The sequence below is a fragment of the Macaca thibetana genome, chromosome 11 (genome assembly GCF_024542745.1).
Source record: "Macaca thibetana thibetana isolate TM-01 chromosome 11, ASM2454274v1, whole genome shotgun sequence".
NCBI lineage: Eukaryota > Metazoa > Chordata > Mammalia > Primates > Cercopithecidae > Macaca > Macaca thibetana.
In genome coordinates, this window is record NC_065588.1 from 76,224,116 (window position 1) to 76,361,878 (window position 137,763).

At 37.8% G+C, this 137,763-nt stretch overlaps 1 long non-coding RNA gene across 1 annotated transcript; it reads right to left on the bottom strand.

Annotated features, from left to right (window-relative positions):
* Positions 1–22,453: 22,453 nt before the first annotated feature.
* LOC126931254 (uncharacterized) lies at positions 22,454–98,797 on the bottom strand. The gene is made up of 3 exons (XR_007717807.1): positions 98,764–98,797; positions 41,754–41,809; positions 22,454–22,506 (listed from the first exon to the last, which is right to left on the bottom strand). It is a non-coding gene; the product is annotated as an uncharacterized LOC126931254 (long non-coding RNA).
* Positions 98,798–137,763: the final 38,966 nt, after the last annotated feature.

Sequence of the window (137,763 nt, forward strand, 5' to 3'; positions counted from 1 at the left end):
CTTCAATTTACTCCTGTGATGTCACTTTCTTGGTTCTCATGTTACCTGATTCTTCTTCTCAGTCTTTTTTGTTGGTTTCTTCTTATATTAGTTTTCTCTTGTTGTGTAAGGAATTACTACAAATTTAGTGGGTTTTAAAGAGATACATTATCTCACAGTTTCTGTGAGTCAGGAGTCAGGGCATAGTCTAACTGGGCCTTTCGATCAAGGTCATACAAGACTGTAATCAAGGATGTGGCTGGACTGCATTCTTACCTGAAGGCTCAACTGGAGGAGATTCTGCTTCTGAATTCACTCAGGCCATTGGCAAAATAATTTTCTTGTGGATGAATGACTGAGAGCCTGGCTCTTTGGAGGCTGTTGGCTGAAGACCACTCTTGATCCTAGAGATCACAGATAATTCCTTGCTACATTGGCTTTTCCAGCATGGCAGCATACTTCCAGACCACAAAGAGAGTCTCTTACATTAAAGTTAAGCTAGTCCCCTCCCCATCCCCTCTTTTAAGATCTTTTGCCGATTAAGTCAAACCCACCAGGAAAACCTCCCTTTTGATTAACTCAAAACAATTAATTTGGATCTTGATTTCATCTTGAAATCCCTTCAACATTGCCATACCCTGTTGTCTAGAAGCAAGTCACAGGTCCTGACACACAAGAGGGGCATGCCAGACCATACAAGCCATTAACACCAAGGAGTAGAAACCCTAGGGGCCATCTTACAATGCTTCCTACCACACTCCTCATCTGTTTGACCTTTACAACTGGAATTCCCTTGGGAGGTCAAGGCGGGTGGATCACCCGAGGTCAGGAGTTGAAGACCAGCCTGGCCAACATGGTGAGACCCTGTCTCTACTAAAAATACAAAAATTAGCTGGGTATGGTGGCAGGCACCTGTAATCCCATCTACTCTGGAGGCTGAGGCAAGAGAATCGTTTGAACCCGGGAGGCGGAGGTTGTGGTGAGCCGATATTGCGCCATTGCACTCCATCCTGGGCAACAAGAGCGAAACTCCATCTCAAAACAAAATAAAACTGGAATTCCCTAGGCTCAGTTCTTGGGTCTCTTTTCCTCTTTATCTATTGTGCTTGGATCTCTTTTGTTTGCCTCCCCATATTTTCTTTCTCCCCTTCTCTTCTTTGGTTTGTGCTCTAGGAGGTGATTCGAGCACACCATATCAACAACTTCTTTGCCCTTGACTTTCTGTTGGAGGTTGGGAGGAGAGTGGGGTAGAGCATTGCTTCCATTAGCCTCCTTACTGCTGGGTTGCCTCCTTTGACTAAAGGTTACAGTTCTCGTCAAGGGGAGCATCTTTTATTTAGCTACCTTCTCTAGGTTTCTGGTAATTCCTCCTTCCCCTGGACCCATTAGACTGCCTGGTACTGGGGTAATACACCACCCTTTATTCTTTATCTGAAATTCTGCCACACTATTTAAATAGACCCTTTGTTAAAATCTTCTCAAATTGCATGATTGGAGTGTGCCACTTGGACTTACTCATAAATATACATGCTCTCCCTTTCTAATCTCGTTTAGTCTCATGGATTTAAATTCCATTAATCTACTGATGACCTCTACATTTTTTCCCATAGCCTGGACTTCTCCCTTGGGATTCCTACTTGAAATTTCCACTTGGATATATTCTATATACCACAAACTTCACAAGTCCACATCTTCAACTCTGATTCTTATCCAACTTCCAACCTCAAACCTTACCCTTCTTCATACTTTCCAATCTCAGAAAATGACAATATCAGTCTTCCAGCTACAGAGGCCAAAGAGTCTGGAGTTGTAGCCAGGCATGGTAGCACTTGCCTGTAGTCCCAGCTACTTGGGAGGCTGAGGTGGAGAATTGCTAGAGCCTAGGAGTTTGAAGCTGTACTGTGCAGTGATTCGGCCTCAATAGTCACTTCACTTCAGCATGGGCAACCTATCAAGACCCCATCTCTCTTCTTTAATGATTATTGATAGGCTGGTTTTTAATTGATACACAATATTTGTACATATTTATAGGGTACATGTAACATTTTGTTACATACATAGAATATGTAATGATGAAATCAAAGTATTTAGGATATCCATCACCTCTTGTGTTAATCATTTCTATGTGTTAGGAACATTTTAAGTCCTCTCTTGTAGTTATATTGAAATATATAATACATTGCTTTTAACTATAACTACCCTAACTCTACCATAGAACATTAGATTTTATTGATTCTGTCTAATTGTATGTTTTTACCCATTAATCAACCTCTTATCCTCCCCAAAACTTACAAGCCCTTCCCTACCTCTGGTAACTATCACTGTTCTCTGCCTCCATAAGATCAATTGTTTTAGCTCTCACAGATGAGTGAGAACATGTAATAGTTGTCTTTCTGTGCTTGGCTTATTTCACTCAATATAATGATCTTCAGTTCCATCCATGTTGCAGCAAATGGTAGGATTTCCTTTTTGTTAATGGCTGACTAGTATTTCATTGTGTGTGTGTGTGTGTTTATCACAATTTCTGCATCCATTCTGTTTCTGGATACTTAGGTTGATTACATATTTTGCTATTGTGAATAGTGCTACAATAAACATGAAGGTACAGGTATGCCTTTGAGATACTGATTTCTTTTCCTTTGGATAAATACCCAGTAGAGGGGATTGCTGGATCATATCATGGTTCTGTTTTTAGGTTTTTTGGTTTTTTTAAATATAAATTTCCATATTGTTTTCCATAGAGGCTGTACTATACATTCCCACCAAAAGTGTGTAACAGATCCCTTTTCTCTGCATCCTAATCAGCATTGCTATTTCTTGTTTTTTTTTTTTTTATAATAGCCATTCTAACTGGAGTAAGATAATATCTCATTGTGGCGTTGATTTGCATTTTCCTGATGACTAGCGATATTGAGCATTTTTTCATGTATGTGTTGGCCATTTGTATGTCTTTTAAGAAGTGTCTATTCATGTTCTTTGCTCATTTTTCAAGGGGATTTTTTTTTTGTTCCTAATTTTTGCTTTTGAGTTGAGTTCCTTGTTTACTCTAGATACTAGTATCTCGTGAGATGAGTAGTTTGGGAATATTTTCTGCCATTCAATAGGTGGTCTCTTTACTCTGTCAATTGTTCACTTTTGCTGTGCAGGAGCTTTTTAGTTTAATACAGTCTCATTTGCCTGTTCTTGGTTTCGTTGCCTGTGCTTTTGAGGTTATTACTCACAAAATCTTTTCCTAGATCAAAGTCCTGGAGTGTTTACCCTATATCTTCGTCTAGTAGTTTTATAGCTTTTATAGTTCTCTTTTAAAAAATTTGGGATCACTTCTGACTCCCCTCTTTCTTTCACACTATCCTTCTGATCCAACAACAATCCTCTTGTCTCTCTCTTAAACATATCTTCAGACCATAACAATGTCTCACCACCTCCACTGCTTCCCTCCTGGTCCAAGCCCTCATCATCTCTGGTCTGGATTGCTTAAATAGGCTTTTAATTTGTCTCCTTGCCTCTTTCCATGCTCCTTGCCCTTCACTCCAGTCCTTTCTCACCAAGGCTGTCCTAGTGATCTTTTAAATACGTAAGTTATATTATGTTTCTCTTTGCCTCTAACCCTCACAGCGGTCTCACATCTCACTGGAATAAAAAGTCACAAACATGGAAATGACCTTGAAGATTCTATGTGATCTGGCCTTCTGCTCCAATTCTAACTTTTGCTCCTACCACTTTTCTTGCTCACTCCTCTCGTCACACTCTTCTCCTTGCTATTTCTTGAACCTACCCTGCACATTTCTACCTTAAAGGCTTTGAAATTCCTGTGCCATCTGCCTGGGGCACTTGTCCCCCTGTCATTATAAGTATCTCCCTTAAATATCACATTCTCACCAGATCTTCTCTAGCTCTCTTTATAAAACAGCATCTTTCCTTCCCCATTTGGTGTTTTTCTTCCTCCTTTGGCTTAGTTTATTTTCTCTTCGTAGCAGTTCCACCCTCAGACATTATACATTCACTTATTTATTTGTGATCTGTTTCCCACACTGGCCCCACTCCCTCAACTAAAGTGTAAACTCAATAGCATAGGGACTTTGTTTTGTGCACTCATTTTTCTCCAGCACCCATAACACTGTCCAGCATGGAGTAGCTGCTCAAGAAATAGTTGTTGAATACATGATTGAGTAGATGAATGAAAAGTTATGATTAAGGTATTATCTTACAAGTTTGGTAAGCAATATCTAGAAAATCTGTAGAGTTGTTCTGGGGTTCCTGATCTATATTTGGGAATCGTGGTCCTGATTTTAAGGCAGTGTCTTTTTTTCTCCCACTTTCTCAGGTCCAATGAGTCCCAGCAAGCCACAGTTCCTAACAGCAAGTGAATTGTTTTTTAAACTGCCTACGTGTTTTTGGAAGTCCCAACCCAGCTGCAGCTTCAGGCAGAGTGCCCAGTTCTGGCCAGTCATCTCTCTGAGCCTTGCTCACTGCGTTGGCTTTCTGTTCTGTTTCTGGTCCATGGAGATGTTTATCTTGATTTTGTACCCAGCTAATGTCATAGCGCTTTTATCTTTTTATATATTTCCAATCATGGCTGAATTTTTAGAACAGAGGGGTGTGGTAATTTACGAACTCACTAAACCATCTTGATTAGAAGTCCCCACACATTTCCAAACAATGTTTGAAATGTGGCCAAATTTAACATTCAGGAGACAGTACATAAAAATTCAGATTTACAGTTTATCTTGAAAATTTGTATATCTGGCAACACTAGGCCAGCATTTCTGTATGTGACAACCTACTGGAGGTGAGTACATGCTAAGACGCTTCAATGGGTCATGCACTGTACAAGTTGCCAAGTCCTCCCCACTGAACATTTTGTTAAACTTGACAGAAATGACTTCACTCCTTTGCTTTATCTGCCTAACCCTTGTAGGTATTTTAATTTGCGATCTCTATTTTGAGAATGGTCTGAGCTAAAGTATCAGATAATTTATTAAGAGGTTAGAAAATAAAAACACCAAAACTGAAATCAAAGCCCTTATTTTGAATAATATATGGGGGGGGGTGGAGGAGACAGAGAGAGAGAGAGAGAGAGAGAGAGAGAGAGAGAGAGAGAGAGAGAGAGAAAGAGCATATTTTATACCTTTTCTCTCTTTAGTGCAGGTTTTTTATTCTAGCTTCATAGTCACAAAGTTTCCAAACCTGCCCAACTGCAGCTTTTCCCTTATAGGAGACATACCCTTAAGGATTTTTTTCCCCCCATGAAAATGGCATATAAAACTTTATATCAGGGAATGCCCTGGAATCCAGTGATGCCATTACAAAGCTGAGAATATAATGTGTCTACTGTTCTGTCAAGGTAAGAGCTCTCTAATTTATCAAGACAGAACTAACTCATTTGATACTGACAAACTTTTCTTCTGAAATTGAACTGAGTAGTTAAGAGAATCAGATATTTTACTCATGAAAAAATCTAGGTAATCATTTCCTTTTGCCCGTCTACCACAGATACTCTTCCCAGAAAAACCTGTGGTCAGTTTGAGGAATTCTTAACACTTCTGGAAGTCTAAATGTCTGATTTATACTGAATAGTGACTTCCATTCAAAAATGTACAGGCTTTGCAAGAGTACTCATGGAATGGGCATTTGCCTAGTTTGTGTGACTTGTGGAGCATCAGGAAAACCTATTGCTGTCTATGTTTGCCTTGCTAGTGGGTCATGGTGCCAGAAGCAACCATATTTCCTACTTACTCAGGTTAATGCAATGAAACTATTATTGAATAGCAAGTAAATACTCATATGTTTGTGCCATTTGTCACTTCATTACAGATTTTGGGTTTGAAAGGGCCATTTATACAATGCTGCTTCCTGAATACTTTGCCAGAAAACTTGTTACACTATGACTTACTGCTTATATATACTTATTACTTAACTGTGCCCGGGGCTTATTGGTGGTCCAGAAAGTTTCATTTTTGAAGGTGTGGTTATAGCCTGTTTTTCTATTCAATTGTTATTTCTCTCCCATAAAAAGTTAGGACTATTTCTTCAAAGCAAACATTTACTATTATTTAGTTACTACATTTCCAAGAAAAATTCACTATATGGGACAAGATTGAAAGAATATCAAACATCAGGCATGATTAAAGTTTAACAGTAAAATTATATATTATTATCTTAGTTTATTACAACCTTGCTTTTTCTCCTAAGTTTGAGTTGGATCAATTCACCTTGAGTTACAAATATTGTTTTCATTTATTGTTTTGTTGTTGCTTAAATATTAACACCAATGATTTGTTTCACTGAGAATTTGGTATCTTTTCAACAGAGAAAATCTTTAGCTGCTTACTTAGGAACTCGAAATCAAGTTACGATTTCTTGAGAAGATTTGGTTCATGGTAAGTGACAGAAAAATGGATTTTTGTGGGCCCAGCTATATCACCCAGAGGTGAGATAATTCCTTCTGAGCCATCTAGATTTGAGTTTTTCTTAAGTCAGAGCAGGGTCTTTCTTTCTAGAAGTTCCAACAGTTTTCACTTCTTCTTATTGTTCACATATGTCTAAAACTCAAAATGTTCATTTTGTTTTAACCACCTTACAGATTGGCCTACCCTGCCTGTTGGGCTCCTGAGATGTGTTGGAAGTTCATCTTAAAATTCTAATTTCAGTTGAATTATTCTTAAAAACGAGTCTGCCCTTTTTTGAGTCCCTAGTAACAGGATAAATTATTGCTATCACTATTACTGAACTACAATCTAGATGACCGGGACCAGCAAGGCCTTACCTTTAGTTAGATTTGTTTAGGGAAGCAAGACAGAGCCACTCAGGTAACTCTGTATGTGGATATAGTTCGTAAAGAAGTGAAGGGAGGAGTAGCATCAAAAGGGAGGCTTCCTAGAAGCTGTGGAAAGTGTCCTTCATGGAATCCCATTAATCGTTTGTTCTGAGTTCAGTTGCTACCACTCTAGTGATGTAATAGCAGCTTTGGTTCTCTCTCTCTCTCAAATTAAAAACTACTTTTGATCATATTGAAGTTCTAAAGACTATCAGCATTACCTTGGAAACTGTTAAAAATGCAGAATCTCAGCTCCCACCTGCAGACCTGAATCATATTCTGCATATTGACACGATCCCCAAATCTTGAAAAGTATTGCTCTCATATGCTGGCCTCTTTATTTTTCCCAAGTCCATCAGCTCCCATCTTTTTATCTCTGTTGATCTTTTCGTTATTATTATTTAGTTTAGATCCCATAGTCCATTATTTGCATAACGCTCTCACCAATATTCTCAACTCCCTAGTCCTGTTGCCTCACATTTTTTTTAACTTTGTCTGACAAATGTCCAAACCTGAATGAATGCATCTATATTCCTTCTGTATGCCTGCAGTCAAAAAGCCTGGCACTGCCACAGAAAGTCTCCCAACAGTGGTGCAGATACAGGCAGATTGGTGCCGACTCACGGGGCCTGTTCAGCTTGCCAGTTCTTCCATGTGTCCCTGGTAAATTCTCTTCCTCTGTCTACAACAATTGTTTTAAACATTCTACATTCTATTCAAACCTCAAATATTCTTAACTCCTCCTCATTTTCAGCAGATGACTTCACCTCCTACTTCCCGAAGAAAATAGAAGGCATCAGATGGGAACTCCCTCAGCTTCCTGCTAGCAAATCCATACAGTTCCATCTGGACTCATGTTCTTCTCTTTTCTTCCTATTTTAGTCTAGGGAGTATCCTTCTTATTTAAACCCAATGCCTCCACCTGTGCTTTGGAAACTGTCCGCTCATGCCTTCTCACTTCATTATCAACCTTACACTATCAGTTTCTTCTCCCATCCTCCCCCCATTTCTATTTATTCGACATACCCTTCTCAATTGGATTATTTCCAATTACATTTAAATCTTCTCATGCCTCTTCCATCTTAAAAACAACCTTCCTTGTCTCTCAACTTCTTTCTATGTTTCTATCTTTCAACTCCTTTCTATCTTTCCCGTTTCTTTCAATCTAAATTTTCTAAAGAAGTCTCATTATTTGGTGAGTCCATTTTCTCACCTCAAACTCCCTCTTCAGTCCTCTTTAATTTGGCAGTTGTTCCTGGCACTGCACCAAAACAACTTTGGCTGAGGTCACCAATGACCTCCATGATTTAAGTCCAATGGACACTTTCCAGTATTTTTTTTCCAATCTCCCAGCACTCTTTGTTTTGTTGAGATGTGTTTATTTTGGCTCCAAAACACCATGATATCCAGGTTTCCCTTCTTACTTTCTAGCATTTCCTTCTCTTTTACTTTGCAGATGCCTGGGCTGTAAGCTTCTTCCTCTTTCCATTTTATGCTCTGTTATAGGTTAGCTTCTCTAGGTGAAATGTTGTTGAGATAGAGTTTAGGGTGCAAGATGGTTGTTATGAATCGATACCTGTGGAAGGAAGGCACAGAGGAGTTGAAATTTGATGCAGGCCTAGCAAAATTTCGGCCATTAGTGGGACATTCTGGATCATGGGTTCATCCCACATTTGACTGAAGTGGCCAGGCCTTCATATTCCTGCCATGCTTATTCATGAATTGTGGTGTCCCCAGAAAAGACATGAGGTCCTGTGTGGAGTTTTTCCCAGCTAAGGTATATCCTGAAAGAGCTAAGAGCTGGAGGTGTCAATCTGGGCATCAAATCCTTTGGTGGAGGTAGATCTGAGTAGTGTACCTCTGTATTTATTACATATTCTCTCTTCTAGATAGTATTTTTCATATCCATGGCTCAGTTTTCATCAATTGACTAATGATTCCCAAATTTATACCTTCATACCAGACCTCTGACTTCCTGACCCTTACACTCAACTGCCTATTGAATATTTTCACTTGGGTGTCTCAAAAAGATCTCAAGTTTATCATGTCTAAACCCCATCAATCAACAAACCTTGTCAAATTTATATCCTAAATATCTGTGAATCCATTTACTTCTCTCCTTCTCTACTGCTATGATTCTAGCCCATACTGCCATTTTCTCTCGCTGGACTCCTGCAAAGTCATTCTATTTGATTTTCCCATATCCACTCCTCCTTTCATCCATTTATTATATCGAAGCTAGCAATAGTTTCAAATGCAACTTTGAGTATATTAATTCCTCTCTGTGACCCACTCCCATCACTTCAGGGACTTCCAATTACTGTTTTAGATAGCAGCCAAAATTATGAAGCTAGCCTTCAAGGGCTCCTATGGTCTGGCTTCTACCTATGTCTCCAGCCTACCATTACTCTACTTGACTTTTTTCCTCAATTTCTACATCCAGTGACATTGATTTTTTTTTCCTTAGTTTTCATAATGGACTCACAGAGAGTCTCATAGCACTGTTTTCGCTACTCAAAATATTCTTCTTTCATTCTTCAGCTTATTAGCGATTACTTCTCCAGTTCTCAGCTCAAGCCTCATTTTTTCAGATAAGCTTTCCTTAAGTCTCTCATATTGGGTGAGGCTCTTATAGCATTCTGTTCTATTTCTTCATAGCACATAGGTTAGAATGTAAATGTATTCTCTTTTATGTGATTATTCAACTAACGTTTGACTTCCCTACTAGTAATCTCCAAGAGCATAGGACACCACTGTCGCTTTGCAATGTTTCCAGAACTTGCACATTGCCTTACCCAGAGCAGCTCCTTAATACAGTACATGTTTGTTGAATGAATGAAAATCTCCTAGCCAAAGTAACTGATAAGGTTGTTAGCCACCAGCCAATTGCTTTTCTTGGTGCTAAACTTTTGTTCTAGGCTACTTAAGAGGCTCTTTGTTCAGCCTATTGGTTGCTTCTGGGGAAGAGATTGGTTGAAGTCTGGGTAGTCTGATTCCATGCACTAACCTCAGTCAGTCTTGTTCTAGGAGCTACATCTGGTTGCTCTCTCAGAAGGTGCCTATTGCCATAATAGATCTTGGAGAACAAAAGGCTCTTCTCCACTTCAGCCCTCTTGTTTATTTACATTAGAGATTAAATAACATTCAATTTGAATCTTTGGTAGATCTAAGAAAAATAAAACCTACTCACACCGTGCTTCTCTGATTATTATGTGTAATGTCATTATAAGCACAATCCTTAGTAAGCAAGCCCTATCAAATGTGCTGTTAACTCTAATTGAGTAGAGTTGTAGGAAAGTTACCTTAGGAATGTTCACTGCAGCTAACTGATGTTGCACAAAATCTAAACACTTTGCTCATATAAGCTCATGAATACTAATGGCTTTGCTTTGATTGGAAAATTCTCAAAGTGATTTGCCAACACACAGAAAGTTCACCAATACCAGCCAGGTCTGAGGCTGCAGCTGGGGGCAGCTGTTTAATGCAGCACAATTAAGCCTTTCAACATGCAAATGCAAAGGAACACCTTATTCAACTGGAGCTTCAGGGGAAATTTAGAAAGGCATATGCAATTATGCAAATTGGACAGCTGCCAAAGAAAGAGTTGGCCAACATCTTTAATTTAGCAAAGAGGGTCATTATCAATTTTTATATATAAATCTCCATCTGTCCTTGGAGAAATAATGAGTCCCCTAGGATACAAAGTGAAGAGATGTTTTTCATGGAGAATCAGTAATACATAAACAATAACATTGATGCCAAGATACGTATAGCATCTGCTATAAAATACACAGCTATATCGCATATAATTAAGCAGTGCTAAGCAGTGGCCAAGGTTTAGAATTTTCATTATGCATGAATTTTTACTTTTGTGTTGTGAATAGCTCCCTGGTAAAAGTGGGTAGAAGATAAACATCACTTAGCATGTTGTCTCCCAAAAAATGGCTTGGAAAAAAATCCGATCAAACATCTACAAATAACCAATGTTTGGAAAATAAATATTAATAAGTATATAGTTATAATTTTTCTTATTCTCAAAGTGAAATCCTGCATTCAGCTTTCACTGAAAAAATTCTTGTAGTTTCTCTTATATTTTTGTTTCTTGGGAAGCAAAGGGAGCAACTAAAAAGAGTTTCTTTTTTATGTCAAGAATAAATTGATTTGTTCAATATATAATCATGTTATTGGGCCCCCACAATGTGCAAGGCAATGTATTGGGTGTTAGGGCTACAACAGTGAGCAAAACTTAGACACAGTCCCTGCCTTGGCATTTATAATGCAGTGAGTATGACAGGCTATAATCAAGTAATCACACAAACAACTGTAAAGCCACAGCAGTGGCAAGGCGTATCAAGGAGAAGTACTTAGTACAGTGCTATGAAGATAAAAAATTAATCTAATGGTTAGGTTGATGTGGTCAAACAGGTCAGGCAGAGCTTCTCTGGAAATTGGAACTTTGAGCAGCATGGAAAATAAAAACACTTGCCTGGCAAAAATGAGAGCCTATGTGCTATCTCTGTGGAAGGAGGTTGTCTGGCAGGTAGGGAGAAGAGAAGGAAGGCTAGCAAGGCTGCAGTGGAGAGAGCTCATGGCAGGGTATGACATGAAAGGGGGTACTAGGGACTAAACCAGGCTGGGCTCTGTGTATCATATTAAAGTGTTTGGTCTTTGCCTTCAGAGCAATGGAACATATTAAAGAGTTCTAAGCAGAAGGTTCCGAGGTCCAACGTGTATTAACTCCTGTTTAATGTCAATTCCATTTAGATTGTCAATACATATTTGCTAAAACATGTGTGGAATGATAACCTGTATACAGGATAGCTGCATATTTTACTTTATGTCACATCTTACACTTGAGATATTTTGAAAAGGAAGTTTGATGCCCTCTTCACCACCATTTTGAGAATGATTAATAAATTAATTAAGTTGAATTCATTGAAATCTTAAAACACCTTTGCTTTGTAAGTATTGAAACAATCTTGATCACTAAAAGATTTAAGAAAGGTGAGGACTAATAACTACTTTCAGTTTAGATGAACAGAGAATGTGAAGCCAGAAATAAAATGATGGGAATGTGTAGATAAGAAAGTGAAAAGTACAAGATTAAGTTTGTGTATTAAAAAATATAAAAAGTATACAGTCAGGTCTGAGTATTAAATGACAATGTTTAATCTGAATGAATGCAAAGGAGCTACTTGGAAAGTAAAATGAATGAGGACAAATGATATGTTTCTGAGCTTTTCTTTTTTTTCTGTTTTGCCAGCTTTGCATCTTTTCCTTTTGGACAGCATCCTTTCTGCACTGTTAGTCCTTCCATGTGATTTGAGTGAGACTGACCCTGCCTACCAACTCAGGGGTGGCCAACCAGAGTACTCTATTTCCTGGCCACAGTGATTGACTTAGTGAGGAGTCTGTGATCCCAGAAGGTACCATAGGAGTCATTCTTGTAATCATTTTTGAAGCTAGTGAGAGATGTGTTCTTTTTTTTTGGGGGGGGGTGGAGGGGTGGGGTGAGGAATAGCTATTGTAACAATGGATTAAGATTCAAGTGTTCTCCTTTGCCACTGATAAGGAAGAACTTGCCTGAAAAAGAAACCAATAGAAAGGAAAGCCGAGTCAAGAAATGGAGAAGAAGACATTGCCAATGACAAAAGTTAAACTTCTGGAATCAGCTACATATTGAAATTTCCTATTATATAGCCCAATGAATTTTCTTATGTGTTTAAGCTAGATTGAGTTGGGTTTCCATCATTTGAAGTTATGAATCCTTTCTTTGCACCAAAGGTGCAAAAAACTTACCCCAGATCAGTCTAACCATCTGTCTTCTCTCTACACCTGGGATCTTAAAAATGCTTATAAAAAGTGTTATAAGAATAGCTCAGAGATGCAAAGTTCTGCTGGAGATCACATAGCTTGTGGGTTTGTGCTATGACACAGTCATGGTTCACAGCACAGTTGGGACCTCAACACTACTTGGCAATATTTATTTATTTACATACCTATTTTTAATTGACAGAGAAAATTGTGCATATTTATTGTGTACAAGATGTTGTTTTAAAATATGTACACTAATGCTAATGGTTAATTAAGCTAATTAACATATGCATTACCTCACATAGTTTTTTTGTGGTGGGAACACTTAAAATGTACTCCCGGCAATTTTTAAGAATATAATGCATGTTATTAACTATAGAAACTATGTTGTACAATAGATTTCTTGAATGTATTCCTTCTATCTGAAATTTTATTCTTTGACCAGCGTCTCTCCAGCCACCTCACCTTTCCAAGCCACTGGCAACCACCATTCCACTCTCTACCTCTCTACTTCTGTGAGTTGAACTTTCTTGGATTCCACATATAAGGGAGATTATGTGGCATTTGTCCCTCTTGTGCCTGGCCTATTTCACTTAACATAATGTCCTTCAGGTTCATCCATGCTGTTGCAAATGACAGGATTTGTTTCTTTTTTAAAGCTGAATTGTATTGTGTATACATACCACATTTTCTGTGTCCATTCATCCATTGATGGACACCTAGATTGATTCCATACCCTGGCCATTGTGAACAATCCTGCAATGAACATGGGAGTGCAGACACTGGCAATATTTTTTGTTTTCTAGTTAGGGTGTCTCCCATTCCCTCAGTATTTATCTATTTTGTGAAAATCTCATTATGCCCTCTATCACGCCAATTCTGTCTTCACTCTTAGTAGATGAGGCTGCCTTTTTCTTCACTGAGAAAACTGAAACCATCTGGTAAGAATGCCCTGCAACATCCTTTCTACCTGCCTACTGATGACTCAGCATCTGCACTCATCCTTTCTTCTTTTCCTTTGGGCACACAGGAAGATATGTGCTTCTCACTTCTCAAGATAACCGTATGTTGTGTTTTGGTTTTCTTTGGCGTCACCTCCTTGCGGACCTTGCTTTGTCAATCTGCTTTTCTTCTGCATTATCAGTCTCTTGAAAGATATCTCAATTTCCTCACCTCTCATTCACACCTTAACTTGCTACAACTTGACTTCTGCCCCTAACTCAAATTGATCTGCTCAGCAAAGCTCACCAATGGCTTCTATATTGCCAGATCTTTTTTTCTGATCTTCATTGACCCCTCTTCAGCACTTGACATTGTTAAAGGTTTTTGGTTTGAAATGGTCTTCTTCCTTATATGATTGGCCATGAGTCTTCTCTCTGATGACCTTTCTACTCTAGCTTTCAGGTTGTTTTATTTTACAGCTCACCAATGAAGACTCATTCTGCCTCATGATGTGCACTAACTAATAATCATAACTCACATTTATTGAATGCTGATGTTGTGCCAGGCTCATTGGCTTATGTAATTATAATAACTCTTTGAGGTAGGTGCTAAAATTATCCTTGTTTACAAATTGGAAAGTTGAGGCTAAGAAAGGTTATTTAATTTGCTCAGGGCTATGCAGCTAGTAAGACATGCAGTCAGGCTGGAATCCAGAGTCTGCTTTACATGACTTTAAGTAACGAAAGTATAATATACAACAGAAAAGTGGACAAATGCTAGAAAAGAACCTGATGAACCTTCACAAGACAAACACGCTGTGTAGCCAGTATGCAGAAGGAGGAGCAGAATGTTCTCAGCTCTCCAGAAACTCCCTCATATCATCACGGCACTTCACAAAAGAGCAATCAATATTCAGATTCTAACACTACAGGTTAGTTTTGCCTGTTTTCAACTTTATATTAATAAGATCATAGAATCATACAGCATATATGTAAGATTAATTTATTTAGTGGTGAAAAGAAAAGCTCATTTACTGTTATTATATTTTAGGATATCATTGTGTAGATACACCACTATTTATCTGTTCTGTTCTTTAACTGATGTTTGGGTTGTTTCCTGTATTTTTTCTACTGCAAATAGTGCTATGAATATTCTTGTACACATTTTCTGATGGACATTGTATAAGTGGAGTTGATGGGTCATGGGTCATGCCTATATTGGTTTTAGAAGATGTTGCCAAATGATTTTCATAATTGATTTTGTCCTAAGGATTGAATACTTCAGATACCATATACCCAGAATAAACCCATTATCTCCCCAGTAGAATAAAAAGGTTTCTCTTTTTTATTGATTATATCTCCCACCTGTGCTCTTCATCCAAAATTTATTTTTATATGTATGGAGGGTACTTTTATTCATGCCCTACTCAACATTTATTATTACATTGATCAAAATCTTTACTCCATTCACTCCAGAAATAGAATCTTGACCGGAGTGAAATTCTTTTGAGAGTGTGCTTTATTCTCTTCCTTCTTTATCCAGATGCCACAGGCACATCTGTTAGAAGCTCTTCTATTGTTATGTTGCTCTTCATGTGACTGCCTTTCATTTATCCATGCTGAAACATTATTCATGAACATTGGTATGGTAGTCAAAGATGTCATAGTCAGACCCTTTTGTTAAATTTTTTTTCCTGGGGCGGGAGGGAGACACACGACTTTGCTTCAATATTGCCACAGCAAGCAATTACTGTTGCACAGTGCTCTAATTGTTATTCCTAGTTGGACCAGCTGACTCAAACCCTAGAAAACCATGTGTGATAGAATACATACTGCCAACCCAGTAGTTTTCTGTAAAGGAAGCCCATTGTGAGGACTGATTTTCCACTGTACACTTTTGAATAAAGTCCCTCTTCATTCTTTGAGGGATTCCTCTATCCCACAGATATGCATAAGTTAAAGTCTTGCATTACCCAGCTGAAATGTTATGTGAACATATGCAAGCAAAAAGTCTCCAAATAATGTCCTCATGTGTTTGGCTGACTTGTATTTACTTCTTGATTGCATCACTCATATGCTCTAGCTATCTCTTCTACCATTTTATCAACTGGGGATAACACTTACCCTATCATCCATTCCCACTGTTAATGTTTATCAACGAAGAGAACAAAATAATCTCTATTTTGTTCTTCTTCCATGAAATACCCAGTGTTTTAAATATATGTAATATTAAGCAGTTTATTAGTACATACTATGGAAATACATAGCTCATGATCTTCAAAGCATTAGGGAAAAAAATCTTTTGTTGAGAATGAATGCTTTAATTTAATGTAGGGGCATTGTAGTGTAATACAGTGGTGGCTGACATTCAGAGTTCCAGAAATTATTTTTCTACAGAAGTAATGTGGAAAATATGACTAGAAGTGAAATCATTTTCCACCTTTTAAAACTGAGCACAATTATCCACATTTACTGTGATCCACAAACTTGTAAGAAACAAAAAATCTCATAAATTGATTTTAAATGTGACTGATTAATATTCTTTAAATGTTACAATACTGGACCAAAACAGTCAGAACTGGCAAAAAAACAAGAGTTGTGCTTTAACGATGCTTATTTTACTCTAGTTTGAATTACTTGAGCCTGATCTTCAATCCCAGGAAGTCTGCTCTTTTCCTTTTGCATGTTGTGATAGGTGTCTAATAATACCTATGTTATGAAGGTTGATTAAATAGCAAATAAGAGGAATTTCCTGTACCGTATTGTTCATGTCTGTTATAACTCTAAATGCTCTGCCATTTTTTCCCTCTTTTTCTTTCAATAAGTTATTTGAAAATCTTTAATATTTCCCTTCACTATTATATTCAAGCAAACCTGACTGTTTAGAGAGCTTCTTTAGCTTTGTTCAGAGAGCAATATTTTTTTAAATATATTTTTATTTTCCTGAGAGGGCAAAATCTGTTGTAAATTGGTAGCTGGTACAGTTAACACCTCACTTGGACATTCATGGAGTGAGACCAGGATTTAGAGATCCTAGCCGAATCTCTTGGGTGCTGTGTCATTATGATAAAATTACTAAAATGTATCAGTTCCTTAATTGATAAAACGATACCTATAATAATGGCTCACATTTACCGAGCCAGGAACTATTCTAAGCACTTTGTTTACATCAACTAATTTAGTATTTACGAGAATCACTGTGCTAGGTATGATTCTGCTCCCTGATTTACAGACAAACAGAAGATACTATTATTATCTCAATTTTGTGGATAAAGAATGGAGATCCAGGGAGGTGAGATTACTTGCCCAAGCAATACAGCTAGTAAATGGCATAGCTAGGAGATCAAATGGAGCACCCTAAACTATCTCTTAACCAGGTTAGGTTGTGAGAATTAAATAGATAATTCTGTGAAACACACATCACAACAGTGAATTTACCTAATAAGTGCTCAGTAAATGGTGGTGATTATTATTTTCATTGAGCCAGCAAGGAAGGAATAAGGCATGTTGGTGAGCATAGGAGGTAAGATATCTATCATATTTATTGCAGATATCCCTCCCATACCTAGAGCAGTGCTTTATTTTTTTTATTATTATTATTATTTTTTATTTTTTTTTTGAGACGGAGTCTCACGCTGTTGCCCAGGCTGGAGTGCAGTGGCGCGATCTCTGCTCACTGCAAGCTCCGCCTCCCGGGTTCCCGCCATTCTCCTGCCTCAGCGTCCTGAGTAGCTGGGACTACAGGCGCCCGCCACCGCGCCCGGCTAATTTTTTGTATTTTTAGTAGAGACGGGGTTTCACTGTGGTCTCGATCTCCTGACCTTGTGATCCGCCCGCCTCGGCCTCCCAAAGTGCTGGGATTACAGGCTTGAGCCACCGCGCCCGGCTAGAGCAGTGCTTTAAATGGATGAATGCATGCATGCCTAAAGAGTCATCTTAAGGCAGCATTAAACTGGACAAAATTGATTGATAGAAGCCCTATATAAGGGTACAAAGTGTTTTAAGAGTATCATGAATATCCTGATTCAATTAATGGTCCTTAATGTTTCTAGAGTGACAATAAAGTTGAGAAAGGGTTGTAGGATTAGGAGAAATAAAAATAGGCTATGAGAGAAAGCCCTTAAAAATGTTACTATAATAATAATTTTGTCAGTTTGTTTTATTAATTGTAATTATGTCTACTAGAAAAAAGGGATTAAAAAAGAATGAAAAGAAAGGACAGGAAAAGAAACACACAATAAGATGTTAAGTAGTTGTAGATTTCCCATAGTCAAAAGAATGAACATTGTTTGGGTTCCTGGACTTAAAAAAATGATGATTTTATTCTGTCTTCAGAAATTTTGTAAGTCTGCATTTCAAATTACTTGTTGAATGGATATCAGAAATAATGCTAATGTAAAATTTTTTTGTCAATTCATCTTTCTATGAGAAGATTCATTCCATCGAAGTGTATATATTCACACGAATACTTCTAAGAACAATAGTGCTTTATAAAAGAGTAATTTTAGTTTAATAGCTGTTTTGTTTTCCTTGGTTGATAATAATAATAAAATACCTCATTTAATTAAAGAATGCATTTTATTTTTAATAGTTCAGGATAACAAGTCAGCTTTTATGGGTATATGCAATTCAGCAGAAAAAATTATTGAAAAAGAGACAATTTATTTGTTCTTTTCTTAGCTCATGTGTGTCAGTCATCTGTAAGTTGCTCATACAGAAGAAAAAAATGGTAAGACCTCAGCATTAAAATAAGCACAATCTCAATATTAAATCTTTTAAAAGTCCTGGGGTGGTTAAAACTTTTAATTCTTGAATGTTAGACTGTTTGGCTAATGCTATTTTTTTTTTTTGATGAGAAAATTAGATCATTAATTTCTGTAAAACTATTTTCTGAACTACATCCCAAATTTTATGGCTTTTTTTGGTATAAAGAAAGTTTAATTCTAAACAAAAATAAATTAAGGAAAATATATAACAGTATAATCACTTGCTTTTAAATAGTGGAAGAGAATGTCATCACAAGTCAAATTTGCTCAAACAATTACAATTGTTATAGACTGAGTCTACTTGACAAATTTCTGCTTTCAGTATGCCTGTAAAGAAAAAGACACACATTTTTCCTGTTTGCTTTATTTATTAGTTTCAGCCTTGGCAAAAAAAGTTACACATTTGTATGCACATGGAAAAATGCAGTATAACAATCAAATTAGTTTATGTGCTGTGAATACCTTGTATGTGTATTTTGAAATTAGATACAACTAAACTATCAGGAAGAAAAAGATTAGAAGTGATACAACTTAGGTTTTTATTATTTTCTTTGAGACAAATTAACCACTAGTACTTTATCCTCAAACATAAATAAAAAAATTAGAATTCAAGGGTTTTCAGTGAAACAGTTGCTAACATTCATGTGTTTTTGATTTGCCAGGCACTGGTCTAAGCACTTTCTGTATTTTAACTCATTTAATCCTCATCACAAACCTATGGGGTTGTTATTAATTATTCCTATTTTTAAGAGGAGGAAATTGATGCACAGAGAGGTTAAGTAGCTTTTCCAGGGTGACACAGCTAGTAAGCAATTAATTACTAATTAATTACAATTAATTACTGAAACGTTTGGGGAACCTCTTTGTGCCAGGCCTATCTTAAGCACCAGGGATGCAGAAGTGAATGGAATAGAAGGGAATAAAACATACTGAGGGTTTACGATTTTAGATAGGGTGGCCGGCAAACTTTCACTGGGAGGGTGACTGGGGTAAATAAGGAATTAGTAAAAAAGAATTTTCTCTGCTATGTGAAATGAAGGAATATTTCTAGGTATGGAGACCTTTAGGAAAAAAAAAAAACTATTTGATGATAAAGCATCTTGGGTCGATGATTAAATATAAAATATTAACAGCAACCACAGTGCTGGTCCTAGATATTTTTGGCTTGCTCCTCCGAATCCACCCTCTGCTGTTCTTCATGCTCCCCTGTGCCCCAGGAGCTTGAGAAGTATGTGCTACTTCAATGAGCCATGCTGGCCTTTGGTTGCTGGTTTGGTTTGGCCAATGTGAGTCCCAGCAAGAGCTGAAGGGAAGGAGGAGAGAGAGGGTGGGTGTTCGTCCCCTTGCCACCTCCCTGAGGTGGCTGGCTGCTTCTTTCTACCAAAGGCTGTGACTTCAGTCAGGTGGCTCCCTCCACAGGACTCTATCCTTTTGTTTCTCATGACTGTTCTCTTTCATCCCCTTCGGGCTTAGAATGGTAAAGATGTCCTCTTAGTACTAGGGGTGCAATTTCTCTAGACCCCACCCACTCCTTTGGGGAATCCCTTGATTAAGAGACAAATGCCTAATTCGAGTGTGATCTCCATTTCCTAATGTGATCCTGACTGACACAGTTGACATATTAGCTACATGGCTCTGTGAGTCTTCACTGTAATGATTTTGAATTTGCTTGTCATCATAAAGTCCTTCAAACCAATGAAAATGTATAAGTGTGTATTTATTAGGTATCTTTTTTGGGGGGCAAAAACTGGAAAGCTGGCTAGACAAATTCTAAAAGATCTCTAACATATTAGGTATCTAACACACTCAGTGCTTGCACTTTCCCTCCATTCTATCCCACTTTTAATTAAACTGTTTATATGATTGACTCTGAAATCCCCTTAAAATTAATCTTGTCTTCAGAGTAGTTTGGGTAACATCTGAGGACACTATGGATGGACATTGTTGGAGCAAGGAAGTACTCAAATCAGTGGTCATTTCAAAAAGAAGCAGTACTTTTACTTCCAGGGAACAATTTTAGGAAATGTTAGGAAGCTGGAGACAAATTATTCCTGAAAAGTGAGACTAATGGAATTTTTAAAGGAACAGTCAAAGGTTCTTTTACCTTAAAAACCACGAAGGATAAGATTTTGAGAAAGTCATTTTCAGTATTTGAATAACTTCAGGGGAATTATAGATCATCAATGGCATATAAATGATAGAGGCAGTATACTGTAGAGATTAAGCATATGGGCCCTGGAGACAGAATACCTAGGTTTGAATGCCTACTCTGCCACTTACTTGTTGGATGACCTACCTTGGGCAGGTTTCTTATTCTTACAATAGCTCAGTTTCTTCATCTGCACAATGGGATAACTTCCCTCCAAGGATGGTGTTGTGATAAACAAACAAATTAATACACAAAAAGCAATTAGAACAGTGCTTGACATATAATAAGCAGTAGGAAAAATAGGTTTAAAAAGACATTTTAAATCCAATCCAAGTGAAATAATGAAAAATTGTGCAGCTACAGAAATTAGAATGTTTTATAATAGCATTTCAAAAATGTTCTAAAGATTGCTCAGTGTTGACTATTTTTATTACAGTATTATTAAAATTTGTATAAATATTAAGTTAGGTTTAAACTTCCAATGCTTATGGTTGCTATATGACCATAAATCTAACATAAATGTACAAAACTACAAACCAATAAAATATGAACTTGAGACATTTATTAATGTAATAGATATGTGGCCGAAAGGAAATTGTTGCTTGTTATGAATACTATTACAGCATAGAATCTTTTGGGTTTGATGTACTTATAAAATCTTATAATGGCTCAATTTTACCACCTTTTTAAAAGCTTGCATAATAAGGAAATCTTTGTATAACCTGCCATGATACCATTTTTGTCTTTACTCGGCCCAGATAAATCATTTCGGTATTCAGTATATTTTCATTCCTTTCTCATTAGGCAATGACAAAGCAGTACTTCTTGCTGACAGTGTACCCATAAATATAAGCAGACACCCAGAAAGAAAAACTGAGCGGCGGTATTCAGTTATAAGATCATTCAAATGATCCTCAATCTCTTTTTTAATTATCTTATTTTTATGTAAGTAAACACATGACACTAAAAAAGAATCCACAGAGAACTCTCGACCCCTGAAAAGCTTCCAAGGATCAGTTTCTGAAACCATGATTTACAGTATGGAATTTTCCCCTCCGAGACTGTAGATATTCGTTAAACTAACTTCAGTAAAATTTTAGTGAAAACATATCTGATAGTCATGATATTATGAGGCAGGTAAAGAATGAATCCTTTAAAGAACAAAAAAATGTGTTAAATGGATTTCTGGGAAACAATGCTATATGGAGCATTATTTACACCTTATAAATAATATAATTTTCTAAATCATAATTTTTTTAATTTTTAATTTTTATCTTTATAGGGATGGGTTCTCACTAAGTTGGTCTGACTGGTTTTGAATTCCTGGCTTCAAGCAATCTTCTTGCCTCAGCCTCCCAAAGATCTGGGATTACAGCTGTGAGCCACCACACCTGGCCCACAGGAATTCCTTTTAACCAATGAAATAATACTGTAATAATTTAAAAATGAGATGAGCCTGAGCACAGTGGCTAACACCTGTAATCCCAGCACTTTGGGAGGCCGAGGCGGGCAGATCACTTGACCCCAGGAGTTCGAGGCCAGCCTGGGAAACATGGCAAAACCTTGTCTCTACAAAAAATACAAAAATTAGCCAGGTGTAGTGGAGCATGTCTTAGTCCCAGCTATTTTGGAGGCTGACACAGGAGGATCACCTGAGCCTGGGAAGTGGAGGTCGCAGTGAACTGAGATTGCACCATGGCATTCTAGCCTGGGTGACAAAGGGAGACTGCCTCAAAAACAAAACAAAACAAAAACCACAAAAAACCCAAAAACCAATAAATAACAATAAAAATGAGATGACAGATATATTACAGCAGCACAAACACTATAATGCTTAAGAATTTAAAAACATGTAAAGGTTCTGACTTACCTCGTTCATTTTTGATCTACATTGTTGCATTTCCACAGTAAACCGAGAGTAAACTCAAATTTACACAGTAAAATGAATCTTTAGCACTATCTTTCAAATATTCAGCAAGATATTAATGTCTTGATTTTCCATTAAGATCATTGTAGACGTTATTCACCTAAGTGGGAAAACTGGAAAAATGAAAATTTGATCAGAAAATTAGGCTTTTAATTTTGATTTTAAAAAGTTTATTGCTATATGGACACTACCATTAAGAGAAGTATTACTAACATCTAATAAAAAAGTTCCACATACAGGATGGATGCAGTGGCTCATGCCTGTAATCCCAGCACTTTGGGAGGCTGAGGTGAGAGGATCAGTTGAACCCAGGAGTTCAAGGCTGCAGTGAGCTGTGGTTGAGCCACTGCACTCCAGCCTGGGTGATAGAATGAGACCCTGTCTCAAAAAAAAAAAAAAAATAAAAAATAAAAAGTTCCACATACAACAAAGCAAATGAGTAGTAACTTCAATATCAAGGATCAATGTCACTATCAATAGCATCATGACAGTAGTTAACATTTATTCTAGTTTCTGCCAAATGACAGACACCATGCTAATTGCTCTATCTGGGTTTTCCAATCGAATCCTCACAATAACCTTGTGATTAGGTACTATTACACCCATTTTGCAGTTAAATAAGTAGAGTAGCCTGTCTGAAGTTACATGACCAGTGAATGGCACAGTTGAAATTTGAACCTGGGCAACCTGACTGCTGAGGCTGTTTATGTGACTCTAGAATGAGAAGTTTCCTAAAATAGTTCAGTGGTTGGATCAGTAAGTACAAGTAAAATATTTTTTTCAGTCCCATTAACAACCCCCTTCTCAATATGGACTTCTCACACAGTTACTAGCTTAAACCATAAATAAGGCTTCCATATATTAGTATTTAGATTGAACTATGGAGAACATCATTGCTAATAAAGTATAAAAAAGTCATTAATATCCCCTATTTAATAAATTTACAGTTATTGAGAGTACTAATTTTTTTCTTTTCTCACCATTAAATATAACTTTTATTGGTGTGTCTTACATACTCTTTATCAACTTGAGGAAGTTCCCCCCTATTCCTAGTTTGTTGAGAGTTTTTTTTTTTTTTTTTTTAATCTTTAAGTTCTGGGATACATGTGCAGAACGTGCAGGTTTGCTACACAGGCATACATGTGCCATGGTGGTTTGCTGCACCCATCAACCCATCATCTACATTAGGTATTTCTCCTAATGCTGTCCCTCCCCTAGCTCCTCACCCCCCGATAGGCCCCAATGTGTGATGATCCCCTCCCTGTGTCCATGTGTTCTCATTGTTTGACTCCCACTTATGAATGAGAACATGTGGTGTTTGGTTTTCTGCTCCTGTGTTGGTTTGCTGAGAATAATGGTTTCCCGCTTCATCCATGTCCCCACAAAGGACATGAACTCATCTTTTTTATGGCTGCATAGTATTTCATGGTATATATGTGCCACATTTTGTTTACCCAGTCTATCATTGATGGGCATTTGGGTTGGTTCCAAGTCTTTGCTATTGTGAATAGTGCCACAGTAAACATACGTGTGCATGTGTCTTTATAGTAGAATAATTTATAATCCTTTGGGTATTTAGCCAGTAATGGTATTGCTTGGTCAAATGATATTTCTGATTCTAGATCCTTGAGGGATCGCCACACTGTCTTCCACCATTTACACTCCCACTAACAGTGTAAAAGCATTTCTATTTCTCCACATCCTCTCCAGCATTTGTTGTTTCCTGACTTTTTAATGATCACCATTGTAATTGGTGTGAGATGGTATCTCATTGTAGTTTTAATTTGCATTTCTCTAATGATCAGTGATGATGAGCTTTTTTCCATATGTTTGTTAGCTGCATAAATGTCTTTGAGAAGTATCTGTTCTTATCCTTTGGCCACTTTTTGATGGGGTTTTTTGTTTTTTTCTTGTAAATTTAAGTTCTTGTAGATTCTGGATATTATACTTTTGTCAGACGGATAGATTGGAAAAATTTTCTTCCATTCTGTAGATTGCCTGTTCACTCTGATGATACTTTTTTTCTGTTATGCAGAAGCTCTTTAGTTGAATTAGATCCCATTTGTCTATTTTGGCTTTTGTTGCCATTACTTTTGGTGTTTTAGTCATGAAGTCTTTGCCCATGCCTATGTCCTGAATGATATTGCCTAGGTTTTCTTCTAGGATTTTTTATGGGTTTAGGTTTTATGTTTAAGTCTTTAATCCATTCTGAGTTAATTTTTGTATAAGGTGTAAGGAAGGGATCCAGTTTCAGTTTTCTACATACGGCTAGCCAGTTTTTCCAACACCATTTATTAAATAGAGAGTCCTTTCCCCATTGCTTGTTTTTGTCAGATTTGTCAAAGATCAGATGGTTGTAGATGTGTGGTGTTATTTCTGAGGCCTCTGTTCTGTTCCATTGGTCTGTATATCTGTTTTAGTACCAGTAGTATGCTGTTTTGGTTACTGTAGCCTTGTAGTACAGTTTGAAGTCGGGTAGCGTGATGCCTCCAGCTTTGTTCTTTTTGCTTAGGATTGTCTTGGCTATAGGGGCTCATTTTTGGTTCCACATGAAATTTGAAGTAGTTGTTTCTAATTCTGTGAAGAAAGTCAGCGGTAGCTTGATGGGGATATCATTGAATCTATAAATTACTTTGGGCCATATGGCTATTTTCACGATATTGATTCTTTCTATCCATGAGCATGGAATATTTTTCCATTTGCTTGTGTCCTTTCTTATTTCCTTGAGCAGTGGTTTGTAGTTCTCCTTGAAGAGGTCCTTCACATCCCTTGTAAGTTGTATTCATAGTTATTTTATTCTCTTTGTAGCAATTGTGAATGGGAGTTCACTCATAATTTGGCTCTCTGTTTGTCTGTTATTGGGGTATAGGAAAGCTTGTTTTTGCATATTGATTTTGTATCCTGAGACTTTCCTGAAGTTGCTTATCAGTTTAAGGAGATTTGGGACTGAGGCAATGGGGTTTTCTAAATATACAATCATGACATCTGCAAACAGAGAAAATTTGAATTCCTCTCTTCCTATTTGAATATTCTTTATTTCTTCCTCTTGCCTGATTGCCCTAGCCAGAACTTCCAATACTATTTTGAATAGGAGTGGGGAGAGAGGGCATCCTTGTCTTGTGCCGGTTTTCAAAGGGAATGCTTCTAGCTTTTGCCCTTTCACTATGATTTGGCTGTGGGTTTGTCATAAATAGCTTTTATTATTTTTAGACATGTTCCATCAATACCTAGTTTATTGAGAGTTTTTAGCATGAAGGGGTGTTGAATTTTATTGAAGGCCTTTTCTGCATTTATTGAGATAATCATGTGGTTTTTGTCATTGTTTCTGTTAATGTGATGGATTACTTTATTGATTTGCATATGTTGAACCAACCTTGCATCCCAGGGGTGAAGCCGACTTGATTGTGGTGGATAAGCTTTTTGTTGTGCTGCTGGATTTGGTTTGCCAGTATTTTATTGAGGATTTTTGCAATGTTCATCAGGGATATTGGCCTGAAATTTTCTTTTTATGTTGTGTCTCTGCCAGGCTTTGGTATCAGGATGATGCTGTCCTCATAAAATGAATTAGGGAGGATTCCCTCTTTTTCTATTATTTGGAATATTTCAGAAGGAATGGTACCAGCTCCTGTTTGGACCTTTGGTAGAATTCGGCTGTGAATGTCTCTGGTCCTGGGCTTTTTTTGGTTGGTAGGCTATTAATTACTGCCTCAATTTCAGAACTTGTTATTGTTCTATTCAGGGATTTGACTTCCCTGGTTTAGTCTTGGGAGGGTGTATGTGTCCAAAAACTTATCCATTTCTTCTAGATTTTCTAGTTTATTTATGTAGAGGTGTTTATAGTATTCTCTGATGGTACTTTGTATTTCTGTGGGATCAGTGGTGATATCCCCTTTATCATTTTTTATTGTGTCTATTTGATTTTCTCTCTTTTCTTCTTTATTAGTCTGGCTAGCAGTCTATCTACTTTTTTAATCTTTTCACAAAACTAGCTCCGGGATTCATTGATTTTTTGAAGGGTTTTTTCATGTCTTTATCTCTTTCAGTTCTCTGATCTTAGTTATTTCTCGTCTTCTGCTAGCTTTTGAATTTGTTTGCTTTTGCTTCTTTAGTTCTTTTAATTGTGATGTTAGGGTGTCAATTTTAGATCTTTCCCACTTTATCCTGTGGGCATTTAGTGCTATAAATTTCCCTCTAAACACTGCTTTAGCTGTGTCCCAGAGATTCTGGTACACTGTGTCTTTGCTCACATTGGGTTCAAAGAACTTATTTATTTCTGCCTTAATTTCATTATTTACCCAGCAGTCATTCAGGAGCAGGTTGTTCAGTTTCCATGTGGTTTTGCTGTTTTGATTCAGTTTCTTAATCCTGAGTTCTAATTTGATTGCACTGTGGTCTGAGAGACTGTTTGTTATGATTTCCATTCTTTTGCATTTGCTGAGGAGTGTTTTACTTCCAATTATGTGGTCGATTTTAGAATAAGTGTGATGTGGTGCTGAGAAGAATGTATATTCTGTTGATTTGGGGTTGAGAATTCTGTAGATGTCTATTAGGTCTGCTTTGTTCAGAGCTGAGTTCAAGTCCTGAATATCTTTGTTAATTTTTTGTCTCACTTATCTGTCTAATGTTGAGAGCTGGGTGTTAAAGTCTCCTATTATTATTGTGTGGGAGTCTAAGTCTCTTTGTAGGTCTCTAAGAACTTGCTTTATGAATCTGGATGCTCCTGTATTGTGTGCATATATATTTAGGATAGTTAGCTCTTCTTGTTGCATTGATTCCTTTACCATTATGTACCGTCTTTCTTTGTCTTTTTTGATCTTTGTTGGTTTAAAGTCTGTTTTATCAGAAACTAGAATCTCTGATAGGACTAGCAAGTCCTCCTTTCTTTTGCTTTCCATTTTCTTGGTAAATCTGCCTCTAGCCCTTTGTTTTGAACCTATATGTGTCTTTGCACGTGAGATGGGTCTCCTGAATACAGCTCACCAATGGGTCTTGACTCTTTATCCAATTTGTCAATCTGTGTCTTTTAATTGGGGCATTTAACCCATTTACAATTAAGATTAATATTGTTATATGTGAATTTGGTCTTGTCATTATGATGCTAGTTGGTTATTTTGCCAGTTAGTTGATGCAATTTCTTCATAGAGTTGATGGTCTTTACAATTTGGTATGTTTTTGCAGTGGCTGGTACCAGTTTTTCTTTCCATATTTAGTGCTTCCTTCAGGAGCTTTTGTAAGGCAGGCCTGGTGGTGACAAAATCTCTCAGCATTTGCTTGTCTGTAAAGGATTTTATTTCTCCTTCGTTTATGAAGCTTAGTTTGGCTGGATATGAAATTCTGGGTTGAAAATTCTTTTGTTTAAGAATGTTGAATATTGGCCCCCACTCTCTTCTGGCTTGTAGGGTTTCTGCAGAGAGATCCGCTGTTAGTCTGATGGGCTTCCCTTTGTGGGTAACCCGACCTTTCTCTCTGGCTGCCCTTAACATTTTTTCCTTCATTTCAACCTTGGTGAATCTGACGATTATGTGTCTTGGGGTTGTTCTTCTCAAGGAGTGTCTTTGTGGTGTTCTCTGTATTTCCTGAATTTGAATGTTGGCCTGTTTTGCTAGGTTAGGGAAGCTCTCCTGGATAATATTCTGAAGAATGTTTTCCAACTTGGTTCCATTCTCCCCGTCACTTTGAGGTACACCAATCAAACATAGGTTTGGTCTTTTCACGTAGTCCCATATTTCTTGGAGGCTTTGTTCATTCCTTTTCATTCTTTTTTCTCTAATCTTGTCTTCACACTTTATTTCATTAAGTTGATTTTCAGTCTCTGACATCCTTTCTTCCACTTGATCGATTCAGCTGCTGATACTTGTGTATGCTTCATGAAACTCTTGTGCTGGGCTTTTAGGCTCCGCCAGGTCATTTATGTTCTTCTCTAAACTGGTTATTCTAGTTAGCAATTCCTCTAACCTCTTTCAAGATTCTTAGCTTCCTTGCATTGGGTTAGAACATGCTACTTTAGCTGGGAGGAGTTCATTATTACCTACCTTCTGAAGCCTACTTCTGTCAATTTGTCAAACTCATTCTCTGTCCAGTTGTGTTCCCTTGCTCGTGAGGAGTTGTAATCCTTTGGAGAAGAAGAGCATTCTGGTTTTTGGAATTTTCAGCCTTTTTGTGCTGGTTTTTCCTCATCTTAATTTATCTACCTTTGGTCTTCAACGTTGGTGACATTTGGATAGGGTTTCTGTGTGGATGTCCTTTTTGTTGATGTTGATGCTATTCCTTTCTGTTTGTAATATTTCCTTCTAACGGTCAGGCCCCTCTTCTGCAGGTCTGCTGGAGTTTGCTGGAGGTCCACTCCAGATCCTGTTTGCCTGGATGTCACCAGTGGAGGCTTCAGAACAGCCAAGATTGTTGCCTGTTCTTTCCTCTGGAAGCTTCGTCCCAGAGGCGCACCCGCCAGATGCCAGCCAGAGCTCTCCTGTATGAGGTGTCTATTGACCCCTGCTGGGAGGTGTCTCCCAGTCAGGAGGCACAGGGGTCAGGGACCCACTTGTGGAGGCAGCCTGTCCCATAGCAGAGCTGGAGTGCTGTGCTGGGAGTTTTGCTGCTCTCTTCAGAGCCAGAGGCAGGAATGCTTGAATCTGCTGAAGCTGTGCCCATAGCTGCCTCTTCCTTCAGGTGCTCTGTCCCAGGGAGATGGGAGTTTTATCTATAAGCCCCTGACTGAGGCTGCTGCCTTTCTTTCAGAGATGCCCTGCCCAGAGAGGAGGAATCTAGAGAGGCAGTGTGGCTACAGAGGCTTTGCCCAGCAGGAGTGGGCTCCGCCCAGTTCGAACTTCCTGGTGGCTTTGCTTACATGGTGAGGGGAAAACCCGCCTACACAAGCCTCAGTAACAGCGGACGCCGTCCCTGCACCAAGCTCAAGTGTCTCAGGTTGACTTCAGACTGCTGTGCTGGCAGCAGGAATTTCAAGCCAGTGGATCTTAGCTTGCTGGGGTCCATGGGGGTGGTATCCACTGAGCTAGACTATTTGGCTCCCTGGCTTCATCACCCTTTCCAGGGGAGTGAACGGTTCTGTCCTGCTGGCGGTCCAGGCGCTGCTGGGGTATAAAAAAACCTCCTGCAGCTAGCTTGGTGTCTGCACAAATGGCCACTCAGTTTTGTGCTTGAAACCCGGAGTCCTGGTGGTGTAGGCACCCGAAAGAATCTCCTGGTCTCTGGATTGCGAAGAGCATGGGAAAAGCATAGTATCTGGGCGGGAGTGCCTTGTTCCTCAAGCACAGTCCCTCGTGGCTTCCCTTGGCTAGGGGAGGGAGTTCCCTCACCCTTTGCACTTCCCGGGTGAGGCAATGCCCCACACTGCTTCGGTTCGCCCTCCATGGGCTGCACCCACTGTCTAACCAGTCCCAATGAGATGATCTGGGTACCTCAGTTGGAAATGCAGAAATCACCCGCCTTCTGCATTGATCTCACGGGGAGCTGCAGACTGGAACTGTTCCCATTTGGCCATCTTGCCTAATCTCTAAACTCCAAGAGAACTAATGCTTTTATTTATTTATTTATTTTTTTGAGATGGAGTCTTGCTCTGTCACCAGGCTGGAGTGCTGTGGTGCAACCTCAGCTCACTGCAACCTCCGCCTCCCAGGTTCAAGCAATTCCCCTGCCTCAGCCTCCCAAGTAGCTGGGATTACAGGCACATGCCACCATGCCCAGTTAATTTTTTTTTTTTTTTTTTTGTATTTTAGTAGAGACAGAGTTTCACCATGTTGGCCAGGATGGCCTCGATCTCCTGACCTCGTTATCTGCCCACCTCAGCCTCCCAAAGTGCTGGGAACACAGGCGTGACCCACTGTGCCTGGCTAGTACTAATCTTAATGAAAGGGAAATACTCCATACATTTGGCAAATCAAAGTTACACAGATAATTAAAATGAATCAGTTATTCTTTAATAGATCTACTTTTTGTTAAAATTGTACATAAAAAATTAGCTTTGGACCTCAAACTACCAACTGTGTGATGAATTTGTCCTTTGCCTGAATTTGTTTCCTCTTTAAAACGTTAACCAGAAGCAATGCAGTTTTGGATGCTGAAAGCAAACATGGAATGCATATATTTCATGTAGTCTCACAAAGAAGAATTCTCAACAAGCCCAACCATACAACTAAATAAGGTGGCATTGAAAACATTGAATATAATATATCAACAAAGTAATTTTGAATTGTTTTAAATTCCAGGATGGAAATAAACAAGTGGAACATCATGTCTGTTCTCTCGATGAATATGTATTTTTAAACAAAACAAAAAGAGAAAAATGAACAATAACACTGTATATTATTACTTGGCTTTGTAATTTTTATTTTTTTTAACCTATGGGAGATATGTAAACTCTTAAAGGTCATGAGACAGAAAGGAGGGCAAGACATTAGTGTCATATTAGTAACATTTTTTCTGTTTATAAAAGTAAACTGTGATCCTTGTAAAAAAAATTCAACAATACAAAAACGTATTTAAAGGGAAAAATATCCTGTAATTCTATTTTAGTTTGTAAAATCTTAGATTTTCCCTCCACACATAGTAATATGAAATGTATGTATGCCACATCCACATTTACAGGTAAATATCTTAAGTAAATATACTGTTCTATATATACACATATACATTTTCTAGTAACAAAAATGAGATCATTGTTGCTCTTTGCAACCTTTTTTTCATTGTAACAGTATATCTTGGACATCTTTCAGTGACATTACATGATTTCCCCCAGGCGCAGCACGCTATTCCATTGTACCATAATCTGTGTAACTAATCCTTTACTGGTGATATTGGGGTTGTTTCCAGCTTTCTGCCATCATGACAACTGCAGTAAATATACATGTATATATTAAGTTTGATAGAACTTGGTGACCGTATCAGTCAGGATAGGCTAAGTTATGCTTTATTAGTAAGCAGACCTAAAGTCTCTGGCGCTTGAGACAATGTAAGTGCATTTCTTGTTTATGCAAAGCACTCTGCGGGTTTAGGTGACACTTCAGAGAAGTTGCCCTCCATGTGTTGGCTCAGTATTAGGGGGTGCTCTGATCTTGTGATTCATCCATGTCAACAAGTACTTTTATGATTACTGTGACAGAAGAATGAACTAGAAAGTCAGGCACTGGCAACTGAACCCTTTCTTTTGGAAAATCACTTTTGCAACCATATTATTCATCTAAGGAACTAATATGGTCATGCCTCACTCTCATAGAATTGTGAAATGTGGTTTTTCTATGTGCATGTAGTAGAGGAGATTTGAATGCTAGCAAATAGTCAAAATGACTACCATAGTGATTGATTCACTGATTGTGGACAGTGAGATAGGAGTCCAAGATATCAAAGAGTTTTTGAACTTAAGTAAGTGAGCATAGGAATGCCATTAATTAGATCCCAGGGTTCATCTGGAAATGGTCAGTTAACTAAGATAGAACACAGACCATGGGAAGAGATGGGGATCAGAAAGGATACCGCTCCCGGACTGGAAGAATTGCCTCAGCAACTACCTGCTGTGGTCAAAGATTTTTAGTCTGGAGAACAAAATGTAATTTTGAAGGGGAAGCTGCAATTTCAGTCATAAGGTAGGCAAATAGCTCGCAGCAACGGAAAGGTGAATACGAAGTCCTGTTATCTCAACAGGTAGTTGGACATCAGGACTGGAAATAAAAAGTTGATGACACTTAGAATTTCAGTCTTACAATTGGCCTTGGAGAGTGAAATGGTTCAAGGTGCCAGGATGGGATTCAAGATCAGAAATACAGTATCTCTGGGGGATATAACAAGACTGGCCCATTGGTTCTCAAAATTTATGTGTATCTAGTGCACTTTCTAATACTAGAAAATAATTAAAGATGAACATTAGCTTTAAAAAGGAGGTATCTTTGGAAAATTGAAAACATTATATGATTATTGCTCATATCCATAGGTATACTTTCACACTGAGAATCTGTTTGAATAGACTCATTTACTGTCCTAAATGTCCTCTCCTATATTAAAATGCCATAGAGATCCCCAAACTGTGTACATCTATTATGCATCAAAAAATTATTTAAAAAATAAAATGCTAAAGAGGCACTTGTCTTTTTACTACTCTTCAGCTGTTACCCTGTCTCTCATACTCTTCACAGGCAATGTTACCTCTTGACTCTTTTACAAAGAAGATTTTTGAATCATTTATTGATTTAGAAAGCAGCACTTTTAATTAATTTTAATTAAACATATTTGTTGAGATAATTCACATGACATAAGATTCACATTTTAAGGCATGATATTCCATATTTTTCATATATTTACAGAGCTGTGCAGCCATCACCACAATCTATTTTGGAACATTTTTATCACCCCAGAAAGAAGCCCTGTATCAATTAACTGTCATTCCCCTCACTCACTAGGCCCTGGAAACCACTAATAAACTTTCTGTCTCTATGAATTTGCCTATTATGAACATGTTATGGAAAAGAAATCACATACTATGTAGTCTTTTGTGTCTGATTTATTGGAATAATGTTTTCAAGTTCATTCATATTGTTGTATGAATCAGTACTTCATTTCTTTTTATGACTGAAAAATATTCCATTGTATGGATGTACTACATTTTGTTTACTTATCAGTTGGTGAATATTTGAGTTGTTTTCAGCTATTAATAATACTCTTTCTATGAAAATTCATGTACAAGTTTTTGTGTGGGCATATGTGTTCATTTCTCTTGGGTATATTCCTAGGAGTAGAATCGCTGAGTCATACGACAGCTAAAATTTTGAAGAACTACCAAAGTGCTGAGTCACATGAAAACTAACATTTTGAAGAACTACCAAACTGTTTTTCCAAGTGGTTGCATTGTTTTACAATCTCACTAGCAATGCATAAAATTTCCAATTTCTCTGCATTTTTGTCAACATAAATTATTGTTTCTTTTGATATTAGCCATCCTAGTGGATATGAAGTGGCATTTCTTTGTGACCCATCTACTTCTTAACCTACTTTAATCTGGCTTCCATTCTGTAACTCCACCAAAATCAGCAATCATTATAATCATCATTGTGGTATATATCTCTAATCTAAAGGATATATTCAGTTCTCCCCTTAATTGATCTTTTAGCAAATTTGATACTGTTGAATCTCCTTTCTGGAATATTTTATTTTCATGGTTTCAGGGCCTGAACAAACTCCTGGTTTTCTTATTTTTTTCCTCTGTTTATTTCTCTCTTTGCAGTTTGTTTTGTTCTATAGGTTAACAAGTCATGGAGTTCCTTAAGACTTGCTCCCAGGTCTCTCCTCCTCTCAGTCTACACTTTGTTTTAATGCCTATGTCTTATACTACTATCAGTAAGGAGATGGCACTCAAATTTCCATTTTCAGCTCAGATCAGTCCTCTGTGCTCTAAACATGTTTATCCAATGGACAATTTGTTACTTCTCAAACACAACTTAAAATTAATCTGTCTAAGAGTAAACACATAATCTCTCTCCTTTCTCCTATCAGTCTTTTTCTATTGTTTCATATTTGGAATGACACTCTCCTTCATCAGGTAGGCAAGTCAGAAATCTTGGCATCATTCTTGGCTCACTTCTCTTCCCTTACTTCCTACAAGCAGTCCTCATCAAGTCTTGCAAATATTACCTACTAAATATCTCTTAAAACTGTTTACTTTTTTCTCTATATTAATGTCACTACCCTAGCTTAAGCTGGCATCACCTACATCCTGGATTTATGTTAGGATACCTATTCTTAATTGCTCTATCTTCAGCTACTCTGTCTCTCTCCAATTTATTACTCATACTGTAGCCCTAGTTAGAAGGATCCACTCCTATCCCTTGTTTAAAACTATTCAACAGTTTTCAAAAAGAGAAAATTATAGACTAATGTCCCTGATAAACATAGATGCAAAAATCCTCAACAAAATACTAGCACAGCAAAAAGATAACACACCATAATCAGGTGGAATTTATCCTAGGGATGTAAGAATGGTTCGATATGTGTAAATCAATGAACTTGATATATTACAAACAGAATTAAAAAAAAAAAACCATATGGTCATCTCAATAGATACAAAAAAGGCCCTCAATAAAATTCAGCATTCCTTCATGATAAAAATTCTCAACAAAGTAGGCATATAAAGAACGTATCTCAAAATAATAAAGGCCATATGTGACAAACTCACAGCCAACATCATACTTAATGGGGAAAAGTTGAAAGCATTCCAAGAACTGAAACAAGACAAGAGTGCCTGCACCACTCCTATTCAACATAGTACTAGAATTCTTAGCCAGAGCAATAAGACAAGAGACAGAAATAAAAGTCATCCAAATTGAATAAAAGGATGCCAAATTATCTCTGTTCACTGATATAAACTTATATCTAGAAGACCCGAAAGACTCCACTAAAAAACTTAGATTTGATAAATGAATTCAGTAAAGTTTCAGGATACAAAATTAACATACGGAAATGAGTAGTGCTTCTATGTGTCAATAACAATCTAGCCAAGGACAAATCAAGAAGGAAATCCCATTACAATAGCTACAATAAGTAAATAAGTAAATAAATAAATAAATAAAAATATGTAGGAATATATTTAACCAGGAGGGTAAAAGATCTCTACAAGGGACCCTACAAAACACTGATGAAAGAAATTGTTGATGACACAAACCAGTGGAAAAACATCCCATGCTTATGGATTGGAAGAAATAGTATTGTTAACATGACCATGCTTCCAAAAGCAATCTACAGATTCAATGCAATTTTTATCAAAATACCAATGTCATTTTTCACAGAATTAGAAAAAAACAATTCTAAAATTCATATGGTGTAAAAAAGGAGTCTGAATAGCCTAAGCAATCCTAAGCAAAAAGAACAAAGCTGGAGGCATCACATTTCCTGACTTCAAATTATACTACAAGGCTATAGTAACCAGAACAGCGTGGTACTGGTATAACAATAGAGATATGATCAGTGGAACAGAATAGAGAACCCAGAAATAAAGATACATATCTAGAGCCAATTCATCTTTGCAAAGTCAACAAGAATATACACTGGGGAAAGGACTCCCTTTTCAATAAATGGTGCTAGGAAAATTCAATTGCCATATGAAGGAGAATGAAACTGGTCCTCTGTCTCTCACCATATATAAAAATCAACTCAAGATGTATAAAAGACCTAAACATAAAATCTGAAACTGTAAAAATACTAGAGGAAAACTAAGGAAAAACTCTTCTGGACTTTGGCTTAGGCAAATAATTTATGAACAAGTTCTCTGAAGTAAATATGATAAAAAGAAAAATAGACAAATGGGACTTAAACTGAAAAGCTTCTGCACAGCAAAAGAAATAATTAACAGAGTAAGCAGACAACCTACAGAATGAGAAAAAATATTTGCAAACTATGTATCTGACAAACAGCTAATATGCAGAATCTACAAGTATCAATTCAGCAAGGAAAAAAGTGGGCAAAGGACATTAACAGTTTTCAGCAGGCATACACATAGTCAACAATCATGTGAAAGAATACTCAACATCACTAATCAGAGAAATGGAAATGAAAACCACAATGAGATAATCGTATACTAGTCAGAATTTTATTTTTTATTATTAAAATATCTAAAACCAGCCAGATGATGGAGAAAGGTAATGCTTATATACTGTTGGTGGGGATGTAAATTAGTATAACCTTTATGGAAAACAGTATGGAGATTTCTCAAAGAACTAAAAATAGCAATCTCACTACTGGTTATATACCAAAAGGGAAATAATTCATTATATAAAAAAGATATCTGCACTCATAATGCTTATCACAGCACTATTCACAATAGCAAAGATATGGAATCAACCCAAGTGTCTATCGGTGGATGATTGGATAAAGAAAATGTCGTGTGTGTGTGTGAAATATTACTCAGCCATTTTACAAAAGGAATAAAGTCATATCTTTTGCAACAATATGGATGGAACTGGAGGCTATTTTTTAAGTGAAACAACTCAGAGACAAATACCACATATTCTCACCTATAAGTGCAAGCTAGACAATGGTTCCACATGAACATACAGAATATAATAGGCATTAGAGACTACAAAGGGTAGGAGGGTGCGAAGGGGGTAAGGGTTGAAGGATTACTTATTGGTACAATGTTCACTGTTCAGGTGATAGTTACACTAAAAGCCCAGACTTCTGCTGGGCGCGGTGGCTCATGCCTATAATCCCAGCACTTTGGGAGGCCGAGATGGGTGGATCACGAAGTCAGGAGATTGAGACCATCCTGGCTAACACAGTGAAACTCCGTCTCTACAAAAAAATACAAATAATTAGCCGGGCGTGGTGGCATGTGCCTATAATCCCAGCTACTTGGGAGGCTGAGGCAAGAGAATCGCTTGAACCCGGGAGGCGGAGGTTGCAGTGAGCCGAGATGGCACCATTACACTCCAGTCTGGGCAACAGAGTGAGACTCTGTCTTTAAAAAAAAAAAAAAAAAAAAAAAAGCCCAGACTTCACCATGATGCAATATATGGATGTAAGGCATCTGCACTTGTACTCCCTAAATATGTAAAAATTAAAGAAAAGTGAAAACAGTCTCCCTCCCTCCCCAAATAAAACGATTTGACAGTTTTCTATTGATCTTAGAACAGTCAAAATTTTTGACTGTGATCTACAAGGCCAGTAGTAGTATGGTTACAATCTACATTTCCATCATAAACTTCCTCCAGCAAGTCTATGATGCCAAAGTTAGGGCTCTGGCTGGGAGGGAATGAGACTCTGAGACACACGTTCGGGACATTTGAGTTGATGTACTTGAAATTCTTGAAACCCCAGATCATCTTGAACCCTGTGGTCCTGCAGATCTTGAACCCTGTGGTCCTGCAGATCTTGAACCCTGTGGTCCTGCAGATCTTGAACCCTGTGGTCCTGCAGATCTTGAACCCTGTGGTCCTGCAGAAGTGGCTCACTTTTCCTTGTTAGAAGCTGTTCTCCTCCCCTGCTGACTTTTGTCCCCTGCCTAACTAGAAGATGACGCAGAAGTCTCTGCCCATGTAACATGTTAAGCTCTCCTCCTGTCCCCAGGTCAATCCTCACCTCCCTCCTAACCTCCAAACTGATAACTAGAATCAACTTAAAACATACTGCAGCTGGGAAAGTACTGGGCCTGCTAAGGGAGGAAAAGAGCTATGTACCAAGAGACAAACACTAGTCACATGATCATTAGTAGTGCATAAATGCTAGAAAAGCAGGGAAAGAACGTTTAAGGTTTTATTGTATGGGAGCACCCTCCTGTGATACCAGATTTTATACCTTGGCAAGAACCCAGGGAGATTATGGCAAACACTGTTTTCTTAGAAAAAGCGATGGTCAACTAAATGAAGAAGAAACCTCAGAAGTACCATGGCAGAATGTGAAGTGGATATCAAAAGGCTTAGATAAATAAGCATATCATAGGGAATGACACTAAATAGGGCTGGAAAACACACCAGCTGACATTTTTCTGCAGAGACATCTTTGTGTTTACCAACGGGATGAGGAATGTGCTAGTGAGAGGGGCACCCATGCCATTGAGAAGCTCACCGGTGGTTCTCTTCTTCACTCCAGGAGATGCTGTTCTATCTCACTGACAGCAGTTGTCATGAGAAAATGCCAAACTAGTAGAGGCCAGGTGGTATTACTTAACTGCCAGATGCAAGACAGGATTAATTATCATAATGAGCAACAAGTTTTTGGAATGGCAATCATGGGATCCAGGCTCATGAAGAACTATGGAGATGAATAATAGGATAGGGCATCCTTAGGGGAAAGACAGGTAGACATCCAACAAGGGTAGTTCCTGATCTGTACAATCAAGGATAAGTGGTCTAAGGACAGAGAGCAGCTGCCCCAATAAAAAGTCGATTTCTGAACCTGACCCAATTTGCATATCTGCAACCCCTTGACTGAATGAGAGTCGAGGTCCTTTACAAGAATGGATTCTATACCCTATAGCAAGTGTATTCAGTAAAGTTTCTTCCAGTTTATCCCTGAAAAGACCTATGGCCATGTAGTTGGGTAATAACTCTACACTGGTAAAAGGAGAACACTTAAAACATTTTGAGGGTTACTGAATTATTAAATATGGGTCTGAGTTGACATTGATACTTATGGACCTAAAGAATTATCCTGGGCTCCCTGTTGGAGTGGAGTATATAGGGAGCAGATAATAAAATGCAACTGTGGCTCAGATTCAGCTCACAATGAATCAGCTATATCCATACACCCACTTGTAGTCATTTCCCTGATACTTAAATGTATAACTGGAATGCACATACTTGAAAATTGGCAGAAGGAACACATTGATCCTTGACCTGTGCAGTAAGCTCTATCACCATGAGGAAGGCCACTTGGAAGCCTATCAAATCACACCTCCACCCTAGCCAAATAGTAAATATAAAATAATATTGAAGAATCAAGGGGAGAGAATGGCAGAGATCAAGGCCATCCTTAAAGACCTAAAAGATGCAGAGATCATGGTCTCCATCATATCTTCATTTAAATCATGAGTCTGAGCCCTACAAAAATCTGATGGATCCTGGAAGATGATTCTGAATTCCTGCAAACCCAACCAAGAAGTCGCTCCAGTTGCTGTCACTTTGGTAGAAGTGGTATCTCAATTGGAGCATATTAACACAAATCCAGGTGCAGAGTATCTAGCCATAGATCTAGTGAACACGATCTATTCTGTCCCATGGGCAAATCTTATAAAGTCTCAATACTTCAATTTACTCATCTGTAAGTTGGGGAGAATATCTACTTCAGGGAGTCATTGTGAATACTAAGTTAATTAATGCATATAAAGTACTTAAAACAGTACTGAGCACTGTAGTTAGCACAATGTAAGTATTAGCTATTATTTTTTTGTCAGGGGAAATGGTCATATTATCTCTTTATAAAAGTAACTTGCATATTATGTACAAGTTACATTATTTATTCTTGTAAGGAAGAGAACGAGGAACAACAAACAGGTAAATAAATACATTAAATTGTTTCCTTGCTTACAGTCTATTCTTTGCGGGTTTGGTGACTTTGTGGGTTTGGTAGCTCATGCTTGTAATCCCAACACTTTGGGAGGCTGACATCGCCAGACCATGTCTCTACAATTTTTTTTTTTTAAATCAGCTGGGTATAATGGCACATGCCTGTAGTCCTAGCTACTTGGAAGGCTGAGGCAGGAGGATCGCTTGCACCCAGAAATTTGAGGCTGCAGTGAGCTGTGATTACACCACTGCACTCCAGCCTGAGTGAACAGAGTAAGACCCTGTCTCTTAAAAGAGAAAAAAAGAAGATGAAAGAACATGTAAGCTCTTTGAGGGTGGGGACTATATCCCAGCATTTAGAATTGCAGCCAGCATGTCGCAGGCTTTTATAGAATATATGTGATTAGATATTGTCAAGCCCAAATCCTATTGACCCCTGTGGAAATGGCACCAGGTTCAACAGACAGAAGAAGAGACCCAGAGCCAGCAAATGAGTCATGGGATTTTATTGGAGACTTTCATACAGCGGAGAGAGTCCAGTAGTGGCAGGCTGGGCAGAAGAACTGCAACTGCTTTCAGATCATAAAGCATTTTCACTTAGCACTCTTTCCCTAACAACCTTCACCTGGCAACCTTAATTCAACCCAAAAGTCAGGCCTCGAATTGCTGTGTGGCTGGTGTTTCACAGGATGGGCTGGGGCTCAGATGTTCCTCATAGACAAAGAAGGAATCTCTGGGTTGGCCACTCATGGATCCCTTAGATTAGAACACATTCAGGTACCTCTGCCATACAAGGTCATTCTCAGGGTATGCTTAAGTTATTGCTATTAGATGCGTTTACCCTACAGCTATACATGTATGTGGGAGGCAGGGATGTATCTGTTTGTTTCCTGTTGATTGATCTTTTTTACTCTCTTATTGGTATCCTAGGAATAACCTTAGTCTCCAGTGGAAGCAGAAACAAATGCTCAAAGAAATCTCTAGCCTAAGTGTGAGACAGAAAGATTTTGCTGCCTTTTTAAAGATCATAATTTCATGTCCAAAAATTAGACTCGAGGTTGGGGGAAGGGAGCAGAGGCATGCAGAAGAAGCTGGAGAGAGGGAGGTGTGAAGGGAGTGGAATTATAAAGATAGGAAGGGGAAGAAGGAGTTCTCATGGTACGTGAAGACTGGGAACAGATGGGGAAGGGACATAGAGTGCCGATTTCCTCAATCCTGGATCACCTGTGGACATCCTATCATCCAACAGTCCTGAGAGAGGATGGGGGATTCAGGTGCATGTGGTTGTAGGTGCAAAGGGGGAACCTCGCTCCCTGTTGAAGGTGAAAGTGGACAGAATACAGACAGTGGCAGACACACAGCCCCTGTTACTCAACATGACCACCTCCCATGTCCCAGGATTGTGGAAATATTAGCTTGATAATCATTACAGGAACTCTGTTTTACAAACAAAACACACACACACACACGGATTAGATCAATTATGTAATTTACAAAAGGCCATAAAGCAGCTAGAATCATGGCTTGGATGAAAACTCAGCTGTTTCAATTCCAAAATTAGATGGTTAACCACCACAATATGCTACTTCTTTGGGTTATTTGTCCTGGTTTTCTGGGTAGTGCTTTCTTTCTCTAGTTGGACAGGAGCTGTTTCTGTGGAAATACGTCGGTGGCTAGCAGTTCAAATCTCAGGGTTCAAAGGGTGAGCTTCTCTTTGATTTGAGTTAACCTTGATCTCCAAGTGCCCTAATCTGGTAGAGGAGGAGTAAGTGTCTCTTGGAGTCAGAACCTATGTTTATTGATTGTTTACTATTTGTTGTGCTGGGTTCTTTATATATTTTATATTATTTCTCACAAGTCTATGAGCTGGATAGTATTATATCATTTTGAAGAGAGGTATGGAAAAATGAGACTTCAGAAGGTGAGCTAGTTGCCTAGCATCCCATAGCAGTAAATGATGGAGCTGAGTATAGTTTGGGCCTGTCTAACCTCAAAATTGTGAAAGTGGCAATAACCGTGGCCAGTGGTTCTGATGCTAGGAGGTTAGTTCAGTTGGAAGCACATCTCTGCCAATGGTAGAGGGACCCAAACCGTGTTTCATCACCAACCATAGTCTGTAGAATAAACAACAACTCTCTCACATTCACTTACTCCTATATTTCAAACACATATGGCTGCTTTTATGGTTAATGAGATGTAAATTTACCTAATATATTTAATAAATTTAGAGTTGCTTTTTTGTCATTATATGATAACAGATTCAGAAAGTATATCCATGGGTTGAAAGCAGTGTTGTGAAATGGTTAAGGGCCAGATTCTGGAGACAGAGTATTTTGTGTTTGAATCCTGGCTTTGCTACTTACTGTCTAGCTGTGTGACCTTGAGCAGACTTCAATTTTTCAGGGTTCAGGGTCTTTACCTATAAAAGGAAGATCATAATATCGATTTTATAAGCCGTTGTGAAGGTTAAATAAATTGATCTCTGAAAGTTGCTTAGATAGCACTTGGCCCACAGTAAGCACTTTAAGTTTTAATTATTATTATAACTGGTCTTTTACAGGAAATTTAAGAAACTTATTTTAAGAGGGCCTTTGCCTGAAACAGGTAAGAACCTCTGCATTCAAGTCCAATTTTATCCCTCAGGAGCTATGACTTTAGAAAGCTATTTAAATTTTCTGTGTATCAGTTTAATAGTGTGGTTTTAATGATTAAAATGAGATTCTGTATATAAAGCACTAAACATTGTTTAAAAATCGTAAGTGGTCAATACATAATAGGGATGAAAAATACGATTATCAGTTTAATTATTAACCACGATGGAAAATTTACTTGGACAATGTCACTTTTCAAAAATACCTAATGAAATGTATGACAAGAATGAAAACAACAAAACCACTTTAATTTTTTGACAAGTTTTATGGTCCTGCCTGTGTGCTAAACAATATTACGCGTTAAAAATGATGAGGTCCCTGAAGAAAAGGAGCTTGCCATTTAATTTGGGAAATGAATCACCCACAAACGGCATGTTTTTAAAGCTTTCAGTACCTCGACATAGTGGGAGCTCCATCACTGAGTTGGTATTATTATTATTTTATTATTTATATATATAAAAAAAGCACATAACAGGCTGGGCATGGGGGCTCATGCCTGTCATCCCAGCACGGGAGGCCGAGGCAGGTGGATCACTTGAGGTCAGGAGTTTGAGACAGTCTGGCCAACATGGCAAAACCCTGTCTATACTGAAAATACAAAAATTATCTGGGCATAGTGGTGGGTGCTTGTAATCCCCGCTACTCAGGAGGCTGAGGCAGGAGAATTGCTTCAACTCGGAGGTGGAGGTTGCAGTGAGCCGTGATGGCACCACCACACTCCAGCCTGGGTGACAGAGCGAGACTGTGTTTCACCAAAAAAAAAAAAAAAAAAAGCAAAAATAAAAAAGACCTCGGCGGTATAATACCAACAGTTAGAATATAAAGCTGTGTATAATAAGGGTAGAGACAAGTTTTAAATGAGAGCAATCTGAGTTTAAACCACAGTTGATTATTGTTATTTTCAGTAGTTCTGTTCTACAAAGTTGTCAGAATCAATGAATTAGGGAATACTGAAGCTAATTGCTTCAGCAATTAAGCATTGTTCCTAGGGGAAATGCAGGGTTAGGTTCCTGTGATCCTCTGATTACAACATTTTTTGTCAACTGATCAATTAATAACCTTGTTCTATGTGTGTTTCTGTTTAAAAACACCATATTTGATATACATTGTAGATTCGTTAACATTGCACTCACAAGCCAGCAGCAGCACAACTGATGTCTGGAGTTTATCGAACACATTTTCTCTGTAAGGCACATTATAGCCTCCTTGTGCTCAGGATCATTACATAGCACTTCTGCACTGTGCTCTGGGCTTCCTTTAAACAACAAAATCACCAACAAAAGGACAAACATGCGAAAAACATGCCATTACATAGATCTCAAAAAGGGTACTTGTTTATAATATGAGAGCTAAAACAAGAAGGCAATGTTGCCTTGTTTGACTTCAGCTGGGAATGTGCCATTGTGCACATTTCTGTGAATAACCTCAGAAGCATAGTGAGTATTGATTTTGGGGTTACAAATGAATGTTAGCTGCTAGGTGAATTCGCACATACTGAATCTGTGAATGATAAGGATCAACTGCAAAGTGTAAACCTGGAGGGCTTCATAGAAGACATGTGTTTTGAGTGAGGCCTTGAAGGATGAGTAAATGAAGATGGGAATGATGAATGGGGAGAGATGTCAGCCCCTCGTGGGTTATAGTCTCATCACACTCATACTTTCCTGATCACAGATCCTTTCTCCCTCTAGTATACTATCTTTGAAGCTGAATCCTTGAGCTTTACAATTTACTGCTTATTGAAGAAGGAGCTTAATAAACATAGGGAAACATCTAATTTATAGAATAAATTATCATTAGGCCTCTCTTCATATCTAAGGCAAACCTGTTTTGCCTGTGAATAATAAAAGTCTGAAAATTGTATGTTGGAGAGAGATATCAATTAAAAAATCAGAGTTCGACATGCAACTAAATCTACAAATCAGGACAGATAATTGATAATATTTTGTTGTCAAACACCTACATTAGGGAGTCTAGAGTTAGAAGACTGGAGGACAAGCAAGGAGAGCCTTTTAATGTTCCCTACCTGCAATATCAGCTTATGATGTTTTTGATTATTAAGTGGAAAAAAATGATTTCCCCTTAATCCATAATTTAGACATTACTTCTCAAAAGTGATAAAAATAGTATGTAGGTATTAGTCAAAGATTTGTTTCTTCAAGATTTGGCTGAAAACCAAACTAAAACTTCCATGTGCTCCAATAAACCCAGTGTTTTTCATAGGTTGCTATTTCTAATCCTTGTTGCCATGGTTATGGACTTTACATCAGCAAAAAGGGGATGAGGTACTGAGTGATTTATACCCACTGTTTGATATTTTAAGTGCTTCACCACTGCTCTTTTCCTTTTCTGTAGAAAGTATATTATAAGGATATTTTTCTGGTAGGGCTTTCAGACCTTCAGATAAAGGAGCTCTTGAAACACAACCCACAAGGAATAAAGCCATAGCCAGTTCTTCCCTGATACATTTTAGGGGATGGAAGTGGCAGCAGTCATAAGAAAGCAAATCGAGAAGTAATGGCAGTTGGCTGTTCTACTGAAAATGGTTTAATGGAAATGAGAGGTTGATGAAGCATTTACAGTATAACCTGCAATACAAGGTTGGTGTAGAAAACATTTTAAAATTATAATTAAAATTAAACAGCTCAAGAATGACCTGTATTTTCTCCCTGTAGCATAATCCTTCCTTTGATAAATCTAAGAACCCCTGGATGTTCACTCAGTTGGAAAAATCAATGGTTTAGTTCCAATCACTTTGCAGAGAGGAAACTGGTGATTTGGATGGTTCCACTCCTGGGCCTGTGTTCTGTGGCTATTATTACTGTTGCTTCACATTAATGGGAATAATTCATTAATTGAAAGTCAGCTCTAAAAAGATCAATTACACACATAGCTCCTGCCCATTTTCTGTTACTCTTGGGCTAAGTTCTCCTGCTTCCTCATGGTCCGGAAGGCAGAAATCCCTTCCACCCATAATTGGCAGGTTTTGTAGGTTGAAACCTATGGTTCCAGACAATGGAAATTTGCTCAAGAATTCAGGACTTTTAGTTATCCAACTAGTAGCAAGTATTGTCACTTTAAAGTGTAGTTTATTCCAATTCAACTCTTTCAGTTATTTTAAAATATACAGTAAATTATTGTTAACTATAGTTGCCCTATTAAGCCGCCAAACACTAGACCTTACTTCTCCTAACTAAAAGAAGATAAATGCTTGAAGTAGTGGATACCCCAATTATCATTTGATCATTACACATTATATCTTTTTATCTAAATATCATATGTACCCTATAAATATGTATAACTATTATGTATCCATAATAATAAAAATTAAAAAAATTAAAAAAATGTAGTTTATACAAAGCTTATTAATAGTGGGGGCTCATATAAACCCATATGATTGATTTCAACTTTATAAAACAGATTGTTTTTCAAATCGCTAAAAAGTATTACATGAATTCACTCTGTTAATCTGTGTTTAAGTGTTACGAGAAACTGGCCACAAGGTCAGTACTTAACAGAAGTTAACCTCTTTTCGTTTTCTTTCAAGCTGGTATTGAGGGTGGGAGCCATTATTACAACTCCAGAATGTTTATGCAAAGGAAGAATGATTCAGACTGGCTGTAGTCATTGTGCTAAGATTTATTCATCTTAATGAATAAATCCTTTCCTACTTTTGTTTTTCCAGTTCCTCAACTTTCACTTTTTCCCATGTGTTTCCCATTTCAAATGGAGAAAATGCTAGTACATTTTAACAAAATTCTTTTCAGTTGTCAAAGCTTAGTATATTAAGGAATTTATTCTATTTTTTAAAAGTCTGTATTCTTATAGCACTGGGTTCATAGTACTGATCAAGCATTTAAATAAGAACTTGAAAATTTCGTAATTCCAGCATGCTGGTGAATAAACATGCAATGGAAGGTAAAATGAAAAGCCTCAATTTAAAAAAGTGAGCTTCTGTTGCTGTGATTCAAATGTTTGCTTTAAAAGCACTTAAGTTCCTGCAGAATCTCTTGCTTTTTCTGTTTAACAAATCCTGCTTGCTCCTCCTCCATGAAAGGTTGATGTTACCACAAGAGTTCAGATAAAATGGTGTGGTACAAGTTAGTACAGCCCTCATGGCTCTAAGTTCTTTTTGTGGTGGTAAGTGGGTGGAATATGTATCCAGTTTTTTAGCACAAAGAATTTTAAATGCTCTTAATATTTGAGTGTAAGAATTAAGGTAGTCACACACACTTCCCCATTCTCCTGAACATCCTCCTTTCTGGCTTTAAGGCTCTTGGATAGGTGCCAAAAATGGAAGGCTGAGTGGAGACTATTTTATCTCCTTTATTCAGCTTATGTTCTATTACAACTGCATTATAATTCAATTAATGTAAAATAAGACAAATAATTATAGCCTTGTTATAATATTTTCATCTTGTAGAGTGATAGCATAATAGGGAACACTTTTTAAATATAGTGCCTAGTCTAGTATCTATGTTATATCATATAATCATCATAGTAAGTGTAAAAGCAGTTTTTTAAAAAAATCCTCATTTAATAGATGAAGAAACTGAGTCTCCCACTGCTAAAGCAACTTTTCCAAAGACACAGAACTAATTATAAGGGAAACTTGAGATTGAGATCTGTTTACTTGAACCCACAGCATACCTGTAAACGGGGGAAACTGCTATAGGTGAAGTGTAGAAGTATTGAGGTCCTTATTGTAATGAAACAGAAAATCCTTTGGGAAGAGCTCCAACATTAATCTGCTCCATTTCACATTTTTATTCTGGATAAAGAGTGTTTGGTCTCCAAGGATCAATTGAATCAAGTAATGTTCTTAATTCTGAAATGTAACCTTATGTTCTCTTATGCTACAATTTTTCCAACCCAGGCTTCTATTAATTCCAGACCTATGAATCCACTAGTTGATAAACCCACTAAAACTCAATAGAAGTAGGATGCAGAATACAGTGGTTGAGGGACTGTGCACTTACTAACTGTATGACTGAGCAACTTAACTCCCTGGGACTCTGTTTCCTCATCAGTAAACTGGGGAATGTATAGAATCTATCTCACAGACTTGATATGATCTATCAATCAGCTTATTTATCTATCTATCTTATGTACCATCTATATGTCCACTGCACCTAGAACAGTGCCAGGAACAGAGCCATTGCTGTATATTGTCATCAATTAAATGTCCTTGTGACTTTTTCCTCAATGGTAGACCTTTTCATATGTTCCTTATGCGAACTGCAACAGCATGCAATTTGCCCAGTAGTCCAAGCTAGGGGACTGGGCATCAGCTTTTCTTCCTTTTCCTCCTTCATCCCTATGTCCACTTGATTACCAAGTCCCGTTGATGTTAGTTTTAAGTATTTCTTGAAGCGGCTACTTCTCTACATCTCCACTGTCACCCCACTAGTTGTAGATACAATCTCTTTATCTTGATTACTTAAACAGCCTTCTTGATGGTCTCTTCCCTTCAGTTTTCCCCCACTCCCAGTTGCATCCATCCTCCTCACTGTAGTCAGGGTGATTGAAAAATGTGTCACACTGTGTTCCTCATTAGCTTTTATAGTTTCCTGTTATTAAGGTAAATTCTAAAACTTTAATAAAGTCCTACTGATGGATAGACTAGTTTGCCAGAGTTGTCTCTTATCAACTCTTTACTCTCGGAGCTCTAGTCATAAGGATCTTCTTTTTTTTCTTGCAGGCTTCACACTCCTGTTGACTGTAGCATCTTCTCATTTGCTGTCCCTGTGCCAGAATATTGTCCCTTCTCTTCCCATAGTTAATTCTTATGAATCCTTCAACACTCAGCTCAAATATCACTTTCTTGACCCCATGGCTAAGTCAGATCTGTTATATATTCAAATCACTCTACTTTTCTTTCATAGCACTCATTTAAAATGTAATTGAATAATTAGTTGTGTGTTAAAATGCAGGCTCCATAAAAGCTGTCCTGTCACTACTGTATACGTACCACCTAGCAGAGAGTGCCTTGCACATAGTTGGCATTCAATATTTACTGCATGACTTTCTCCATTTAGGAACATAGTAATAGCTGAATAATTGGAAATACTGCTAGTATTATTCTAAAAATGCCCATACCTTTGCAAACATTCACACAACTATTTGAAAAAGAAAAATGGGCCTGTAATGATGTAACTGTTTTCAAGTAATATTATATTCTAGACACCTGATAACTGAGAACTTTTGCCTTGTTTCTGAAGATTCATCAGTACTATTTAAAATATGATTGATCTTTTGTGGCCAGGGGTTTCAAAATATAATTTATTTCGTACAGCAAATAACTTGGTCTTTTCCCTGTTGACCGAATCCAAACACCTACAGTAGTTGGGCTGCAAATATCAGAATTCCCAATATCCATTTCTATTTTAACCTGAAGATGATTAACGAAGCGTGAAGGTGTTAAGCCATGTGGTAGATGCTGTAGGGGATACAGTGATGTATGAGGCAAGGAACCTACTCTGAAAGCAGCTTACAAGCTAGTATAGGAGATAGAGAACCATTTGAATACCCAAAATGCAGTAGACTTGTGATGGGGCCAGGATCCAGTGAGAAACATCCCAATCTCACACCTCTCCCATATCCAGATTGTTGGGAAGACTGAATGCTTAGAAAAGTCACGAACCTCAAGCTTGTCCATTTCTCAACCATTTCTCAACCCTAATTGCTCATTAGAATCACTGGGGGAGCTTTAAAAAATGGATACTTAGGCCCTGCCTCAGATCAATTAAATTGCCAAGAGAGGTGTATTCTCTCCTGTGTGTGGTAGCAAGCACTTACCTAACTTGGGGAAGGACCCAATTCACTTAGCTAGCTAGTGCCAAGGATACACTTAATAATTGAGTGGATACAGTGCCTTAGTTCTTCACTGTCTTCCTTATTTTCTCAAGAAGGCATGTGTTGGAGGGGTGAGAGCATGTCAGGGGGGTGAGAGCAGTGTTGTAGGGCTGAGAGAGAGCTGCCTGGTTGGGCACATTTTAAGTGCAAGGCATTATTGTAGGTATCTATAGATTGTCACACAAAACATTTAGTAAGGATCATGTACCATCAATCTTTTAAAGAAATCTGGTAAATTCATAATTTTTATTATGAACCAAAACACACTCGAAAATAAAAACTGGCCTGGCACAGTGGCTCATGCCTGTCATCACAGCACTTTGGGAGACTGAGGCTGAGGGATCACCTGAGGTCGGGAGTTTGAGACCAGCCAGACCAACACGAAGAAACCCTGTCTCTACTAAAAATGCAACAGATGAGCCAGGCGTGGTGGTGCATGCTTGTAATTCCAGCTACTTGGGAGGCTGAGGCCGGAGAATCGCTTGAACCTGGGAGGTGTGGTGAGCAGTGAGCCAAGATGGCGCCATTGCACTCCAGCCTGGGTAACAAGAGCGAAACTCCGTCTCAAAAAAAAAAAAAAAAAAAAGAAAAAACTGAAATTAAGAAAGTATGCTGAGAAAAAAAATCATGACTAAATTAGCAATTTCCTATCTTTGGGTAAATTTCATTTAAAACTACTCTAAGAACATAAGCAATAGTGGTTAGTGTGAGTTTAAAACATATGTGGAGAAAAAGTCATATCAAAATAAATTCAATTATCACTCAATTATAAAATGGTACAGGTAGAAGGTAGAAGAGAGCCTATGATTCATTCTTTATTTTAAAATTAACGCTCAGAGAAGTTAGATTGCTTGCCTAATGTCACCCAGCTAGCTATTTTGAGAAAGTTTCTCATATATTAGCTACATTTCTGAAATAAAAGGAAATCGTGATATCAATTTAGAAGATGTTACTTCAGGATAACCCACAGATTTTTATCTTTGCACCACTTATCATTGTTCTTGGGCAGTATCTAAATTGCTCTAATTAAGACCCTTTTCACCTGAAGAGTAAAAATTATTGATGCTTTTAGCCCAGTCTATATAAATGTTTAAATATATATCAAGAATTACAAGTATCATGAACCTTGATGTTAATACAGTAACATTTTTCCTTTCTGCTTCCCAACTCTTGTCTTTCCCCATCATATTCCTCTTTACCCATTCAGACGTTTTGATTTTGGATAAGAAGTGGTAAATTGATATCCCTGGCATGACTACATTTAAATAACTATATCTGAAGAGTGTTTTATGGAAAAGTTTACAAAGCACTGGAACTTTGCTGTCAATACCTGACAGTGTACCCACTGGAAATTGTCAAAGGCTTCATTCCAAAAGATACTGGGAAAAAACATCAACCATTTGCAGATAAAAACATTTCCATAAAAACACGAGCAAACTGTGTTTTGGATCTGTTCAGATTTAATTGTGCGACCAAATGTCATATGACATCACTAAAGACAAAAGGGAATAATTCCCAGATCTACAAGGATGAGTGGGCACAAATCACCACTGCTGCAGTGTATCGACTGAAACATTTGTTGACTCCAAAGCCACTGCGCCCCATTTGGATATTATACTCAGATGTTGCCATTCGGGATTTGTGTGTGGACACATTTATGCATGAAATGATGAAGGAAGATTCTTCAGCTCTTAGCAGATGTATCTTCTCATGAAATCATTTTTTCCTGCCTTCATTTGGGAGAGGGTGGCTTTCACACTACCAGAAACCATCTCATGCTGATGCTGTTATATTTCAGTCTTCACAGACTATATCCAGGGTCCCAAGTCACTAGACTGGTAATCTGTTTTAGGGTTATTTCTTAATGGTTTGACAATCACCTGTGTGTTTGTTTTCTCTCCAGAGATTGAATGTCCACTTTTCTTATTTCCTGTTCCTCTTTTTTTCTTGACATATTTTTTGGTAATTCCTTTTCTGTTCTTCTCCATATGATTCCTAAACTGATTATTAGCTGTTCAGGCAACTGGCGCATATTATAACAGGAGTTGAAGACTTTTGTAGCCATCTTGTGAAACATACACATACACATACACAGGTGTGTGCACATGTACACAATCCTATACCTCATGCCTTACTAGTACTCATAATGTTTGATTCTCTGGATTGCATTATTCCATATTTTATACCTGCTTCAGCTATATTTAATTAATCATACTGTACAGAAACCAACGCAACAGTGGCCATTAAATTCTTGTATTTGTTATGCTTATCTTACTTAGTTTTATCAATTCAGCAGTGAAATGCATGACAATATTTATTAGTACTATGGTTTTTCTTTTTTTAAAAAAAATTAGCACTATGTTTTTGAAGCATTTTTTTTTACTTTGGTTAATTTGCTAAAAATTTTAATGAATTACCAATTTGACAAATTTACAAAGAGTTTACATGTACCAAAATGTGTATCTTCTAACCATTTATAAATTTTATGGTAATTTATATTGACTAGAGTGATTTATCATCTGCCTGATATTGGCTGGGCCTGCTCAGGCATCTGGGATCGGCTGGCAGATTAGTTGTAAACTGGCCTAGAATGGCTATATTAGTTTCCTATTTCTGCTGTAACAAATTATCTCATACTTAATGAAATGTTATTCAAAGAGTTAAAAGCAACAAGCCCTTTGGAACATAAACAAATTTACAAGCAACCTTATTAAAAGGTGGGCAAAGGACGCAACAGACATTTTTCAAAAGAAGGCATATATGTAGCCTACAAGCATATGAAAAAATGCTTAACATGACTAATCACTAGAGAAATGCAAATCAAAACCACAATGGGATACCATCTCACATCAGTCAGAATTTTTGGCTATTATTAAAGTGAAAAAATTAAAGTGAAAAAGTGAAAAAATGGCAGATGCTAGTGAGGGTGCAGAGAAGAGGAAATGCTTATACACTGCTGGTGGGGATGTAAATTAGTTTAGCCATTGTAGAAAGCACTGTGGTGATTTCTCAAAGAATTTAAAACAGAATTACCCTTCGACCCAGCAAGCCCCTTATTGGGTATATACCCAAAAGAATACAAATAATTCTACCGTAAAGACACATGTACACATATGCTCATTGCAGCACTGTTTACAAAAATAAAGACATAGAATCAACCTAAAGGCTCATCAATGGTAGACTGGATAAAGAAAATATGATACATACACACCATGGAATACCACATAGCCATAAAAAAGCAAGATCATGCCCTTTGCAGCAACGTGATGGAGCTGGAAGCCATTATCCTAAGCAAACTAATGCAGGAACAGACAACCAAATACCACAAGTTATTTATAAATGGGAGCTAAGTAACAAGAATACATGGACACGAAGAAGGAAATAACAGACACTGGGGCCTATTTGAGAGTGGAGGGTGGGAGGTGGGAGAGGATCAAAAAGCTATCTCTTGGGTACTATGCTTATACCTGGGTGATGAAGTAATCCGCACACCAAACCCCATGACACGCAGTTTACCTATATAACAAACCTGCACATATACACTAAAACTAAAACAAAAGTTAAAAAGAAACAACCCTTTTGTAAGTTGCTAATATCAGGAAGTTGGTAAATAGATTTATTTTTGCATTTAGTCATTAATCTAATTGACTTTCAGTGAACTGGCTTTAGAACATTGGATTTTTGTCATGTTGACTTGCTTCCTTTTCAAATGGATTATGTCATTTGAATTTTGCAGTAATTCTGATTAATTATTCTGCAATAATTCTGAATAATTGTTCTTTCTGTAGTGGTAAGTGGGTGGAATACATTTCTAGTTTTTATAACACAAACGATGCTAAGCACTGTGAATCATATCAAGAGACATTTGTCCCAAATTGGTGATGTGAAATTTGATTACTTGGCTAAAGTGACATTTGCTAGATATTTTCCTTGTTATTTTTTTTTTCTCTTTGCAATTTATGGCAATCTATGTGGGAGATACTCTGAGAATATGTCAGTATCCTGTATCTTAAATTTTCACCCAATGCTTTTAGCATCCATTGATGACTTTTGCTTGAATCAATTATTAAATTTGTGGTTTTCTAATTCTAACATTTATTAGCTGACATTCTTCTATAAAGATGTTCTCCCCTACCTCCTTTCTTTAGTAATACTTTGGACACATGGATTTAAATATATATATATATTTTCTCACACACACACACACACACACACATAATTTATGGTTATCATTATTCTTTGCTCAGATTATTCCAGATTTGGCTTTAAGACAGCTCTTATATCTTTCTGACTCGATCAGTCTTTAACCTCTTTTCTCTTTTATGACACACGGAAAAAATATGCTCTAGGCTCATCTTGTGCTCCTAAATGCCCCAAATTTAGAATCATTAGTTTCTTTAAGAAGACTGAGTGTGGAATGATATTTAGAAACAAAAATCTAAAACTAAATGTTTTCATTCTACTAAGCTACTGTTGCTTCCAGGCCCTTGCAGAGGTCAGAGCTCAAAATGTATCAAAATAAAAGTTTGTATTGACATGACTTCTATTTTAAATCAGACAACACAGGGTTCTTTCTCTATTAGTTATTTGTATCTTCTTTTTCATTCAGGGAGAAATCTGGTTTCCCAAACATTAATATCTTTACTCATTTACTTTATCATGCCATTGGAAACTCATAGTATCTTATTTTACTTTGTATCTGAGTTATGCTGTATCTATGCATTGTGAGAAATTTTCTCTGCCATTGTTGATCCATGTGATTTGTTTGAAGGATTTTTATACAGGTTTGGATGAAAGAGGATTTCATTATTTAGAGGTGACACAGAACACTTTAACACTAGCTTTCAAAGCTTTTAGAGCTCAAAGGAATCCATGTCTCTTCAATTTATTTCATTATTGGCCAGAGTAACACCTGATTGGCCGCATGCAATATCAAAGGACGAGAGAAGTGCAAATGTACTACATGCCTAGAAGGGTAACTAGAATAGCACTGATGACTGATGACCACCACGTTAGTCTTTATTTTTTTTTTCTAGATATGAAAGTGAATATGTATTTAGAATAAGTAAAGAAATCATAACAAAATATAAAATTTTTAAAGCTGACAATTATCACAAACATCACGAAATCTAGCAAATTACCTTATGCACTCCTATAGTACTTAAAAAAAATTTTTTTTTTATACCTTAAGTTCTGGGATACATATGCAGAACGTGCAGGTTTGTTACATAGGTATACATGTGCAATGGTGGTTTGCTGCACCCATTAACCCGTTATCTACATTGGGTATTTCTCTCTCTGTGCCCAGGCTGAAGTGCAGTGGTGCCATTTCGGCTCACTGCAAGTTCTGCCTCCTGGGTTCATGCCATTCTCCTGCCTCAACCTCCCAAGTAGCTGGGACTACAGGCGTCCGCCACCATGCCTGGCTAATTTTGGTATTTTTAGTAGAGATGGGGTTTCACCATGTTAGCCAGGATGGTCTCGATCTCCTGACCTCGGGATCTACCTGCCTCGGCCTCCCAAAGTGCTGGAATTACAGGCGTGAGCCACCGTGTCTGGCCTACGTTAGGTATTTCTCCTAATGCTATCCCTCCGCTTGCTCCCCACTACCTGAAAGGCCCCAATGTGTGATGTTCCCCTCCCTGTGCCCATGTGTTCTCATTTTTCAACACCCACTTATGAGTGAGAACATGCGGTTTTTGGTTTTCTGTTCCTGTGTTAGTTTGCTGAGAATGATGGCTTCCAGCTTCATCCATGTCCCTGCAAAAGACATGAACTCGTTCTTTTTTATAGCTGCATAGTATTCCATGGCATATATGTGCCACATTTTCTTTATACAGTCTACCATTGATGAACATTTGGGTTGGTTTCAAGTCTTTGCTATTGTGAATAGTGCTGCAATACACATATGTGTGCATGTGTCTTTATAGTAGAATGATTTATAATCCTTTGGGTGTATACCCAGTAATAGGATTGCTGGATCAAATAGCATTTCTAGTTCTAAATCCTTGAGGAATCACCACACTGTCTTCCACAATGGTTAAACTAATTTACACTCCCACCAACAGTGTAAAGGCATTCCTATTTCTCCACATCCTCTCCAGCATCTGTTTTTTCCTAACTTTTTAATGATCACCATTCCAAGTGGTGTGAAATGATATCTCATTGTGGCTTTAATTTACATTTCTCTAATGACCAGTGATGAGCTTTTTTCGTATGTTTGTTGGCTGCATAAATGTGTTCTTTTGAGAAGTGTGTCTTCATATCCTTTGCCCACTTTTTGATAGGGTTATTTTTTCTTGTAAATTTGTTTAAGTTCCTGGTAGACTCTGGATATTAGCCCTTTGTTCGATGGGTAGAGTGCAAAAATTTTCTCCCATTCTGTAGGTTGCCTGTTCACTCCAATGATAGTTTCTTTTGCTGTGCAGAAACCCTCTAGTTTAATTAGATCCCATTTGTCAATCTTGGCTCTTGTTGCCATTGTTTTTGGTGTTTTAGTCATGAAGTCTTTGCCCATGCCTGTTTTCTGAATGGTATTGTCTAGGTGTTCTTCTGAAGTTTTTATGGTTTCGGGTCTTACGTTTAAATCTTTTATCTGGCTTGAGTTGATTTTTGTATGAGGTGTAAGGAAGGGGTCCAGTTTCAGTTTTCTGCATATGGCTAGCCAGTTTTCCAAACACCATTTATTAAATAGAGAATCCTTTCCCCATTGCTTGTTTTTGTCAGGTTTGTCAAAGATCAGATGGATGTAGATGTGTGGTGTTATTTCTGAGGCCTCCATTCTGTTCCGTTGGTCTATATATCTGTTTTGGTATCAGTACCATGCTGTTTTGGTTATTGTAGCCTTGTAGTATAGTTTGAAGTCAGGTAGCATGATGCCTGCAGCTTTGTTCTTTTTGCTTAGGATTGTCGTGATTATATGGGCTCTTTTTTGGTTCCATATGAAATTTGAAGTAGTTGCTTCTAATTCTGTGAAGAAAGTCAATGGTAGCTTGATGGGGATATCATTGAATCTATAAATTACTTTGGGCAGTATGGCCATTTTCACGATATTGATTCTTTCTATCCATGAGCATGGAATGTTTTTCCATTTGTTTGTGTCCTCTCTTATTTCCTTGAGCAGTGATTTGTAGTTCTCTTTGAAGAGGTCTTTCACATCCCTTGTAAGTTGTATTCCTAGTTATTTTATTGTCTGTGTAGCAATTGTGAATGGGAGTTCACTCATGATTTGGTTCTCTATTTGTCTATTATTGGTGTATAGGAATGCTTGTAATTTTTGCACGTTGATTTTTCTATCCTGAGACTTTGCTGAAATTGCTTATCAGCTTAAGGAGTTTTGGGGCTGAGACTATGGGATTTTCTAAATATACAATCATGTCATCTAAAACAGAGATAATTTGACTTCATCTGTTCCTATTTGAATACCTTTTATTTTTTGTTGCCTGATTGCCCTGGCCAGAACTTCCAATACTAGGTGGAATAGAAGTGGTGAGAGAGGGCATTCTTGCCTTGTGCCAGTTTTCAAACAGAAAGCTTCCAGCTTTTGCCCATTCAGTATGATATTGGCTGTGGGTTTGTCATAAATAGCTTTTATTATTTTTAGATATGTTCCCTCAATAACTAGTTTATTGAGGTTTTTTAGAATGAAGAGATGTTGAATTTTATTGAATGTCTTTTCTGCATCTATCGAGACAATCATGTGGTTTTTGTCATTGTTTCTGTTTATGTGATGGATTATGTTTATTGATTTGTGTGTGTTGAACCAGCCTTGCATCCCAGGGGTGAAGCCGACTTGATTGTGGTGGATAAGCTTTTTGATGTGCTGCTGGATTCAGTTTGCCAGTATTTTATTGAGGATTTTTGCATCGATGTTCATCAGGGATATTGGCCTGAAATTTTCTTTTTTCTGTTGTGCCAGGTTTTGGTATCAGGATGATGCTGGCCACATAAAATGTTATGGAGGATTCCTTTTTTTTCTATTGTTTGGAATAGTTTCAGAAGGAATGGTACCAGCTCATCTTTGGACCTCTGGTAGAATTCAGCTGTAAATCTGTCTGGTCCTGGACTTTTTTTCGGTTGGTAGGCTACGAATTACTGTCTCAATTTTAGAACTTGTTATTGGTCTATTCAGGGATTTGACTTCTTCCTGGTTTAGTCTTGGGAATGTGTTTGTGTCCAGGAATTTATGCATTTCTTCTAGATTTTCCTGTTTATTGTGTAGAGGTGTCTATAGTATTCTCTGATGGTAGTTTGTATTTCTATGGGATCAGTGGTGATCTCCCCTTTATCATTTTTTATTGTGTCCATTTGATTCTTCTTTCTTTCTGTATTAGTCTGGCTAGTGTTCTATGTATTTTGTTAATCATTTCAAAAAACCATCTCCGGCATTCAATTGATTTTTTGAAGGGTTTTCATGTCTCTATCTCCTTCAGTTCTGCTCTGATTTTAGTTATTTCTTGTCTTCTGCTAGCTTTTGAATTTGTTTGCTCTTGCTTCTCTAGTTCTTTTAATTGTGATGTTAGGGTGTTGATTTTAGATCTTTCCTACTTTCTCCTGTGGGCGTTTAGTGCTATAAATTTCCCTCTAACATGGCTTTAGCTGTGTCCCAGAGATTCTGGTATGTTGTGTCTTTGTTCTCATTGGTTTCAAATAACTTATTTATTTCTGCCTTAATTTCATTATTTACCCAGTAGTCATTCAGGAGCAGGTTGTTCAGTTTCCATGTGGTTTTGCAGTTTTGATTCAGTTTCTTAATCCTGAATCAAATTCAGTTCTAATTTGATTGCACTGTGGTCTGAGAGACTGTTATGATTTTCATTCTTTTGCATTTGCTGAGGAGTGTTTTACTTCCTATTATGTGGTCGATTTTAGAATAAGTGTGATGTGGTGCTGAGAAGAATGTACATTTTGCTGATTTGGGGTGAAGAGTTTTGTAGATGTCTATTAGGTTTCTTTGTCCAGAGCTGAGTTCAAGTCCTGAATATCCTTGTTAATTTTTTGTCTCGTTGATCTGTGTAGTATTGACAGTGGAGTGTTAAAGTCTCCTACTATTATTGTGTGGGAGTCTAAGTCTCTTTGTAGGTCTCTAAGAACTTGCTCTATGAATCTGGGTGCTCCTGTATTGGGTGCATATATATTTAGGATAGTTAGCTCTTCTTGTTGCATTGATTCCTTTACCATTAGGTGATGCCCTTCTTTGTCTTTTTTGATCTTTTTTGGTTTAAAGTCTGTTTTATGAGACTAGGATTGCAACCCCTGCTTTTTTTCTTCCATTTTCTTGGTAAATCTTCCTCCATCTGTTTATTTTGCGCCTATGTGTGTCTTTGCACATGAGATGGGTCTCTTGCATACAGCACACTGATGGATCTGGACTCTATCCAATTCGCCAGTTTGTGTCTTTTAATTGGGGCATTTAACCCATTTACATTTAAGGTTAATATTGTTATGTGTGAATTTGATCCTGTGATTATGATGCTAGCTGGTTATTGTGCCCATTAGTTGATGTAGTTTCTTCATAGTGTCAATGGCCTTTACATTTTGGTTTGTTTTTGCAGTGGCTGGTACCAGTTTTTCCTTTCTATATTTAGTGCTTCCTTCAGGAGCTCTTGTAAGGCAGGTCTGGTGGTGACAGAATCCCTCAGAATTTGCTTGTCTGTAAAGGATTTTATTTCTCCTTCTCTTATGAAGCTTAGTTTGGCTGGATATGAAATTCTGGGTTGAAAATTCTTTTCTTTAATGTTGAATATTGGCACCTACTCTTTTCTGGCTTGTAGAGTTTCTGCCAAGAGATCTGCATTAGTCTGATGGGCTTCCCTTTGTGGGTAACCCGACCTTTCTCTCTGGCTGCCTTTAACGTTTTTTTTCTTCATTTCAACTTGGTGAATCTGACTATTATGTGTCCTGGGGTTGCTCTTCTTGAGGAGGGTCTTTGTGGTGTTCTCTGTATTTGCTGAATTTGAGTGTTGGCTGGTCTTGCTAGGTTGGGGAAGTTCTCCTGGATAATATCCTGCAGAGTGTTTTTCAACTTGGTTCCATTCTCCCCATCACTTTCATGTATACCAATTAAATGTAGGTTTGGTCTTTTCACATTGCCCTATATTTCTTGAAGGCTTTGTTTGTTCCTTTTCATTCTTTTTTCTCTAATCTTGTCTTCACACTTTATTTCATTAAGTTGATCTTCAATCTCTTATATCCTTTCTTCTGCTTGATTCATTTGGCTATTGATACTTTGGCGTGCTTCATGAAGTTCTTGTGCTGTATTTTTCAGCTCCATCAGGTCATTTATGTTCTTCTCTAGACAGGTTATTCTAGTTAGTAATTCCTCTAACCTTTTATCAAAGTTCTTACCTTCCTTGCATTGGGTTAGAACATGCTCTTTTAGCTCGGAGAAGTTTATGACCCACCTTCTGAAGCCTACTTCTGTCAGTTCGTCAAACTCATTATCCATCCAGTTTTGTTCCCTTGATGGTGAGGAGTTGTGATCCTTTGGAGAAGAGGCATTCTGTTTTTTGTAATTTTCAGCCTTTTTGCCCTGGTTTTTCCTCATCTTCATGGATTTATCTACCTTTAGTCTTTCCTCTTGGTGACCTTTGGATGGAGTTTTTGTGTGGTCTTCCTTTTTGTTGATTTTGATGCTATTGCTTTCTCTTTGTAATTTTTTCTTCTAACAGGCCCTTCTTCTGCAGGTCTGCTGGAGTTTGCTGGAGGTCCACTCCAGACCCTGTTTGCCTGGGTATCATCAGCTGAGGCTGTAGAACAGCAAAGATTGCTACCTCCTCTTTCCTCTGCTTCCTCTGGAGCCAGAGCTCTCCTGTATGAGGTGTCTGACGACCTCTGCTGGGAAGTATCTCTCTGTCAGTAGGCATGGTGGTCAGGGACCCACTTGAGGAGGCAGTCTGTCCCTTAGCAGAGCTCAAGCACCGTGCTGGCAAACCCACTGCTCTCTCCAGAGCCAGCAGGCAAGAACATGTAAGTCTGCTGAAGCTGCTCACACAGCCGCTCCTTCCCCCCAGGTGCTCTGTCCCAGGGAGATGGGAGTTTTGTCTATAAGCCCCTGACTGGGGCTGCTGCCTTTCTTTTTCAGAGATGCCCTTCCCAGAGAAAAGGAATCTAGAGAGGCAATCTGTCTACCAGGCCTTTGTTGAGCAGTAGTGGGCTCTGCCCAGTTCGAACTTCCTGGCAGCTTTGTTTACACTGTGAGGGGAAAACTGCCTACTCAAACCTTAGTAATGGTGGACGCCCCTCCCCCTACCAAGTTTCAGTGTCCCAAGTTGACTTCAGACTGCTGTGCTGGCAGCGAGAATTTCAAGCCAGTGGATCTTAGCTTGCTGGGCTCCGTGAGGGTGGGATTTGCTGAGCAAGACCACTTGGTTCCCTGGCTTCCGCCCCCTTTCCAGGGGGAGTGAATGGTCCTGTCTTGCTGGTGTTCCAGGTGCCACTGGGGTATGAAAAGAAACTCCTGCAGCTAGCTCGATGTCTGCCCGAATGGCCACACAGTTTTGTGCTTGAAAGCCAGGGCCCTGCTGGTGTAAGCACCTGAGGGAATCTCCTGGTGTGTGGGTTATGAAGACTGGGAAAAGCATAGTATCTGGGCCAGATAGCACCGTCTCTCATGGCACAGTCTCTCACGGTTTCCCTTGGATAGGGGAGGGAGTTCCCTGACCCCTTGTGCTTCCAAGGTGAGGTGATGCCCTACCTGGCTTCTGCTTGCCCTCTGTGGGCTGCACCCACTATCTAACCAGTCCCAGTGAGATGAACCGGGTACCTCAGTTGGAAATGCAGAAATCACCTGCCTTCTACATTGGTCTCCCTGGGAACTGCATACGGGAGCTGTTCCTATTTAGCCATCTTGCCCCAATCATCCACTGCATTAATCTTAATGACCAATGATGTTTATAAAATTTACAACCAATCTTTGTTGAGGCTTTAATCACTCTCTTAGTCCAGGTCCCCCAGAAAACAAAGAGTGAGGCAAAAGCTTAGATGAATTTTTTTATTAGGGAATGCAATCCTAGGAAAGCTGGTATGAGTAAAAGGAGAATGAGATGAGGAAGAAAGGAAAGCCAAACGAGGATATATTCTGAGCAAAACTTTTACCACCTGGTATCAAATGCAACTGATTACTCACTCTTAAACCTCTCCTTCTAAGAGAACATATTAAACTACCACATCTCTGGATGGCCCATCTTGGGAAAAAGAATTTATCTATGAACTCTCATCTGTCATTGCTCAAAGAGTTCCATAAAGTGTGTCAGCTTACCTGAACTTTGGTTGTGTTTTTCTTGTGCTTCTGTACATTGTGAGCAAGTGAGGTGGGGCTCTATGCTCCAGTGGAAACAGGAAAGCCATAGGACAGGAGGTGCAAGGTGATCTGTTGGCATGAAGTCCATGCTGTTGGGAAAGCCTACTGGAGCCCATATGGAGTTGGTCATCAAAGTGAAGATTCAACTGTTTCAGTTGGATAATGGCTGAAGAGACAAATGGGGCCCAGAGTATCAGGGCTGGCATGTAAGAGATATCTGACATAACCGCTTTTACCTTTGAATCTTAGTTACCATGTTACCTACCATCCATAAAATGGAGGCAATAAACTATCTCTGGGTGACTTAAAAAAAAAAAAATATATATATATATATAATGGAACTCATCATGTATTCTTTAAAACAAGACTTTTTTTTATTAATGCCATTAATTATTTTTCCATTAATGGCAGTAATTATTCAATTCATTTAAGTTAGAGACCTTGGAGTAATCTTTGACTCCTATTTCTTACTCTGCAATCACAGTCAGAAGCCTAGACATGTAGAACCTAGCTCCACAATGCCCCTTGAATCTTCTAACTCATTTCTTTCCCATTACTATCATGTTAACTCAGGCTTTGAGTACATTTTGCCTGAAATAGCCACCTGATGTTTTCCATACCTCCTGCCTCTCCTTTCTCTTGCCAGAATAATCTCCTTAAAGCATCTGATCCTATTTTTTCTTCTTCAAAACATCATTCGCTTCCAAGAGTCCACTAAATTAAATCCAACCTTCATTATCCAGGACCTAGAAGAATCCTCAAATCAATTACACCTGCCTTTTCTACCTAGTTCTGTTTTCTTAGCATCTGTGTACCTAATTGCAGCCAAATTGGATTTCACAGGTTTCCTTGGATACAAACTTTGCTTTCTTAACTTTATTTCTTGTTCATATTTTCCTGCAATCTTAAAATGCCCTTCCTGCATATACTTCCTCATCAAAAACATATATTCTCCTTTCTTAAAAGCACATCTTTAAAACTATCTCCTTCAGGAAGCCTGGACTGTCCCATCAAGCCTATTGTCTCATCACTGCCAGTGATGAGTCTCTTGCCTGGGTGTCTTCACTTCTAATGTAGACTATTTTTTACCTTCCCTTAAAGAGGTGGGGGATCATGCAGCTTCTCTATTTTCGGAGCTATAGGACACCCCAAGTCACCGTCTAGTTTAGGAGCTTGGCCCAAGGCAGGGAAGAGGTGAGTTTGGCAGCCTCGGATGAGGGAAATCGGAGGAAATTATGCTGCCAAGATAACTGTGTTTTGTACCCCTAGATTGAGCTCTTTGATCATACAAATCTATGGAAGGGTCTTTCTATGGAAAGGTCTTTCTCAGCTGCCATCAGCTGTGAAGCATGCCTGAGATAGATGCTGGCTGATTTTGCGATGATGGGTAAACTACAGTATTTGCTGATTTGGATGATCTCACAGCACTAGGTGGCGGATAGAAGGAATGCAATGTTTTCTTCCCTTCCCCGATGGCTTAGGAAGGTGAAGTGGACACTGACTGTCATGTGCCCAAAGTGTTTACTTGTAAATGAGTTCTAAGTTCAATATACTTACAAAATGTGGTAAACAAGAGCTCAAGCAGTAAATCTCTACCAGTCATTTGACATAATTATCCTCTAGAATAATGTGAAATACAGTTTAATTGACACCATTTCAAACAGCATTTGCTTTATTTGGGTGGAGTTTTTTTCCTACTAATAACAAAATTGGAGAAAAATGACTCTTACTGCATGTAAGCTAACATTTTGTACCAGTGAGAACATATTTTGGTAGGAAAAAGATGAAAGCTAAAAATAGTATACTGGAAAAGTCATTTTATCAGGCATATTCTGACTGAGAGAGTTCCTAAAACTCTTAAGAAGTGTTTGATCTTAGATCTGTTTTTTTTTTTTTGGTCATTTTCAGGAGAAGAATTGCTCTTTGATATTGATATTGGATATTAAGCAAGGTTTCTGGTTTCAAAGGAAATAGGATTTTATTTATTGAGAAGAGGCCTGCTCATAGGGAGGAAGCTGGCTAATTTTGGCCTATTTCCCTGGAATCACAATTTCCTATCTGATGGGAATTTGAGGAGCGTGATTGTTTATATTCTAGAAAATACAGTGGGAAGAAGAGAGGAAACAGCATCAAGGGGCTGACCTTTTGACCCAGCTGACAGCTACCAAATCCAAGATTTTAGAGTTAGAATTGCAGGGCATTGGGAGTGCATCTTCCTAAGGCCAGTGAAATATGATTTTGAGTTCTATGAAGAACGCAGGACTCTCTCTTGACTATCTCTTGAATCTGTTCTCTTTATCATTTCTCTTACTTCTTACTCTGTAATCAGTCAGAAGCAGTCAGTAGTTCACAGTCACAAGGGTAAATGGCACAGCTTGTTAGCTGGTCTCCTTTGCCACTAAATTCAACCTGGCTTCAGTTCACCCTGCAGTCTGCTGCTAGTGTTATAATTGCAATGGCAGAGATTGTCTATAATAGAGATTGTATATAATATAATCACAATGTCTGCCATTGTGATTACAACACTAGCAGCAGACCGCAGGGTGCAATAATGTCAACCCTCTGCTTATAAACCTTTGTTGTCTTGCTGTTGTTTATAGGAAAGTGTCTAATGCCCTTAACTTGACCTTTCCCATCAGAGTTAGTGGCCCCTTCCCCCGTGTACTCTGGTACTGTATTGTGCTGATTTGTTGCCATGGCATTCTCACACTTACCCAGTGAGTTTCATAAAGGCAGAAACTATGTCTTATTTATCTATGTACTTTCATCCTTTAATACAATTTTTTGTACACAGTAGGTATTCATTAAATTCTTCAGTTTTAAAATGCTACACAGTAAATCAGATTATGTTCACTCTATTCATATGTTGTAGTTCAATTCAGGGACTATCTATTGAATGCTTATTATGTTTCAAAAACTTTGTTAGATTCATGATTTTATAGAATTAATAATTTTTTCAACAGTTGTCTTTAGAGACTGAGGTTGATTTGTGTTTGTTTTCCTTTTAAAATAGTTTTTCTTCTCTTAGAAAGCAATAGTTCAATTCTTTTGATCTTATTAAATGAAGCTCTTTAGACTTTTTACCATTTTTTTTTTTTTTTTCTGGAGTAGCCGAGTTTGAACATGCTGGTTGTCTTTGAGCTTGTGTCTTTAGCTTGATTATTTCACCACAACATTTGGCCAGTCGTAGGTTGGGATAGCTGATGTGATAGATTTCTAATTTTCTTCTTCTTAATGCCTTTTTTCAGATAATGCAAAAAGATGTGTGCCAAGTTATATCAGAGCAACTGCAAGACTTACTAAGTATGCCAGGCACTATGCTGAATCCTAGCTGGGTTATTTTGTTTAATTTTCATCACATTCACCTTGTGAATGACAGCATAAAGGATTAAAAAAAGTTACATACCTGTTGTTATACAATTAGCAAGCAGCAACACATGAAAGATTTAAATTCAACTCTCTGATTCTTGAGCCCAGATTTTGTCACTACTTCCAGTACTTCTTATACTTAAATAATGTGCAAACTCCTTGAAAAAAAAATCCGAAGGATTCTCTCTCCTTGAGGAATCTCTCCAAAAATCCAAGTTTGAGAAACACTGATTTAAGAAATTAAAGTTTTAACCTATTGAAATGCCTTTCAATATGAATGTTGCTACAAAAGAGAAGTTTTAGATTTGTAATGAGGTAAGGTGACTTGTTCAAAGATTCCCTTGATATAAAAACACAAACTATACAAATCTCACCTCTTCATGAATTTGTCTGTAGAGTTGGGTTTATAGCCAGTGACAGAACCCAGGGACTATCTCTACCCCTGTAGTAGACACTATGGAGCATAGTCCAGATCCTGCCTTCGGAACAAAGACCGTCATTCCCCTGAGGACCAGAAGTGTCCAGTGCTGAGAGTTCACAACTTATTCCTTCCCCAAGAAATTCTTTTGGCTGAGCAAGTTTATAACCCTTTCTTGGAGGCAGCATATTTCCTATGACTAATTGTTTAGGGTGGGGTGTATGGTGGGACAAAGGCCGAGCTCTTTGCTTCAATTCAGCTCAGGTCTGAGGGGATATTCAAGCTTCAGAGAACTGTGTGAGAAGGGCTGAGGACTCTGTTACAACTGCCTTGCAGGTCAACCTCTCCCTCTGCAGGTCAACCTCTCCCTCTGCCCTGTCCTGTTTTTCTCACTTCTTTACAAGCATTATTGCTGAGAATACTTCACAATAAACCACCTGTTTGTGAATATCTGGCTCAGAAACCAGGAGACTCATGACAATATCTAAAGCCACCTCAAGGAAACACTAAATAAAAACAGAATGATTTCTATGTGTATGCAGCTTAAGACAAGACTACAAAGGCTACATTTCAAGCAGACTGTTGCCTCTTCAGCTTCTCCTTCAGATATTTTGGAGAAAAACCACAAGAACTTTTGACTCTAACATACTGCAAGTGTAGACATTAAGTATCTGCAACAACTTCCTCATCCTTAGACACCATTATATAGAAGTCTCTAATCCCTCCCTAGAGCAGAGAATCTATATAACACAAACTGGATTCATACAGTTTAGACAAAATCAACCACCCCACAAAACAAAACAAAATAAAAAACGAAACCATAATAGCAGTTTTAATTATCTTGCTTGGTTTTCTAATTGGCCAAGTAAATAGAAAAATTGACACTAAAACACTTCTCTTTGTATCATGTAGATTGTCTAAAATTATAATGTAATATTTAGGCTAACGCAGCTTAACTGACATTATGAGGATGATAGAATCATATAAACCCATAGTGGGAGGTTCTTTGTGGGTTTATGTGGGACTAGTGGCCAATCCTTTTATCCTTTAGTAATCTTAAGCAGGAACAATTTGTATAGAGTTCCAGTAATTGGAGGTGTGCCTGAGTTGCTGAGGAGTAAGAATGCAAGAAATGCACAAGAGAAATACACAGTGAGACACACTTATGAAATAAAGTACAAATGTACTTTATTTCAGAATATGATGTTGTAAACATGAGAAAGAGATGAGTGCAAAATCATCATATGGCCAATATAAATAATTCAAGCCCCAAATCCATCTGAGGCTCAAACTGTCTCATTTGAATCATTTTGGATTGATTAAGAAAAAATACCACAAAAAAATGAACAATTGCCAAATCCATCCTTTTCAAAACTTTGAGTTGTTTAACTAAAAAGAAAAAAAAGTACTTGAGATTACAGTTAGAATTAATATACGTATATACCTCTACCTTCTGAACTTAGTTCTAGGATAAAATTCCAATGTATAAGCAAAAAAAGAGAAATAAATACACTGTCACATCAAGATCAAAATAATTTTAAGTGTCCCTTGTTTCCTTTGTGCAACCATTATGACATGCTGGAATAATCAATGAAAGGCAAAAATAATTGTTCTTTTTCATTTAACTGTGCTATGGCAAAAAGAAAATGAGACTAGCAGTCAGGGGAGAAGTTAGGAATAAGATGCAATACAAGATACTTTGTATCACTGATTATTAATTATTATTATTATAGAAATGAAGAGGAAAACTCTCTTAGCTGGTTAGGATGTGGCAGCTAAGAAAAAATCCAGATGTAAATTCAGAAGATAATTTCTTTGCATAGTCTTTGCTGACTATGTTTATAGAAGTAAATGTCAAGGTAAGCTTGGCAAGGAGCAAAAGAAATGAGGCACATTTCTCTGGTGTCATTCCCGAGATGCTCTCTTTTGACTTTCGCAGTGTGCACAAGTCTGACACTGGGTTTCTGCTTCTTTATGGAACAGTATGCAAACACTCAAATAACAGCAGGATAGTCATTTTTCATATATGCTTTGTTTTCATTTCTATGACTTGGGAGGACCAAGTTTCCAAATGCAGAAATCTATGCAGTTGCTCTGCAAGTTGAGTCCTTGCCTGCACTCTGGATTTTATAAAGCAATTAGTTTTAAATATGCTCTTGGAAGAGAGAGTGTAAGCTTGGGAATAAAAACCCTTTTCTCTGTGTCTTGCTTCCACATTGAACAAAACCAACTTCTTTTAGAGAGTAGAAAGGTGTGAATAAGACTTGTCAATACATTGGCCTTTTTGTGTTTTAGTCATATTTTTCTATGTTTATGAGACAGCATCTATCTAATCAACTATTATGTCATAACTTGTCAAGCCAACAGGTGTTAACAGAAAGAAATTGTGCCAGTCTCTTTTACAATACCTTTACTTTTAATGTCAAAAATATCAACTAATACTACTAGGAAGAAACACCATTTTACAGTTTACTTGTTGTTTTGTAATGAGGGTGGTACAACCCTTCCTCTTGATACCTTGAATCACTATCTCATTTTTTTTTTCTTTTACATTTTCTTCACTTCTGAACTTTTCTAAAATACTTTGTTACCTCTGTTTCTTCACTACCTACTCATTCTTAATTTCCCTGTGGTCTGAATTCAGCCCCATCACTTTGCCTGAAATTTTCTTCATAGTCACCAGTGACCTTTTAGAAAACAAATCTAAAAACGTTTTTTAACTGACTCATTTTTTGACCTCTCCATAGCATTTGCTTTATTGACTGCCCTCATCACTTTGAAACTCTTCTTTGTTCCCTTAACTTCCATGACCCCATACAAAACTAATTCTTACAACCAGCAGCATATCCTTTCAATTTCTCTGTTTTGGTCATGACTGAAAACCATGAACTTATTTTTGATTTATCTCCATTCTTTTCCTCCCAAGTCTTGCCTATTTTTCCTCTGTAATTTTCTATCTCCTTTTTTTTCTTCCAAAATATCCTATTACCATCCTTGTCCAAGTCTATGTCATACTTGTTCTTCTTAACTGGTTTCTTTGTGTTCAGCTTTTTCCTCATTCCAATCATTATAAAACTACTGCCAATTTTTTCCCCAAAACAATTTTTATTGAACAAGTCATTCCATCATGCCCTGTGTTTGGAAGAGGCTGGATTCAAGCCAGTTGGGAATGCATCTGTTCTGATGATATATTTCCCCTAAATTAGACAGACAAATTGTTCCAGCAAAGATGCAGAGAAAACACATCAGCATTCATCTTGGATATAGATGCTGAGGCCAATTTAGTCTGAAATGTTGGTTAGATTGCATGAGCTAAAGGTCAGAACTGTGCTTTCAATGACAACTTGAAGAGTTGGAAGTTGGAACGGAGCCAATGAAAGAATGTGTTGAAGAATATAAGAGGCTGTAAACCAGAAAGAGCAGGCCAGTGTGAAAACAGACAAGGGAAGATATTATACAAGTTCTCAAAGGAAATGGAAGTCAGGGGACTAGGGTGAGAAATTTTGGTTGATAAACTACTAGAGAGGATGTGGGGATGATAAGGGAGTGGCGAAGCTAAGTTCTACAGTATATGCTGTGATTTTTGCCTTAGGAATAAAGGTATGCTGACTGAGCTTAGGAACACTAAAGAGGGAGGCAAATAATTTTCTAGGCTGATTTGCCAGAGAGCGGTTCTTCTCTGAATTCATTTATATGAACATGTTGTTTTCATCACATGAATCTAACAATTTTTCTTCAACCGATTCCCACATATCTGCCATATTTCCTATCATGCGATGACCTTTCTTCTCTGCTTTCATGAGTTCAAACTTTCTTTTAAAATTCAGCTCATATTCTATCTGTATCATTTAATTTTTGGTTCAAAGCAATGAAAGCAAACACTGGCTAACTTAATTCCCCTTTACCTATTTATTCCGCCCAAAGGGTTTGGGGAGTCAGAGTTTACAGGAAGGATTCATGGAATCCACAGAAGGCTAGAAGATCAGGGTTGAGACACTTGGAACCAAAGAAGCTCTGGAAGCTTAAGAAGTAAGAGGCACAGCAAGTCTCACGGCAAGAAGAACTTGGTAAGAGCTTGGCCACTACTACTACCGCTGCCATGACCTTGACCTCCAACTACCCCCTGTCCTTGCATCCTCCTCGAATTCAAAGTCCTACCCATAGAAAATCCAGTTGGCCCAGATTAAGTCACGTGTCCATCCCTTGTCTGGTCTAGTTTGTGGAAGAGATCTCTGCTTCCATAGTGCATAGAGAACAATAGCTTCAACCAAGAGTATACATGCTGGTGGCTTTCCCAAAAGGGAGAACAGAATATTGTTAGGAAAAGAAGAGTCAGAGGACCTGAGGGCAGGAACTTTTTTTTGTATTCTAGCATTCAATAAAGGACTTTGCACACAGCCTGTATGAAATAATTTTTATGAAAGATGATATTGACCAACTGTTCCATTTTTGGTGAATTATGTCCTATGAGAATCACCTGCATATTTTATTTAGTTTAATGTGGGATGAATCAAAGGAGGGCGGCTGACATTTACTGCATATTTACTGTGTGTTAGGTACCATACAGCTTTCTCTTGTAATAATAATGATAAAAACAAATGGCATTTATTTAGCTTTATTGTTATTATAACCCATGCATGAAACTCATTGATTTAGATACCTTAGTTCATTTAATCCCCATAAGAATCATTCAAGATAAGTCTTATTGTCTTTTTTTGCAGATATGAGTACTATTGGCTAGAGAAGTTTAGTAACTTTCCTAAAGTTTCACAGAAGATAAGTATAGAGTGGGAACTCAAAACTATTTCTGTCTGATTCCAAAGCCCTTTTAATATTTTGTATTGCTTAAGTAGCAAGAATAGAGTTTGTAAGAACAATAAATGTTTCCGGTCATTCATCATTAACTACTCCAGTTAGTATCAACCAGGAACTTATTTGGAATATACATTCTCTGCCCTCTCAACAGACCTACTGAATCAGAAACTCTGGAGGTCGGGCCCAGAAATCTGTCTTTTGGCATACTTTCCAGGTAAGTCTGATGTATGCTAGGGTTTGAGAAGTACTGATCTACCTCACTTCTCACTATTTGTATCTTTATGTGGCGCCACACCTGTATACGTTGTGCTGAACCTTTATAGTCTGATTATTGTATTATTTTATATGTCATCATTTAAACTTTATTTGTATTTTTTTATTTTCCAATTTTGATTTTTAATTTATCAGATGTAGTCTTATGGGCTGCTCTTACTGAAGTCTCATATATGACAAAAATATAAAAATATGTGTGGAGTGTACATATAGGCTTCATGTCTGTTTGCCTAGTGTACTGAACTATTTTTCTCTTTCTTTTTTTTTCTCTGAAAATGTTTTATCTGCTGGGAGGAAAACAGAATGAGAAATGTAACTTAATCTATGCAGCCAAGACTCATCTCTGCTACTTCATACCCTTCCCCAGAGAAGCTCAATGTTTTAGACAGTGACTTTACATTGCCTTCTCTTTCATCTCTTGCTGGAGTCTCAATAAGGGTGTCAAAGTATTAATTATAATCATATATTTTGCAAAATTAGCCTTGGATTCATTGAGAATCTGCCCAGGTGTTCGAGATTTGACCACTTACAAATTAAATATTCATTGTCTCTGCTCTAAAACGTAAAGATTGTCTGCTGATCACTTGGGTCACAACACTTTTCAAGACCAGGTAGATATTCTAAACGAATGAAGGTTCCCTGCCCTGTTCCTCTCACCTGCATATCCAGCAGGTTGAACATTATGAAGGTGGTTTTGAAGATAATGCTAGAATTTATGAATGTCTTCCCCCGTTTTCAACAGGGATATGAGTTGGGAAGGGCAAGATGAATAGTTAGCTTTCCCTTCCTTATGCATCTCTCCTGTTACATTTATTTAAAAAGTGCATTTTATTTAACTCTTTAATTCCATTAATTTATTTTAATTTTAAGTTTAAAATACAAATGAAATAACTAACTGTAATTATTTTTAATTGCCAAGATTAGGTTCTAGTTACTTCTTTTTGTATCTTTAAGGAAAACAATCTGAATGTTTATCACTAGGATCTTTCTTCTGTATTAAAAATTTCCTTGATAAAAAGAGGGCTCATTACCTTATTGTTTTGTTATATTAAGCGCCTATGCTAGCACCTATTTAGGCAGTGATTTTTTAGGCAATGGTTATTGAATATGGGACTGAAAGTGTCTTCTAAATAAATGAACTATTATTATATGTCCCCTGAACTTTGAAATTTTTGAGAAACATTTTAGAGATACTTATATATGAAGTTTACTTGAAAATTAATAGAGCTGCACAGAAGCTCTGATTACCTGTACTTGGTCTGTCTACAGTCTAATCATTTATTAACTTTTCCACTGTTTTTTTTTTTTCTTTATTTTTTGTAACTCGAGGTAAAATATTTAGCATTCTGGTATTTTTTCCTATCCACTGGCCCAAGGAAGATAAGAGAAACATGGAGCAACCCAGGATCCAACCTACAGCTTAGAGCTAAGCTCATTCAAGCCCACACTAGGTCGGCTAACCCCTAGACAATGCACAAATGTGTGATCAAGAAAAAAAAAAGGCTGGGTGTGGTGGTTCATGCCTGTAATACCAGCACTTTGGGAGGCAGAGGTGGGTGGATCCCTTGAGCTCAGGAGTTCGAGACGAGTTTAAGCAACATGGTAACACCCTATCTCTACAAAAAAAATACAAAAAATTAGCCCGTCTTGTGGTGCACACCTGTAGTCCAGCTACTTGGGAGACTGAGATGGGGAGGTAGAGATTGCAGTGGGCTGAGATTGTGCCACTGCACTCTGGCCTGGGCAACATAGTTGAGACTCTGTCTCAAAACAAAAACAAAAACAAAAACAAAAAACCCAAACAAACAAAATTAAAAGCTAAAATAAAAAAAAAGTAGAGTCACTGAATTTCAGCATTGTTTGTTAAATAGCATTATACCAGCAATGACTGAATGATACATTCAGGTTTTCATTCTTAATTTCCTTTCCATTCTTAATGCCACCATCCTATTATTCATTTAGACTATTGCTAGACCTCTGAGAATTCTTTCAACCTTTAGATTATTTTCTTCTCTTCTCATTTTATGCACCACACCAGATTCATCTTCCTATTCTAAAACATTTAATGATTTTGTATTATTTTCCAAATGAAGTCTGGATAAGCATTCTATCTCCATTTAGCAAAATTCTATCCATCCTTTGGTGTCTATCTTAAATGTCACCTTCTTTAGGGACCTGCTATCATCCTCCCAATGATGAGCTTTCCTTTTCTTATGGACTTCTATAACACTCACAAATTTCATGACACTTGTCAAGTCAGCCCTGAATTATGGTTTTTAAGTAGGCTATTTTATTCTAAATTTTGGAGTGTGATTACCTCTCAAAAGGAATGACATGTGATTTCGGTATCCTCTACTCACAGTTTTATGTTTCTGCACAAAAAATGTCTTCTAATAAATATTGTTTAATTGAATTTGTAGTCCACTACTCACAAAACTCTCATGCTGCATAAGACTCCCATTTCCTGGGTCTTCATATCATCGTTGGCAGCAGTGAAGTGAGGACCTGCATTCTGTTTCTTGGCAACAATCCTCCCCCTTTCCCACCAAAGCCTACTGCATCTTCACTGCTACCTGCCTTAAGATCAAATCATTCTCATTATGCTCTTTGTCTATGTTTATGTTAGTAATCACAAGAAGCCCAGGACCCATAGGCAATTCCCACTGCTGGTTTCCATTCCCTCGTGTCTCTGCATATCAGATTTTCCTGGTGCATCTCCAACAGGTTCCAAGTCCTGAAACCTTATTCCTTTTGTGCCTCTGGAATTTACAGATAGTCTTCAGCAATATCTTGGGTGTCTTCTGATCTCTGAATGTTCAGTTGACCTTTCTCTAGCCAAAACATGGCTCTCCCATGAAGATACCACTTTTACATTACCTTCGAGTCTGTTTTATTTTATTTTTCTCACATTCCTGTTATCACTTGGACCACAGATGAGGTAGTTATCTCTCATAGTCTTCCTTGCTTCTTTCAACACAGTTTTCCTCCCCTGTGTCCCTGCTTTGATCTCATATCACCAGGTTATACTACTTATTACCCTTTCTTGTTGTAGTCCATTACAAATCTCTGGGTCGTTTTTTATTTCTCGAGGATCCTTTCCCTTTTCTTTCCCTTTCCCTTTCCGTTTTCCTTTTCCTTTTCCTTTCCTTTCTTCTTTTTTCTTTTCTTTTCTTTTCCTTGATGGAGTCTTGCTCTGTCACCCAGGCTAGAGTGCAGTGGCATGATCTCAGCTCACTGCAACCTCTGCTTCCCATGTTCAAGTGATTCTCCTGCCTCAGTCTCCTGAGTAGCTGGGATTACAGGTGCCTACCACCATGCCTGGCTAATTTTTGTATTTTTAGTACAGACGGAGTTTCACCATGTTGGTCAGGCTGGTCTCAAACTCCTGCCCTCAGATGATCTGCCTGCCTCAGCCTCTCAAAGCACTGGGATTATAGGCATGAGCCATCATGCCTGGCCTATCGAAGACTTTCATTTCTGAATGACAGTCGTACTCTTTAGCACTAATAAGAAGTCTTGGTGATTTTAATATTTTCTATTTCAATATCTGTGATGGTTAATTTTATTTCTCAACTTGACTGGAACACGGGATATCTAGATAACTGGTCAAACATTCTGAGTGTTTTGTGAAGGTATTCTTGGATGAGATTCATATTTAAACTGGTAGACTTAAGTAAAGCAGATTGCCTTTCATAAGGTGGGTGGGTCTCATCCAGTCAGTTGAAGGTCTGAGTAGAACAGAAAGGCCGACTCTCACCTGAGTGAGAGAGAATTCTCCTGCCTGATGGCCTTTGACCTGGGGCATTGGCTCTTCCTGATTCCATAGCAGACTGCTGGTCTTTGAACTCAAACTGGGACATTGGCTCTGCAGATTTTGGGCTTGCCAACCTTCATAATCATGTGAACCAATTCCTTATAATAAGCCTCTTCGTGTCTATCTATAGCTGTCTGTCTTTTTCCTATTGGTTTTGTTTCTGTGGAAAACCCTGAAGAATACAATATCCTTCTGATTCTCACAGTTCCTGGACTTGCTTTTTTTTTTTTTTTTTTTTTTTTGGCGGAAATGTCTCTACTCACTATCTTCAATTTCTCTCCGTTCTTTCTCTCTTGGTCCCACTAGAATCAGGCTTTCACTCTTCCCATTTCCTCAAAACTACTCTTTTCAAGTTCTCTAGTGATCTACCCAGTGCTAAATTCAATACTTCAATTCTTAGTCCTCATTTTACTGATTGAAACTATGCTGAGAGCCCAGCTACCTTTACTCCACTATTCTGGTCACAGCCAGCATCACCTTTCACGTCAATAGTAAAATAACCTCTTGCCAGGTGTCCCTGCTATCCCCAGGTCCTCATAGAATTTACTCTCGGTGTAGTAATAAGATACCTTTTTTGACTTCATGAAGTATACCTCATGATATATTTTCACCTCTTGTACTACTCTGTTTCTAGTTCTGTTCTTACCACCCAACTTCTTTGCTGGTTTTCAAACATTCCAGGAATGCCTCAGGCTTTTGGACTTGCTCTTCCTTCTACCTGGACTATATTTTCTCTAGACAGCTGCAAACAACGGTATAGGTCTTTTTCAAATGTCTTCTACCTGGGACGGCTTTTCTGACCACCTCGTCTAAAATTGTTATCTTCATCCTATTCCAACCCTTCCAGCTATCTCTTCATTCTCTGTTATTTTTCTCTGATTTTTAAAAAAATAGTATTTTTCAGTATCTGATATATTATGTACTTTTAACTTTATATTTATTTCTTATTTTTCAGTCTCTCTTTCCATTCTATTAGAATGTAAACTCCACAAGGGTAGAAGTTTTTACCTATTTTGTTTGCTATGGTATTCCCCATAACTACGATATTACTTAGCATATGATAGTGGTAAATAAGTATTTGTTGGCTGGATTAATGCTGTCAGTCACAGAAAAAAAAGTGCATTATTTTCTGATAGGTTTCAGAAATGAGATTGTACAAATGTAGAAAGACTATTTTCCTCTCCAACAAACAAGACAGTGCTGTTTAAAATATAATCAACAGGAAATATTTAATCTCTCAAATTTTATTCTATTAAGTCAGTTGTAGCTATCTAAAAGCTCAATGTGGTATTTATACAAAAATGCCAGTGGTTACTATAATTTCATGTTATATAATCGTATCTTGGAAGCAAAGAAAAAAAACCATGTCATTGAACTGCTATTTTAGTGAATATTCAGTTATCATCTAGTTGTCTAAACTTCTGGCACAATCCATTGTGAATACTTTGTTTACAATAAAAGACATTGGTATGGTGTTTCAAAAGGATCACTTTAACCTGCCTAGACAGTACTTTGATGAACTTGCTGAGAAATGGAATTGACCAAAACCTCTTGCCAAATTAGATATTTGACCCAAGACAAATCAGGACACTAATTTGGATGTTTTATCATTTTTCTGCTCAGTGCCCAGACCTTAACATGCTTTCAAAACAATAATTAATGCCAACCAAATTCTAAGAATTTATTTTTAATCCTGATTTTACAGATGAGGAAGCAAATGGGAAGAAGTTAAATGGCTTATTTAAAGCCCCATCACAAATTAACAGCAAGCTGGAACTCTATGTAAGGCACTCTTGCCTCATGTTTCTAAGTTTATTAGTGTCAAGTTCTGATGCTAGGGTAATTACTGGAAACCAGTCTTGGGGAACATAATTGATCTTTTAGGGTGCTGTTGTGATGACTGGAGATTTCCCCATTAAAAATCAGGGCCTCAAATGAGAACTGGTTCACGCTGATAAAAATGGAGCTCTAACCTGTGTTTCTGTTCTTTGGGAAGAAGTGTCACTTTGGTGTCTCCCAGCCTTTTAGATAGAGGAGCTAAAATAATAGACTTAACAGAAAAATTAGGATTTCCCTATGTTCTGATGTTAGTATAAATAAGTATTATGGTTTATAAATAAATCTGGGGTTAGAGTTTCCTTCTCAGAGAGGGTATAATTAAGTTAGATGTCATTTTTTTAGACAATCACACATACAATTATACAGATGTGGAGTAGCTTGTGAATCAGAATGAATGAGTTCCCAACAGGGTATAGGCGATTCTTACTAAATCTTTCCTTAGGGCAAAGGTTCCTGTCTTTCTGTCAGAAAGAAAGGCTTAGAAGTATGATTATACTTGGTAAAAAGTTCCAGTTGGTTGATAATATTATTTTCTTATTCTTTCATATTCTTAGTTTTATTAATTACGATAGTGATCATAATATCTCTAATAAAGCTGTTGTAAGAATTAAATGGAATAATTTAAGCTGATTTTAGCACAGTTCTTGGCACATGGTAAGTACAACATAACTATCAGTGTTATCACTCTTCTTCCTCTGTCTTATTATTATCATTAGTAAATGATGATGAGAACATGTGTTCTCCAGTTTAATAGGAATAGGGAGAGAGTTATTTTTTCATCCTCTATATTTCAGACTAGTTATGAGAGCTTTTACTGCCAGTTGCAAGATAAGAACATTGATTATTTTAGTAGTCAAATGATTCCAATACTGAAAGCCAATAGCTACCTTAGCATTTGAAGCAAAAAAGGCCAATGTCAAGAAAATATAAAGTCTAATTTTTTTTATTAAAAAATGGCAAGAGTATAATAACAGACTGTAGCTGAATAGTGAATCAATGTATTCTCAGAGAGTAAAAGTTAAAGTCAGAAGTGTGAAATTAATATTGATTACTGATACATCTTTAACACTAAAATGTTTTTTGAGTGAATGAATAAATGAATTGGTGGATGGATGGTTGGTTTTTATCCTAAGCAAAAGTCTCTGAACATGTCCAGTGTGGTAAATATTCAGACTATCTTTCCCACTGTCTCTTCCAACTACCTTTTAGTGTGTCCTTTTGTACTGCCCAGACTGGGCAGCTAAAACTCACGCATCCCACACTCCCTTATAGCGAGGGTCCTAGATGTGGCCAATCAGATGAATTCACCTAGGATTTGAATTATGTAGTTAAGAGAGAAAGAATAAGAAATATCTGTTTTGCTGGTGCAGATTGCTGGTGAGGAGGATGGCATAGAAGCAGACCGTGGAGATGGCAGCTCCTTGATCATGGCAGGTGAAGCAGCTGCTTTGGAAGTGCATTTCTGCAGTAGGATCTTGGGAGTTATCCCTGGACCCTCGGTGCAGAATTTACTAAGTTAGCCGTCCTAATTACTCTGTAAGCCTTTTTTAACTACCTGGGAACTGTAGCAATCCATTTTCATTTAAATAAGTCAGTATGAATTTTGTCCTTGAGAACCGTGCCTTAACTCACACACTGGTTTCTCCCCGTTAGAATTTTTAGTGTTGAAATTCCATGGCACAACTTCATTTTTCGCATCTTTCTTTTCTGTATCTTGTGTTGGCCACATGCCACTTCCCTCCTTAAATATTTCCTGATTTCCCTAGCTAATATGCACTCTCTTTTCTTTGATCCACTAAGTTTTTGTGGCTTGTTTGATGGTTTTTGTCATATTCTGCTTTGATTTCAAGTTACTCTTACTTTATTCAAATGCAAACTCTTTGAGGGATCATAAAATTAAAATATACTAAAAGGTCTTTTTGAATCCCCACTGTGCTTATCAGAGTGCCATAAAGACAATAGGTGCTTAATGAATATTAGAGGAATTTGAATACAACAAAATCACTTTAGGAAGGCTGCCTTTAAACACATTATGCCTAGGAGTAGTGTACTGTAGTTTAAACTATAATATACATGTTGATAACTGCTCAATCTCTTCCCACCACTTCCAAAATATTTCCATCTGAATGTTCTACTAACATCCTACACTGAACATTCCCTAAACTGATTTTCAAGACCTATACCCTCAGACTGTCCTCTCCAGTTCCCTATGAATGCATGGCAGACATCATCATTCTCTTACCATGTTATTTAAGCCATGGGCAAGAATCCTAACTACTGTAGTCTTCTCTTGTTACATTCAAAAAATAATCAAGTCACATTCACTCCAGTTCCACCTGCCTTGCCTCTCCCCTTTACTTTGTTCTCTCTATTGATGACATTTCAAGTTTACCTCATATCTCATGTGGATTCTAGCACTGATCTCCTTCATACCACAGATGTCTTCTGGGAGCATCTCTATCACATAGTTTGAGTTGTTTCTCGTTTTACCAACAACTGTCTTTATTTCAACTTTAGGGTCTTTACAACTGCATATGATGTTCAGAGATAAATTATTGGCTTCTTTGGGTCATTTGGGACTGTCCCTGGAGTTTAGTTTTGAAACAGATTGCTTTTGATGTCTGCTTTGTTAACTATTTGTGTTCAGCTTTGTTAGAAGATGTAAGATTTCAGACAGTCTTACCATCATTAAGTAAACAAAGGAACACATCGAATGTTATGAATTTCTTTATCACCTTAGTAAGAAGTAGAGCAGAGTGTTAAAAAGTGAGGACTCTGGAATTAGAGTAACTGGGTTAAGATCCCCATGTCTCTGCCATTAACTATCTGATGATCTTGGGCAAGTTACTTCATCTCTCTGTGCTTCAGTCTCCTCATATATAAAATGTGCCTAATAAGTATACCTACTTCTTACTATTGTGGTAAGAATGGAATGTCAGCATATGTAAAGTCCTTAGAATGGCACCTAGCTCATAGAAAATATTATTGTCAGTAGTATCATTACAATTTATGTAATGTGAACTTGATCATTTTAAGTATTAAATGATGTGAAATTCTGACTAAGAGAGAAGAACTGGTATCTTTGTAAATATATATGGACATCAGTAATTTTAGTAATTAGGTGATTTCCCCACATTTATGAAATAAGTGTACATAGAATAACTTCTTTGTGTTCACCTAACTTACCAAATTTACCTTCAGAAAAATAGTGTACAAAGATTAAATTAAATCCTGATACTGTTAAAAATAGTTTGTTCCACAAGACTTATAAAGAAACAATGATACTTCTGTAGCTCTTGCAGGTGTTTGTTGAAGCGTGGTGATCTTTTTATTCTTGTACCTTTATTTTTAAAGGAAAGGGCTGGTAATTATACTCTGTCACATTCGCCGAGTTCTTAAGTTATGTAAAGTAGGGTTGTGGTTTCAAGGGAAAAAGACAAGATTTTTTTAAATAACTTTAGAGATAAAAGTAAGCCATGGCATTATCTTTCTGTTTTTGTTCTCTTTTAGCCTCATTTGTGTAACTTTAATATCTGCAGTGTCTTATCTTTATTTTTCTCTAATTGAAAGGTGACTATCAATAAGACTCATTTTTCAACCATTAAGATGTATCACCAGAAGGTGACAATTTTCAGGTATGGAATATAGAAAAGCAAGCACTTTTATTTCTTGGTGCCTGGTGTCCAGGAGGAGGATGCTGCCTCCAGAGAACTTGAGTATTCTGAGCACTTACTGTTCAGCACCATACTGCTCAACCCTGGAAGAGCACAATACACATGCAATGAGTAAATAAAAAGGTGTTCTCTAACAACAGGCGGACTTATTTCATCAGCCCTTGCTGTACCTTGATTAGAATCTCCCTAAAGGGTGTCAGCCTCCTTTTACTTTCCTTCCCATTCTTGTTCCTGGGATCTCTGAGACTCAAATAAAGAATCAGCCACCATTCAAGATTTTTTGTATTAGTTCAACAGAAAGTCAAAAAGTCAAGAATTTCAAGTTGCTTATATTTTACAGGGAGTCTGCAAAGTGCATGATTGAGAAGTATGATTTTCTATATATGTATGTAGTAGAAAGAGTATTTTTATATTTTAAAATTAGCAGCAGAATTCATTTTTGGGAGAGGAAATACCGTTTAAGAGAGTACCCTCATGGCCACTCTGAGAATGAAATGGGAAAGAAACTGGCTCCTACACTCCCTCCTCAACCTTCCTTCCCTGTCCTTCTGGGCTTGGCCAAGATAGGATAGACTGAGATCAGGAGGGAGCTGTATTGCCTGCTTAGGTACCAGATGGGAGAACTTTTGAGTTTCTGAAAGAAGACAGAGGGGAGGAGAGAGGCTCCTGAGAAAGGGGAAGGTTAGAGAAAAACTTAGATCAGCACTGTCCAATAAAAACACAATGTGAGTCATATATAATTTTAAGTTTTCTAGTTTAAAGATAAACAGGTAAAATTACTTTTAGTAATATATTGTACATTGACAGCACATCCTGATTTGGATTAGCTAAATTTCAAGCACTCAGTGGCCACGTGTCTAGCGGTTATTGTACTGGGTGACATAGATATATAGAAAGGAGCCCAGCATCATGGCCAGAATCTGGAGTCCTTTGAAGAAACATAGTGAAAGTTCTGAGTGGTGGGAATGGAAGTGAATTCTTCAATTAAAACTTTTCATTCATTTTCTGTGTTGTGCCAAGATATAAACTCCTCCCCATTTTCTCTATATCTTCAGTTAAATTCTGTTATTTAATGTAAGATATCTTAAGTGGAACTACTTTACATCTGTATTGGCAGGAACCACTATTCCTTCACCACTATCCCAAGCCCAGGAGAAAATGTCTGTTCCTCACTTATTTTAGCCTAGGAAAGCCAACAGTCATTCATTTGACAGCCCCTTAACAGCTCCTGTGTCTGTTTCCTTCTCTCTATCCCCACTGCTTTGGTTGCATTAGGTAATCTTAGGAAAAGGGACTGTGTTCTGTAGTTGGGCCAAAAGAGGTAGAGAAAATAAAACAGCCACCAGAAGCTAGAGGTGAATGAGGAGGGGAGTCCAGCAGAAAGGACAAGTCAGGGAAGATGTAGAGATACGGCAGGGGTGGCAGAAGAGGGGCTTTCCCATGATACATTGGACAGGAACTGGACTCATTTTGATTTAAATATGAAATTAAATCTGGAGGACTTGGGACCACTCAGGCAACTGGCAATTGTTATGGGAAGGCATATGTGCAAGAGGTGGGAAAGATGGGCTGGGATGAAGTAACATAGCAATATTCCACTCTGGGAAAATAGTTGGGTGACAAAGGCTGACCTGACCTAATTAGGTACAAACCTATCATGAATTGACATGAGGCTTTTTATAGTCTTCATTGTCATATTTAATGGAAATATTCATAGATTTTGCAGCAGGAATATTAATGTATTTGATAATGGGGGATTACCCCATACCCCACTATAGGATGTTACATAATAATATAAAGTATATGTACCCTGTTAACTTTCTGAAGTCCCTAAAGTTTAGAATTCCAAATTTACAACTGACTTCTTGGGTTTGCAATAAGGGACTATGGATCTGAATTTGGTTAGGGGGTGGGAATGAATAGGAAAAGATTTTTTTAAACCCCTCCAATCACATCCTAAATGTCACTGCTTGACCTGCCTGTGTTCAAAGTGGTTCCTAGTGATAGACACACCTCTCCCATTAATTGAAAAGTGTTCTTCCTCTCTCTCCCTTATCAGCCTTAATTTCTCCCATTTTTCATGGTTTGTTTTCTACCTTCTGGAACCCTGTGGAGTTGTGTATAGTTCCCTGCACAAAATTCTTGCATTGCTGAGTGGTCAGGAGAAACTCGAGCCCTAGGCAACGGAGTGCTCAAGTCAGAGGTTCACTTCAGAGGGGTTTGTTTTGGAGCAGGAGAAGAGGTTTGACGCAGGTCTGCCGCATTTGATAGAGTGTGTTAGTTGCTCATGATGGCATAAAGGAGGCCGTCAAGAGTAACTAACAGAATAAGGGCAGTAAATAATGTGCTCAACGTTACGTCAGTCACTATTTTATTTATAGAATAGTGATTTTTGATCTTACTGGAGTGATAAACTGCTCATGTAGTACGCTATTCAGGTGTACTATTTTTATATCTAGTTCTTCCATGCTAAAAGAGTTAATAGTCCTCTAAGGGACTAATTTACACGCAGAAAATAACTTATTTGGCCAGAGAGATATATGTGTATTCTTCTGTATATTCAAAGGCATTGAAAATGCTCTGCCATTTTTTGCTTTTCTTAATATAACGTCTGATGCAAACCAAAAAAAATGAATGCCAATAATTATGGAAAGGAGTTTGCTCTCTCTCAAATAGAGTACTGTGTGACCAAAGGTCCTTGTTCCCTGGAAATGTCTCTAGAATATGTTTTTCTGTTTACCTCATTGAGCCAAACTTCTTTCAAGAATTATACTTGTCCTCTATGTGATATTCGTTTTGAAAATGGTTTTCTTTCTATGCAGCTACAACAGAATAATGTGTTTATTGCTGAACAGAATGTAGAGTAATTTCTTATCCAATAAAAATGAAAAGATAAAGCTGTTCAAAAGAATCTTCCAAATTGACCTGCAAAGGAAACTCCAGAGTTACCCCAGTAGTCTGGGAGTTCAAAGGGGAATGTTAAGGACTCATCCATCTACATTTATCTTTCATCTAGGCAGCGAGTAATGGGCCAGTCATTGGATTTTTGCTGTTTCTAAGACAGTGAACAAATCTACAATTACTGGAGAAGGGAAGACCTGCAGCCTTGTAGTAGAGCACAGAAAACTCAAAAGTAGGTCTTAAATTCACAGACATTCATTGTGATTGTCTCGATAAGGGGCCTTATAGTTATTGTTCACCTTTGGTGAGTCATGGATCATGACTGAAGATCAAGAGCCCTTTCCCTAGGAAGATGCATGCACCCATAACTATTTTATATAATTGATGGAAATGTGCAGATTCTCTGAAGCTCATGTCTATACTCTACTGTAAGTCTAGAAAAAGAAAGGCATAGAAAACAAGTAGAAATAGATGCTTTTTATTTTTACTTTTAAAAGCAATTTCTGAAAAATTATGCTGGTATTTATATTTTTAAAAAATTACAGTGCAAAAAGGACAAAATAATATTATTTGATTTTGGCAATTCATTCATGGAAGAAATGATAGATAATAGGAATCACAATAAAATTAATTTTGAAATCCTTGTGAGAAAGGGTAGGTGAAAATAAAAACCTTTCTGAGATTTCTCTAAAGTCTAAAATGTCAGTTTATGGATGGATTTCCCCAGTCAAAAATTTTCCTAGGAGGAAATTTGGCCAAATGCCTACAGCTAGGAATTTAGGATGAATTTCTAATTGAATAAGTCATCCTACATAGTTAATCCAATGTATACAAAAAGCAACTCTAAATTCAAAGGAATAATAAGATTTAGGATAGGAAGCAGAGACTAAGAGGCAAACTAAGATTTGATAGAAACTAGAAAAGACAAGATGAGCCTAAAGTATCCCATGGTTAACCACAGAGTCACAACTCAAAGAGGTATGCTCTAAATACACAATCTAAAGTAATTTCAAGTTACTTTTTACTCCATTACCTGCTTCTTTCTTTCTTAGCACTTAAAACATTCTGAAATTATTTTGCTTATTCACATATTTACAAGCTCATGGTCTACTTCCCCTATTAAAATGTAAGCTCTCTCCAAAATAAATAAAATAAAATAAAATAAAATAAAAATCAGTTTATCTGGAGACATTAAAAGCAGAATTCTATTAAAAAAAAGATCTGTGGGAATAGGGTTATATTATTCATACTTGAATTAGTATTGTTGTTTTGGAGCATAGAATTGTACCTTTAGATATTAGCTGTCTCCTTTAGATAGACTCCTTGTGGGTTGTAAATACTCTAGAACAGAGGGAATGATGGTGGTGAGAGGCAAGGAAAGAGTCAACTAGTTACTGAAGAGTCACTAGTCACTAATAGACTAGTCAACTAATGTCACTGTGAATGTGAACAGCTCTCCGACTTAGAAGACATTTAAAAATTACTGTGAATCAAAAGCAGCATTGACTTCTGCGCCTTGTAGAATCTAACAATAGTATCTAATTATTCACTTGTCTGTGCTGTGCAGTTCACTTTACAGGTATTATCAGTTGATTCTCTTTACAACTGTGTATGGTATTTATTTTTACCATTATTGTTTTTGGACAAGGAAATTAAGGTCAGAGAAGTCAAATAACTGCCCCCCAAACTTAAGTTACGATAGATCTGGGGCCTCTTTTTACTCAATTGAGAACAGTACATTCCATGTTAGAGTCATCTGGTACTATCAGTGAGAATTTGTAAAATTAGACTGGTTTCTCCTAGGGCAAGAAGGAATGGGGTCACCTGAGCATGTTAGGCTCCGTGTCGGAGAGGAGAACTGAAAGGTGGGGTGTGATAAAGTAGTAGCTCTTGGTGGTTGGGAGTTTAATAGTGAAGAGCAGAGAAAACAGATTCTCTTACTTCTCAGTTCTGTTGGAGCCCAAGCCAAAGTAGCACTGTTCGATGAGTTGAAAGAGGTCTTGAGGCATGAGAAGAGAAAGCAGAGGCTCAATCAGTTTTGTTTCATTCTTTGCTAAGGAATTTGGTGAGAAGATCGTCCCTCCCAAATTTCAGCTCAAAGCTGAAAGGTCAGAGGTACTAGAATTAATAGTGATAGAATCATGGTATGTTATAAACCTAATGACAAAACAGATGCAAACAATAACTTGGAACTAGAGGACACTCATCCCAGAGTGCTGTGGGAACTCAAGAGTAAAACAGTTTATGGATGTAAGGCAATTTATAGTCACCAATGACCTTTGAGTAGTCCTAGAATTTGAGGATGGGTAATCCAATCACCTGTTGCAAAAATCCAACCTTTGTCATCATTTAAAAAATTTTATTAATTTATTATTTATTATTTTTTTTTGAGACAGAGTCTCACTCTGTCACCCAGGCTGGAGTGCGGTGGCACAATCTCGACTCACTGCAACCTCCGCCTCCCAGGTTCAAGAGATTCTCCTGCCTCAGCCTCAGCTAGGATTACAGGTGTGCACCACCATGCCTGGCTAATTTTTGTATTTTTAGTAGAGACAGGGTTTCACCATGTTGGCCAGGCTGGTGTCGAATTCCTAACCTCAGGTGGTCCACCTGCCTCAGCCTCCCAAAGTGCTGGGATTACAGGCATGAGCAACCACACCCGGATGTGTCATCAATTTTTTAAATGAAATAAGTACTTTATTTTTTAAATAGCAATTTTAGTTTCACAGCAAAATTGAGAGAAAGGTACAGAGATTTCCCATATATTTCCTGTACTAATCCTTTCGGACAGCTATAGCAAAGTCCTATAGTATGGCCTTATCAACAATGGAAATTTATTTCTTATTCTGGAAGTTGGGAAGTTCAAGAGTAACACCCCAGCAGATTTGGTGCCTGATGAGGGCACATTTTCTGGTTCATAGACAGCCATCTTTTCATTATGTCCTCAGATGGCAGAAGGAGCAAGGGAGTTCTCCGGGGTCTCTTTTATAAGGGCATTAATCCCATTCATGAGGGTTCCAGCCTCATGACCTAATTACCCCCTCAAAGGCTCCACCTCCTGAGACCATTGCATTGGGGATTAAGTTTTCAACGTAAGAATTTGGGGGAGACACATTTAATCTATACCTTCTCTGTCTTCACATGTGTATAGCTTCTCTCATTATCAACATCTTCCACCAGAGTGGCACATTTGTTAAAACTGATGAATCTACATTGACACATCATAATCACCCCAAGTCCATAATTTACATTAGAGTTCACTCTTGGTGTTATACACTCTATGGGTTTGTACAAATATATAATGACATATTTTCACCATTGTAGTATCATATAAATCATATAAATGTCACTGCCCTAAAAATCCTCTGTGCTCTGCCTATACATCCCTCCTCTATAACCCTCCAAATCCTGGCAACCATAGATATTTTTTATTGTCTACATAGTTCAGCCTTTCCCAGAATGTCACGTAGTTGGAATCAGACATATGTAGTCATTTCAGATTGGCTTTTTTCACTTAGTAATATGCATTTAAATTTCCTCCATATCTTTTCATTTTTTCTTAATGCTGTTAAACTAAAATAAAATAGAGACTGTACCTGAAGAATCTGTAAGTGGACAAAGACAGTTAAGTGTCATATGCGACTTTAACCTTATTTGATTTGCAAACATAATCAAAACTTAACTTGAAGCTGGGCACAGTGGCTCACTCCTGTAATCCCAGCACTTTAGGAGGCTGAGGTGGGTGGATCACTTGAGGTCAGCAGTTCAAGACCAGCCTGGCCAATGTGGCAAAATACCGTTTCTACTAAAAATACAAAAATTAGCCAGGCATGGTGGCTCATGCCAGTAGTCCCAACTACTCAGGAGAATGGGGCAGGAGAATCAGTTGAACTCAGGAGGTGGAGGTTGCAGTGAGCTGAGATCATGCCACTGCACTCCAGCCTGGGCAACAGAGCAAGACTCCATTAGAAAGGAAAAAACAAACAAACAAACCACAAAAAACAAAAAACAAACAAACAAAAAAACCCAAAACTTAACTTGGACTATTTCTTGTAAATGCCCATATTAAAGAAAGAGAAAACTTAAGCTCAACTAATCAGAAACCACCAACTGTTATAGTTGTGTAACTAGGGACTTTCCAGGAGCTTATACCAAATAAGGCAGCTGCATAATCAAATATTTTATTTGCTTTACTTCCAGGTTCGTCCTATAAAACCTCCCCTTTGCACTCCCTCTTTGAACCGCCAAACTACTTCTAGTTTGGAACTGAGCAATTCATGAATCATTGTTTGCTCAAATAAATAAAAAAAAATTTAAATGTGCTTCAGTTTACCTTTTAACAATGTTGAATTATATTCCATTGTCTGGATATACCATATTAATTCATTCACCTACTGAAGGACATCTTAATTGCTTCCAAGTTTTGGCAAAAATAAAGCTACTATAAACATCTGTGTACAGGTTTTTGTGTGGACAGAAGTTTTCAACTCCTATAGTTAAGTGCTAAGGAGTGTGATTGCTGGATCGTATGGTAAGAATATGTTTTGTTTGTAAGAAACTGCCAGACTGTTTTGCAAATGGCTGTACCATTTTGCATTCCCACCACCAGTGAATGAAAGTTCCTGTTGCTACACATCCTTGCCAGCATTTGATATTGTTAGTGTTCTGGATTTTGACCATTTTAATGAATATGTAGCGGTATCACATTATTGCTTTAATTGGCATTTTCCTGATGATGTAGGATGTGGAGCATCTTTTCATATGCTTAATTTTCATCTGTATATCTTCTTTGATGAGGAGTTCCTTAAGGTCTTTGGCCCATTTATAATTGAGTTGTTTGTTTTCTTGTTGAGTTTTAAGAGTTCTTTGTATATTTTGGATAACAATTATTTATCAGATATGTCTTTTGCAATGATTTCCTCTCAGTCTGTGGTTTGTCGTCTCATTCTCTTGACCTTGTCTTTCACAGAGTAGACGTTTTAAATTTTAATGAAGTACAGCTTATCAATTCTTTCTTGCATGGATCATGACTTTGATGTTGTATCTAAAAAAGTCATCACCCTATTCAAGGCTATCTGGGTTTTCTCCTATGTTATATTCTTGGGGTTTTATGGTTTTCCATTTTGTAATCAGTTCTATTATCAACTTTGAGTTAATCTTTTTTAATTTTTAATTTTTGTGGTTCCATAGTAGGTATATATATTATGTATTGCATGAGATGGGGTACATGAGATTTTTTTGATACAGGCATGCAATGCATAATAATCACATCAAGTAATATGGGGTATCCATCCCCTCAAACATTTATCCTTTGTGTTACAAATAATCTAATTATAGTCTTAGTTATTTTTAAATGTACAATTAAATTATTATTGACTATAGTCACCCTGTTGTGCTATCACATATTAGGTGTTATTTATTCTTTCTATTTTTTTTGTACCGATTAATCATCCCCACTTCCCACCCTCTCCACTTGTCTTCTCAGCCTTTAGTAACCATCCTTCTACTCTCTATCTCCATGAGTTCAATTGTGTTGATTTTTAGGTACCACAGATAAGTGAGAACGTGTGATGTTTGTCTTTCGGTGCCTGGCTTATTTCACTTAGCATAATGACCTCCAGTTACATCCATGTTGTGGCAAATGTCTGGATCTCATTCATTTTCATGTCTGAACAGTACTCCATTATGTATATGTACCATATTTTCTTTATCTACTTGTGATGGCTAATATTGAGTGTCAACTTGATTGGATTGAAGGATGCAAAATATTTTTCCTGGGTGTGCCTGTGAAGGCGTTGCCAAAGGAGATTGACATTTGAGTCAGTGGACTGGGAGAGGCAGACCCTATCCTCAGTCTGGGTGGGCACAATCTAATCAGCTGCCAGTATGGCCAGAATAGAAGCAGGCAGAAGAACATGAAAAGACTAGAATGGTTTAGTCTTCTGGTCTACATCTTTCTCCCGTGCTGAATGCTTCCTGCCCTTGAACATCGGATTCCAAGTTCTTCAGCTTTGGGACTCAGACTGGCTTCCTTGCTTCTCAGCTTACAGACAGCCTATTGTGGGACCTCACCTTGTGGTCGTGTGAGTCAATACTCCTTAATAAACTCCCCTTTATATATACATCTATCCTATTAGTTCTGTCCCTCTAGAGAACCCTGACTAATACACCATTCATCTGTTGATGGACACTGATATGGTTTGGCTGCATCCCCCATACAAATCTCATCTTGAATTCCTATGTGTTGTGGAAGGGACTCGGTGGGAGATAATTCAGTCATGGGGAGAAGTCTTTCCAATGCTGTTCTAGTGATAGTGAACAAGTCTCATGAGATCTGATCATTTTATAAAGAGGAGTTCCCCTGCACGAATTCCCTCTTTGCCTGCTGCCATCTATGTAAGATGACCCTTGCTCCTCCTTGCCTTCCTCCATGATTGTAAGGCCTCCCCAGGCACATGGAACTGTTAAGTCCAATAAACCTTTTTTTTTGTAAATTGCCCAGTCTTGGGTATGTCTTTATCAGCAGCATGAAAATGGACTAATAGAGACACTTAGATTGCATCCAAATCTTGTCTATTGTGAAGAGTGCTGCAAAAATTATGGGAGTGCAAATATCTCTTCCATATACTGATTTCCTTTCTTTGGGGTATATATACAGCAGTGGAATTGCTGGATCATATGGTGGCTCAATTTTTAGTTTTTTGAGGAACCTCCAAACTGTTCTCCATAGTGGTTGTACTGATTTATATTCCCACCAACAGTGTGTGAGGGTCCCCTTTCCTCCACATCCTCGCCAGCATTTGTTATTGCCTGTTTTATGGATATAAACCATTTAATTGAGTTGAGGTGATATCTCATTGTAGTTTTGATTTGTATTCCTCTGATGATCAATAATATTGAACACCTTTTCATATATCTGCTTGCCATTTGTATGTCTTCTTTTGAGAACTGTCTATTCAAATCTTTTGCCCATTTTTAATCAGATTATTAGATTTTTTTTTCCCCATAGAGTTTGTTTGAGATCCTTGTATATTCTGGTTTTTAATCCCTTGTCAGATGGGTGGTTTGAAAATATTTTCTCCCATTCTATGGGTTGTCTCTTCACTTTGCTGATTGTTTCCTTTGCTGTGCAGAAGCTTTTAAATTCGAGGTGATCCCATTTGTCCACTTTTGCTTTGGTCACCTGTACTTACAGAGTACTACTCAAGAAATTTTTGCTGAGACCAATATCTTGGAGGGTTTTCCAAATGTTTTCTTGTAGTATTTTCATAGTTTGAGGTCTTAGATTTAAGTGTTAAATCTATTTTGATTTTATTTTTGTATATGGTGAGAGATAGGGGTTTAGTTTCATTCTTCTTCATATGGATAGCCAGTTTTCCCAGCACCATTTATTGAAGAGACCATTTTTTCCCCAGTGGTTGTTCTTGGCACTTTTTTGAAAAGTGAGTTCACGGTAGGTGTGTGGATTTGTTTCTGGGTTCTCTATTTTGTTCTATTAGTCTGTGTGTCTATGTATCATAAGGGTGGTAGTGGTTTCTTGCTGTTCTCTGGCTTGCCTCACTCTTCTATGTTGGCTTTCAGTTCTTCCAGTCACTTGTGTGACTAATTCCTTGAATTAATTTCTGTTGTAAATTCCAGAAGTGGATTCTATTTTCCTGGTGGGTTCTTTATTGATTTATGTGTGTAAAATCTTTAATCTAGTACCTGGTTAGTAATAATTTCTTCTTATATGGTGGGTTTAAATAAATATCAACTAAGTAGAAATTAGCAAATCCTAAGCATTTTAAGTATGAGAAAAATGCCACAAGCTTATAAACTTTTATTCACAATTCTAAAATCTATAAAGCTCTTAAAACTGAGTTTTGTTTTTTAAAAAAACAACAGTCTTTAAAAAACAGTTTGTGGTAAACTCGTTTGATTACAAATTCTGACTTGAACTGACATGAAGCTATTTATAGCATTTATATACCTCCTTTAGTGTGACTTTATAAGTTTCATTGCAGAAAATTTAATATATTTGACTCCAGGAGACTTATCAGGCTCCACTGGGGATGTTATGTAATAAATGAAATGTGCATATAAATTCTAAAAGATTCTGAATTTAGAAATCCATTGTACCCAAGGGTTTAGAGTAAGGGATTGTGTGGTTATACAGATTTCAGAAAAAGAAGAGGTTATCTCTGAAATGGGCCTTGCAGAATTGGTAGAATGGCAGAGATAGGAGGTAAAGGCTATATATATATATGTGTACGTGTGTGTGTGTGTATGTGTGTATGTATATATAGCCTATATATGTATATATATGTATATATATAGAGAGAGCATATATATATAGAGAGAGAGAGAAAGAGAGAGAGTAGCTTTTGTAAAAGGGGTTGAGTTCTTGATTTGATTCTCAGCTCGGTCGCTGTTAATGTATCGCAGCGCTGCTGATTTGTGTACATTAATTTTGTATCCCGAAACTTTTCTGAATTCATTATCAGTTCTAGGAGTTTTTCAGAGGAATCTTTAGGGTTTTCTAGGTATATGATCATATCAGCAAACAGTGAGGGTTTGACTTCCTCTTTACTGATTTGGATGCCCTTTATTTATTTCTCTTGTCTGATTGCTCTAGCTAGGATTTCCAGTACTATGTTGAATAGACGGGGTGAGAGTGGGCATCCTTGCCCTGTTTCAGTTCTCAGAGGGAATACTTTAAACTTTTCCCTGTTCAGTATTATGTTAGCTCTGGGTTTGTAATAGATAGCTTTTATTACATTGAGGTATGTCTCTTTTATGTTTATTTTGCTGAGGATTTTAATCATAAAGCAATGCTAGATTTTGTCAAATGTTTTTTCTGCAAATAGATGGTCATGTGATTTTTGCTTTTAATTCTGTTTATGTGATGTATCACATTTATTGACTTGTGTGTGTTAAACCATCCCTGCAACCCTAGTATGAAACCCACTTGATCATGGTGGATTATCTTTTTGATATGCTGTTGGATTCAGTTAGCTTAGTATTTTGTTAAGGATTTTTACATCTATGTTCATCAGGGATATTGGTCTGTAGTTTTGTTTTTTTGTTATGTCCTTTCCTGGTTTTGATATTAGAGTGATACTGGCTTCACAGAATGACTTAGAGAGGATTCCCTCTTTCTCTATCTTGTAGAATAGTGTCAATAGGACTGGTACAAATTCTCTTTGAATGTCTGATAGAATTCAGCTGTGAATACATCTGCTCCTGGACTTTTTTTTGTTGGTCATTTTTAAAATTACCATTTCATTCTTACTGCTTGTTATTGGTCTGTTCAAGGAATATACTTAACCAAGGAGGTGAAAGACCTCTACAAGAAAAACTACAAAACACTGCTGAAATAAATCATAGATGGCACAAACAAATGGAAACACATTCCATGCTCCTGGATGGGTAGAATCGATATTGTGAAAATGACCGTACTACCAAAAGCAATCTACAAATTCAACACAATTTCCATCAAATTGCCACCATCATTCTTCACAGAACTAGAAAAAAATTCCTAAAATTCATGTGGAACTAAACAGGAGCCCACATAGCCAAAGCAAGACTAACTGAAAAGAACAAATCTGGAGACATCACATTACCTGACTTCAAACTATACTATAAGGCCATAGTCACCAAAACAACACCTTATTTGTATAAAAATAGGCACATAAACCAATGGAATATAATAGAGAACCCAGAAGTAAAGTCGCATACTTACAGCCAACTGATTTTTGACAAAGCAAATGACATAAAGTGGGGAAAGGACACCCTATTCAACAAATGGTGCTGGGATAATTGGCAAGTCACATGTAGGAGAAAGAGACTGGATTCTCATCTCTCATTTTATACAAAAATCAACTTGAGATGGATCTGGGACTTAAATCTAAAACCTGAAAATATAAAAATTCTAGAAGATAACATCGGAAAAACCGTTCTAGACATTGGCTTAGACAAAGACTTTATGACCAGGAACCCAAAGCAAATGCAACAAAAACAAAGATAAGTAGGTGGGACTTAATTAAACTAAACAGCTTCTGCACAGCAAAAGGAACAGTCAGCAGAGTAAACAGACAACCCACAGAGTGGGAGAAAATCTTCACAATTTATACATCCAACAAAGGACTAATATCCAGAATCTACAAGGAACTCAAACAAATTAGCAAGAAAAAAACAGTCCCATCAACAAGTAGACTAAGGAAATGAATAAACAATTCTCAAAATATACAAATGGCCAACAAATATATGAAAAAATGCTCAACAGCACTAATTAACAGGGAAATGCAAATAAAAACCACAATGCAATACCATCTTACTCCTGCAAGAATAGCCATGATAAAAAAAATAACAAAAATCATAGATGTTGGTGTGGATGTGGTAAAAAGGGAACACTTCTACACTGCTGGTGGGAATATAAAGTAGTGCAGCCACTATGAAAAACAGCGTGGAGAGTCCTTCAAGAACTAAAAGTAGAACTACCATTTGATCCAGCAATCCCACTACTGAATATTTACCCAGAGGAAAAGAAGTCATTATATGAAAAAGATATTTGCACATGCATGTTTATAGCAGCACAGTTCAGAATTGCAGAAATATGGAACCAGGCCAAATGCCCATCAGTCAACTAGTGGATAAAGAAATTGTGGTATATATATGATGGAATACTACTCAGCCCCCAAAAAGGAACAAATTAATAGCATTCACAGCAACGTGAATGTAACTGGAGGCTATTATTCTAGGTGAAGTAACTCAGGAATGAAAAACCAAACATTGTATGTTCTTATTCATAGGGAGTTAAGCTATGAAGATTCAAAGGCATAAGAATGACATAATGGACTTTGGGGACTCGGGGGAAAGGCTGGGAAAGGGATCAGGATAAAAGACTACAAATTAGGTTCAGTATATACTGCTAGGGTGATGGGTATACCAGAATCTCACAAATTACCACTGAAGAACTTAGTCATGTAACCAAATGCCACCTGTTTCCCCAAAACCTATGGAAATAAAAAATTTAAAAAAAGAGAAAGTTATAAATAAAAGCATAGAAAAAGGGAAAAATGAGAAACATGGAAAAATTGTAAATAGGAGGAGGAGATAAATGAGAATAAGTAGGATATAAATTATAAAAAATTATCTAATGTTGAATAATATTGATAAGAAATTGAGAACCTTTCAAGAATTTTGAGTACAGAGTAACTTAAATGACATTGTGCTAAAAGAACATTAAACTAAGTGGCTGGCTTAATAAGACAAATTTGGGAGATGGGATACATTCAACAGGCTGCTTTAATAGAATGGGCAAGTAAAATTGAAATGAGTTGGTGGTATGGCAAACAAAGTACAAATATAGAATCTACAATATTTGGTAATTAACTGAATATAGGGGAAGGGAAGGGTATCTTAGATAACTAAGTTCTCACGCCACTGAAAGAATAGTGCTACCATTAGTAGAAATATACAAGATAGTGGGAGGAGCAAGGTTTGGGAGAAGACATTTTTAAGCTAGGACATATGGGGGAGCTCAAATATTAAAGCCATCTGGAAATGATGGGATATTATGAGACAGCATGTGAATATCTGCTTTCTTACAGTCATTTATTGAGTCATAAGGTTGTGAGAAAAGCATTTCCCAGTATGTTCTTCATTCGAAATTAGCATATAGAAATCAGACTTCAGAACTGATAGATTTGCTTTGGTAAAGCTCTTCAAAACAAAAGCTTTGCCAATGTTTGAATTTAAATAAATTCCTATAACTAAGAACAGAAACTCCTATTTTCATATTAACAAATTCACTTCCTCAGCACATATGCCACAGTTCCAGAATTACAAATTGAATGAATACACAGTTATGAAAAGAAATTCCAAAGTGATTTTATGGTTTTGATTCCTTGTGAGTTTGGAATTATTCTAAGGTGATCTGAAAATTCTTATTCCTCAAAAGTAGTTTATTAAATAGACATCTATCCCTTTCCTTTGAGAAATGTCAATCACAAAACCACAGTCATATTTTTGTCATTGCTCAAGTACCATAGAAATTGCAGTGTCATAGAAACAGATGCACTTCTCTAATTATAGAGATGGTGACTTTGTTTATAGGCAAATGCAGTTTTCAAACATACAACTAATTCCTTTATATTAACTGGGTCTCCTGTGGCTAGAGTGAAGTTAGCTATCATAAATCTACACAAGGACACCTGTATTAGTTCACTAGGGCTGCCTTAAGAAAATACTACAAACTGAGTGGCTTAAAAAGACACATTTATTGTCTTGGTTTTGGAGACTAGAAGCTTGAAAGCAAAGTATCAGCAGGTGGGTTCCTTTTGAGGGCTGCGGGGGTACGAGTTGTTCCAGGCCTCTTTTCTTGACTTGTAGATGGCCCTCATCTCCCCTGTCTCTTCACATAGTCATCCCTGGGTACATGTCTGTCTCTGTCCAAATTTTCCCTTTTACGAGGACACAGTCATATTGGATTAGGGCCCACCTTCCAGGTCCCATTTTAATTTAATCAGCTCTGTAAAGACTATACCTTAAAATAATGTTACTTTCGAGGTACTTGGGGTGGAACTCCAATATGGGTCTTTTTGGGGGAGTGGGGTGGACACAATCATCATAGGTGTGTTCATGTGACTCATGCATCACTTGCCCCCACTGCCGAGCAGGTGGGATGGAACTCCTGGATGACAGGCTGACACAGACAGTTCTTTCAAGGAGGAAAACTAATAATCAATGGAAAGATGATTATTTGTTCACTGGGTCCTCTTTACTATAAGACAAAAGATATTCTTTCCAAAAATATATAACCCGGACACATCATAATTATCTATCTGTCAGTAAAAGCAATAACTTAGCTTTAAAAAAAATTCGGGAGAGTTTTTATTTTATTTGTCATAATTAACTTTTATTTAACTTAATTACAAGTTTCTGATGATAGGGCATGGTCTTATGCCCAACATACAGTTGTTCTTATGCCTAACATATTGTAAGTTTGTTAAATGAGTAAACTAATGAACAAATAGTTTATGACATTCTGTTGTATACCATTGCATTATCATCTGGAGAGAAGAAAGAGAAAGAGGAAACAAATAATGGAATGACATAATCCTCTCTGTAAATAAAATAAAAATAAAGATTATAGAATATTAGAATTTGGAGACCATTGTAGGAGAAATTCAGTCTCTTACAATGGAGAATTGATGTTCAAACAGATCAACGTTTCTGAGATCATAGGGGTGGTTAGTATCAGGCTTAGGAATAATATGGTATAGTGGAGGCACTTTGAAATCAGAGTTTTTGTTGCTGCCGTTTTTTTATACAGGCATTATTTAGATCTGCAGGTCAGTTAAGGATTGGCTGATCTCAGCTGGGCTCAGCTGGGTGACTGTTGATGTCATCTAGGCTCTCTCATGTGCTCTCAGCTGATCTAGGCTGGGCTTGGCTGGGGTGATTTGGCTTTGTCCTTCATGTCTTTCATTTTCCTTTCGGGATCAATGGGCCAAGTTGGGTATGTTTTCATGGCAATGACAGAGGAGCAAGAGAGCAAGCCCAATTGTTGCAAGCATTTTCCAAGCTTTTAGTTATGTTATGTTGCTAATATTTCATTGGTAAAGTCAAAGGGCTGATCCCAAGGCGAAGGAGGAGGATATACTCTCATTCTTCAATGGGAGAAACAATGAAGTCACATGACAAAGGCCACAGATAAGAGGGGAGGCTATGAAGAATTGAGGCCAATAATCTACCACAAACGATGAAAGATGGGGACTGAGAGATAGAAGGTGGGAATTTATAAGATGTGTGCTTTTCCCCTCAAGAATACAGTAAACAAAATCTCGGCTCTACTGTGTAACATTGTGAAAATTGGCTATCTAGCTTCAGTTTCTTCATCTATAAGCAGAGATTAACAATATCTATATTGCTGTATAATTGTGAAGAATATGGAGATGTTATTTATAAAACTTCATCATGTAGTATATTTTGAATTTGTTAGATTCCTTTCCTCTTCTCCTTCAGGGTACTATTTCAGGGTATACATACCTAAAAAACTAGAAGACCATTACAAAGCAAAAAATTTTGGGTGTTTGTTTAACTGTTTGTGCTCTTTACCAGTGAAGCCACCTTGTCCTCTAGTCTTCTTTGGTGGGAGGTTCTGATTAGAATTCAGTCTCTTTCCTTGTTATACGTCTGTTCAAATGTTCTATTTCTTCTTGTGTCAGTTATTGTAGTTTGTGTTTTACTAGGAATTTGTTTCATCTAAGCTTCTGAATTTGTTAGCATACAATTGCTCAAAGTATTGTCTTATAATCCTTTTATTTCTGCAAGGTAAGTAATGATGGCCACATGTTCATTTCTGATTCTGTTTCATAGCTTTTGATGTACCCCAAGTCTTCTAATCCATTGCAGTCATTATTCTTATTGATGTTGTATTAACGCATCCCTGTTCAGCGAGAGCAGCAGGCTGGCTCCTGTGTCTGGGTGACACCACTTCATGAGCCCATGGTAGCATCTTTGATCTGTGAGACACTGAGATGTACTAGTCCATTCTCACACTGGTATAAAGACATACCTGACACTTGGTAATTTATAAAGAAAAGAGGTTTAATTGGCTCATGGTTCTGCAAATATATACATAATGATTTATAGTGCATTACTGATTGCGCATTAATGTAGAGGAGGAAAAAATAAGGGGAAAATTTCTTGACATGAAGAGGATATTAAACAAAGATGAATGGACAGGAATAGAAAGGGTCTTCCAAGGATAGAGGGGGACTGGTGTAAAATAAAATGAGGAAATGGTGTTGAAATAAGTAAGTTCAGAAAATAGTCTCATGATAGCGCTTTCTCCCTGTGTGGGATACTAGGGTAGGAGGCATGTGCCAAATGGGTCTTGAAAAAATTTGCAAGATATTTCTTGTCTTATGTCTGTCCAGTACTTTTTCTTCTCCTAGGATTCTTTAGAGATTTGTAAAACTGGAAGAAGATCTAAAGAGATTGAGATGACATGTTCTTTGCTTCTCTCCTACTTTCTGATCTTTTCCATTTATTCTAATCTTTGCTCTGGACATATATACCATTGTGTTCTTTATTCATTAAGCATTTATCACCGGCCAACTATGTGCAAAATATTATATCTGATTTGAGGTGATGAGTTAGTGGTGGTGGGATGCGTGTACAGAGATATATGACAAAGGTTTCTGCTGTCCGGAAACTAGATATTCTCAAGTTGTTCCTTCCACCCACCCACAGTAATTTACATTCTTCTTTCTTGCGCTATCTGCTTTGTTTTTTATCTCAGGCTGACCTCTATGAAAAGGATCAACTGAGCTCTGTTTCTTCTGGCTTCCATTTGAGTTCAGTTGATTGGATGCACCAGTAAGGGGGAAGAGAGTTTGATTTCTGCCCTGCGGGCCTGAGATTTGGCAGTGGCTGGGTTTATACAAGTCACAGATCCCATCCAGCACCCAGACCTTTCCTACAGCTACAGCTACGGCTCTCCTGAGTTCTGGTAACTGCTCCTTCTCTTACCCCTTTAGGCCTAGAGGTAGTAATAGCTTCCACTGTTGCCAGTCCTGAGGTGCTTCATCAATAGTTGTTGGTTTCCCTTAATCCCACCCATACATTTGTAGATAATCCCTTCACTAATCCTTCTTAAATTACTACTTCTGATTGTGCCATCTGTGTTCTGTAGGAATGCTGGCTGATACACCTTCCTACTGTAAAGCCAATATGTGAGTTGAGAGACAGATGGTGGTAATGTGCTTTCCTTCTGAGTACAAGGTTTGCTGGATTAGTGATACCCAATTTATATATATATATTTTGGTACATTTTCCTTTTTGTTTGGAAGATGCTTTTTATTTTTGCTATTTGTCTTCTCTGAGATACTAAAGATAGCATGTACAGTGTAGTATAGCAGCTTTTCCTTTCCTCCCTCCCTCCCTTCTTCCTCTCTCTCTCCCTCTCTCTCTCCTTTCTTCCCTCTCTCCCTTTCTTTCATTCTTTCTTTGTTTCCACATATTTTATTTTAAATATGACAATATACATACACACATATTTAAAATTCACCTTCTACATTATTAGACAAGCTCTTCCTCTAAATGCTGGTTTTTCACAAATTATTTTCATTTGTGTAATCTAAGTCATAAAATTCAAACTGCTAGTAGCGGTAACCACTTTATATTATTATCCCTGTGTATATAAAAGGCACTATGCAAAGTATTACACATATTGTATTTAATCCTCACAACTAATTGATATTATTTAATTCATTTAACATCTGAGAAAATACGAAGATTAAATAAGTAGCTCAAGGTTAAATAGCAGTAACTTGCATAACCAAGATATGAACAAAACTTAGTCTTACTCCCATCTCCCATGACATTTTCATTTCAAAACCCCTCTTCTACTTTTCTGACTCTGTTTTTCTCATCTGCCCTTTCTATCAGCCATTAAACATTGCACATGATCTTACCTTAGCTCCAGGAGTTCCTTCACAGTCTTTGAACAAGTCTTTGCATCTCTTTACTGAATTACATAAGTACTTATTTTTGTGGAAAAAATGTTTATGACTACCAGCATTTGTCATTCTTTCTTCTCAACTGCTACGTGCAGGAAAAACAAGAAGGCAACCTCTGAGATGTAATCAATGTTTGGACAAAACAATAGGACTGGTGTTCTGAGGAAAGATATTAGCATTAAGGCCAGATAATTTGGTGCCCATTTTATATGAAAACAATAAAATACTGGTATTTTTTATTCATGCATTATACCTCCTCATGCCGTATACTTCACTCTCAATCATCTCCTTGCACTCTTGCAATCTGTTGCCAAATCTTATATATCCTAACTTTCCAGTATCTCAAGTATTTCTTTTTTCTCTATCTCTGCTATAATTTCCTTTAAAAAGTTTGTTCAATGATGCTTTTGAAATAGCAATAGTTTGCAAACTTTAATGTGTGATGTCTTAGTTTTTCTTTTTCCTCTATTGTCAAACTCAGTGTAACTTGTGAACCTCATTTACAATTTCGGCAGTAACTCATTCTGTTAACTCAAGGTTCACTCAGTTTCACCACATGTTCTTGGATGGAGTTAAGACCCCTTAGATGGAGTATTACCCAAGAGCCTCATCCATGGCCTAGACTCTGCCTCCTTTTGTTTCCTGTCTAATCCTTTGATAGATCTGTCACTGTTTATATGCAGCCATGCTGAAGCACTTGCAGTTTCCTTAGCAGTGTCCTCAATGCTTTTCTTGCTTTTATTTTCAAAGATGTAGCTCTTTTTGCTAAGTAAACCACATTGTCCTTTCTCTCTTTTCACCTTCTTCACTGGAATTCACGTGAATGAATAAATGTCTACTCTATTTGACCTCTCTTTCAAAATATTTGATAAATACCTAACTTCTGAAAGCCCCAAAGAAGTAAGTTCATTTGCATTCCAAAGACAGAGAAACAGGCTCAGAGATTTACTCTGCTCCATAAAATTGACAAATATATAAATTGTAGATAAGGAATTGGAATTTCTGTTTCTGATTCCAAATTCTGTATCTTACTATACTTACTGTAACCTATTATTTGTTCATATATAATAGCAGATAGTAGTGGAATTCCTAATGCATATCAATCACTGAGATGAAGAAATGGTTTAAAACTTCTCAGTTCAGAGGAGTACATGTTGAGATAAATAAAACACGAATTGGAGACTTATGGCAACAGAGTCAGAGGGCAGAAAAAAATGCTGTGCTCTGGGAAGGTAAGAGTCTCCTCAGAGAAGAAACGTTTAAGTCAAGTCTTCAAATTTAAGTAAGACTTTCCTAGGCAGAGTGAATTTCAGGAAGGAATACTGATATTGCCTTTATTTTAAATTTTGATATTTTATCTTTTTTTTTGCATTGATTTTGATTTTTAAAAATGTTGCATTAAAATATTTACCTTGATGACTGAGTTTTTTGGCATCCCTTTAAACTTTGTGCCTGAAGCAAATGCCCTGTTCTTCTAGCTCTAGTCTTTTCCCTGGGAACAGTCACAGAGTTGGAAAAGAAACGGCTTTACCAGTAAATGGCGAACAGTTCAGCCTTAGTGGAGTGAAGGGTGCAAGTCTGTGGGAGTGGTGGGGAGGTGGAGATTCTCCAAAGACAGTTGAGGGCTGAATTGTGAGGTGACTGTGCAATAGGCTAAAAATTTTGGTTTTGATTTTTAAAAAGAGTAATTGGAAGGCTTTTTTAAAAATCAAGAATAATATCAAGAATATTTTATTTTTGGAAGAATCCTTTGTAGAGGACTGAGTGAATCAGATCAAGACTTGAAGCAAGGTGATAAACTGAGTCAGTTTCATTAAACAAAATAAGAACTATTGAGAACCTAAATAAAAGCAATAGGAATAGATATTAATTTGGGTAATATAATCTTATAATTAATTTAAAATATTTTATGCTAATTATAGAATTTTAATTTTTTTTCTTCTAGGAATATTCATCTGGTCAAAAATTACTTTGAAAACGTCATCATCTTATTTTCTACCTTTTAATATTTTACTTGTCTCTAGTTAAGCTATAAAATAATGGTGAAGCATAACTTCACACCTCTACTTTATCTGATAAACACTGTTTTTCTTGTTCTCAAGAAAATCAACAGCAGGAAACCTCAGAGTTGATTTTGTTTAGCCTCTCACCACATAGCGAGAAAAAAAGGAAAATAAGTGCAAAAAGCCTGAGAAATTGAAAGTACACTCCAGTCACTTGAGAATTAGCTCTCATAATCCTTTACAAATTTCTTTTCTTTTCTTTTCTCTTCTCTTTTCTTTCTTTTTGTGGAGTGCAGTGATATGATCTCGGCTCACTGCAGCCTCGACCTCCCAGACTCAAGAGATGCTCCCATCTCAGCCTCCCAAGTAGCTGAGACTCCAGGGGCATGCCACCACACCTGGCTATTTTTGTATTTCTTGTAGAGATGCTGTTTTGCCATGTTGCCCAGGCTTGTCTTGAACTCCTGAGCTCAAGCGGTCTGCCTGCATCAGCCTCCCAAAGTGCTGGGATTTCAGGCTACACACTTTTTCAACCCTAATAAGGAGAAAGTTCCTCCAGTACATAAATGCTCAACTCATCCTAATGTTTTTTTCATTTGTTTACCTAGCAACATTCTTTCACTCTATAAGATATTTTTAAAAATATAGCCTATAAGAGAACAATTTGTCCACATATAGTTCAACCAGGGTTATGTCATATTTCATTATTTAAATCATGCTATATTTTTTGTGGGGATCACAGAATGATTATACTGGGGAATTAAGATATGAACATGATAAAAGGCAACTGCTGATGGATTTCATGTTCCTAATCACTTTGTGCCCTATCATCAGCAAGAGTCATAGCTATAAAAGTATGAAATTAAAACGAATGGAGAAAAGGCTGTAGTGAGTTTGTCCTGGAAAAATATGAGTTACTTTTTGAAGTAATAAGTAACTTTATTTTGGCAGTCACTCTTGGCAGACTTGGAAGATATTGTTTAATAGATTTTTCTGACTGTTTTCCTAATAGGGCATCTTCATCATGAACCTCAGTGCCAAGTGTCTTATCTCGTAAGTTATGATATCTTCTTTCAGGGGACAGAGAAATAGGAGTTGAGAAACTAGTTTCTAGTTTGGTGAACAGAACCTTCTCTAAGCAATTAGGAAAATGAGTATGTATCTGTAGCAGATGTTAGTTAGGGTTTTGTCATCATCCTTCTCCTTCCTTGCTTCTCCCTTATTTCCATTCCTTTTCTTTCTGCTAACTTGGCCATTTATTCATCCCCAAAGTTTCACCTATCCTCTCTAGATTGGTGGCTCAATCTCCTCAACTCATTCTGTTCTTCAGATATCTAGAGCTATAGTCTTATTTGCCTTCTAGATTTTTTTTTCTTAGAATAGCTCAGTTTCTAACAGTATAATATTTCAGATTGCCCTGCCTTTGCAAAAGATACTACTATTGGCTTAGTCAACTCAATGTGAAGCCTGTGAATAACCTTTCATTTTTTCCTTTTCCTAGAACCGCATCTTCTTGATATTTTCAGCACCTCCTCTTTCATCCCTCCATTTCCATCCTCACAGTATGTCATTCATTATGACATGACTAGACCATTGCAGTAGCTGCTGCCTGGTCTTCCTTCCTTCGTGTTTAGCATTTTTGTCCCCTCTCCTCCAAACTCTAATTTATTCCAGGAATTTGAACTTTGAGATTGATTGTGTCACATCCTGCTCAAAAATCACTGTTTGCTTCTTCTCGTTTACTAATTAAGGTCAAACTTTCCATAGTCCTAACCTATCTATTTAATTGCATTTAACTATTGTTTTATTTTTAAATGTACATAGTGTGACATTTAATTTTTTTTTTTGCTATGCAGTTCTATGAGTTCTATGAGAATGAATAGTGTCATGTCACCATCACCACAATCACAATAAATAGGTTTTGTCACTGCCAAATCTTTCCTTTTGATGTTCCTTTGTAGTCAAGCTCCTCTTCCATCCCTGAGCCTTGGCCATAATTGATCTTTTTTCTGTCCTTATAGCTTTGCCTTTTCCAGAACATGACCTACATGCAATCATATAGTATGTAATATTTGGATTTAGATTTTGTCACTTAGCAGGACACATCTGAGATTCATCTTTGTTATTGCATATATTGATAGTTCATTCCTTTTAATTGCTGAGTAGTATTCCATTGTATGGATCACCAAAATTTTCTTATCCATTCATTAAAGGACATTTGAGTTATTTGCAATTTTTGGAAATTATGAATAATGCTACTATCAACATTCATATGCAGGTTTTTATGTGAATATATCCTTTCATTTATTTTGAGTAAATATATAGGAGTAAAAGAGTGGGTCATGTGGTAAGTGGATGTTTATCTTTATAAGGAACTGTCAAGCAATTTTCCAGAGTGGTTATACCATTACATTTCCAACAGGAATGTATGAGCATTCCAGTTGCTCTGCATCCTTGCCAGTGCTTGCTTTGTCAGGTTTGTGTGTGTGTGTATATATGTGTGTGTGTGTTGTTTTTAGCTATTCCAGTCCATGTATACTGATATCTCCTTGTGACTTTAATTTGCATTGCTCTAATGACTATTGATGTTGAAAATATTTTTATGTGATTTTGTGCCATTGTTATATTTTTTGGTGCAGTGTCTTCATATTTTCTGCTCATAGTTTGTTGAGGTTTTTCTTTTTCTTTTTCTTTCTTTCTTTCTTTCTTTCTTTTTTTTTTTTTTTGAGATGGAATCTTGCTCTGTTGCCCAGGCTGGAGTGCAGTGGCATGATCTTGGCATACCACAACCTCTGTCTCCTGAGATCAAGTGATTCTCCTGCCTCAGCCTCCCAAGTATCTGAGATTACAGGTGCATGCCACCATAACCCGTGTAATTTTTGTATTTTTAGAAGAGATGGGGTTTCACCATGTTGCCCAGGCTGATCTTGAACTCTTGACCTCAGGCGATCTGCCTGCCTCAGCCTCCCAAAGTGCAGGGATTACAGGCATGATCCACTGTGCCCAGCCTTCTTTTCTTATTACTGAGTTTTGAGAGTTTCTTTTTTATTTTGTATATAAGACTTCTGTCAGTTATATGTATTTTCTCCCAGTCAAAAGCTTGTCCCTTTATTCTCTGAACAGTGTTTTTTGTAGAACAATTTATTTTAATTTAGCTGAAGTTTAATTTATCAATTTTTCTTTTATAGATCATGCATTTGGTGGCACACCTCAGATTTCTTTGTCTATTACAAATGCATGGAGATTTTCTCCCTTGTTTTCTTCTACAATTTTTATAGTTTCACATCTTACATTTAGGTCTACAATCCATTTTGAGTTTTGTGTGTGTATGTGTATAAACTGTGAGTCATAGGTTAGGGTTAATTTCGTTTTTTGAGTCAGAATCTCATTCTGTTGCCCAGGCTGCAGTGCAGGGCATGATCAGAGCTCACTACAGCCTTGACCTCCTGGCCCAAGTGATCCCCTCACCTCAGTCTCTCAAATAGCTGGGACTACAAGAATTCACTGCCATGCCCAGCTAAATTTTTTTTTGTATTTTTTGTAGAGATGGGATCTCACTATGTTGCAGATTGGCCTCAAACTCCTCGCCTCAAGCAATCCTCCTACCTCAGCCTCCCAAAGTTCTGGGATTACAGACGTGAGCTACCACTCCTGGGCAAGGTTCTTTGTTTGTTTTTTTATTTTGCATGTGGAAGTCCAATTGTCCTAGCACCATTTGTTGAAAAGAAATCCTTTCTCAATTGAACAGCATTTGCACCATTGCCAGATATCAATTGACTATGTTTGTGTTGGTGTTTTTTGATTTTTTATTTTGTTTCATTGATATTTATCTTTTCACTAATACCATACCGTTTTGATCACTGTAGTTTTATAGTAAGTCTGAAAAATCAGGTTCTGTGAACCCTCCAAATTTCATCTTCCTTTGGTTTTGAATGGTTTTGGCTATTCTGGTACTTTTACTTTTCTATATGAATTTTACAATCAGCTTGTTTATATCTACCAAACTTCTCCTGGGTTTTTGATTGGGAGTTGATTAAATCTACAGATCAATTTAGGGAGAATTGATATGTTAACAATATTCAGTTTCTAGTCCATGAACACTAAATATCTCTCAATTTTATAGATCTTTTCAACTAACTATATTTTGATTCTATAAATATTCTCTATTATTCTTCTTAGTTTCATTGCTTTCTGTTTTAATCTGTATTATTTTTGTTTTTCTGCTTTCTTTGGATTTAGTTTCCTCTTCTAGTATCTTAAGGTGAAAATTAGACCTTTCTTCTTTTCCAGGATAGATATATAATGCTATAAGTTTTAATTTAGGTACTGCTTTGACTGCTTCTCACAAATGTTGATATATTTTATTTTTATTTTTATTTAGTGAAAAATATTTTCTAATCCAATATCCCTTTGTAATCTCATCTTTAAAGACTTTCCTTATGTACCCTGTGTTCGAGCCATACTTGTATGATTTCCAGCTTTTGTTCCTTTTCTTTTGCTGTTTTCTTTACTGGAAATGCCTTTCTTCCTAGTTTAATCTATCAGTCTGACCCTCCTCAAATGTCATGTTCTTTGTGAAGTTTTCCTAGATCACCATAATAGGAAGTGATACCTCCTTCTTTGAACCCCTAAAGTATGTTATACTTCTCTTATGCCATTTCATTCCTTCTGCTGTTCCAGCTCCAAGTCCTTGATGTCCCTCCTGCCCCAAGTCACAGCTCTTCCAGCAGTTAACAAGGCCCCTGCCTTTTATTTTGTAAATCACATGAGTGAAGTTTGGTAATGTGAGTCACTGGTCTTCTCATAGGTTGGTTCTGGAAAGGTAAATCCTGCAGGTCAGGAGGGCAGTGGGGAAGAACATTGGGATTGCCTCCTACAATTGGCTTTCTTTCCTTTTTCTATCTGATTTTTTCCATTTTTTTTTTCTATCTTATGTTTTCTATGTATTTAAAAAACTGTCATCTGGATAAAGAAAATGTGGTACATATACACCATGGAATACTATGCCACCATAAAAAGGAATGAGATCATGTCCTTTGCAGGCATGATCTCAGTTCACCGCAGCCTCTGCCTCCTAGGTTCAAGCAATTCTTCTGCCATGGATAGACCTGGAAGCCATTATCCTCAGCAAACTAACACAAGGAACAAAAAACCAAGCACTACATGTTCTCATTTGTAAGTGGGAGCTGAATGATGAGAACACACGGACACATGGTGGAGAACAACACACACTGGGGCTTGTTGTGGGGGTGTGGGAGGAGGGAGCACATCAGGAAGCATAGCTAACAGATGCTGGGCTTAATACCTAAGTGATGGGATGTTCTGTGCAGCAAACCACCGAGGCACATTTTTACATATGTAAAAACCCTGCACATTCCGAACATGTACCCCTGAACTTAAAAGTTGGGAAAAATAAGTCAGTCATGTTATACCGTCCTGGTTAAGCTCCTATCAATATTTACTTTATAAGATTCATATACTTTTTTTTTTTTTAATAATGTGAGAGCAAGTTTATTAAGAAAGTAAGGAGATAAAAGAATGGCTACTCCACAGATGGAGCACTGGCCTGGGCTGCTCAACTGAATATACTTACAGTTATTTCTTGATTATATGCTAAACAAGGGATAGAGTATTCATGAGTTTTCTGGGGAAATGGTAGGCAATTCCCAGAACTGAGAGTTCCTCCCTTTTTTAGATCATACAGGGTAACTTCCTGATGTTGCCGTGGCATTCGTAAACTGTCATGGTGCTGGAGGGAGTGTCTTTTAGCTTGCTGATGCTTATATTAGTAATTAGCTTATAATGAGCAGTGAGGATGACCAGAGATCATTTTCATCGCCACCTTGGTTTTGCTAGGTTTTGGCCAGGTTCTTTACCTCATGCTGTTTTATCAGCAGGGTCTTTGTGACCTGTAAATTGTGCTGACATCCTATCTCATTCCATGACTAAGAATGCCTGGCCTCCTGGGAATGCAGCCCAGTTGGTCTCAGCCTTATTTTTCCCAGTCCCTATTCAAGATGGAGTTGCTCTGGTTCAAATGCCTTTGACATATTTCTGTTTCACAAGGGTACCCTTAATCCTAAGGGTTGTAGAGGGACGAAGATTCATCTTCTGTAATTTCTTCAGGCTAAATAGGGGCGGTGATATTCCTGCCTAACTATTAGTGTGTCTTGTAGCCAGGGTAAAGAGGAGCTCAGTCAGAAAGCGTCAGTATGCTGAGGGCCATTTATAACTCTGAGTTCTGACAGAAGGTGATATCTGGAAGATTAGTAATCGTTGAATTTAAGAAAACATTTGAGAAAGCTCATCCTGCATTCCTATATGAAGAGTACAACAGCAATAGATTCCACAGCAGTAAAGCAAAATAAGCAAAATTATCCCAAGTAAACAAATTAGAAGGCTTTCCACGAATTGGGCAATTGTTGAAACCAGGCTGATTTGGAGTCGCTAGCTGATTCCAATATGTGCCCGGAATTAGAATACTGATCCAGATTTTTACAACCCATCCCTCCTGTTTCTTCTGAGCTGCAGTCAGAGATTCACTGGTTGATTCATAGGAATAAGCAGGGTTAGTCTAAATTATAGGAAAGAAGCCTTAAAAACAACTGATGACTAGAATCTAATAATAGGTGTGCCATAGTTTTTGAAACAGAATTTTTCTCTCACCAGTCTCCCACTTTTACTAAAGACAAATCACAACAGGACTTATTTGTTTGCAAAAACAAGCTTTAGTCTTATACTTGGCCTGATTATTTGTATAAAGGACAGCAAGAACCATTACTTGGGACATAGGGTCTTTTTTAAATTGGCTTTGATGGAACTAGTTTAGAGGGTTAAAGGATTGTTTTAAGTTAGAATAAATCTGAAGGTTTGAGCAAGTTGTGGAAGGTTTGTGAAAATTTAATATTGTAAAAGAAATTATGTGTGATAACATATTGGCTAAAGTTTAGAGGGGTATTATTGCTTTGTTTTATGTATCTCCCAACAGTATTAGCTTAATCTTGGAAGATATCATACCTAATCATCTTTCCAAAATTGTACTTTTTATTTTCCTCCCCAGTGAGCAGAAGAAAAGGCACCTCACCACACATGATATTATTTAATGCATGTAGATTAGAATATTCCTTGAAGGTGTGGCTTAATCTTTTCAATATATGTATTGCCCACTTATCATTACCATCAAGGTGCTGAACATTTCGTTTATCTTCAAAAAATGGCAAGGGCTAAAACATGGTAAACAAACAAACAAACAAAAAAAACAATTAAAATACCTGGGAAAGTTTTTAAAATAAAATTTTAATGAGTATTTTCCAATCTGAGAGGCAAAGAATGCAGAAGGACATCTTATTAAAAACACATATTTGGCTGCAAAAGCCTAGAACACACAAAGGCACAACAGTGCAGTTTTCCACAGAGACACAGAGATGGTAAGTCTATTATCTCTCCCCTAAATACACTGTTTGTTTTTTTGTTTTTTGTTTTTTGTTTTTTTTGAGACGGAGTCTCGCTCTGTCGCCCAGGCTGGAGTGCAGTGGCCGGATCTCAGCTCACTGCAAGCTCCGCCTCCCGGGTTTACACCATTCTCCTGCCTCAGCCTCCCGAGTAGCTGGGACTACAGGCGCCCGCCACCTCGCCCGGCTAGTTTTTTGTATTTTTAGTAGAGACGGGGTTTCACCGTGTTAGCCAGGATGGTCTCGATCTCCTGACCTTGTGATCCGCCCGTCTCGGCCTCCCAAAGTGCTGGGATTACAGGCTTGAGCCACCGCGCCCGGCTTAAATACACTGTTAATGGAAATAAAAACAAGGAAGTGTCTGAGTCATCTATTTAGAATTAAATAATGTAGTACTTAATTTAGTATCTATTTTTAAAATTAAGGTTTTTAAATGACCCCTACCATCAAAGAGTTCGATACAAATTTCTCACCCTTAGGTGTGAAGCTCTCAGATGAACACACATTGAAAATAATAGTGGCATATTAAGAACACTCAAAATTACGTAATATAAACCAAAAACTTCTTATTCAGAAAAATGTGCTGAACTGTGTTTCTAAGGGTGAATCAGTGTTGGTCCAAGAGAATTTACTGAAGTCACTTACAGCATTGCCTTGCTCTATGAGAAACCTTTCAGATAAAGACTCTTAGAGATTACAGAGCATAAAAGGAATAAGCATGACTCACATTTTTATACAGGGGAATGTGTGTTCTTTTATCTAGAAAGCAAATTCTTCTTTTCATGCATCCTCAGGTTCTATATAAGCTTTTCCCACACTGAGCTCTTTTTTTTTCAGTAACCTATGTCAGACTGAGTGACTTGGCAACTCTATGCACTGCAGGTGTGGTTCTTGTCTGGGGCCTGGTGATGAAACCAGTATCAAGGTTACTGGCATCCTGCCTGATTCACTTATGAGTAGCTCTTGTCTATACCAATATGAAGGTTGAGGTTTCAATGTGACTGCTTAGATTTAGATATCAATTTGAACAATGGGTGAAGGAAATTCTTTAAAATGAGACTTTGGAAGAATTGAGGTTGTCTTGAAGGTAGAAAACAAAGCTATTAGTGACATACAGATAGGTTTTTAAATGGTAAATATAGGCATGTCAGTGACTGATTACAAAATCTAATCATGAACTACTCTCTGTTAAAGGAGATAAAACCATTTCAGCTATGGATGGCTAGCAAAGAAGTAGCAGTCTCAGTTTTCTACTCTGCTATAATTTTTGCCCAAGTTGAACAGCTAGTATTCATCTTCTAATAGGAATATTCAAAGAGTTCTAGTTGCAGAAGTTTTCAGGCTTTACTGCATTTGCTGAAGTCCATTTCACATATACAATACTTTCTGCCAAACTCTGGTCTTGTTTTTCAAACAGTTTTATTGAGATATAATATACATATGTTAAACTGCATGTATTTAGGGTATAAAATTTTAACATCTGTACAACTTATTAAGCCTTCACCACAGACAAAATAATGACATTTCCATCATTTCCATATGTTTTCTTGCATCTCTTTGTAATCTCTCTTTCCCATTCCCTTTAGAAAATCTTTCCTCCTCCCTAGGCAACCACTGATCTACTTTCTGTGACTATAGATTAGTTTGCATTTTCTAGGATTTTATAAAAATGGAATATACACAGTGTGTTCTCTTTTTTTTGCCTTTTTTCACTCAATATATTTTTTTTTGAGATCTATCCATATTCTTGCATGTACCAATTATTTTTTATTGCTAAGTAGTATTCCATTGCATGGATATACTTCAATTTGTTGATCCAGTCACATATTTGGACATTTGGGTTGTTTTCAATCTCTGGCTATTACAGTAAAGTTTCTATAAACATCCATGTATATACTTTGTGTAGATAGATACTTTCATTTCTCTTGGGTAAAAACTTGGGTATAGAATCATTGGGTCATATAGTAGGTGCATATTTAATTAACAAAAAAATTGTCAAACTCTTTTCCAAAGTGGTTGTACCATTTTAAATTCTCATAAGCACTGTATGAAAATTCCTGTTGTTCTCCATCATTGCCAACAATTCGTGTGATCAGTAGTTTTGGTTTTAATCCCTATTTTTCTAATGACTAATGATGCTGAGCATCTGTTCATGTGCTTATTTGCCATCCATTTATCTTCTTTTATTTTTCCCATTTTAAAAACTGGGTTGTTTAGCTTATTGAGTTGTAAAAATTGTTTATATATTCTAGATCAAAGTCCTTTTTCAGAAACGTTTTTCAAATGTTTCCCCCTAATGTTAGAGTATTAAAATTTGATGAAATAAAATATAATTTTATAGTTCATGCCTTTTGTATTATATTTAAGAAATCTTTGCAAAAACCAAGGGATTAAAGATTTTCTCCTAAGTGTTCTAGAAATTTTAGCTGTTAATTTAAGGTCCATGACCCGTTTCAAGTTAACATTTGTATAGGTTGTAAGGAGGTGGTTGAGCATTTCTTAATCACATGGCTATCCAGTTTTGCTACAACACCATTTGTTAAAGAGATTATCCTTGCCCCATTGAATTGCCTCGGCATCTTTTCTGAAAACTAATAGACCACATATGTATGATCTATCTCTTGATTCTTTATTTCATTTTATTCATCTCATTGTTTGCCTTAACACAAATACCATACTGTGTGAATGATATTAACTTTATAATAAATCTTGAAATCAAAATTGCAAATCTTTCAACTTTGTCCTTTTTTTAAATGAAAGTTGTTATGTCTTTTGAATTTCTACCAAAAAGTAAGGTTGTGTTTGGGATGACATTTAATCTATAGATCAATTTTGGAGGAAATGATATCTAAACAATATTCAGTCTTCTGATCCAAGAATATGGTATATATCTCCATTTCTTTAGGTCTTTAATTTTCTTTCAACAATATTTTGAAGTTTTCAGTGTACAGGTCTTGCACATATTCTATTTGTCCTTTTGAGGTTGCTTTTAAGCTTTGTTAGGATGAATCAGAGCAACCTTTAGTCTAGGGCTAATTTTGCTCCACTGCTGCCGTAATACCCTTCTGAATATTCCAGCTGATGCCTTATGAATGACAAGATTTTTTCATTGTGTCTTACAGAAACATGAACTATTTCTAGCCTTATGTGAGTTTTGGAGATTGCTCTCTCAATTCTTTTAGTTCTTTCCTGTTTCTTCTATTTTTTTTTTTTTTTTTTTTTTTGAGACAGAGTCTGTCATCCAGGCTGGAGTGCAGTGGCATGATCTCGGTTCGCTGCAGCCTCTGCCTCCTGGGTTCAAGCAATTCTCCTGCCTCAGCTACCTGAGTAGCTGGGATTATAGGCACTTGCCACCATGCCCGGGTAATTTTTGTATTTTTAGTAGAGATGGGGTTTCACCATGTTGGCCAGGCTGGTCTCAAACTCCTGACCTCAAGTGATCCACCTGCCCCAGCCTCACAAAGTGCTGGGATTACAGGCATGAGCCACCATGCCCAGCCTTTTATCTGGTATTTTTGTTTTTGCTTTTGTTTTGGCCAACCTGAGGTATTATGTACTTCCAGACATGCACAAATCAATACTCAACTGAATACTCAAGAGGGACCTTTTGCAGATCTCTCTGTAGTTCTGTATTTTTTAGTACTCTTCCATATAAACTCTAGCTGCCTTGGCCTTCCCTGCCTCTCAGTCTTGTCTCCTCAACTTAGAGAGATTACAGGCTATACCTGGGTCCTCTCTTCCTACACAAGCAGTAAGCTGGGACAATCAAAATGCTTACCACACAGTTTGTCCTCTCTCAGTTATCACTGTCCTGTGTTGCCTGATGTAAAGTATCTTGAGTATGTTTAATATATTTTGTACAGGTTTTTAGTTGTTCCAACTAGGGAGTTAAATCTGATCTCTGGTACTCTAACTACCGGAACCAGAAGCAATATTTACCTTTATAAATCGTTCTTTGATCCTTATCTTTTGGCATTTGTACATTTGTATTTTGAAAGCTACATTTCTCTACCTAGTGTGGAAATTAAGGACTCTTTTATGTTAACTATTGCTTTTGAGGTAGAAGTTTTAGGTAAGACTCCAAGATCAGTAGAGAATTGGAATATAATATTGAAACTGTTGCGGCTATTAAAAGGTTTATTACTGACACAATGAAGCTTTCTAAGGAGAGTAAGGCAGCCTCCCAGGCAGGTCTGAAAATAGTTCGTGAAAGCAGGGGAAAGGAGACTGGCTTGGTTTTTATTGTGATGGGGGGTGGGTGGGGACTGGGGTAAAGTGACGACTCATTGGAGCAGGCTTATGTGGTCTGAACTTCCTGCTGGGGCCAAAGGAAGGAGCACTCGAGCTTTCTTTTTTTTTTTTTTTTTTTTTTTAATTTATTTATTATTATTATACTTTAAGTTGTAGGGTACATGTGCATAACGTGCAGGTTTGTTACATATGTATACTTGTGCCATGTTGCTGTGCTGCACCCATCAACTCGTCATTTACATCAGGTATAACTCCCAGTGCAATCCCTCCCCCCTCCCCCCTCCCCATGATAGGCCCCGGTGTGTGATGTTCCCCTTCCTGAGTCCGAGTGATCTCATTGTTCAGTTCCCACCTATGAGTGAGAACATGCGGTGTTTGGTTTTCTGTTCTTGTGATAGTTTGCTAAGAATGATGGATTCCAGCTGCATCCAAGTCCCTACAAAGGACTCAAACTCATCCTTTTTTATGGCTGCATAGTATTCCATGGTGTATATGTGCCACATTTTCTTAATCCAATCTGTCACTGATGGACATTTGGGTTGATTCCAAGTCTTTGCTATTGTGAATAGTGCTGCAATAAACATACGTGTGCATGTGTCTTTATAGCAGCATAATTTATAATCCTTTGGGTATATACCCAGTAATGGGATGGCTTTCTTATTAGTGTGCTCACATGTGGGACAGGAGAAGGGCAAATGGTGACACTTGAAAGTCAGCAGCAGCCAAACATCAGAAATAGAGTCAGGCTCTTAATTATAACTCACTCCTGATGTTGACTGATGAAAGAAAATGGGCCATGCTTTATTAAACTGAATTTGAGCTTGTGTAAATCAGTCATTATGGCTTTCTGTAAGGCCTGTAGCCTGAGGGTACTAATGGAGGTGAAAACTTCATTAAATGCCTTTTTTTTAAAAAAAAAAAAAAAAAAGAAAAAAAAAACATAAAATAAGGAACCTAAAAATAAATGCCTTGGTCACTTCAAGTAATGTTTCAAACTCCAAAGGGGATAAAGAGTGTTATAATGAGGTCTCGTGTCATGGCTTTAGTATGCGCAGATACATGTAAGACCTATGAGGCAAGAGATTTCCGGGGTTCTTTACCCTCCATTAGGGTAAAGAATGAATAAGGAATCATTGATGGACTAGATGGACAGACCATTGGCATTGACTTGAGAGCCTGAGAAATTGTGGCCAGGGCATTCAGTGCTTAGATGACTGCATGAACTTTGGCCAGTTTTGTTTACTCGTGAACAATTTTGCCTGTCATTGACTGGGGACATCTTGGTTGAAGCAGCAGTTCTCCAGTGAGCATCTGTCATGCATTGGTGGTGCTGCTATCAATGAAATATACAAAACTCCTTTTGCTGTTCACTCAGTTGTTCTCAATGGGACCAATAGGTAGCCAAACATTGTGTGAGTGGAGGAGTGACCTCCTCCAGAACTATGGCATTTGACAAAGATCGAAGACAAAAGAAACCACTGTATCCTGCAGGTGGGATATGCCAGAAGATGTAGTCTTAGCTCTATCAAGGCTTGATTTTATCCTACAAGTGCTATTACTATTTTAGTAAGGAGACCTTGGTGGCCACGATGAACCTGCAGGTTGCTACTTTCATATTCCAAGGCATAATGGCCATCTGGATATGGAGGGTCATAGGCTCTGGGCCTAGGATGACCTAGTATGTGGCAAGTGAGTTCCCCTCCAGTGGTATTTAGCATGTAGCTGAGGAGAGCAGTTTTTAATACCAAAAACTCCTGGCAACTTATGGCCATTATGTCATATGTGGTCGGTAAACTCTAATAGGTATGAGAGGAGTTTGCAAAGGCCTCTGTAGTGAAGGAGTCTGTGGGGGAACACTAAGGGCAGTGCTATTATACTTAGACAGAGAAAAGAGCCTTTTGTTGTGGAAGCCCCATTTAAGGTGGATCCGTTTGTGAGAAATCGCATAAATGGGCTTAAATTTTGAAATGAGGAATATATTACCTTCAAAATACAAAAGACCTAAAAGGTGTTCAGCTTGTTTTAGTGTTGTGGGTACTGAGAGGGCCAATAATTTTTTTTGCCAGTGTCAAGGATGGAGTGGCCCTGACAGTGTCAAGGATGGGGTGGTTTACCAAATAATTTTCAGGAATTAAACCAAGGTGCCATGACCTTGTACAATGTATGTATGGGTCAATGATCCATCCCCTTTTTGTGAGATTCTTCATGGGGATCTGTATTTCCTGAATGAGTGTGTCAAATTAATGCCCTTGGAGGAAGAGTTATCAGTATGCTGTAACTATGGGGAATTTCGACAAGGCAGTAGTTCTGATGGTTAAGGTGAGGCGTATGGGTTTGATCTCTAGTCCATGTTCAATATCTTCCCTTAGGGCAAAGAGGTTATCTTGTTCAAATTTGTCAGTATGCCCAGGTATAGTTTGAGCTCCATTATTATGATTATGAAGGTTTGTCAATTGGTACATTTCCATAGATATTATAATCAATTTAGATCCTTTGTTGTAGAAGCATAAAAACCAATGAGCATACTTTTATTTTTTTATTTATTGTATAAATTCTTTTAGTTGGGGGTTTCAATTTCCGATTGGGTCCAATTGTGGGCCTGTGTTTCAGTTTTTTGTTTCCTCCCCTTACCCCTGTATTTAGATTTTTCTTTTAAAATTTACTTCTCTCTCTCTCTCTTTCTGTAATAATTACCTTACAACAGACTGGCCCACCCCCTTTGGTGGTTATTGAATATACTTTGGTGGGAGTGAAGTGTTCTCTTTTCTATTATGCTCATATTGTACGTTTCTTCCCCCAGGGAGTCTCCAATCATTGTCATCAGGATTAGGGATCTCCTGCATGGCAATGTTTGCTTTATAGAGTTTAGAGACTCCAGGTTTAAGTTGGGTTTGAATTAATCTCTAGTTGTACCATTGGAGTATCATAGGTGTTTTCTATATAACCCTGAGGACCAGGATTTTTTTTTTTTTTTTGGCCATAAAGTCATAGGCAACAGCATCAGCAAAGGCATTTCGTAGGGTCCTAGTGAGCCTATCTGCTTTAGGAGTATGACTGCAGCATGCCACATGGTGACTACTCTTCTTTGCATAACTGACCAAATATAAATGATTTGTATACAATGTAAGTAGGCTTGTATATATCACAGGTTATCTTTCTCCTGAGCATTCTATAGAATTAGGGCCAATGCCTGATTGAGACATATATTTTATGTAGGCTGGGCGTGGTGGCTTACATCTGTAATCCTAGCACTTTGGGAGGCTGAGGCAGGAGCATTGCTTGAGCCCAAGAGTTAAAGACCAGCCTGGGCAACATAGTGAAACATTGCCTCTGCCAAAAGATAAAAAGCAAGTAGCCAGGTGTGGTGGCATGCACCTGTAGTCCCAGCTGCTCAGGAGGCTGAAGCAGGAGGATGCTTGAGCCCAGAGGCTGAGACTGCAGTGAGCCATGATCATGCCACTGCACTCCAGTCTGGGCAACAGAGTGCAACTTTGTCTAAAAAGCAATTTTTAAAAAGGGAGTAAAAAAAAAATTTAAAAAAGACATATACTTTAGATGAGTCCCAATCACACATTCCTGTCCCTAAATGTTATCAAAACTTCCTACTCCTGTCAGTGAAATCTATAACAGAGGCTTGGTACGACTCAGCAAATGCAGCAGAAAGCATCACAGCTCAAAGTGAAAACTTGCCAGCAGGAAGAAACAAAACTGAAAGAGAGTGCTAGACAGCAGGCAATAGAGCCAGTTAGATCCAACTGACCCAATAAGTTTCTTTTAAAATGTCTATACCAATTTGCATCACCATAGGAAATGAAAAGTTAAATAGTGCATGATTATACTAAACCAAGGAGTTCCTGGTTTACTATAAGAGATGAATTTAAAAAACAAAGAATTGTAATGCACTATGATCAATTGACCTAGAAGTTGGTTGAAAGCATAAATGAGAAGAGGTGGCTTTTCCAGGGTAGAGAAGGAGGTAGCAGAGAGCCTTCAAAGAAGGAAACACTTGTGCTGGTCTAGAAGGAAGATTATAAATTTTTCAGATAGAATATAGTAGGGATGGAGTGGATTGGAATTAATAGCTGACAGAATTGCACATGTGAAATATGTGCAATGATACATTTGAGTAATGTAAGAAGCTCAGGATGGCTGAAGCATAGGGAGTTCACATCAGCAGGTAGGCTGAAGCAGATATGCAGATGTTTGTACTTTATTGAAGGAAAACCATGATAAAGTTTGCACTTGGAAAGATCACCACGGCAGAAATGCATGAATAGCTTAGAGAGAAAGTCTAGAATCAGGGAAACTGAAGGCTGCTAATAGCCCATGTGGAACTTTTATACAAATTAGAAAAGGGTGCCCTCTCTCAGGTTACTTTTCACTTCATTTTTTACAAAATTTTATACCAATAATTACCTTACAACAGACATTTTACTGAAGAGTGAAAAAATTTTAATAAAAATATAAAAATCTATAATCCTCACAATATAACTTGTGCCTTCATCAACAAAGTCAAGTATAGGGACTGTGCAGAGCACGCACTGCATAAACATGTATCATTGCCCTGTGGAGACCAACTAGGTAATTACTGCAGTAGCTTAGATTGGAGATGACAGTCCTGCTGAGGTAGTATGTCTTCTCTCTCTCTCTCTCTCTTTCAACAAATAGCAGCAATAATTCAAGGGCCTGTGATCTATGTTTCCTCGGATTTGAAACTCTAGCTGTAAGATTTGAAGTAGTAGGACTCTCAAGATGACTCCAGGTTATTTTGGTGTTTTGTTTCTTTTGGTCTTGAGAAATTAGGTTAATAATTATGTCACCTACTAAAATGGATAACCGAGAAAGAATCAGGATGTTGTTTAGAGGAGTATATTAGGAAACGATGAGTTCAATTTAGTTTCCGACATGCTAAGTGTGTAGTCTTTGTGGACTTACCTATAGACAATTAAATATGTTGATCTGGAGCTCAAGAAAGAGAATGGACTGAAGTCATAGACTTCATAGTCACCACACATTCGTAGTTGTAGAAGACACAGGAATGTGTAAGATTCCATGAGCTTTAGAGCATCAAGATTGATGCTCGGCACCATCCTGCTAAACAGGCTAGGATAGGTCCAGGGATGAATGAGGCTAGGGCTGCAGATTGGAGGTCTTCAGTTGGCTGTTGGGAAGCATTAGGGCAGACAGAGATGAACAAATAGGACCCTTTCTCCATAGGAGTGTTTCTCAAATTGTGGTCATTGGACAAGTGGCATCGTGATTCCCTAGGGACATTTTATTGATAGTATATACTCCTGGCTATTAGTGCTGTTGAATTATATCTGGATGTGGGACTGTTTTGTAGAAACTCTTTATCGGTGATTATTATGTATAATAATAATTATAATATATATATAATATAATTTAATATAATAATAAATATAATAATTAGAGTGTTCCTCTTTTCAAATAGCTTCCTTTTCCCCATAGTTATGGTACTTGGGACTGGATCAATTTGCTTAGTAAGCAAAACTGTAGTTTATGTTTAAACTAGGAATGGAAAATATGTAGCATGTTGCTTGTATTTTCCTTGTCTATACTAATGGCAAGCCCTTTTCTGTCAAACCCAGTCATGACGTTAAACTATTTCTCAATTCTTTGCTTCAGGCAGATTCTACTAAGCAATGAGTTATCAGGCTAGATGAAACACATTAGCTGCACCAGGCTTAACTTCTGGCTATATAAGAAGACAAGACACTTTTACTATTAATTCATCACTTTAATTTTTCCTTTTCCACTATAGTTAAGTGGCAGAATAATATATATCTTATTATTCTTCATTCTAGCTAATGTAAAGGAGTCGATAGTAAAAGATGTATTTTTTTCTCTCCCATACTGAGAAGGTTGTGTGTTTTAGAGATGGGGTTTTCATTAGCCTCATTGACAATTTAATAGACAAAAATTGTTTTCTAAAGCCTGAAGCTAGACTTTCTAGGAAAGGGAAGATTCTCAAGGCTGGGACCAGGGGGATAATGGCCCTATGTAGCGGAGATAGTAATGAGCATCCCTAAAATTGAGATAATCTGAGTGGGCCCCTGTTGTCCATAGTGCCAGAGTTATGTAATTGTTGAGTGTTCAGGAAGGCTAGACTCCAACAACTGTGCCACTGAATCAATGTTGAGGACTTCAGTGGTTAAGTTCATGAACAGACGGAAGAACAAGATTGAGGAGCCCTTTTGGGGCTGCCTAATATCAGGCAACTTGGATGACATAAAGGGCCAAAAGTAAACATGGCTCCTTGGCTTCTCCCTCCCATTTATTTTCTGGCATCTTATAAGTCAGTATTCCTGCATGATGTCATGGGAGGAAGAACTGTGTCTCCCATATGACAAGTACTGGACTGTTACTCATCTGCCCTGATGGGTAGGGGTTCAGAGATAGATTTAATTTAATTTTAGAAAAATGAAGTAGTAAACCTTTTCTTAAACCTACTAATTTATCCTCTACATATGGAGGCAACACAGTTTCCTGATTCAAGACACTGCCCCGGAGGCCAATGTTCTATTAACACATGTAAATGGCATCCTAAAGTGGAGCATGAGACATATAGAGAGGAATCAGGAAAATGGGGTGGTATAATGAGACAGGCAATGTGGGCAGAGAGGAAGTAGGCATAGTGGTTAGGTACGCTGGCTCTGAGGTCAGGCTGCCTGGGTTGTAATGTAAATTCTGCTATATTATAAATTGATTTTTTTTTTTTTTTGAGATGGAGTCTCCCTCTGTTGCCCAGGTTGGAGTGCAGTGGTGCAATATCGGCTCACTGCAACCTCTGCCTTCTGGGTTCAAGCGATTCCCAATTGCCCTGCCTCAGTCTCCCAAGTAGCTGGGATCACAAGTGTGCACCACCACGCCTGGCTAATTTTTGTATTTTTAATAGAGACAGTGTTTTGCCATGTTGGTCAGGCTGGTCTTGAACTCCTGATCTCAAGTGATCTGCTCACCTTGGCCTTCCAAAGTACTAGAATTATAAGTGTGAGCCCCTGCACCCAGCCAAATTAGTATTAATGTCATTGTGTTTCGATGTCCTCATCTGTAAAAAGGAATAATAATGGAGTTACTTCATAATCTTGTTTTGTTAATCATAATATAAAATGAAATGATGTGTATAAAACCTTTAGTTTACTGCCTAGCATATTAGTTTTCAGTAAATATTATGATCTGCATTTTACACACGGCTCCTATGTGCTTACTGAAGATGGCTGTGTCTTAAAGTCTATATAGAAAGATGTAATAATTAGGATTGATTAATTGCTGCTTATTCTAATTTATTCACAAAATGATTTGAGGTGGCACTACCATAAGATACAACTATAAAAATATAAGAACAAAGGGACAAATAGGGAGTTAGATGACATCAAGAAGGTATAGAAACACAGGCCACTAAGGCTCAACACTGCACTTGCAAGTGGGCCATATATTCAGCACTGGGCTTTCAGGTAAGCATTTAGGGCTACTTCTTTCCAAGGTAGTCCTTTAAGTCATACCCTTCCTATATTTTTATCTTTTAACCCTTATATCTTGGCAACTTAGTCACATCTCACGCTCTCTGAAGGGAAAATGTGTTCAAGACCAAATTTGCTACGTTTGCTTCAAACAGTTGTGTTTTTCTTTCTTCCTAATTTTGGTTAAAGGCTCTACCATATGCCCAGGTCTCAGATGTGAAACTCTGGGTTTATCTTGGTCCCTTTCTCCCTCTATCAAGTCCGTTAAAGTCCATCTTTCCTACTTAGCTGTGTCTCTCCCATCAGGTGCCACCCTCCCTTTCTCTCTGTCATACCTCTGGTTTAGATCTTCATCACTTCCTGGATGTCTCTTGTATTATTTTTCTATCCATGTTTCCCTCTGCTCTTTGGTCTCCCTGTTTTAATCTCTCCAATACATCCCTAACACATGTATCTTCCCCAGACAGAGTTCTAATCATATGATTCACTTGTTGAAAAACTTTGAGAGGCTCCCCACTGCATTTCAAATAAAGAATAAATGCCTAATCATCAAGGAACCCTCACAATCTCATCCATTCTTTATTTTCAGACGTATCGCTCACGACTCCCAAACACATGACAGTGTTTTAACTGCTCTCCCCAACTGTTCTCTCCTTTCCTGTTCCTGCTTGTTTGGGGCGGTCTTATTCATCTGTGTTATCCCATGTAATAGAGTACAGTGCCTTGCTTAAGAGTTCAGTTAAAAACTGTTTGAAGTTTTGCTTCCTGTGAATTCAAAACCCATGGAGTGCTGCCCTCTTTTGGCTAAGATAGCACAGAGTCCAAAGCACCACATAGGAAATGATGCAGAATGACTCATCTTTTCCTTTTGGTTAGAATCCTCATGGAAACAAACAAGGCAGGGTGAAATGATTCCATCCTCTTTTCTCATATTATCTAGCTTCAAAGATTGTTTGTTTATGGAGATAGAAAGAAGATAAAATTCTGTATAGAAAACTTGGAACTCAACTAATTCAAATAATATATTATGTGTAAACTCAGAGCTGGGGCAAAGCCAGTAGTTACTTTGAACACATCCACAGCTCCAGGCCTCAACATGGACTTTTATATAAGAGGTAAGGGATGAGAAAACAACAGCATTCCCTAAAGGCCTCTTCACATCAAGAACAGCTTCCTGATTTAGGGACGACTTAGGCAAGTGGCCAGGTTGTTTTTTTTTTTTATACTGATACTTAGTATTTGGTGAAGTAAGAAAAATGGGGCCTGGCCTAGGAGGTAAAGTTTACTTCTGCAGACGTTCCTGGGGCCAATTTGTGGCCATGCCTGAGCCAGTCCTGAAGATCCAGCAGAAGTATGGAGGAAGGATGACTCAAAGCCCAGGAAGAGTAATACATTTTTAAGAAAGGATGCTGGCTAACATGGTGAAACCACGTCTCTACTAAAAGTACACACACAAAAAAATTAGCCAGACATGGTGGCTCGTGCCTGTAGTCCCAACTACTCGGGAGGCTGAGGCAGGAGAATGGCGTGAATTCAGGAGGTGGAGCTTCCAGTGAGCCGAGATGGCGCTACCGCACTCCAGCCTCGGCAACAGTGCAAGACTGCGTCTCAAAAAAAAAAAAAAAAAAGGATGACAGGATGAGAGATGCACAGAAAAAGCTTCCAAGTGGATGCCATCTCCTGATTTTAATATGAATATTCTGGGGTTGTTAATTTTAGAAAGTTATAACTATGTCTTTATTAAGAATCACATTGAACACCTTATACTTAGTGAGGATAAGTATAAAGACAATGAATAGTAAATACGTATGCATTATAAATAACCGGAAAGCTCAATTAAGACAGGCCTTGAGCTTTATCTCAAATGTCAATAAAACCAGACTTCCTTGGATCTGAAAGGGACAGTCATTCTAAAACTGAAACTCAGTGGGTGACAGGATGCCCACACCTCTTGGAGGAGGACAGAAAGATTTGTGGGCTGGTGTCGGATACAAGCTTGGCACCATCTTTGATTAGGAGCTAATGTTAGCAGAAAGATCAGATGTCAGTCATGACCAGAGTTGTTTTCTACTATCTTGAGAAGGTCACCGGATTGCTGCCCCTTCTTTTTTGAAACCTGATCTGGGGACCACAAACAGCCACAATGAATTGGATTACTGCCATGTGCTCTAAATTGGGCTGACAAGGCTGACTCAGTGCCAGGACTTGACACAGGATGCAGCTTGAAATATTCACTTGGGGAGAGGGTTGAGATTTCTTTTTAATTTTCAACGATGCTATTTGAAGAAATAGGATTGAATATGAACATTGAAGAGTGAATTAAATATTTGTCATGCCCTTGGATAGAGAAGATCACAAAAGTCAGAAATTTTCTGTGTTAAATTTCATGTTCTGGGGATTACTTGGCTATACTGGGAAGCTGCTGTTCCTTTTAAAAAGAGGTGAGCGGTGGCTCACGCCTGTAATCCCAGCACTTTGAGAGGCTGAGGTGGGCGGATCATGAGGTCAGGAGTTCGAGACCAGCTTGACCAACATGGTGAAACCCTGTCTCTACTAAAAATAGAAAAATTAGCCAGGCGTGGTGGCATGCGCCTGTAATCCCAGCTACTCAGGAGGCTGAGGCAGGAGAATCACTTGAACCTCGGAGACAGAGGTTGCAGTGAGCTGAGATCACACCACTGCATTCCAGCCTGGGTGACAGAGCAAGACTCCATCTCAAATAATAATAATAATAATAATAATAATAATAAATATAAAAAGGTGAGCCTTCTCTTTAGCATTATAAGTATAAAATTTGTTCAAATGTCCATAAAAAGCAAAGGAAACTCCCTCTTATGAGCAAAGATATGTACAAACATAAACACAGTTTCTTTTATTTGCGTGTGAATTTGCAAGCAGCACCTCACTGGAGCTGAACTTTTGTTATATAAATAAAACCATCTGGTATATCCAAAGAATTTCAGTCTCTAGAGAATAGGATCATAAACAATTGATCCTCCACAGACCTTTCAGTATTTTAGTTTTAGTAAAGCTTTCCCACAGCTCTGCTTCAGCTCTGCTTTAATTATTTTATCTGTTTTTAATCTTCTAAGGGTTTTATAATTTGGACTCTCTAATTTAATGTCTTTGTATGAGTGCATAGGGAGAAAGTCTACTCCACCATTTTTGGCAATGTGAAGAAGAGTGCATCCTTTAAGGCTTTTTGGTTAATGAATCATAAATAGATACTCAGATTAATAGAGAGTTTGGAAGAAGGAAGTATAGGATTCCATTTTTCTGATGGGAAAATGAAACATGGAGAGCTAAGTTCAAGGTCCCATGTCCCACAACTATTAACTGCTAAACACAATCCAGATTTTGTAAATCCCAGTTGAATAATCTTTTACTCAACATTGTCTTTAACTTATTGTTTATTTTCTTTTAGGCATGGATAGCAAACATGCCTCTGAGTAAAACAAAGAGAATCCAGTCTTTGACCAATTGACCAAAGAAGACCCAGCAGCTGGGAAGTTGGTCAAGTCTCATCAGAATGAGGTTGGATTTTTTTTTTCTTTAACCTCTCCTGCCCCCTTTAGCAAAAATTGTTTAGTACTAATTCATTTCTTGGAAGAAGTGAATTTCTAGGAAGCTTCTGAAATGACGCTATAGTTATCTGAAAGACCAAAAGAGGTAGATTGCAAAACTCATATTACTGAATGTTGGGGCAGCTTAACGCTAATGCCTGAACCCCATACTTAGAAAGTAGAATTTCATTGGTCTAGATGGGGCTCTCCAAGATAAATCTAAATATGCAGGCTAGGTTTGAGATTGACTGTTTGATGCACCTGGAGCATATCATTCACAAGGACAGCAGGTCTACAGATTCTCATCTTTCTCCTAGGGTGATCTTCTTTGCTCTGGAATAATTTGAAGTGAAACCAAGAAATCAGTTAGCTATATGGGAAGAAGCTCTGGAGAGAGAAAAAACAACTGGATATAATAAGAAGACTCATCCCAAACTTGTTTCTACTTTGTGAGACTTGACTAGACATCCATGGTAGCTTGGGTGACTGGAAGTGGTAGACACAGATTGATAGGGTCTCCTGACGCTGACCACAGCATCTCTGGCACCATTTTTGTGGTCAGCAGAAATATTATAGATCTTGCATTTTAATTAGGAGACATAGCAATGCAGTAGTTTTTATGATTTATTTTGGCACATGATGGCATTAATAGCAAACTGTATTTGGATGTGACTTTTAGGCTGCTTTATGCTTCCCTGTCACTGATATTTGCTGAGTCATTTGTTTGGGAACAGGATGTGCTGTGCATCTTAACTGACAGATGAAAGAACTTCCCCAGTCTGGTAAAATGCAGATTTCAATTAGCACAATTTTAAAATATTTTAATGCTTAGAAGCCATAAAATAAATTCAAAGCACAATAAAATAATTAAAGCTGAGGTCTACCTTTTCTTTTGGACACCAAGGTATCACTGGTGTCAAATCACTGTTTGCCATTTGGGAAGAATCTATTCCCAACTTTATCTTTTGCCAAAACTGTGGGCAAAGTGAACACTGACATCTCAGTGTGAGAGTGAATCCAAGTTTTGTATCATGTTAGCATCCTTAGTGGTTTCTTTTTAAAAATAGTTCTTCCTTTACTTTGTAGTTGATGCTTTTCCCAGAGTGGTACAGAGGAATTTAAGTAATGTTGCAGCTAACAGGGAAAGGCCAGCCTTTCCATCTCAGGCAGGCCGATTCACTGATTAGGCTTTCTGTTATTGCAGGGGAGTGGGCTAGGAACAGACAGGAGTAGTGTAACCCATAGGCCTTAGACCACCTTGTCTTTACCTTCTAGGATAGATCAAACCTGGCCATATGACATCTTCAAGTTTGTTTTTCATATTGCAACTTTAAAATTATTGGATACTGGCTGGGAGCAGTGGTTCATGCCTGTAATCCCAGCACTTTGGGAGGTTGAGGCGGGCGGATCACCTGAAGTCAGGAGTTCAAGACCAGCCTGGCCAATATGGCCAAACCCCATCTCTACTAAAAATACAAAAATTAGCTGGGCATGGTGGTGGGCAGCTGTAATCCCAGCTACTCGGGAGGCTGAGGCAGGAGAATCACTTGAACCCAGGAGGTGGAGGTTGCAGTGAGCTGAGATTGTGCCACTGCACTCCAGCCTGGGTGACAGAGCAAGACTCCATCTCAAAATAAATAAAGAAATAAATAAAATTATTGATTACTGTCCAGATACTGTTTTGGAACAAGGCAGAGAGGAGATAAGTGAATTTTTATAAACCATATACTGTGTTTCTTAATATAGTCACATTTACTCAAAATAACCAAATATGATTACATTTTATAAAGTTTCGTTCTGTTATTTATCCTTCAAAATAAGAATGCAACATTTAAACAGTTGGCCTCTTACTGGTATTGAGAATTTATTGACAACTGGTGGTGTTAAACTAGTGTTATACCGATTACATTGTAATAGAAAGAGTGATGGCTGGGGATCAGTCCTGTAAGGCAGTCCTGGGCTCAGCTTTGCTGCTCACTAGCTCTCTAACTTTGGACAAATAATCTCGCTCTCTTGTGAATGGCAAGAGAGGAAGTAGAGACTGCTGTACCAGCTTTAAATACTGTGGTGCGTTAGACGAGATTTATATTTTTGCTTTCAAGAAATCCATATTCACTTATAAGTTATTACATTAGCTATCCCTTAGAAGAATAATAATTTCTTCTTAAGAATATATAGAACGTTGTGAAAGAGGTATCAAGACTGACCCTAACCACTGTTGTTGTTGTTTTTGTTTTCCTCCTCTTCTTTCTCTCTGTGAGAAAAAGTCCTTGGCTTGTCTAACTTCAACGTTAGATACATTATTTTGTCACTCTTGAATACCCACAGGACATATGGCAAACTTTTTGATGAGATCAGTAGGACAAGTCAGACCTCAGAGCCAAACTTTTTGCTCAGCAGTTGTTTCTGTTCTCATACACTTTGCTGTGGGGTTGATTTTCTGCCTCTGACAAAACCAGTGCAGTTCCAGGAGGGCTCCCGCCTGCTGGTCCGGTCATGGTCAGCTACCCTTCCCTGACTGAGATGGCCATAGCCTAAGGTCAGCCAGGGACCCCTTCTCCCCCACGGAATTCTCTCCCAGCTTCTTATTCCTAGCCCCCTTTCTTTGCTCTCACCATGTTATCTGACTTTCTCACAGACGTTTGTGGGAAAATAGAGGATGTGTTTGCTCTCCATGTGGTTAAAAGTGAATTTCCATGCTGGAAACATTGCTTCACTAAAATAAGGTCCTAGATTTTACATTAAAAAAGGAAGTTTCTCCAAGATGCTGTGAAGCATTACCCAACTGCCACTCTGGTCACTAAAAATAAAAATAGTATGCTCTCTTAACAGGCGAGTCTTTTTGGAGAAAAATGCTGTGTAATTCTAAGTGAAAAAGAACGTGAGTATTTTTCTCCAAGGTCTTCATATATTTAAACTAGGGGAAATATCTGTCAAATTAAAAAAAGTCTGATAATTGATGAAAATGATTAAGACCTAGTAAGTGGTTGTTAGAAATCATTTTTAAAATCATAAAAATCCCAGAAGTAAGTACAGTGAGTATATAGTATGTGCCCAAATATTTCATGAAAAAATAAAGGTTATTACTTAGACAATCTTTGGCTGAAACTGAGAGATGAGGGACATGTCCTCTTCATTCTTACACAGTATGGGCTCATTTAAAATATTTTTAAAAAACAAATCAGTTGAATTTGAGAAAATTGTGGAATTTTTTTAGCAAGATTTGGAACATTGAACATCTAGAGTAGGCTCCCTAAACCCCTTCAATTGGAAAATATAAAATGTCCTCTAGATGGAGCAGCAGGCTTTTTCTTTGTTAAGACAAAGAATTTTTATTTTTGTGAAAGGAACTTCAGAAATTCATTTTAAACAGAAAATAATTTAAAGAACCTTATTCTTAAGAATAAGGTAAGCGGGCCGGGTGCAGCGACTCACACCTGTAATCCCAGCACTTTGGGAGCCTGAGGCGGGCAGATCACAAGGTCAGGAGTTTGAGACCAGTCTGGCCAACATGGTGAAACCCCATCTCTACTAAAAATACAAAAATTAGCTGGTGGCGCATGCCTGTAGTCCCAGTTACTCAGGAGCCTGAGGCAGGAGAATTGCTTGAACCTGGGAGTCGGAGGTTGCAGTGAGCTGAGATTGTGCCACTGCACTCCAGCCTTGATGTCAGAGCGAGATTTCATCTCAATAATAATAATAATAATAATAATAATGTTAGCATATATTATTGGGAATATCTACTCTTTGATGAAGGAAATATTATATTTCAGACAGTGTAACTTATCTTCGTATATGCTGGAGTAAAATGCATTTGGTTTAAAAATTCTCCAAGTGAGATTCACTGAGTTTTGGAGGCTTGCTGTACATGTGCAAGAGCCAGGAAGCTACGGATGTTCTTTAAAGATGTAAGTATAACTGAGAGGGAGGAATAGTGAGGACTGAGAATGACAAGGGTTAGGGAAAGTCCTTTTGATTAGACAGAAACATTTTCCAAAGATAGTTTCAGTATCTGCCTAATGTGAAATACAGAAAGCTTGAAGTCATCTGACAAGTCCTTCTCATTTTACAAAAGAAGATGCCAAGGCCCAGAGAAGTGGCTGTCATTCTCTTGTATCAGTGGAGTTAGTGATGGCACAGAACAAAATTGGATAAGCAGTGCAGTGGACCTTTGTTGTTTTAGCTGCCTCTTACTAACAACACTGATTTTCTTTTGGGAATTATACTCCTCCAACTGTATGGAATCTTGGAAAGCTAATAAAGGAAGCCGAGGGGTCCCTAGATACTCTTGTATAGCCAAAGGTTAGGCATGTGACCTAGTCAGGCCCTCGAGGGACTTCAAATCTTCAGCAGAGTTTTTATAAGGAAATATGAAACAGTTGGAATTCATTTATTTTAGATGATAGCTTAATATTCATTTTACTAAGTAGGATTCTTCAACCTTCCTACTAGTTCTGTGGAATCTCCAATAACCCAATAATTCCCCATTTTGCTTAATGCTTGGGCAGAGTTAGTTTCTTCCAATACTTGCAACCAAAGAACCTTGAGTAACTCCCTAGCCCATCAATGAAGCAAGACCTTCTAATTGCAAATTTAAATCACCCAACAGAATCACCATAAGTCACCAAGAATAATTTAAGACGTATTCATATAGGGAAAATAAACACACTCTAATTCCCCAACCAAAAACATAACCAGAATATTATGTTCTAATTCTTTTGAGCCATGACAAATTTTCAATTACTGTAAGAAGAATCTGACAATACTGCTGTAATAAATTATTTGTTGACTAAATGAGAAAAAGTTTTCCATTATATAACATTATACTAGAGAGCGCTCTAAAATATTATTTAATATAGCACTTACATTTATGTTTTCTGACTATAAAAGTAATACTGATTTTTTTGTCCAGGTTTGTCTTAAATATTAAAAATTAAAAAAATAAACTTTTGCTTATTTTCCTATTAGAAATCACAAAAGGGGCAAATAAATACCAAACTGGAAACATTGTACAAACCACAAGCCATATGATATTTGAATCAGACTAAAATAACAATGGAATAATGAGGTCTCTACAATTTTTTTTTTCCTTTCAAATTCCTTCTCAGAAAGCGTTTGACTTAACCCTGTTATTTAGAAAAAGTGTTGCAAAAGCCTCGTTTTTAAAAAAATGTAATTCCTTTTAATGTACCCAGCAAGTGGACCCTCCCTCCCTCTCTCCCTTTTTAATATCTCAGAATACAGTTTTTAAATGGGAGCTTGATGTTTATGTTTTTTTGGGCTATTATAACTAATCTTTGGAATGATTCAATATTATATGATTTATAAACTGAAAGGTCTCATATATCAACAATGAAATCTACTAGAAACAGGCCACTCTTATCTTAATGGCGTTTTAAGACAGAATTTGCAGTTTGGCTCAGCTTAGCAAGGCAGGGAAAAGAATGGTTAACAGCCTGAGAGCATGCACATTGACGTTCAGTGGTGAGCCAGCAGAGGGCTTTTCTGTATTTGCAACAAGCAACTTGTTAATGGCAGATTCCTAACACAATTGAAGAATGATTACTTTATGAAATATAAGGCCATGCTAAAGGGAAATCAATTTCCTACACACGAGCTAAATAAAAATAAAATAGACTGGTTAGTAGAATGAAGGCAGACAAGAACTTAAAATACATAGGTTAGTAGAATGAAGCTTATATGATTTAATTCAACCTAATATTTGACTTCTTAATGTGCCATTGTTTTGAAGATCACAATGTGTATTACTTAGATAGAAGTCCAGGTAAAAACTTAGCGGTTTGTGGGACCCACTCAAGTTAGATTTTGATATAGACAGTGCCCTATCATGGCTCTTTAAGAGTCACAGTGGTGAGCTGGAGCCAGCTCCTGGTGGCTCCTGAACGCCCATTATTAAATTTGGAGGAATTTTGTGAGCCAGTTGAAATCACATTTGTAGCTCAAAATTGGCCATAGTGGGAGTATTATACCATGGACATCTGCAAACACTGCAAAGTAGGATCCTTCCCTTTCCCCAGTGGAGGTTGTTAAACGGTTACCAGAATATCACCAAACATAACAATAAGGGGGATTTTCTGAGAACTGTGTCATCTAAAATCATGAATACATTCTCATGCCTGTTCGTGCCTGCCTTGTCCAGCCCAGCTGGTATGCAAAAAATCATCCTTGAAGGTTTGGTTTCATCTTTCAATTATTGGGAGTTCAATCTGGCTCTTTCTCTGCTAATAAGTGAGTGGGGTCTGGAGGTGGATTCTGGAGCCACTAGTGTTTGGTGTGCAGGTGGATGAGATGGGGAGTATCTTGGTGTTTCTGTGAGCCTTGGTATATCCATGAAAATTGAGCTACAGTCCCCCTCCTTTTCTCCATTGCTTAATTTGTACCTTCTGTTTAAAATGTATAGTCAGTGCAATTTTTTCCAGGGATGGTTATCCTATCTATAGCCTTTCAACTATGCACCTTACATGACATATATCATCGTTGATGTGATAATATTGTTATTTATAAATATCAATGGGGTTTCAGATTTATTAACATTACACTAAGATGTACAATGAACAATTAGTTTTTTATTTTTATTTTTCTGTAGCTGATCTTATGACTGTTATTCACTGCTCTGTTTGGATGACTTAGGTAAATGTCTTTCAGAATTCCAGTCCCTTGCCGTTTGCCCCTAGGTGTGGGAAGTGGAGGGGGTTTCACTTGTCCTTGTCTGTCTTAGGGAGACTGGTTCTTCCACCTGGACATTATTCCCCGGAGGCGTGTTGGTCTCTGCTGCGGGTGTCTGCTCTGGGCTTCTCCTTAGACTGAGGACCTCTGCTATACAAATGGTCTTCTCCCTAGGGCTCTGCTGTTGTCCGCAGCTGCTGATGAAAGCCACTGTAACTCCTGCTTTTTTCCAGTTATTTTCTCTGATGATTTGGGGCTCTATATCAGCTCTTACTGGCTTTGTGAGAAGTCTAACTGGACTTCCTCCTCTAGGCCAGGACCCTCCAAATTTAACCTGAGACTGGTTAAGGCCATGAGGGGAAGGGGGTGTTCGGACATGCCTCATTATGCCCTCCTCCATGTTAGAATTCAGGAAAAGCCAACTAGTATTTAACATCAATACACATCTTAAGTCTGATAAGAAACATTTATAATCTATTTTCTCTGAAGTCTGCTACCTGGAGGCTTCATTGGCATGATACAACTTTGGTGTCCACAACCTCTTATGGAACCTGGATATTCCTTTCTATTGATAATAACAGCCAATTGCCAATCAGAAAATTTTTAAATCTACCTATAACCTGGAAGCTTGCCCATTTCAAATTGTCCCACCTTTCTGGTCTGCATCAGTGTATATCTTAAATGTATTTGATTGATGGCTCATGTCTCCCTAAAATGTGTAAAACCAAACTCTGTCTCAACCACCTTGTGCACATGTTCTCAGGGTCTCCTGTGGGCTGTGTCATGGCCATGGTCACTCATATTTGGCTCAGAATAAATATTCATTCATTCATTCATTCATTCATTTTTACAGAGATACTCTCTGTTGCCTAGGCTGGAGTGCAGTGGTGCGATCTTGGCTAACTGTAACCTCTGCCTCCCGAGTTCAAGAGATTCTCTTGTCTCAACCTCCTGAGTAACTGGGACTGCAGGCGCCTGCCACCATGCCCAACTAATTTTTGCATTTAAGTAGAGACGGGGTTTTTACCATGTTGGCCAGGCTGGTCTTGAACTCCCGACTTCAAGTGATGTACCTGCCTCGGCCTCCCAAAGTGCTGAGATGACAGGCATGAGCCACTGTGCCTGGCCAGGATAAATCTTTTACAATACTTTACAGAGTTTGGCTATTTTTGTCAACACCACTGAAATCTGTCTATGAATCCCTGACCATGCTATTCAGTCTGCAGACTTCTGCTGCTGAGGTGATTCTTTCTTAATTCAGAGGCCCTCTTACAGCTCTGAGGCAGAGGCAGGAAAGCTGACTCCACAAAAGGCACTCTAATGGCCGAAAGAAAGTATGGGTAAGCAAAGAGATGAGTTGAGGTCAGCTCTCCAAGGCAGCCTACAGAGGCATGTGGTGGCATCTTTCTCCTTCCCACAGTCCCTCTGGATGTGAGCGATGGGGCTGAACTCCTTCCTCCTCTTTCCTCACTGGGTACTCTATCATATGAAACTCTAAGATCCAGACCCTCAATCTTTCCTCTTACTACGTACAAGGGGGACATAAGTAGTATAAAAATTTCTTTCTCTGGCTTTCAAACTTATTATTTTTTTTTAACAGGTAAAATAATCCATTTTGTATGTTTGAAGCTGAATATTATATTTTCCTTTCTTTCTCTTTGTTTTCTGGCTAAAATCATCTAAATCCCCAAGGCAAATTTGTGGGAGCAGGCCACATGAAATTGCAAGAGAAGGACACATTGATATACTTAAAATATTCTCCCTGTTACATATGCTTAACTTCTCTCACCGCTGGAGTAGAAGCTTTTTCAGAGAAGGCTCTTCTGCTGTTCAAGAACTGTTCTCTTTTCAGTATCCTCTTTTATCTGTGTCTTCAATATCTCCCTATTTGTGGTAAGCTTCCTATCAGTTTAAAAATAACTACCTGGTTGGGTGTGGTGGCTCATGCCTTCAATCGCAGCATTTGGGAGGCCGAGGCAGGCAGATCACGAGGTCAGGAGATTGAGACCATTGTGGCCAACATGGTGAAACCTCATCTCTAATAAAAATTAGCTGGGCGTGGCGGTGCATGCCTGTAATCCCAGCTACTCGGGAGGCTGAGGCAGGAGAATCACTTGAATCCAGGAGTTGGAGGTTGCAGTGAGCCGAGATCATGCCACTGCACTCCAGCTTGGTGACAGAGCAAGGCTCCATCTCCAAATAGTAACAACAACAACAACAACACCCAACTGCATCCCTCTAAATAAATAAACAAAGCAACTCTCCATGGACTTCACATCTGTCCAAACCTGAATCTTCTCTGATGTTTCCTATCTCAGTAAATGACATCACCGTCAACTTACTTAATTGTGGCAGAAAACATTATCCTTTACATCTTCTTTCACCTCATGCCCCGTGCCTGATTAACTAGCAAATTCTTTTACTGAGTTTCTGAAATCTGGTTTGAATTAGTTTCTTTTCTCAATTCCATACCTTCCATCCTAGACCAAATAGCTGTCATCTCTTGTGGACTACAGTGGTTTCCTGTGGCTGTTTTCCTCCATTTAGCTTTGTTCTCCTTGAATACAGAGTGATCTTGAAATTAAAATATACATAGCCTGTAATATGTGTGTGCATGTTTATGTGCAATATATTGGTGCATGTGTACATATGTGCATGCACGCAATACTGTTTATATTACTCCTTTGCTTCAAACTTTCTTTTAGCTTCTGTTATTGGGATAAGGTTCAAAATCTTACAATGGTCCAAAGCACTTGAATGACCTCACTTTGCTATACCCACAGCCCAGCCTTGTACTATTCTCTCCCTAGCTTACTTTGCTCCGGTCACACTAGGTCTTTTATTTTCTCAAACTTACCAGGCTTTTTCCTTCTTAAAACATTGACATAAGCTATTTTCTCTGCCTGGTGGGATCTTGGTTCTTTGGCTAACTCCAGTTCTCAGTTTAAAACCCTTTCCTAGAAGACCTTCTAGATCCTTCCCTTTCCTGAGAGGCCCTTTCAAGGCATCTTGTATTTTTCTTTAATAACAACACACAACTGCAGTTGAATGATTATTTTTATAATGATTTTAATGTTGTTTTCCTCACTGAATTGTAATCTTTGAAGAGAGAAGCCATCTTACTCGTTTATCTATTTCTTCTGCTTATCAATGTAATAATAGTACCCATTGAATTAGTTTAATAGATGATTTGTGTAAGTTTTATTTGTATAAAATTCACACCATCTAACTTACGGTTTTACTCATAATAAATATCCCAGAAATTATATTAATAATTATTAATAATTTTCATGATCTCTTGCCTTTTTCTCTCTGCCTGCTTCTAGGAGTCTCTGTTCTCTGTTGTCTATATGAAAAGAGGTCTTTGTGAGATATTTGTGTGAGGCTGCATGCAATGTAGCTCAAACCAGGAGGCAAGCCAGATGTTGGATTCTGAATTGCAGCACATTACTATCAGATAGCTTTAAACAAAATGACCCTGGAAACTTAATGAATCTCAGTTGCTTACAGGATGAAGTCCATATAAATTAGTTGAAACGTAGGGTTTTGTATCATCTGAACTTTTCCTCTCTTTCTAATCTCATTTCCCATTACACTTCACCCCATGCTCCAATCCTTCCCACTGAGCTCTACAAGTACATCAGGAAAAGGAGATGACCATTGGCATCATCATTATCATCATTGCCACTAACAATATTTACTAAGCATTGATCTAGGTCAAACACTGCGTGTGAGCCTGCGGGGAAATGCAAGATGCATAAGTCAAGATCCCAGCTCTTAATCACCTATAAACATAGTAGAAGTGACAGGTATCATGAAAAGATAAATAGGAATATAAGTTAATTAAATTGTAAGTGCCAAGGAGTAGTGAAGAGTGGGAGCATGATTTCCTGAGATGTGAAATAGTGCTCTGCATTAGGTTTATGTGTCCACAAATAAATGTGACTGTGGAGAAACAAGGAAAGGTAAGGAGAGGATATTTACTGTTCCACTTTTCTCTATGAAGACAATTCCTGTGATTTATCCATTGTTTTTGTACTCCTCCTTCTCCCTCATCTTCAAAGCTATTGTAACTGCAACATGAATTCATAATACAAATGAACAGATATTTTTCAGTGATTGAGAACCCTCATCCAAGACTCCTTGAGCCCTTGGCTTGCGAACTTGGGAGATGTCATTTTACAAGCTCAAATATATTAGCCTGACCTGTAGAGGGCAATGCTTAGATTCATCCACATGGAGCAGTTAGCCTCGTCTATTGGATTGAGGCCATGCACAAAAACACTGAGCAAGAAGAGGCTTTGATAACTCTGCTTTCCCCAGGGTCTTATAGCAGAGGCATACATTAATTCATTCAGTCAACAAATATTTTTGAAATACTGTGTTCAGTAATGAGCAAAAGAAGATATTATGATGTGTGTCATGCCCTCAAAAATTCATAGCAGGTAAGACGGACTCATACAGAAATAAATAGATATATATATACTGTGATGAGAAAAATGGTAGTGGCGTGAATGATCTACATCTCACAGAAGGCTGAACACCTTGTCAATGGAGGAAGCCTACACCAAAAGGATAATGTTTAAATTTAATCTAGAAGAGAAGCAAGAAATAGCTTTGCTCTGGTGGAAAAATACTGTAGGTATTGGTGCCCATTTGCCTATAGAGAAGCCACAACCCTGTGACACCTCCCATCTGTTTTCCCAGAGGTAGTAGCCCTTAGGCATAACCTATGGAGGCAAGTGGAACTGGATGTTTTCTTCTAGGCCTGGTGAATTATTTTTCTTGCCAAAGAAACCTCTTTGAGGTTGTTTCTGGTTGGAGTCTGTGTTGGTCCGTTTTGCATTGCTATAAAGGAATACCTGAGACTGGGTAATTTATAAAGAAAAGAGGCTTATTTCGCTCTTGGTTTTCAGGCTGTACAACAAGTGTGGTGCCAGTATCTGCTTCTGGTGAGGGTCTCAGGAAGCTTCCAATCATGGTGGAAGGTGTAGGGGGAGCAGAACTGTCACATAGCGAGAGAGGGAGCAAAAGAGCGAGGTGGGGAGATCTGAGACATATTTTAGCAACCAGATCTCATGGTAACTCATTACCACAGGGAGGGCACCAAGTGATTCATGAAAGATCTGTTCCCCACGACCCAAGCAATTCTGACTAGGCCCTACATCTAACATTGGAGGTCACATTTTAACGTAAGATTTGAAGGGGACAAACATCTAAACCCCATCAGAGTACTCTCCACATGCTTCCTCGTTCTCTTGGACTAGTGGCTACCCAGGACATATACTTATAATGGATTTCATAAAAGAAAGACAACCATCCAAAACTCCCAATCACAAAGCAAACCTCTGCAGAAGTTATGCCTGCTATCATTACACTGGCCAGAGAAAGTCAGTTGGCCAATTCAAACATCAATGAGCAGGGAATATATAATTTTTCTACCTCAATAGGAGGTATAATAAAGCTACTTAGAAGAGCAAAGGCATATCTCTAATTCTATGTCAGAGAGGCAATGAATGAAGAACTGGGAATAATAACCTAATCAATCAAAGGGCATTCCTGCCTGCTGCTCTCTGCATTCCACCATCTGATTCTTAAATGAATGCTTTTATCCTGAAGCCACTCAGTGTCAAAAAGAGCCTGATAGATCTCCAATCCTGTCAGAACTTCCCTGTGTCATTAAAGTTTCCCTGACTCCCACCAATGGAGCACATAATAGAAATCTAGCTCACAGGTTCTCTTGGTTCTGACTCCTGATAGCAGAAGAGTGAGCTGGACTCAGCAGAAGGCTTGGTGGCCTTGAGATCACTTCACAGCACTTCATTTCTGTTCCTGTTCAGTTTCTCACTTACAACCTTTATCCTCTTGTCTAATAGCTTTCCTTTATTTTTTTTTATTTTTTATTTTTTATTTTTATTTTTTTTGAGATGAAGTCTCGCTCTGTTGCCCAGGCTGGAGCACAATGGTGTGATCTCAGATCACTGTAACCTCCACCTCCCAAGTTCAAGCAATTCTCGTGCCTCAGCCTCCCAAGTAGCTGGGATTACAGGCATGCACCACCATGCCTGGCTAATTTTTTTGTATTTTTAGTAGAGACTGGGTTTCACCATATTGGCCAGGCTGGTCTCAAACTCCTGAATGCAGGTGATCCACCTGCCTGGGCCTCCCAAAATGATGAGAGTATAGGCATGAGCCACTGCACCCAGCCTGTCTAGTATCTTTCAAGGAGGTGTTTCTGGGAAAATGTACCTTTATCTTTTTGCATGTATACATTCCAATTCTCAATTTTTTCCTATATCTAAATGGATGATTTTGGGACCTTGGAGTAGTAGAACCCCATCTAATTCATAGTACCCCTCAGCAGAAGGCCATGTTATTAGTCAGGGTTCTCCAGAGAAACAGAACCAAGAGTTACTGGATAGATGTAGTCATGGAAACCACCGCTTGTATCTTTGCTTCCTTCTGAACATCTGCTCCATTCTCATACTTCTTTCTGCAGAATAGCTCTTGTTTTGGTTATTTAATAGCATGCACATGACTAAAAAATAGTTGCCATCTCCACTTCTGCTGGACCACAAAGCTCCAGGGCCCACAAGCTTATGTCAACATATGGCCTTTTCCCTGTGATTTACATTTCAATACCTGAGAACGGGAATCAGATCAGTGTTAGGACTACCAATATGTTATATTGCTTAGCATCAAGTGACTATTGCTGGTGGCCAGAGTGTGAATGCATTCGTTTTCTATTGCTGCTATAACAAATTACCACAAATTTAGTAGCTTAAAGCAATGGACATTTATCTTATAGATCTGGATATCAGAAGGCTGAAATAGGACACTGGGCTAACATCAAGAGGTTGGCAGGACTGTATTTGTCTGGAAGCTGTAGTGGAGAATCCATTTTTTGCCTTTTCTAGTTTCTAGAAGCTGTGTGCTTCATTTCTGATTGATTTTTCCATCTTTAAAAAATTTTTTTTCACTTATAAGGACCCTTGTGATTATATTTGGCCCTCACTTATAATCCAGGATAATCTCCCCATCTCGAGATCCTTAATCATGGGCTGCAAAGGCTGTTTTGTTATGTTAAGTAAAATTCACAGGTTCTGGGAATTAAGACACAGACATCTTTGTTGAGGGGGTGGAGAGGAGCACCATTATTCCATTATTCATAGTGAGGATCATAAAGATGTGCTGCCAATGGAACAGAGGCTGTGAGTGGGAGGAGTTTCTTTGCATAAAGAGTGAGGTAAGAATACGAAAATTAAGTAACACGTCTACTTCCGTCTACTTCATTTTTCCATCCTCTGTTTCTTTCCCCTCCAGTGGAATCTGTCAGCACTCTCACATTTGTAATTTGCCTGGACTTCTTTTTCTTACTAGAATGAACTAGTATTTAATTTTCTCAAAGCTAGATTCTCTCTTTATTATAATGCAGATGCCTAATCCCCTTAGACTTGATGAGAAAATATGAGACGCCATGAAGGATGGTTTGGGAATCTGTGCTTCTAATAGGTTCACT